The sequence below is a fragment of the Ceratotherium simum genome, chromosome 6 (assembly GCF_057802395.1).
Source record: "Ceratotherium simum simum isolate JZ-2026a chromosome 6, ASM5780239v1, whole genome shotgun sequence".
Lineage (NCBI taxonomy): Eukaryota > Metazoa > Chordata > Mammalia > Perissodactyla > Rhinocerotidae > Ceratotherium > Ceratotherium simum.
This window is the reverse complement of record NC_141905.1, coordinates 50902455-51023356: the sequence shown is the minus strand read 5'-3', so window position 1 is coordinate 51023356 and position 120902 is coordinate 50902455. Positions and strand designations below refer to the sequence as shown.

Here is a 120902-nt window from a genome sequence, read left to right as displayed (position 1 = left end):
GCGTACTCCTCTGGAGACTGGTCAGTGACAATAAGAGGCCTGTAACCTCTTCGTTATTCGTAGGAACAGAGAAAACATACGTGCTGGCATCTTGAGACTTCAAACCAAACATGATTGGCCTAAATGAAAGTACTTTCTTATATTCAATGCTCTCTATTGTAGTCATCTGAAGTGTTCTTACTCACCATATGTGATTATTATACCTATGCAAGAGCATTTTCCTGTCCCGTTGGCACCCATGGCACCCAGGCTTGGCCTACCTCAACCTGGCCCATGTAATCTTCTGTAGTCGTGGTGTTTGTGGTAAGAGATTGAGAAGAATAAGTGCTGAGACTGGGGTCCTGAGTACAGGTTAGGCTCCTGTTACTGGTGTCTGCCAAGCTCCTGTTTCTCCCTACCTGTCATTGGAAATTGCCCCATTCTCCTGATACGTGTAGTAAATTGATGATTCCCCAGCAGCTTTTGTAAAGCAAACTTATCCCCAACCACAGTTAATTTAATCAAGGGGAAGCCCCTTATTGAGAGGCGATAGTTAGATTTGCTTCTGGGTGAATCTGGGAAGTGTTGCACCTGTAACATATATTTTTGGATATCATTGTCAGCCATGTTTTTCCATGTGGCCTGAAAATAATAAAAACAGAGGAAGCTTATTCACAGAGTAGATTATCAAGTGGTTGAGCCAAGAGAAACAGAGAATTTGAGATGAGTTGGAAGTTTCTGTTGATGCCTTTTGTTCAGAGCTTCATCATCAAGAATCAAGGGGCAGGGACCATGTGCAGTGTCTTATGGGGTTTCCTGGTGAGTACTGAGTTGTATGAAAACAGGTTACCAATGACTAGACTCAGACCGTATTGAGGGATGTGCCTAGTGCTACAGAAACCCAGTGACTGGCCAGGATTTGCAACCAGATCTACCTCATACCCTAAAGGAGAGCTTCATCCTATTATTGCCTATCCTGGAGGTTGGTGGCTGGATTCTGGATGACTATGCAGAGAAGGGAGAATTGTGGGAGATAGCCCCATCTTCGCTTAGCCTCCTATATGTGTATAGAAGCACTCTGCTATAAAATATAAAACCTACTCTTAATTAAGTGACCAGAATTCTGTTTGTTACTTTTGGTGTAAGCTTGACAGAAATAAACAATTCCACTGGTTCAGGAGGTAGGCTAAATACCAAGAAAGGCTCTTAATCCCTGATCACTTGGGCAGGAGGTAAAAGCAAGGTGCTGTGGTTTGGCTTAGGGAGTCCTCTATTGGTCTCTCATGGACACCCATGTTCTGAGTCAAATTCCAACTCAACCTGAGCTATAGTTCATGGAACTTGAGTTTGAATAACTAACAACTACCTGGCACATAGAGCATGCAAATAAGAGGAGACTGTTATTATTAATATTTTCAGTCAAGTTGAAATAATGCTTTCTTTATAAAAGGCTACCCATACTTTGTCATAAAATAAGAAACAGAAGGGGAGCAGCTGCAAGAATGTTTTCCTCTTAGAAACACTTAATCGGACTCACTCCCAGATCTAAAAAGTTTCTGCTCAATCCCTCCCGCCCAGCTCATCTCCCATCACAGACCTAACCAATTCTATGTTTCCACTGAGACATCCTGAACTAGTCAGAAAGTCTGCACAAATAAAAATTTCTGAATAAATAAGACAGGTTTATCCATGTATTCTGATCAATGTTCAGGCTATAAGCAAATGCTGAAATAAACGAATTAGAAAACCTCTCCTTTTTGGGAGCAAGATGTCTTTGGAATTCTTATGGAGAAAAGTAGTTGGATTTTGTAATTTTCCAGTGCACTAGATAGAATGCAGAAAAGCAGACAAAATGTTTATCTTGTCATTGCTGTGAATTTGGCAGTGGTCCTGGTTCTGTGGGGCTCTGGCTCAGGCTGATTAGGTTTTCAGAATCTTGCCCATTGTCTCCTTGGGATAAACAGAGCCACGAGGGACACAAGACAAAACAGCATTCAAGAGAGAGGAAACAGCCAACAAAGTGCACTCACACTTGACTGTGTGTGTGCATGTGTGTGTGTGCGTGTGTGTGTTGTGTGTTTACAGTTAGGAAAGAAAACAAGAACTGGAGAAAGTGAAACTTTTAGAAAATGAATTTTCAGCACTCGGCTCTAAGTCCATTCCCTGGAGTCCAGCTTTCTGAGTGACTGACCAGCTATATAAGCCACTTCACCTCTGTGAGCCTCTGTTTCCTCAGCTGATAAACAAGTGATTTGGAACAGATGAGCCAATCTCAACCCTCACTGCATACCAGAAAAATCTAGGGAGCTTTTAAGAATAATGCTAACTAGGCCCCTTCCCAGACCAATTGAATACATCCCTGGGAGTGGACCCCCAGTCTCACTATTACAAAGAAATCCTCAGGTGATTTTGATGTACACCTGGGCTGGAACCAGGGCCTAGTTGATCCCTGGTGGCTATTGTATGACCCAAATTCTCTGACTGGTGATCTGGGACTCAACCCCTGGACCTACTTCCCTTTCTGTGAGGCCCAGAATCAGTATCTTCATTACTCTGTGCCTTGTTTCCCCACCTGTATAGTGAGCAGTTAACTCCTCAGTCTCTTCTTGATGCACAGGATGGCATGGAAAAAGAATGGAACTCTGAGTGTTTTGACCACTGTATAAAAGTATGCTCTTGGTTTTTGAGATTATTCCTAAATACTTTCAATCACATCCATGGAGATAGACTCCAAGACACCAGAAGTCCTTTGTTGTGAACGGTCCGATGGTTTTCACATCTTCTCATGGGTCTTCAAGGGTCCACTCAGCCCACCTTGACCCATAGTTTGGCTTACTGCAACATATTCAAGTGCTAACTGAATTTTTTATCATTTCCTTTTTTATGTTTCAGGCTTATTTTGAAATAATTATAGACTCACAGGAAGTTGCAGGAAGAGTCCTGTGTACCTTTCACCCAGCACCCCCAATAATGTCATCTTTTTTTGTGTGTGTGTGTGAGGAATATCAGTCCTGAGCTAACATCCTTGCCAATCCTCCTCTTTTTTTTTGCTGAGGAAGACCGGCCCTGAGCTAACATCTATTGCCACTCCGCCTCCTTTTTTTTTTTCCCTTTTTCTCCCCAAAGCCCCAGTAGATAGTTGTATGTCATAGTTGCACATCCTTCTAGTTGCTGTATGTGGGATGCCACCTCAGCATGGCAGGACAAGCGGTGCGTTGGTGCGCGCCTGGGATCCGAACCCAGGCTGCCAGTAGCGGAGCGCGCACACTTAACCACTAAGCCACGGGGTTGGCCCCAATGACATCTTATATGGCTATTATAATATGAAAACCAGGAAAATGACACTGGTATTGTGTGTATATTTTAAGGATAAGGTATATCATGACTTCATCTTACAAATTCAAGTTTACATGGTTTTCACTTAACCTAATTGACCTCACATCTGTGTATCTTTCCTCCCGAACTGAAGCTCTCTTTTCTAAGTGATACCAACATTCATATGATCTATTCCACATATACTAACAATAGTCTCAGACTAATAAAATCAACAAAACACCTTCAAAATGACTGCTGAGTTGAGTTTAACATTCTTTTTGCTTTCTTTTTATCCATAAGATATATCCTTCTAAAGATGTAGAGTCAAATTACAGTGTATAAAAAATCATTCGGAATACTTCTTTATGTGGTTTTATCCTCTATCTCACATATATTTTGGTTTATTTGCCTCATTTTGATTTACTGTTTATATATTGCTTTTTGACCTTTTTATCCTAACATTGTATTATGAACATTGTCAAATGTAGGGAAAAGTTGAGAGAATTTTACAGTGAACACTGATATACTCACTACCTAGGTTCTACAGTTAACATTTTACTATATTTCCTTTATTATGTATCTTTTCATCCATCATTTTCTCTATCCATCAATTTATCTTGTTTTTTTTTTGTTGTTGAGTAAGAAGGCAATCAGTACAATTAATTGATAAAACATTTCAGCATGCATATTATTACAACTTGAGTCATACCTTGTTTACCAGGAAAAGACAATTTCCTGCCCCAGTAGTTTTCTTCAAGTTAAATCTAATAAATCTGTTCTTTGTTTAGTATCAACAAAGTTGTAAAGGGTGTTACTTGTGTGTTCCTCAGGTGTCATCTAAATGACACACTCAAACTCCCCTGCCCCCCACCATTGGTCAATTCCAGCTCTGAGGGATCAAGGTCAATAAGTCAGCCTTATAATTTCATGACCTGTAGAAGTAAATCCCTCCCCAGTATTTTTTAAAATTCTTGGTAGGGTTTATATTTACATGGATTCCTCTGCCTCATGCCTTCAGTTGCTATGTAAGTTGCATCTGTGTTTTTCTACCTTTGTCAACAGGTAACTTCCCCAAGTTACTTAAAGGAAGTTTCAACAGCACTTAACAGTTCCTCAAAGTTATTTTTCAGGTCTGTTCCAGGAAGATGAGCAACCACCAGCCACCCTGAACTGCTCCAAAACCCAACGCAAGAATGACGCCTATGGAGATGGGCTGAGAAGTGCCTAAAAAGTTACGTTTACTTCATTTTAATGCTAAGATCTCCACCCCAGGAGGAGCTTAAGCCTTATTAGCATAACATGCAATGTATGTGAAAGCATGATTTCAAACTATGCCTGTGTGAGCTTTATCTACCTCTATATGTGATGATGAAACGTCCCTCTTGAATATTCATTCTCCACCTGAAATAAAAGACACCTGCTTTCCCTTGCTCAAAGAGTCACAGCTTTGGAAAAGTTTCCCCCGTGGTCTCCTTATGTGCTGCAAATAAAATTTACTTTGTGTGACAACTTCTTCTGGTGAAGGCTTTGATTTCAACTCACCAAGAAGCAAACTCACTTTGGTTCGGTAACACTTCCACCGACATAGAATACACATCTTTTTAAAATTTCACAAATAAAATACACTCAAAGACTCCATTAGCTAATGAAGTTGTTAACTTTACTGAATATTGTTGTAGAAAATATTTTAGGGAAAAAAAGGAGAAGATTCTATCACACACCACATAGCAAGCACTTAAAAACTGCATTGAGATATTTATGTCATTTTCAGTTTGTACATCCTAAACAGTTTTTTTCCTTACTTTGTCCTTCCCTTGTACATTTTAACTTTTCTTCAGTGTGAATGAATGTCCAGCAATGTGTTTGGAACATGTAGATCCTTTGTGGTTGCCAGTAGCTTGAAAAATGTAAACTAAAAATTTGAATTTATTCTGAGGTCATAGACTTGGCTCACTGACCAGAAGGTCTGGGCTACAGTAAGGCCTTGGGAAATAGAATCCAGGACTGGAACTATAGTAAACTCCTGAAGCCCTCTTCATCTCTCTAACTCTGTCTTTGCTTGTTTGCTTTGGTCTTAGATCTTATAGGCCAGCCCCCCTACCCACATGAAAAAGGAAACTTCCTTTTTTTTAAAATTGGGAGCGGGTAGTAGTTTCAGTTATGCTCCATATAGAGAATGTGTATGTGCACAAATATGTAGGAATGCACCTATGTGAGCCCAAGAATCAGTGTGTGTGTGTGTGTGTGTGTGTGTGTGTAGAGATGTGTGATGCATGTGTATATGAGCAACCCGTGTTCTTGGTTCAGAATAACTGTCTCTGGGAATTCATGCTTTGAGTGTGTGAACCAACCGGCAGGAATGTCTTTGGACTAATGTGTGGATGTCCTATGGGTGCATGCCTGCAGATGTACGGGTGTGTGCACACAGCTATACTGGCATGTGACCCTGTGTGCTGGGCCCAGGAGAAGGCTGAAACCTTCCCTGTTTAAGACACCTCTGTTCAGGAGACCAGCTAGACTGAGGATGGAAGCTGCTCGTTCCAAATGCAAAGCCTTAGGGAAAAGGGTTCTTGTTGGTCTAGCAGATGATAGGTGCCCCAAACAGCATTAATCAGCTTTGGTCAATGAGTACAGGGATGTGTTATAGAAGAGTGAATGCTCCTCTCATAGACATGGAAGGAATGGGGAAGAAAGAGGGGGGTCAGCAGGCAGCAGAGTATGTGTTGTATCAAACTATTTTGTATCAGCATGTTATATATTTCTGAAGGCAGCAATCAGGAAAGTTTTCTGTTATATTTAGTTATGAACACATTAAACAGGTATGGTGAGCTCTACTTCAAAACATGGTGTTCAAGTCAGCAGCCAGCCTCAGAGCCTTCTCATAGCACACCAAGGCTTCACTCACTTCACCTTTCAATTTGTGGATGAGTCCAAGGAGGCTGAAACTTTCCACAACACATACATTCCGATGAACATATTTCTAAAGCATTGAAAAGTTTTTTGCTGATATAAGGAATATTTTTCTATTTTTAGACCACTGAAATAATAGGTAATTGCTTTATCTTCAGATTTCCTGTGAAATTCTTGGAAACGACCATACTGGTAATGAATCTCATGCAGTAGATGATCGTTAGTGATCTTCATGTGCAACACTTGCTGAAAAGTGTCCTCAGCCTTTCTGTGGTCGCCTATTTCTGCATACATGTGAGCCAGGGAAACATAAGCCAACTCAAATGTGGGCCTTAGTGTCAAAGTCTTTTGAAATTCCTCTATAGCCAAGCCAACCAATTTGTTGACGTTTTCTCTAGCCTGTCCTTCAGGCTGCATGTTTGTAGCTTCCTTTATTTTGATCATTTGTGCTTTATAGCAAAGCCCTATCTGGTGATGCAGGAAGGCAGAGGAGGGTGTTGCCCTCAAGGCCTCTTGTAAGAGCTGGAGAGCTTTATCTAGAGAGCCTTTTCTTCAGTAAAACTTGGCCGCATATCGAAGGACATAAGTCTGCGAGGACATGTTGGTCCGTGCTTCTTCAATGTACTTTTCTCCTTCAGCTTCTTGTCCTACATCCTGAAGCTTCAGGGCAAGGAGAGCCTTAATATACGCATCTTCTGGATTTAGCCTGATGGCCTGTTTTAGTGGGTTCAGACAAAATTCCTCACTACTGTGTGGTGCTCCATTAAGGCCGTCCAGGCGATAGGCGGTGATTGCATACCCAGTGCTGAATTCAGGGTTTTCGGGGTCCCCTTCCAGAGCCTTTTCAAAGCAGGCTTTGGCCCATTTATAATTCTTCCCTCCACATTTCAGCAAGGCCCATCCTTCCTCACAGTCCAGGTGAGGACAGTCCATCCTATAGCTGGAGGAATTTGCAAACTTCTTGCAAGTGTTCTCCACCTTGTCCACGTAAGCCTGGGCTTCTGCTAGTCTGCCCATGTGGTAGTACAGCCAGGCATAGTTGCCCCAGGTAACCAGACTTCTCATGCCTGATTGGTCGGCATGTTCTCGCTGGATTAAGTCTTCAGCCTCTCTCAGGCTCTTCAGGGCTTCCTCATTCTGGCCTTTCAGGTGTTTCACATAGGCCAGTAGGTTGTGTATTCCCACATTGTATTTGGTGTCCAGGAACTCAATCTCATCCAAGATCCTGTTTTCTAAGTCAGGCATTTCAGTGTCTTCAATTAGCAAATCCCAAGTGAAGTGACATCTCAACTGAAACAGGCTGTCTTCAATGAGATTCCCATTTGATTCCTCACTAGAAAAATAGACAACAATTATTTGTACTTTTTAGGAGCATTCAGTCTAATGGAAATGAAGCCAGCATGTTGAGTAGTGAACTATTACCCCATTCTGTCCATGCCTTCATTATTTTTAGCCTCCCAGGGTTCTATGGTCATGTCATTAAGACAAGAGTGCAGGTTGATAAAAACCCTGAGGAAATGCTAATCACTTCATGGTGCCAACAGGTAGGCTATGTGAACTCTAAAAGGCAGCTCAAAGGAGATTAATTCTGCTAATGTGAAAATAATTTCAGCAACATCCTCAACCTTGCAAAACCCTCTCTCCTGCTGCCCCTTCTCAACATTGTAGTATATCACTAATGCTCTCAGAAGAAATGTGGAGAGAGTGTTCACAGAAGGGTAGATTTCTTACTCATCATTTCCATGGTCCCAACATGGAAACATGTTTTGGTTTCTTCACTGCCCAGAAAGTGTCCTGAGCCAAATAGTGTTCCAAATGATGGGTTTCTTGAATCCTTAAGCTAGGATGGAGAATGTGGTAGAGCAACCTGCCTCCTACGCCCGTATGAACTTACTCAACCAATCCCAGAGACTGAAGAATGGGTGGAACCATCTCACAATGAGGGACTTACTGCATGGGAACAGAAGTAGGGGGATGGGTGAACATTGCATGAGGTCAGATGGGTCTATGCCAAGAAATAGTAAGTCCCACTTTTGTAATTCAGTGACCCTGATATCAGGTAACCCTGCAACCTAGTGGATGACAGGTATTCAAAATCCCAACAATTTTAGTGTTCTCTCAGCAACCCATAAGGAAGAAAGAATAATAGTAGGTCAGCAGGACCCAAAGTTTTCTTTCCGATATTTCACCCTCCTGTGAAGTAGAGCTGAAGTCCTATTCCCCCTATAAGAATAGGGGAGAAGAAAAATAAATGTCTGTAATACTACAAAAAGTGGTCCTCACATGCTATGTAGGTATATTTGCCTCTGTGTCCTCAAACAATTATCTTACCTTCCATACTTGACATTTCTTCTACCCATTAGGCCCAAGGAAAGATCCCAAAGGGGACCCTTATGAAATTTTCTTTATCCCAATATCTAGCAAAAACCAATTTTTATATAAATCCTACCATCCTGACTCACAAAGTCTAACCATAATCTAATCACAAAAACAGAGTATGAAACATTCTCTTATGAAAATAAAGAGAAAATTCACAAAATCCAGATGAGCAGAAGATTCTCTGGCTTACTACTGCCTCTGTGAATACAGCTGGCAGCTCAATATAGCCTCTCATTTCCTTCCAAGTTTCCTCCTCAAAAAACTCCACACTCCCCCAAGCCCTTCTCCCCCCGGGCTCAGAGGTAACATTTTGATCTGAGTTTGTTCTTGCTTCAGGGCATGACTGCGTGGTTGACTGCTGAGGTGAGGAGATCCAGTGACCTTCCTCTTCATCAGCAACGATACCCCAGAAATATTATCCCATGAAACCTCCGTGTGTGTGTGTGTGTGTGTGTGTGTGTGTGTGTGTTGTGGGGGAGGGAGTGAGATCAAGAGGGAATAAAATCAATATTGTTCCAAGAATGCTCACTGAGAACAGTCAGCATCCCAAAAGGAGATGGAATCAGGAAGAGCTTTTGACACAAATGCTCCCCTTCTGCCCATTGCTGTCCATGGTATGATGAGGACAGACATTGCTCAGGGAAGATCACCCACACAGGGTGACATGACCTGAGGGAGCTGCTAAAACATTTAAGGATAAACCACTCCAGGTTCTCTAAATATGTACCCCAATCTCTGCCCAGCCAAAGCATTTGTGAGAAGTAGAAAGAGCCCCTCCTTCTTCTAGATGATCTAATGGGGGCCAGGGTGCCATGCACTAATGAGTGGAACGTATACTGGATTTCAGCCCTGATCGAGACTGCAGAACTTCAAGTGCATAACTTGAACAATCTTACAGCGCTGCCCTGCCAACCTGCCAGAAGAGAATTATTGTTCTTTCTATCATTCTTTCTTATAAGTAGTCATTCATAAACATGTGTCATCCTTCGCCTTCTTGGCTTGGGCCCTGGGAAGACTATGGGGTAGAATGTCAGCACAGAGGTATCCTCACTCTCTAAAATAGGAATGCTGAGAACCAGAAGTCCTCCTGTTACTTAGTGAGCACACAGAGTGTATTGTTAATAGTAGTATGTGTTAGTATGAAATTACAAGTATGTGCATGTGTGTGGCGACCTCACCCCCAGATGACCTACGTATGTGGCAGATACCTGTTAGTCCTCAGGCATTTCCCTGGGTCCTTTTCCCTTAAGCTATTTTGGTCAGTGAGCATGAGTGGAAGGAGGAGCTCAATCTGCTTCTCTGTGCCTGTTACCCTGGGATCAGGGTATTTTAATGTGGATTTTATTCAGCCTAGGATACTCCAGAGCCCCCTTAGGCTGCCTTAGGTCAGGAGGTTCCACAAACATAACTACAGACCACTGCACAATCTCTTGGGGAGCCTTGCTATTACAGCTGGGGGAGAGGGAGGGCTTGCAGACATCGCTAACGTCATTTTATGACCAGCAGTCTATATATTAAAAAGAGAGACCCAGAGACTCTTGTAAATTTCATTGCAATCTCTCGCTTGCAATCTCTTTGCGAGACAGGTGTAGATGTGTGCTGGAGAAGGAATCCTGAAGGAGGGCCCCTTTTACTATGCTCTTCTTCTCCCATTGACTGTAATGTCAGATGGGAGAACTCTAGTAGATGAGAACCCTTTTGAGCAGAACATATTTTCTGCAGTTCACCAGTTCTAACCAAACCAGGAAAGAAAGGAACATATTCTTTTTGGAACAAACACACCACAACCCTGATAAGATTTCTTGTTTCCTGATGTCTAGGACTGTGGCTTTTCAAATTTTAGCGTGCATCATGGTCACCTGGAAGACTTGTAACACACAGATTGATGGGTTTCAGTCAGCAGGTCTAGCGTGGGGCCTATGCGTCTGCATTTCTAACAAGTTCACGGGTGATGCTGATGCTCCTGGTCAGGGGACCACCCTTGGACAACAGTTGAGTTAGTAGAAAACAAATTTCATAGTGATCACAATTTCATCATTTCATGGTAATCGCAAGACTTTGCATCAATAAGAACAGAAAAATTGCCATCATTATACACAACTTCTTGGGGCCGGCCTGGTGGCGTAGCGGTTAAGTTGCATGCTCTGCTGCTGTGGCCCGGGGCTCGGATCCTGGGCGCACACCAATGCACTGCTTGTCAAGCCATAATGTGGCAGTGTACCAGATAAAGTGGAGGAAGATGGGCATGGATGTTAGCCCAGGGCCAGTCTTCCTCAGCAAAAAAAGGAGGATTGGCGACGGATGTTAGCTCGGGGCTGATCTTCCTCAGGAGAAAAAAAAAAACAGCTTCTTGTCCTTCCCACTTGGTTTTAATAAATGTTGCCTGGAAGGATCTAGATGCTGTCACCCTGACTGGGCCCCATGCTGGCCTCCCCTCCAGGCTCAGACCTCTGTCCTCTGATGAACATTCTATAAGTGTCTCCTGGAAATTGTTACTGCATTAGAAAATGCTACATAAATGACATCTCCTTTGGAATTAAGACAGCTCTCTCATTCATTCTCTTAAGAGCACTGTTGCTCTCACTAAGAAGCTCTGGAATAGGACAGTTAGGAAAGGTGCCTCTGTGGGTATATTCTTATCTTGTCCATCAGATCTACTTTCCTGCATTCTTCACTGAGCTGCGTGTTCGCAGAAGCTGACAGTATGGGTTTCATTAACTGGACCTTTTTGATTTTTGACTTTCTTCTGGGTTTGGCCCACTGGGAGCCACCAGCCTGAAGTTAGAGTGCAGAAGGAGGTGAAGGTCATGGTGTTAATTCCTAAGCTCCCACTGTGCCAGGCTTTGGGTTGTCAGAGGTTGAGTTTTTCACCAAAGGCCTCTTGAGAAGCACTTCCCCTACAGCTACAGCTGAGGGTCTCTCAGAGTCTGGTGACTGCTCCCTCTTCTTGCCCTGTAGGCCTGGTGGAGTCATGTTACCACTGTTGTTAGGCCCTGGGTCCAGCACTGTCTTCTGATTTCCCTGAACTTTGCCCACAACCATCTTCAGTAGCCCTCTTTCAATCGCCTTATTAAAGTCTCCTCAGTTACCAGGTTACAAATGTCAGTCAGAGTCAGAATCGTGAGTGAGTCAGCTCCCTTGGGAGGAGGGCTGCCTAAGAACTGGCCTTTAAGGAGAGTTTTGGAATTTCAAAATGCGAAGAAACAAGGCCAACAAAGCAGAGAAAGTCATTACCTCAAGGAGCCATGAGACAGCAGGTGCTGGGTAGTGCTTTGGTTCAGGCAGGGAGGCTGCTCTAAGATTTGTCTATAGAGTTCTAGGGCTTCTCAAATAAGCATGGCATTTATATGAGGGTGCTCTCCCCAGACGATTTTGCAAACCCTCCAGACCCGGTGAAATTGGCAGGGCTCCATCTGGGTGAAGATGAAACTTAGAGAGAGGGCTGTCTTACTTTGATTAGGAGAACATGCTCAGTTTGGGCAGCTGAGAGGATGTTTGTGAGAGACACTTTTGATATGCAAATTCCCTGCTGGAGTCCATGTGGCCTAGGAGATAGGGAATACCTGGACCTTAGGATGACATTCGGTGTTGTAGAAAGATCAGTGGAGGACAGAGAGGTAAATATCTGTGGAACATGTCAGACTCTTGTCAAATTTGTAACTATCACAATGTACCCAGCCATGTGGTTCCAGGGACATCTGCAGTGGAAACTCCTGGGACCAGGGTGAGAGGTTTATGCTTAAAGGAATACTGTAGAGAACCATTGTCAGTCTGTGGGAAAACGAGGTTTCAGATGGTTAGGTCTTCTTCTGTGGGGCTCTGTTAGACAAAGTGGCTCCCTCTGGGTTTGGGGATATTGGTCTGTGGGAAAAGTCTCACGTTGTTTACATCCTCTAGTATCATTTGCATTACTGCCAACTCAGATCATGGTGGAGCCTGCTCAGCATATTGGCTATTTTGATGGTCTTCACTGTTCAACATCTGTGGTTCAAACAACCATGTTTCACTGGTCAGTAGAGGGACAAATGCATATATTCAGAGAATGTGATGGGGCCATTGGAGTCTAGAAAAATCTGTGATGTGTGGATGTCAAATCTAAATCTAAATTCACCTAATTCTTCTGGATTGTTCTCACATTTCTTCTGTTTCTAACATTTTTAGGTCATCTATTACAAAGCAGCAATCATCAGAGGGTCAATGAAATGACATTCACATGTTTAATGAAAACTTTCTATGAGACCAAGACTGCTACAGTTGCCTACACAGTTAGCAGGGAAATTTGGTAAAGTGCTAGTCTGAAATCCACTTGTGAAATGTTAGTGAGCCATCCTGTAAGTTTTGGTGTCTTGGTTACAAAGAGGGTAGTGCACCAGGATAAGCAAAAGAGCAAAGCCTGAGAGCAATTTCCCTTTGAGTGAATATTTCAAGATAGGGTTATACATTTCATTACAGTCTACAAAGAGTTATCAAGTGGGACTGCCTGGCTGTGCTGTTTCCTCTTTGCCTTGGGTCCATAACTAGATTACATTTCTCACATTCCCTTGTTGTAGAGTGTGATCACGTATCTGAGTTCTGGCTAATGGAAAAAGGAAAAACATTATGTGTGTCATTTCCAGGCCTGTCCCACAAAACCTCCATGATCTTTTCTTTTGTGTGTGAACACTTGGAAGCCATATGTTAAAGATGGTAGAGTCAAAAGATGAAAGGAGTCTTAGTCCCAGAATCACTGGGTGGAGGAGAGCCACCTGCCAATCTGGAATACATATTTTTCCTTTTACATGAGTGAGAGGTAAACTTGTATGTTATTTCCCCAGTCACATTTCAGAGTTAATCTGTGATAACAGCTTGCATCACCCTAACTGACAGAGATGACCATAAAAAGTTAAAATTGTAAATACTTTTCTAAATCTCAGATATCATGAACTCTTGAAATTCAGGTTATGTACTTTTGTTGGGCTAGACAGTACTTTAATTCTTTAATTGTAAAGAGAGAATTGCTAAGACACTGAGAGAAAGACTTTTCAGAAACCTTTCTTAGTCAGCTTTTAGTCACTGTGTACTGAAATGCCCGCGCAGGTTAGATATTAGATATTCCTTTTACTGTTTCAGTGTTTTTTCTGAGGGTGGGACATTTCCCAGTCTGCCTTGGACCTCTGGCTTGTCTTGCTTTGCTGTAATTAGTGATGGATGATGGAGGGTGTCTACAACCAGAGCTGAACATTGTCAGCATCAATCTCCTCTAGCCAAAGACCTACCAGGAACCCATCTGTGGTTGAGCAAGTTGGATATATTCCTCATTGCAGTGAGGGAGGACATACACCACGGGGAATCACAGGATGTTTCAGTAAAAGGGTATTAGAAAGGACTTACCACCTTTGGGCTTATGTTAGGTGACTTTGAGGAGGGTTTAAGGAAGCAAGGCTTTGTTTAGGATTGGGTGCTGTCAGGAAGCAGGAATGATTCTATGATTGGGTATCTTAATAAATCTTATTCAGAAGGAAGGAAGACTATACCAATGCTAAAGGTATAATTTGAAAAGAAGTAGCAGTCACTCATATTAGCCAGGATGGGGGGCTGTTTGGACCCAACTGGACAATGTTGATATTTCTCTCTATGTTCAGACATGATTATGGAGTGGCCTTGTTTTTGTCTTGATCCATTGTGGTCTCAGGGTGGACTTATCTGATGTTGATGTAATGTGAAATTGTTTGTGTGCTACAGGAGAACACTGAGTCCTTGCTGTCAATGCCAGGTCGCATTCTAGCAACTCCAAGGCCTAGCTGATAGCATTGGATTGGCTCCCGGATGTCCAGGGCTCATTTTCTTCCTCTTCACGGAACTTCTACATTATTGATCCAGCAGACAGAGGGGTATCCTGACCTTTCTAAGGTCAAAGATTATATAGACAAGAAGGAATACCCAGGAAAGGAACATCAAACAGGAAATGTATCTATTTTAAGCATTCCCAGTTCAAATATGCATATATCTTAGGGAAAGGGCACACTTGAGAAGATGTGTGGTGCAAGATCTCTCTCTGTGTGAATTCAAAACATATTTCCATCTCTCATTCAAGGAGAGATTTAGGCATCTTGAGGTAGACTGCATCTGCTCATTCCTAGTTCCTAGAAGAATATGCTGGCTCTCCTGACATCTTATAAGCACAGGATATTGTTTGCATCCATGGATTCTTCCCCAAACCCAAGAAATCTCAAGATCATTTAAATAATGAGATTCCCAATCCCACTCCCTAAGTCTACTCTAATTATAGAAGTAGGCAGTAAAACTCTCTAAGCAAAATGGGAGCGTGGAAATGAGAGCAGAACTACTCAGGAACAAAGGAAAGGGAACCAGGGCGAGCCTGGCCCCCTGTGGGAGCATGAGTTTCCTAAAGGGAAGAGTGACTGTTAGGCAATCGTTGTTTCATCTGGGGATGAGCAAACCTAGGGCACTAGGAAGAACCTGCTAGACCTGTCCTGTTACAGAATCACCTGATGGTGGGGGATTCCTCAGACATATACCATCTCACCTATTTTAGGGCTATGTGTTCTGAGTACAAGAGGGTAAAGCTCCATCATGGAACAGTCCTTTTCTGGATATGAGGCCAATGGGATATTTTTCCTGAGCTTCCCTTCCCTCTTCCCCAGCTTGGGCACAATGAGAAATAATAAGACATTTCACCTTCATTTGATTTTGTGCACACAAGACAGTGTTGCAGGCCACCTGGTGTCACACTGTCTAGATTCATTACTAGAGTTTGCCACTTGCTGGCTGTGTGATCATGGACTAGTTGGTTCACCTTTCTAAGCTACATTTCCTTACCTATAAAATTAGGACAGTCATAGGACTTTCCTGATGGGGTTGTAGTGAGATGAAATGGGGTAATGCATGGAAAGTATGTTTCACTGAAGAGCATTCAGTAATTGTGGGTGTTGCTTTCATGATATGTGACAAGTCTGTCCATCTCTGAAGCTGGCAGTCTGCACTGCGCTGACCTCCAGCTGAAGCCCTTCCACATCCTAATATTTCCCAGGGAGCATCAAGAGATGCCTCATATCGTAACTCTTACTGTGCAGCTGCTGAGGCAGTGTGCTCTGCTGTGAGCTTCAGACCAGGGCCATCTAGATAGTTCCACCTTAGAGCCCAAGTCAGGGAGCCCTGGACATGCCCAAGCATAGAGCCTGGCAAAGCCTCTTGGGCAGTAGGCATCCAGCCCTTCCCTAGGAGGGGCTGACCTATATAAGCAGAGAAGAGATTTTTGGAGGAGGGATCACTTTCTCTCAGCACTCTCCTTCTAGTTCTATATCACATGGCAAGCTTCTAGTAGGCCAATTGAGTCTTTAGGTGAAAATATTTTCTGCAAGTCTCCAGCCCTGACCCAACTCTGAAAGAAAGTGATGGAAATGTAAGCAAATGTAAGCATTGGGTGAATTTGATTTAATTTAAATTCTATGAGTTGCCTCATCAGTGAAATGAAAAGGCTGGCCTTGCACAGTTGTTTGCAACCCTGGCTGCAAACTAGAAAATTCTCAGAGATCTTAAAAGCGAAACAAAACAAAAAACTGATGCCTAAGCTAATCTCCAGTCTAATGAATCAGAATCTATGGGAGTGAGGACCAGGTATCATTATTATCAGTAATTAAAAAAAAAGAGGGACCAGCCCAGCGGCATTGTGGTTAGGTTCGGCCCACTGCACACCAGCGGCCCAGGGTTCACATGTTTGGATCCCCGGCGCAGACCTATACCCCACATCAAGCCATGCTATGGCGGTGACTGACATACAAAATAGAGGAAGATTGGCACAGATATTAGCTCAAGGCCACTCTTCTTTAAGCAAAAAGATGGTGATTGGCAACAGATGTTTGCTCAGGGCCGATCTTCCTCACAAAAAAAAAGAAAGATAGTCAAAGGTATTTTTTTTTCTTTTGTGAGGAAGATCGGCCCTGAGCTAACATCTGATGCCAATCCTCCTCTTTTTTGCTGAGGAAGATTGGTCCTGGGCTAACATCCATGTCCATCTTCCTCTGCTTTATATGGGACGCCGCCACAGCATGGCTTGACAAGGAGTGCATCAGTGCACGCCCGGGATCTGAACCTGCAAACTCTGGGCTGCCAAAGTGGAGCATGCACACCTAACCGCTGCACCACCGGCAGGCGCCCAAGGTAATTTTATTGTGCAATCATTGTTAAAAACCACTGAACTAGATTTTTGCTACTCAGAGTATGGTCTGTGGACTAACAGCATAAACATCAACTAAAGCTTATTAGAAATGCAGAATCTCAGGCCCCTCTACAGACCTACTAAATTAGAGTCTTCCTTTTAATGAGATGTCCAGGTTATTTGTTGGTGTGTTAAAGTTTGAGTGGTACTTCCTTAGACAATTCTTAGGTCCCTTTCAGGCGTAAATGCTAGGGAAGGGTGGAGAGTGTCTCACTCCCAGTACACACCTATCTTTCCATGAGGCTCTGGGTCAGTAACTTCATTTCTCTGTGCCTTGGTGTCTCTGTGTGCACCTTAATAATCCACACAATATAAGGGAATTGGGGTCAAAGTGCTTTGACCTCTACACAGCATGTCTGAGGTTTGATTTGGAGATTACTCATGTTTGCAAACACATGCCAATCACATCCATAGAGAAAATACTCAGCCACCAAGAACTACTCTGTTCTGAAAGGTCTAGCAATTGTCATACCATCTCAGGGGTCTTGATGGCTATCTTTGGCCCACAATGATTTACATTTCTGGCTGACTCCCACGTATTCCAGTTCTAACTGAATTTTCATTTTTACATGACAAGTATTCATTCACTTGGGATTGTCAATGGAAATTTAAAGAACATTTACACCATTGAACTAGGCTCAAGACATTGCATAGTCTGCTCCTATAATGTCTAGGAGAAAAGTTCTCAGGTTCCTGGGAGGCAAATAGTTTTTAGACTTGTCTGAAGTATCTTGGGACTTGGGGAGTCCCTGTCTACTAAGGAAAATGAAAAGAGGTGAAGATATTAGAATTCTAGTTGCAATTGAAATTTAGAATTCTAACTTGGGCTGAGAAAACAAGTTCCGCTACTCATGTCATTCCCATGGCTCTGGGAAGCCCATAGATGTTTAAGGAGCCTGTGATCCAAACATATTATTGGCATGTCCAAGGCAGCCTTCATTACCACTAGTTTCAAGTCATTTCAAAGGCAGCATACCATAAATGATCATTAGTTACATGCTGGGCACTCTGTCTGGACCTGGTTATGACATATTTCCTCTTCTCAAGTGACTCACCATCTAGCAGGAGAGACAGATTGATAAGCATTTAACTGATTTGTACCAAAAGAGTAGACATTTGTCACTTTGTAATCACAGAGGAAGGGTTGTTTATCTCTTCCTGAGGTATAGAAAAATCTTCTTGGGTTAACTCTTGATCTTTAAGCTGAAGTGTTTGGCAGAATCACAGTCTTGCTGGCTCCCCACTCAGAGAATATCCTGAAGACTGTGTGGTGTGACCAGGCCTGGCCCTAGAGGGAAAGCTTTTGTGGCTACTTATGCAGTGTGCAGTGATGCTGGCTGTACACACTACGGCTTCTGGAAGGCTTTGGCCTCGGACCACCAAACCAGCTCTCATATCTCAAGTCACAGTAATCCTGCAGAAGCAGATGTGAGGGAACATACAACTGTGAAAGAGCCAGCTGGCCACCCAAGCGGTACTCTGGAAATAGAAAGTTTTCTATGATAGGGACCCCAAGATGTGGTATATGTTGTTAGTGTCCACTCAAGTATGAGTTTGTTTCAGGTGTCTTGGCAGTTGTATCTCCTGAAGGTCATCAATTGTTCAATGGTCTGTAGGTGAGATCTGCCCCTTACTTTTCCAAGGGCAGGCAAAATACCACGTGGGGACAGATTGGACTCAGAGAAGCAGAGGTGCAGAGCTAGATGATACGCATTTTTTCTCAGTGAGTAGGCTGATCAGGTACCCCTGTTGGTGTATGTATGTATAAAGAGCCTCTACACCTACGTGTGTAAAGTATGGTGCAGTGACATCACACTCTTCCAGCATGTGCCTTTGGTCAAACACATTGGAAGGGTCCAGAAATTCCCTTGAGTTGCATTGGTTCCTCTGAACAAGGACTTGTGTTGAATACCTACTTTAGCTGCTAAGCAGGTGAGAGTAGGTAGCTAGTCTCACCTTTAGCAGACACCTTGGTTCCATTCATCCAAGCTCTGTGCCTTGGGTGTCCTTGGTAGCGCCCCCCAGAGGCCCTGGCCTGTTCTTCTGGAAATGGGCACAAGGGGCAGCATTCTTTAGTTGCAGTGTTTGTCCTTGGGATAAACAGATCCTTGACACACAGGATGAAGCAGCATCAAGCACAAAGGAAATAGCTGACAATGTGTATTTGTATTTACAAATATGAAAGAAAAATGGAAACTGAAGAAGGAAATTTATTCTCACTGAACAGGGTTCCTACTTGAACCAGACTTTGAGTACAGACATCAGGATTTCAGAGCAAGCTCTGTAACTAACAGAAGAGCTGGGTGACCTCAATAAGATCCTTAGCCTCCATGAGCCTAGTTCCTCAAGGGTTAGATAAGAGGGTTCACCTAGATTTTTAATTTTCAATACAATTATTTTCAATTCCTTTTTTCATATCAAGATTAATTCACCTGGAATCATCCACATACATTTCAGAGAGAATTTCTTCTTCTAAGCTAGGTATAAGACATCACATAGTCTGCTGCCTTAATGTGTATGGGTATTGTGAGGTCACTGTTTTTAGATATCTCTGAAATACATGGGACTTAAGGAGAACTTGTCCATCCAAGGGAGTTAAGAGGAATAAGGACCTTTTGCAGTTGCAACTGATATTTACAATCCTAAATAAGATGGACTGAAAAGAACATGGCTCAGCACACACATTATTCTCCCAACTCTGATAATTTCGCGACTGTTTACGATTCTTTTGGTAAAAATAATTGGATAGATGATAGGAGATCTCCACAAGTAGTACCCCCAAACTCCCAAGACAGCATTTGTTGACAGGAACTCCTTATCAGTTCAAATGTTCAGTGAACCAGTAGTACTTATCTGTGGTACGCCTGGCACTCTGCTGGCATCTGTAGATAAAATGATGGAGGATCCGTTCCCTCCTCTCAAGTGGCTTGCTATCTAGTGGGAGACAGACACACATAAGTACTTTTTTTTTTTGTTCTGAGGCTCATAGGAGACTTCTTGGGTCATGTTATTGGTTTCCAACCTGCAGGTAAATAAAGAGTTATAGCGCTGACATGATGATAATTCCATGACTCTCCATTCGTGGAATCATGAAATTTTCAAGATTGCTTTTCTGTGTTGAGATCCTGAAGTGGCAGTGGAATCAGGTGTAGGGGTGCTTGGTCTTTCATTAGACACGCTTAGCCTCCAAGTCAACCAGCCTCTCTGTATTGAGGCCTAGGGTATCTCCTCTTGGTGAGGCTTGGCCCAACCCTACTTGAGCTGGTCATTGCTCTAAAAGAGTGATTCTCAACAGGGGGCAATATTGCTCTCTCAGAAAGTATTTGGCAACGTCTGGAGACATTTTTTGATTGCCACAACTACGGATAGGGGTGCTACTGACATCTAGTGAGTAGAGGCCAGGGCTGCTGCTAAACATCCTACAATGCACAGAACAGCCCCTCATAACAAAGAATTATCTGGCCCCAAATGGTAATAGTGCCAAGACTGAGAAACACTGCATTAGTTCCAAAAGAACTTTCTGAGATGATGGAAATGTTCTAAATCTGTGCTAATGTGGTAGCCCCTCGCTACAGGTTATTATTGAGCATCTGAAATGTAACTAGTGCATCTGAAGAACTCAATTTTAGATTTAAGAGTGATAACTTTAATATTTCAGTTTTCAGGACTCAGCTCTATGGTCCAGCTCCTAGGGTTGGTGGGAACTTCTTTGGTGTATCATCCAGATGGTTCTTTGGGATTGCCAACAACCTGGCATTGGGTTTGTCTTCCAGAACTCTCTTGAAACACATCTTAGCCCTTTCTTCCACATTACTATTTTGCCAATGCTTTCTCACAAGCAATCTCTGGAGACTGGATTCTCTGACTCAAAATTTCTTGCAAAAACTGCCTCGGTTAGGTGAGTCTGTGCTCTAAGAATCTTCTTATGGGGGCTGTCTGGTGGCATAGTGGTTAAGTTTGAGCGCTCCACTGTGGCGGCCCGGGTTCGCAGGTTCGGATCCTGGGTGTGGACCTACGCACCACTCATCAAGCCATGCTATTGCGGCATCCCATGTACAAAAAATAGAGGAAGATAGGCAAAGATGATAGATCAGAACTAATCTTCCTCAGCAAAAAGAGGAGGATTGGCAATGGATGTTAGCTCAGATCCAGTCAGCCTCACAAAAGAAAAAAAAGGAATTTCCAGAGCTTTGATGCTGCAACCATGTGAGGAAGCCCAAGCTAGCCACCCAGAGAGGCCATGTGGAGAGGGTGCCCCACCAGTCTTCATTCACCAGTTGGCTGTCCCAGTGGAGACCCAGACATTTGGGAGCAGTGAGGAGTCTTTCTATAGAGCCATGTCTGAATTCCTGACTCACAAAATCATGAGCTATAATAATAATAATAAATTGTTAAAAAAAAAAAAGAATCTTCTTATGTGATAAGAGACCCAGGCATTATTTCCCTAGGACTAGATTTCTGATTTTTGCTGGGCTAGTGGGCTACCTCAAAATGAACCTTTGCTGTAAGCATTCCAGGACTGCTATATTTTAATCTTTGATTATTCATCTTCTAAATCATATGGGACACTTTCTTCTTTGAATAATTTCCAGATGAAATGGCATTCAATTGTGAAACGGTATTTTCTAGGCAATTCTTAGAGATCTTGTTGAACAGAAAAACAAAATTGACTCTGGACAGCTACTTTAAGAAGAGGCAATGTCCTCTCTGATAAGACTCAACTGCTGTGCCAATTCTCTGGCCTTGCCTATTACACTTGCACTCCAGACCCTCGGTGGGGTCCTGGAACATTAGAGTCTTTTTTTCATTGATTGATTGATTTACATATTCATTCCTTCATTCTCTCATTCATTTGGTCTATCATTTCCTGAACATGTACTCTGTGTGAGGCACATGGTTGGATGTGAGGGATAAAAAGGTGTGTAAGTTTCAGCCTCATTAAGAGCCCACAATATGACAAGAGACAGACATGAAATCATGAAAAACAAGCAAATGTATATTGATAGAGAGGCCTCAACATTCTCTGGAGATTAAGTCATCTTCCTTTCAACCTCCTCAACTTTTCCCCAAGTCAAAACACACTTTTGGCAGTTTGACTTGAGGGTCTGATTAGACGGATCATATAGTCCAGTTCATCTTAGGACAAGGAATTTATTTCAAGGATTCAGAAATGATGAATTCACATTTTGCAAGTGACAAGATACGAACAGGGTTTAGTTCACTCAGCTAATGAATTTAGAAAGGTAGAATAATTTGTAAAATAAGTCCTCAAAATTGTTCTCATGTAGCAATTAACCTGAACTAGGAAATATTTTCGAGTAGTTATTGTATGCTAGTGTATGGTTTTAAATACTTAAACTTTTAAAATATTATACCCCTTGAATAATTAATAATGTGCCAAGATATCTTTTGTTTTTAATTTATTGTGTACATATTTTGAATAGCCAGCCTAAATCCTCTTAGGAATATGGCTAGCTAAAAAGAAATAACTTTTGAAAAATTTAATTTAATTAATTCAAAATATTAAATTACTCATTCAATAGAAATAATACATTAATTATTAAATAAAATAACAAATCTTTATGGGGTTGATCTTGTCAGCCATGGTTTTTGTGGCTGTGCCTGTGCTGATGAAGCCTGTATTCCTAGGACTTTGAGAAACGCTAAACAGTACCTTATTCATGATCACTCCTCCTGTTTCTGCCCACTTACCTAGAGAGATTTGGCTCAGTGGTGCTGCTCACAGGCTCAGGACAGATGCTGCTGCTCCTTGCAGTGCCCAGTGAAAGCCACTGAGCCACAAGAGTGACCAGACATGAGAGGAGAAGCTGAGGGTTTGGGGAGAATTTTGTCATTTTTGGGGTGAGGCAGTGTTGAGATGTGAAGAGGTGCTGTCTGGGGATGCGGCTCTGGCTGCCTGGCAGCAGGGACGCTCTGCTTACTGCCACTCCCTCCCCCCGGCTGCCTGAAGTGAAATGACTCTAAATCTATGTCCAATAGAAAAGATACAATCCAGTAGCCCATCCTGGCAAATATTGAATCTAGAAGCTTGCAGAAGGAGGGTTTGGCTTGTGGGTAGTGGTTTCCTCAGCCTAGTGTCCCATTCACCAAGCGCCACTTGGAACGGCACTTAGGAGCCATACCGGGGCCCCAGTCTAGGCAGGAGGCTAGGTTTCTGCTCCTCCACTCTGGAGTTAGTAGAAAGCATCTTTTGTACACACAAGTTCTTGTAAGGAATTATTTCCTTTGTTGTCTGCCATGGAGAGGCTATAGACTCAGCCCTGCCCATGGACAGGGATTGACATCATTAAGTTTAATAATTATGATAATCCAATCCTTGTGGCAGACACCTGGCAACTCCAAGGAATTCCACAGGTGGGGATAGAAGCTTTGGATGTTTTCTGACCTATGGGGTGTGTTTGTGTGTGTGTGTGTGTGTGTGTGTGTGTGAGAGAGAGAGAGAGAGAGAGTGTTTTGTGTGAAGCATTTCTGTTTGTGTGTGAGAAAGAGTATGTGAGTTTGTGTGTGTGTAACTAAAGTGATGCTCTGGAGCCTATCTTGCCCTGTCCGCTTTGGATTTCTCCTATTTTTCCCTCTGACCTTAGCAACTCTAGTCTGAGATAGAGCTAGCACCAGGCCAATGGCTGAGCAGAAAGAGTTGACAACTTACCTGATGTCTCAGACCTGCTTCTTCCCTCTCTCTTGCCAACATCTTAACTTCCTAGTCTAATTTCTATTTTTCTTGGTCATAAATTTTAATTTACTTTTACTTTCAAAAAGTGTTACTTTTTTAAAAATTTACTTTTAATTTATAAATTTTAATTTACTTATTTAACAGTGGACTCGGACTCTAGGACAACCACTAAATAAAATTTTAAAAGAAGTTTAACTAATATGCCAAGAGAGGAAAGAAAATGGAATTATATAAAATCCTCAATTAAAAGGAAGGACGGAAAAAGAGTGGAAAACCAAAAAAGAAACAAAGAACAAGAGCAAAGAATAGAAAACAGTTACAAATATGGTAGATATTAATTAAACTATATCAATAATCACTTTAAATGTGAATGGTTTAAACACAGAAATCAAAGATAGAGAATGTCAGCATGGATCAAAAAATAAGATTCAGGGCCGGCCTGGTGGTGTAATGGTTAGGTTCGTGCACTGCACTTCGGCAGCCCAGGGTTTGCAGGTTCGGATCCTGTGCATGGACTGATGCACCACTCATCAAGCCATGCTGTGGCAGGGTCCCATATACAAAATAGAGGAAGATGGGCACAGATGTTAGCTCAGAGCTAATCTTCCTCAGCAAAAAGAGGAGGATTGGCAATGGATGTTAGTGCAGAGCTAGTCTTCCTCACACACACAAAAAAGATCCAATTAAATGGGGTTTATAAGAAACTCACTTTAAATATAAAGACACAGATAGATTAAAAGTAAATGGATAGGGAAAGATATACCATGCTCACACTAATCAAAAGAAAGCTGGAAGAGCCATATTAATTTAGACAGAGCAGACATCAGAGCAAGAACAGTTAGCAGGGATAAAGAAGAGCATTACATATGATAAAAGGGTGACTACAATAAGAAGACATAACAATCCTTAACGTGTATGCACCTAACAAGAGAATGTCAAAAGACACAATGCAAAAACTGATAGAACTGCAAGGAGAAACAGATGAGTAGTTAGAGACTTCAACATCCCTCTATCAGTAATTGACAGACCTGGCAGGCAGAAAATCAGTGAGAATATAGGTGAACTAAACAGCACTGTCAATCCTAATTGACATTTATCAACTACTTCCTCCCAAAACAGCATAGCACACATTCTTTTCAAGCTTATAGGGAATAGTCACCAAGATACTGTATTTTAAACTAGAAATCAATAACAGAAAGATATATAGAAAATCCTGAATATTTAGAGATTAAACAGCATACTTGGTGAAACATATTCTCCAGTAAAACTGAGGTTGCTAAGGCAGGTTATTCAGTCTTGGAGAGAGCATTCTTTCTTGTGGGTTTTTCTGCCTTGGGCAGGGTGCAAGCAGAAACTATAATTCTTGACAATCCTCTACCCTTTTATTAGGATACACAGCTAAGACCATCCCAGTTGGAAACCCTTACTTTTAGGTCTCACTCAAGAGTTACAAGTTCTAGTTCTATTTACAAATTCTATTATGTATTTATAGAAATGTATGTTAGATGTACAAGAAATGTTGAAATAGGAAACTAGGAACATTGTGAATTTTGTTTTGTTTCTTGGAATTTGCATTCCGGAAAACTATTGGATAGAAATGTTTACATCTTACTAATAAAGGTACTGGCTGGGGAGAAGCACAGAGAAAGCACATGGTCACTGAGTTTTGAAGTGCCTAAAGGTACCGATTTACTTTTCAGAAATCTATATGGCCAGTGCCTGTGTATAATGCTACCACAATAGGGTTGTATCAACTGTGAGAATACACGGTGTGCTTGCAAAATAGAAACTGGAAAGGAAAACCGGTTTTTCCTGGCAATATTTCTATTTTGAGAAAAATGAAACTTACTCAATGACAGTTCTGATTACTCTGGTTGTTACAAATATTTATGTGTCTGTGTCCTAGAATATAGACCTAGGGCTGCCCCCGTCTCAGCTTAACTAACGGAGACTCTGTATTTGCTGTTCCTGGAATGAGGAAAGCCACCTTGAGGGGCTGTATCAGCTACAAAGTGGTATAGTACACGACCTCTCACATTGTCATCAACCACCAGCAGTACCAGCATCATCTGGGAACCTGCTACAAAATCAAATTCTAAGGATCCATTCTAGATCCATTTCTAGTGAATCAGAAATGCTAAGGGTGGGGCCAAGCAATTCCCGGCCCACTTAGATGTCAAGGGAGGTTGGGAAATGTAGTTCCAGACTGGGAAGCCCCCCTGCCAATAACAACTTCACACTATGGAAGCGGGAGCACTCATTTGGGTGGGACATGAGCTGTTTCTATCACAGTATCCTACTCTGGCCCTAAATATCCACAGTGTACCCTTCTTCCCAAACACAGTGCATACTCAGACCTTCCCAAGGGAGTCAACCCAGAGTCAAAGTAATCATTATACCAGCTCATGGTCAGGGATCTCTGGGTGATGCACTGTTCTCCCCAGTGGTCTGGGTGTGACTCCTTGTGATCTGGTGATAAAAACACTAAAAGACCAGATAAGATTAGATAATTCATGTGAGCCACGTGCAATGGTGGCGCATGATAACCATAATACACAGTCCAAATTGAAAAATGGGAACATGGAGGCATCTCAGAGGTCATAAGTTGGTAGCAATGATGAAATTCTGCTGGATAGGCATTTTGAAGATCCTCTACCTGGCAGTGGTGGAAGTTTCTAATTTAGACCCTGATTCTGCTCTCTGATGGGAACTCTCTTGCCGTGATTCTCCACATCCCCTGGCTCCATCCTCTAGGAGGTTCTTTTTGACATTTACTCTCTTATTCTGACCTCTTCTGCCATGGAGTAGGGGTTCTGTTTTTACCTTGTTGGTCCCAGATAGGACCAACATATAGGACCTTTGTTGCTCTTTGGAGACCATTTATTCAAAACATTAGTGTCCTCAAAGAATGCCTCAAATATTTGTCAATGTTTGATTCTGAGAATAAAAAGAGTTTTAGAAGTAGATTATCAGGGAAGCATTGGTAGGTAAAAGAGAGGTGAAAAAGGCCACATAAAGGTACAAGGGACAGCAAGGGTAGTCAGAGGAAATGTGTAGGAATGTTTATGTGTTCTCTGCATGTATATGAATTCTGGATTTTTTCTGAAGTTGACAGTAGGAATATTTCCACCTCTCTTAGCTGCCTCACCGGGTCTCTGGAAGCAAAGCTTCTAGGGTTTTTCACAGTTTCCAACCAGAATTTCCACCTTTCTTTAGACTCCTGTTGTACTTACTAAAGGGCTACAGGTAGAGACCCCCATACTCATGCCAGGCCAAGCAACGCAGACTAAAATTGCCCCTCAGTATCAGGACAGGTATTTATCACTATGAAATAAAAACCCTGGTCTCTGCCTTTCGGAAGTTCCTAATCTGATTGCAAGATTAAACTTTCAGACATCTAACAACAGAGAGGAAAGCTCTTCAAAACTGGAAAGCACGTGGAATGGATGAAGCTATTATTGGGACATGAGACAACCGAGGTTGTGTGTGCTGTCAGCAGAAGCACCATATTACAGTGTGAACTGTTAAAGATGTGTGCCTTTCATTTTGGTACACTCTCACTTATCATATTACTTCCATTTCTTCCTAGAGCCCAGGAAAAGTTTGTTGCACAAAAAGTAAATTTCCTAATACTGATGGCAAAAGAGCCAGAGGAGATTAAGACAGATGGAGGAGAGTGGTCAGAGCAAACTTCCAGGAGGCAGTTCAACTTTCAAAAATCAATTTTGATGAACAAAGTTATGGATTGGTGAAAAGAGTTGGAGAACATTTTGTGCATGTTTGAGGTGGGGTGAGTGGGTGGTGGTGGTGGTAGAGATTCAGGCATGGGGAAGGACCCGGAAATAGAGACTAGTTGGTTATGTGCAGAGATTTTCAAACGCTGATTAGTGTGGTTTGCACACACTAGGAACTATTTGCAGAATGGACACCAATGGGGTGGTCAGAGCATTCTGGCCTGACAATCTTTGTTTTGAATTCGTTTTGTTACTTACTTTATTTTATTATGTAATATTTCCTCTTGGTATCAAATTCAAAATTCAAAAATATATACAGTTGAAAGTAAGCCTTCCTCCCATACAGACTCCCAGATAACCAGTTCCCTCTTTAGAGGCTACTCCGGAAGGAATATAGCCTTCCCCAAATAGTCTATACAGCCTTGTGATATGCTTTTATTTTCTTTCCCCTCTGGCCCTTCCTTCCTTCTTTTGAATAATGTTAGCATGCTGTACATACTCTTCTGTACTTCTATTTTTTATTTTCTAATATATTTCAGAGATAGTATTCTATATTTCTAACTTTAGAACTGCCTTATTATTATTATTTTTTGTGAGGGAGATCAGCCCTGAGCTAACATCCGTGCTAATCCTCCTCTTTTTTTTGCTGAGGAAGACCGGCTCTGAGCTAACATCTATTGGCAATCCTCCTCCTTTTTTTCCCCCAAAGCCCCAGTAAATAGTTGTATGTCATAGTTGCACATCCTTCTAGTTGCTGTATGTGGGACGCAGCCTCAGCATGGCTGGACAAGCGGTGCGTCGGTGCACGCCTGGGATCCGAACCTGGGCCGCCAGTAGCGGAGCGCGCGCACTAACCGCTAAGCCACGGGGCTGGCCCCTGCCTTATTATTTTTTAAAACAGCTGCATGGTTGTTCTATGTATGAAATATTAAAATTGAATAAATGAAGCCCCTAATGATGGATATTTGAATTTTCAGTCCTTTGTTATTATAAACAAAGCTTCATGAATATCCATGTACATGTCTTCGCATGCATACACAGAGTAAATTAATAAGAGTGGAATCACTGGGGTAAAGATTCATGTGCACTTAATGGCCAGCAACACATTCCCTCCATCTATACACTTGACCATTTCAATGGCAATGCACAATAGAGCCTGTTTACCCACATCCTTGCTAGCACACTCTTAGGGAAGGTGTTTTCTTTATTGACCTGAGATGGCCTCCCTTGTAGTGTTGATTTGCTTTGCTCTAAATAGGAATGACATTGACAATCATTTCACAGGTTTAAAGTGAGTTTCCTTTTCTGTCTATTCCTGACTTTTGCCCATGTTTCCACTGAGTTGATTTTTCCTTATTGATAACAGGAACTATTTCAGCATTGAGGAAGTTAATCTTTTCACCTACTACTGTGTTGAAATAGTATTTTTAAGTTTGTCATCACCTTTTGACTTTCTAAAGGTCTCTTTCATGCAATATGTTTTTAATGTAGTTGAATTAATTAATATCTTTTGCCTTTTGTGTTTCATTTCGTACTTACAACTTCTAGACCTCATGATTTAAAAAATTTTCTCGAGAGTTCTTGTAGTAATTTCACTATTTCTATTTTTTAAACATTGAAAACTTTGATTTATATGGAATTCATTTTGGAGTTTAAGGAGCAAGGAAAGAGGCCCAGTCATCAGAGGCATTCTCTTCACTCAGCAAATATGGAGTGTCTATTGTGTGCCAGGCCGTGTGCAAGGCCCTGGGTGACAGCTGGGCATCTGGAGGATGCAAGCTGAGCATAAGCCAGAATCACATAGTCCCAAAGCAAGTGCGTTCCCTCAAAGGAGCTTTTGCTCAAACTATCTATAGGCCAGAGCAAAAGTGATTCTGAATTTCCAGATCTAGATGAGAGAATTTTCGGAACCTGGAAAAGGAGGCAGCAAAATGAAAAGCCCCGCCATTCGACCCTGCTCCTGTGAGTTGTGGCTTCTCTGTCCCCCTGTTTCTGTCTCCTTCATGACCACCAAACCAGGCCTCCTACCCCTCTCTCTTGCGCTCTCTCTTCTCTCTCTGAAGCTCAGAAGCCTGGTTATACACTCTTTCTAGGGCCTTCTGCTCTTGGGAGGTGGGCCCCACCTGTACCCTCTACCATTTCCTTACTGCCCTTCCCAGCCAGAGATGCAGGGGGACAAATCGGCCAGGGTCTGAGGCTGGATCGTCCAGCAGGCATCCAGTCCTCTCTCTGAGCCGTCAGCTGTTGGGTGCCCTTTTCTATCAGTTCACGAATGAATCTGGAGAGTTGCCAACCCACAGCGTCTGAGGCCTTTTCAGAGAGTTATTTCTTGGCAGTTCTTCTTAAATTTATGATCAGTTATTCCTTCTCAGTCACTGTCCCATTTCTGTTCAAGCCCTCCAGGTAATGGCGGATGGCAGTGTCATTGCACATCCTCTGGTACTGCAGAAAGTTGCTGTACCGCACACGGAGCATTTGTCTCTCTGCTGGAGTCAGATCCTTACTGAATTCTTTCTGGAAGTAATACTCCGTCTCATCCTACTGACTTGTCATGATATGGAGGCAGGCAAGGTCCAAGCCGGCACGGGGGAGGTGAACATTCAATTCAACAACTTACCTAAAGTGATCCAAAGCATTTGTCATTATTTCTGTGGTTCTTCATCCTCATTAGTTGAGCATTTTCTTGACCTCTCTCTTTGTCTGGTTTTTGCTCTGTGGCAGCATCCAGTCTGGAGATGTTGGTAGGCATTGTTTGGCCCTGATTCTAAAGCCTTTTAAAGTAATTCTATAGCTGGGTCCAGTGTACCATTAATTTGGTAAGATTTGGCTGCACTGTAGAGTACATCTGTTGGACACAGTGTTTTTTTCAAGGCCTCTTGCACTAGCTTTTGTCCTTCTACTTCCTTCTTGATCTTCTGAAGAGTGAGAGCTAGGAGAACATTCATATACTGTGGTTGTCAGGACTGAGCCGGATGGCCTGACTCAGAGGGCGAATGGTGTTCTCTGTTGACGCTTTGTCATCCAGATGATAGACTGTGATCACCAATCCTAGGGAGAGCTCTGCATTGGTGGGTCTCTTTTCCAGAGCCTTCTCGAAGTACACCTTAGCCTGTTCATAATACTTTTCTCCCCATTTAAAAAGCACCCATCCTTCATAGTCAATCTGAGGGCATTCAATTCTATAGGAGCTTGCAAACTTCTTGCAAAGATTTCCCACCTTCTTGGTATAAGCCTATGCTTCTGAAAGTATGCCCATATAATAGTAGACCTGCATAGTTGGCCACTAGATTTCTGATTTTGCCTTGGCGGGCCTGCTCATGCAGGATAAACTGGTCTGCTTGGTGTGAGTATTCAGAGCTGCCTTGTTCTGGCCTCCTAGGTGTATAACATAGGCAAACAGATTGTACATGATAGCTTTGAATTCAGTCTTTGAAAATTCTACCTGATCACACACTCTGTCTTCTAAATAATCCAAAGGAACTGTCTTCATCATATAAATACCAGATAAAAGGGCATTTCAGCAGTGGCAAGATATTTTCCAAGGAATGTTTGGTGATTTCACTGTAGGAGAAGAAAAGTGAACACATGGGATGTGAGTGAGCAGATGTACAAAGCGGCAGCTTTGGAGCATGGCCATTTGACCACTTCTGAGAAGAGGTTAGACAGGGAGAAGACGAGCAACTTTACAGTCCTTAGCCATCCTCACATGCTAGTAACCTAAGCCATGGGTCTCATGGCCTCTTTTGCATGCTATTTCAAGGTGTCTCAGAGGAAGTGGTGAGAGGATATTTTCTGATGGATCAGACATGGGAGAAGGATAAATTCTTGATGCTAATATGGGAAGCTGGCACTCAATCTGAACAACACTGACTAAAGATTTACTCAGCAGTCCTAGCCAGACCAACCTATGTGCAAGAGACCATTTCTTTACACCCAGATTAGATTCACTCCTAGATTTCACTGAACAGTTGACTCAACTTCCTGCCAGTCTTTCTAAATGTATGCATATCAGTCAGGGGGCAAGAGGGGCAGGGGCAGAGGCAGGAAGAGGAGAGGGAAAGGGGAAGAGGGTGAGAGAGAAGCATTAGCTTTTGGCAAGTGAGCATCCCCAAGGAAGATGAGCACCGTTATCAGTAAAGAGGAAGAGCTCACAATTTCACTCTATGCCAAAAATATGATTTTGATTTTCAATGTTATATTTGAATCTAAGTTGTTTTATAATGATTTTGAATTCTTTCACCTCCTAAAGTACACAGTGTGCTCCCTTCTCATCAGTAGCAGTTTTGTAGTTCAAGGGTGTTTATTAAACATGCAGAAGCACATTAATTGATATGAGCAGATGATCAAGCTCTATGGCTAAGACAAATGCAGGCTATCGTGTGTTCTGTCATGTGTAAAATATAATAGAAGATAAATAATGATAATAAAAACAAGAGCCAACATCGATTGAGCACTAATTATGTGCCAGGCACTGTCCGAGGGGCTTTACATGTATTAACTCACATAACCCACACAACACCCTATAGGGCAGGAGTATTATTATCCCCAATTTTCAGCTGGAGCATTAAGTAACTTGTTCAAGGTCAAGGTGGCAGAGGTAGAATTTGAACCTAGGCAGCCTGGCTTCAAAGTTTACACCCTTAACTAGTAGTCTAAAGTGATAGATAGCAGCTATGTAAATATAATTCACTTGTTAAACAAGTATTTGAAATATGGACAAATATTATTGTGTGTGTCTGTACATATACATATCCATAATGTTTGTTGATCAAATAAATGAATTTATGTATCTATCTATATCTCTCTCATTCACTTGTTCAATAAATACTGGGCCAGGTATTTATTATACTGCCCATCTTAGGCAGTAGGGATAAAGCAACAAAGTAGACAGACAGGTCCTTACTCTCTCGCAGTTCACATTCCAGTGGGAGAAGACAACAATAAACTCAAAATATGGGACCATAGAAGAAAATATCCTTGTATGACACTACCCAGTCATGATTACTGCTGTCCTGATGAAATTAAAACTGAGTGTATTGGTCTGGATCTGCCTGAGTATTTGGTAGTGATCAGAGAGGAGCTAGAGTTACTTTAAGTTGTGTAGTTTGAAAAAGACTCTCTGAGGAGGACATATTTAAGCTGCAGCCTAAATGGTAAGAAAGAACTAGATTGGGGCCGACCCTGTGGCGTAGCGGCGTAGCAGTTAAGTGCACATTTTCCGCTGCTGGCGGCCCAGGTTTGGATCCCGGGCATGCACCGAGGCACTGCTTGTCAAGCCATGCTGTGGCAGTGTCCCATATAAAGTGGAGGAAGATGGGCATGGATGTTAGCCCAGGGCCGGTCTTCCTCAGCAAAAAGAGGAGGATTGGTATGGATGTTAGCTCAGGGCTGATCTTCCTCACAAAAAAAAAAAAAAAGAAAAGAAAGAAAGAACTAGATCTTCAAAGATCTGGGGGTTGGGGGCACCTTTCCAATCAGTGAGAAGAGCAATTGCAAAGGCCTTGAGGCAGGAATGAACTTGGCTTGTTTAAGAAAAAGAAGCTGATATGGCTGATGCACGAGGAGGGTCACGTGAGATATGTCTGAGGATTAGACAAGGATCAGATCACATGGGGCCTGTCGGATAGGATAAGGAACATGGATGTTGTTCTAAGTGACATAAGAAGCAATGGGCAGGGGTGTGTGTCGGAGAGAGTTTAAGCAGATGAATGACTTAATTTTGTATATATTTGGACAGAATCATTCCGGCTGCTGTATGAAGGTTGGATTTTAGGAAGTCAAGTGTGGAAACTGCTAGATCAGTTAGGGAGCTATTGCTGTGATTCAGGCAAGGAGTGGTGGAGGCCAGGACTAGTGTGATAGCAGAAGTGATTGAGAGAAGTGAACAGATTTGGAGTATATTTTTGAAGGTAGAGTCAAAAAGATTTGCTGATGATTGGATTTGCAGTATAGGGTAAGGAGAGAAATGAGGATTATAGTAGTTTTTGGCTTGAGCAATTTATTGGACAGTAGTAATGCTTATTGTGTTGTGGAAGACAATAGGAGAAATAGGTTTATGGAAGAAGTCAAGAGTTCTGTTTCGGAATAAATTGAGATGCCTTCTGGACTTTCAAGTGAAGCTGTTGAGGTAATAGTTGGATAGATGAGTCTAGAGTTCACAGGTCAAGGCTGCAGTGATAAATCTGGCAGTCCTGACCATACAGGAAATTCTGAAAGCCTAGGGTCTGAATGCCATTACCTATAGAAAGAGTGTAGGTGTAGAAGAGAGGGCATGCCCAGAGAGAGCCTTGGGGCACAGTGACTTTCAGAGATTGGATAGAGGATAAGAAGCAGCAGAGGAGGCTGAGGAGAGGCCTGTGAGGCAAGAAGAAAACCAGATGGTGGTGCTACCCTAAGAACCAGTAAAAAATGTTTCAAAGAGGAAGTGGTGAGATTAGTTCTTGAGAAAGAGCTAAAATGAGTCATAAAAGTGACCACTGGGTTTGGCAACATGTTGGTGATTGGTGACTTTTGTAAGAGGTAAACGTCAAGACTGATAGAGGGGGGCCGGCCCGGTGGCGCAAGCGGTTAAGTGCGCGCATTCCGCTGCGGCGGCCCGGGGTTCGCTGGTTCGGATCCCGGGTGCGCACCGACACACTGCTTGGCAAGCCATGCTGTGGCGGCGTCCCATATAAAGTGAAGGAAGATGGGCACAGATGTTAGCCCAGGGCCGTCTTCCTCAGCAAAAAAAAGAGGAGGATTGGCGGATGTTAGCACAGGGCTGATCTCCTCACAAAAAAAAAAAAAAAAAAGACTGATGGAAATGATCATTTGGAATGATTTGAGGAGAAAACAAGAAGTGAAGAGGCAATTCCTCTAAGAAATTTCACTGTAAAAGCAAAAACTTGGGTGGGTATAGCTGGAGATAGATGAGAGGAGATTATTTTTGAAACTGGATGATATTAATGAGTGTTCATATGCTGATGGGAGTGATTCAGTAAGGATGGAAAAACTGATGATATAAAGGGAGCTGATAATTACTGGAAAGAAGTCTTTGAGTAGGTGAAATACAATGTAAACCAGAACAAAATTGTGATGCTTGACTGTTTTTTTTTTTCTACAATAGGGATAATTCTTCCAAATTATGGAAGGGAAGGCAGGCTAAGGGCACAGATTTAGGCAGGCTAAAGATTTGGTAGTGACAAATGAGAATGGTTTTATAAGTTTGCTTCTTAGGGAAGATATACACCAAAATGTTTTATTTTTATTTACTTCTTTGTGTTTCTTTCTCCTCCATCTTTAAGAGTTTGCTTTTGACCATGCATTTCTGAAAATCAAGTAATGTGTGTGTCATAAGATCATGGAATCAGTACCAGATTGTTTCCATTTTCCCCTTCAGATCCGTTCTTCATCCTTCTCCACCCACCTTTGTATACATCAATGATGTCCACTGTCATCTTCCAGTGGGTTTGGCCAAAAGGAAACATAACAGGAGATCAGAGAGAGGGAGCAGTATTCTCAAACATCTACTTCTGGGGCTTCCACCCTCCAGAACTTTCCTCTAATGAAGTCCACAGTTGCTGTCAGTTCACCCGCTATTTACAGTTCTCTCTTTATGTCCCTGTAACTTCTCCCTTCTCTTGCCTCTTTAGGTTAGTGCAATACTAGCCTCAGGGTATTATACCATCTCTTATTATCTCTAAACTCAACCCACCTCTTTATTCAACTTTCTTCAATTGCTCAGCTTGATTTTGACATCAGTTTCCTTCTAGGAACCTGACTTATACAGAAAAAGAGAGGAAACCTTACAAATAAGAACCTAGAGCCTGAGGACTTCATGGCAAATGAAATTAGCACATACTCTTTGTGTAAGTTGTGATGCTGTGTAAGTTGTTTAAGTTCTTTGAGCTTAGATTCTTCATATCTTTTGTGAGGACATTAAAAGGATAATAAAGGATTATTATGAACAGCTCTATCCCCACATTTTTGATATCTGTTGGAGCAGGTCATCGAGAGGACGTGACAGCAAATTAACCCCCGAGTTGTACCTGGGCAATTGAAGGCTCCTTACCCCCTCCCCTGTCCTTGGAATGTACATTCTGCCCACCATTCCCACACTAGGAGTTGTTTTAAGGACATAGCCTTGAGAGAGAGATGTGTTGTTGAGACCATCTGGACTGTACATATGACTGAACCCAGTTTAGGCCTCTATGTAAACTTTTAGGTTTCTAGCAGGTGGGTGCAGAGATCTACTTGTCTTGCAACCAACCAAGGCAAACCTTGTATGTAAGTTCTCTTGCTTATTAAGACTGCCACCCACCAATCTGGAGCGGTTTGTCTCTTTCTTTGGTCTCTCCTTGCCCTCCATGTCCTGTGGCCTGTCTGTGAAGCAAAAATAACCTAGATGAAATGGATGAATTCCTTGAAATAAACAATATCAAAACTCACAGAGGGAGAAAGAGGTGATCTGAGTAGGGCTATATCTATTAAAGTAACTGAATGAATAAGTAATAACCTTATAAAACAGAGAACACCAGGCCCAGATGGTTTTAGTGGTGAATTTTACCAAACATTTAAGAAAGAAATGATACCAATGCTTTACAATCTCTTTCAGAAAATAGAAGCAGAGGAAATACTTCCTAACTAATTCTCTGAGCCAGCATTCCCCTAATACCAAAAGCAAACAATGACAGCAGCAGGAAGGAAAATTATAGATCAATATCTCTAATGAACACAGATGCAAAAATCCTCAACAAACTATTAGCAAATTGAATCCAACAACATATAAAAAGAATAATATACCATAACTAGATGAGATTTATTTCCAGTTTGTAGTGTTGGTTCAACATTTAAAAATCAATTAATGTATTCTATCACATCAAAAATCTAAGGGGTAAAAAGTCACATGATCATATCAACTGATGCAGGAAAAGGAAAATCCAACACTCATTCATTATAAAAACTCTCAGTAAACTAAGAACAGAGGGGAGCTTCCTCAACTTGATAAAGAACATATACAAAAAACCTATAGTTAACATCATATTTAGTCACTATCAAACTTAATGGTGAGAAACTAGATGCTTTCCCTCTAAGATCAGGAAAAAAGCAAGGATGTTCCCTCTCACCACTCCTATCGCTATTGTAGTAGAATGTCTAGCTAATACAATAAGACAAGAAAATAAAATAAAAGGTATACAGATTGGGAAGGGAGAAACGAAACTGTTTTTGTTTGCAGATAACATGATTTCTATGTAGAAAATCCCAAGCAGTCAATAAAAAAGCTCCTAGACCTAATACACAATAATAGCAAAATTGTAGGATACATGGTTAGTATACATAAGTTGACTGCTTTCCTATATACCAGCAATGAACAATTAGACTTTGAAATTCAAAACACAAACCATTTATATTAGCACCAAAAAAATACATAGGTATAAATCTAACAAAATATGTACAAGGTCTACATGAGGAAAACTACAAAACTCTGATGAAAGATCAAATAAGATCTAACGGGAAAATTTTCCATATTTATTGACAGGAAGACTCAGTATGGTTAAGATGTCAGTTTTTCCCAACTTGATTTAAGATTCTAGGCAATCTCAATCAAAATCTCAGCAAATTATTTTGTGGATATCAACACACTGATTCTAAAGTTTTTATAGAAAGTCAAAAGACCCAGAATAGCTAACACAATATGGAAGAAGAACAAAGTCAGACGACTGACACTACCCTACTTCAAGACTTACTATATAGCTACAATAATCAAGACAGTGTGGTATTGGCAAAAGAATAAACAAATAGATCAATGGAACAGAAAAGAGTGCCAGGAAATAGACCCACACAAATATAGTCAACTCATCTTTGAAAAAGGAGCAAAGGCAATTCAATGGAGAAAGGATAGTTTTTTCAGCAAATAGTGTTGAAGCAACTGAACATCCTTATGCAAAAACAAAACAGAACAAAAAACAAGAATCTAGACACAGGCCTTACACCTTTCACAAAAATTAACTCAAAATGGATCATAGACCTAAATATAAATGCAAAACTATAAAACTTCTAGGAGATAACATGAGATATAATCAAAGTGACCTTGGGTTTAGCTATAAGTTTTTAGATACAATACCATAAGCACCATCCATGAAAGAAAAATCTTGATAAGTAGAACTTCATTAAAATTAAAAACTTCTGCTTTGTGAAAGACACTGTTGAGAAAATGAAAAGACAAGCCACAAGCTGGGAGGAAATGTATGCAAAATAAATATCTGTTAAAGGACTTGTATCCAGAATACACAAAAAATTCTTTAAACTCAACAAGAAAACAAAAACCCAATTAAAAAAAATGGGCAAAAGATCTGAACAGTCACCTCACCAAAGAAGATATGCAAATGGAAAATAAACATATGAAAAGATGCTCAACATCACGTATTATTAGAGAATTGCAAATTAAAACAACAAAGAGATATCACTGCACACCTCTTAGAATGGCTAAAATCCAAAACACTGACAACACCAACTACTGATGAGAATGTGGAGCAACAGGAGCTCTAATTCATTGCTGGTGGAAATGCAAAATGGTGCAGCCACTTTGGAAGACAATGTGGCAGCTTCTTACAAAACTAAACATAGGCTTGTCATATAATCCAGCAATTTTGCTGCAAGGTATTTACCCAAATGAGTTGAAAACTTATGTTCACACAAAACCTGCACATAAATGTTTACACCAGCTGTATTCATAATTGCCCAAATTGGAAGCAATCAAGATGTTCTTCAGCAGATGAGAGGATAAACTGTGGTACATCCATACAATGGAATATCATTCAGCAGTACAAAGAAATGAGCTATCAAGCTACGAAAAGACATGAAGGAACATTACATGCACATTGCTAAGTGAAAGCATCTAAAAAGGCTACATACTATATGATTCCACTTATATGACGTTCTGGAAAAACCTGAGCTATAGAAATAGTAAAAAGATCAGTGGTTGCCAGGGGTTTAGGGAGAGTGGGAATGGATGAATAGATGGAGCACAGGGCAATTTTAGGGGAGTGACTCTTCTTATGATAGTGTAATGGTAGATACACGATGTTATGTACAATACAAAGAGTGTACCCCAATGTAAATTATGGACTTTAGTTAGTAATAATGTATCAATATTGGTTCATCAATTGGAACTAATATACCACAGGAATGCAAGATGTTAATAACAGTGGAAACTGTAGGAGGGGTAAGGGTGTGGAGGGGGAAGGTATATTAGAACTCTGTACTTTCTGTGCATTTTTTCTATAAGCCTAAAAGTGCTCTGAAAAATAAAGTTTAATTGAAAAAAAAAAAGACCATTGCAGGGGGACTATTGCAATGGGGGGGGGGGTGACCATGGCAATCGGGAGATGGCTCTGATCATAAGATCTGCAAATGTCTCCAAGATTAGTCAGAAAAGGGTTTTTCTGTTAAATATAAGAAGGAGTAAACAAGGCTACAAAGAACTAACTGGGTGTGGGAGAGGAGGGGAGTAGGTGATGAGATCCAACATTTGAGCAGGAATATCTGTGCCATCAGCCAAGTTTTGAGAGGGATTTTTTGACATTCCAGTGTTTGTTTAACCTTAGGGGTAGGTCAAATTTCAGAGTCCTGTGGGGAAGGAGAGAAATTTGGTCAAGGTAAATTTATAGGGATTTTCTTCTGATGGATCAGTGGGGACAAATAGTTCAGCTAACCATTTATGAGACACAGAATGGGAATTTGGACGGTCTGTGTTTGGCTTTGTGTTATCTAAGTAATATGGGAATGTTTATTAAATTTGCAGTTTAACAAAAGACCACAAGAGAAATTGAAATAGAGAAGTTTATTACTCACAAGTCCTGGAGGAAGTACACAGCATGCCTTGAGGAACCACAAGGGGAGGTCAAGGCAGGGTGCAGGCAGAGAGAGAGAAGCAGGACCTGGGGCACACACCTTTACTAGGGTCAGTGGGTGGAGTATTTAGGGGTTCCTGGGCCAAGGCCCTATTGATGAATTCAAACCAAAATTGGGGGGTGGGGATTGTTAAGTTCCACAGAGGTCTTATCCAAGTGGGGTTGGGCAGAAGGGGAAGGCCCTGGGAGGTGGGGGAGATTGTTATCACAAAGACTGTTGGGGAGGTCATATCAGGAACTTACATTTGCTTGTGACTCTGTAGGCTGCTATCTAGGGCATGCACTTGCATGAGGTGGCTAGTGTCAGTTTAAGGCCCCCACAGCCATTTGGTTAAATGAAATGGATGCTGAGGCAGCAATACTACAGAGTAGCTTAGCTAAATTCTTGACATTTCCAGACACAAAAATCGGGAGAAGGGGTAGATTTTTTGACCGTAGCTGTTTTCCAGGAGCACAGGGCTCATGTCAAGTTCAACATTGTCAACATCATTCCAAATTTCAGATGCTTGGTGCTGCCACTACAGCATCCCACTTCAATTACCTCTGGCCTCTCTGAGATTCAAGTGTTCATGGAGATAGGAGACACCACACTAGGCTGTGAAGCCTTAGAAAAAATTATCGATATTATGATGTCAGCAAATTCGTTCCATTAGGTTTGAATACCAGCTGGAAGGGATTAGATCTGCCAATGACTTATCAACACTGCATGAAACTTTCCCTCCTCAAAATGCTCCAATTGCTATAATAGATCACACATTTTGAAAAATAACAATGCTATCAGGAGAAATGAACTTGGGGGAAGGAGGAGCCGTGTCCCACCTTTCACCATTTTTCCAAGTTGGTCCATTAAAATTTGGAAACAACTGCCCCTTTCCTCAAGGAGGAAGTAGTGAAATAAACATTTCTAGTTTCATTTTCCTGTTAAAATTTTTACCAAACCAGATTTGTTTTGCTCGCCGCAGGATTATGCCAATCACTGAGACAAGATGTTTGCAAAGAGAAAGGATTTAATCACAAGGCAGCTTAGGGAGGAGGCAAGAGAATCAATCTCAGATCTGCCTTCCCGAAAATGGAGACTCAGGGATATTTACAGGATAGGGGGCAAGATGGTCTGAAGTGTTGGAATAGATGATTGGAGGTAAGGTGAAGTGAGGTAACTGATGATCTGTGTGAGTTAGTCCAGCTTCGTGGCTCTTCATAGGACGCATGTTCACAAAATTGTGGCATTCCCATGATCTGAGGGTGGAGTTTTTAGCTCCCTGACATCAAATGCTCATTTATCAGTCATTCTTGCAGGCCCAGTTAATGAGACGGTGGTCTAAATCGGCCAGAAGTGGACAAGGAGTCGACTCTCAGTTCCTGAAAAAATTGATCACCGCACCATTATCATGGTGACCCAAGAGTCATCAGAGATGTTACCTATAGGGTGGGCTTTAGTAATGCAGTATCTAACTACTTTTGCAAACAAACAACTAACTGACTATAGTTAAAAGCAAGTTGGCCCCCAGAGATTACTTTTCTTGATAAACTCAATATTAGGCGTGCTCTTCTCCTTTTTCTCACAGAGTTGTATCTTAGAGTTATCAGCAACCCAAAAGAGAATGGATCAGGAATAGATTTTGACTCACCTGCTCCTTTATACCCATTTTATCCATGACACGTTGGAGGGGATTATGGGTTGAATTGTATCCACCAAAAAGATCCTTTGAAGTCCTACTACCCTGGAAACTGTGAATGTGACCTTATTTGGAAATAGGGTCTTTGCAGATATAATCAAGTTAAGATGAAGTCATCGGGTGGGCATTAATCCAATATGATTGATGTCCTGCAAGAAGAGGAGAAGAGACACAGAATCAGACACACAGAGGGAAGATGATGTGAAGGCACACAGGGGAAAAGGCCATGTGAAGATGGAGGCTGAGATTGGCAGCTAAGATGAGGCAGGAAAAGATTCTACTCAGAGCCTCAAAGGGAGCATGGCCCTCTTAACACCTTGATTTCAGACTTCTGGCATCCAGAACTGAGAGAGCATATATTTCTATTGTTTTAAGCTACCTACTTTGTAGTACTATTAATGGTGGTTCTAAGGAATTAATCCAGAGGGCAAACACTGAATTAGGTAAAGATCATTCAGATTGGATGCTATGACCTTGGGGAATCCCCAGTTTTAATTGGGAAAGAGCAAATTTAATTCTTTGTAAACAATTACTCCCAGCCTCACACATGCCATAGGATGCTTATGCTAATTAGAAAAGGGTGTCCTTCTCTGTGAGTATATATGGCCTTCACCAAGACACTTACCTTGGTGAGCCAAACATGGGCTGGATTTTATTCCCATCCCTTGCCCCTTCAGCCAGTGGACAATCTAAACAATAATGCTTGGCTGCCTTGCAACCAAGCAGGAGAGATTTTCTTTTACTTAGAATACGGGTGCATCCTCCCTGACTTGTGTTGTCTTTTACTTTTTAGGTTTTGAGCCATAGTCACACTATGAGGTGAAACGTCACCAAAGAGCAGTCTTTACTCTTTAAATAGGATGCTAAGCACTTAAAATCCTCCAAGTTCCCATTCCTTTTCAAAACTGAGCAGAGAGCAGTAAGATAGTTCATTCTTATATACCTTTGTGATTGGGAAGCATAGAGTCAGAGAATCTGGTTGATGAACCAATTCTGCCACTTTCTAGCTGTATGACTTTAAGCAATTTACTCCAATTTCCAAATATTTCATTTGCAAGATGACAATAATAGTGGCTATAGTAGTTCCTCTTTATAGAACTATAGTGAGAATGCTAAGGTAATGTAATCAAAGATCAAAGCAGAGTGAGCTCATTATCAAGCAGAATAAGAAATTAGTTATCAGCATTAATATTGGCATTATCATTTTTAGTGTGTATCTGTGTGTGAGAGAAAGAGAGAGAGAGAGAGAGACCCAGGCCCTCAATGGATGGGGCAAAGGAGGATGCCCAGTAGCTGGCAGGTGCCAAGTGTTTCCCCACGTGGTTTCCCCCTTTGGCAATTTTTAGCACTGCTGGGAGGAGCTGCCTAATCTGCCTGTGGCCTTGTAGCCTCTGGGAACAGGGCACCTTAATGTGGGCTTCAGTCCAGAGAGCCTTCCTCAGACTGCTTCAAGTCAGGGGCTCTGGACACACCCAAGCACAGGCCATTGAAAAGCTTCTTGAGCAGGCTGGCTACGAGGGCACTGGGCAGGGCCTGGGTTTCTGGTCAACTCCATGCATAGAGATAGAACTAACATGATTTCATAACCAGGAACCCAGTAAATGAAAAAGGGAGCCTCTTGGCAGTGAATCTCTTTCACCAGTATCCCATCCCCCAAACACTGCCCTGCAGGGCATTTAATGGGACCCCCTGAGACTGTGGCTTAGGCCAGCAACCAGGTCCTCTTCTACTCATCTCTCGGAAGAGCTAACAGTAAGCAACCTCCATCCTTCATCATCCCTGCAATTCTCCCCATGGCAGTTACGGGTGTTTGGTGGAAAGGGCGTCCTGCAAATGGGGCCCATTTGTCTCTCCGTTCTCCCTCTCCTGTTACTATTTCAGATGGAAAGACTCAGCAGGCCGTTGAAACCACTGAAACAATGGTTACGTTTTAAAATTCTTATCTTCTGCTACCTACCTTTGAGTGATCCCATTTGGCCTGAATATATTTAAATTCACTCTTCCTATTATCTTGTCCCACCCAGCTCCTCCCAAACTCCAGGCTGGATTTGTCTGGTTCACAGTTCTGTGAGCTTCTCCTGTGTTGTGTTCTTGGGTTAGACTATGACACGAATAAAATTGCTTTTGCTCTTAAGACAGCTTTATTTTCTCTTTAGGTCTATGCCAGTTAAGAAAACACTAATAGAAGAGTTAGAAAGCTTGCCTTTCTTAGGAGGTATCTGCCTGGCAATTTGCAATCCAGAAAAGTACTAGAATTTTAAAATATGCTAGACACAGAAGTCTAGGTGCACCAAGAGCTTTATCTTATGGTTTCTGTGAGATACACAATTGCTAAGCAGTGCTTGGTTCTAGCTGAGAAGCTCCTCCAGGTTTATCCAGTGCCTTTTGGTGCTTCTTAGGCAAGTGAGGGGCTTATATTCAGGGGCAGATTGCTTCCCCACACAAGTTGTTTCCCCATGTGAGTATGACTGCTGTGGTATAATAAAAATATATATATTTGGTCTTTGTCCTTGGTTCCTGGCACAGAGCTTCTAAAACTCTTGGAATTTCCTGAGTGATAGGAGCATCTTTTGTTATTCATAACAAGCCTCTTTCAGCAATACCTGAGTTTATGCTAATGAGCTGACTCTTTTGGGGTTCCCTAGATAGCTTCAGGATGGCGGCTGGAAAAACCAAGGCATGGTTAGAGGGTTAGAACTTTCAGCCCCACCCCCCAACCTCTGGGGAGGGAGAAGGGCTGGAATGGCCACTGATTTAATCAATCGTGCCTACAATAATGTAAACTTCCATAAAAACCCCTGAACAACGGGGTTCTAAGATCTTTTATGTTGGTGAACATTTCAAGGTGCTGGGAGGGTGGCATGCCAGAAGTGAGCATGGAATCTCTGCACCACCCACCCTCCACACCTTGCCCCATGCATTTCTTCCATTTGGCTATTCCTGACTTATATTCTTTACAATAAACTGGTAATAGTAAAGCACTTACCTGAGTTCTGTAAGTTGTTCTAGTGAATTACTGAAACTGAGGAAGGGGTTGTTGGAACTCTTGAATTTGTAGCCAAGTCAGACAGAAGTGTGGGTAACCTGAGGACCTGGTACTTGTGACTGGTGTCTGAAGAGAGGGCAGTACTGGGGGACTGTGTCCTTAAACCTCTGGAGACTGACGCAAACTCCGGGTAGTTAGTGTCAGAATAGAATTGAATTGTTGGACAACAAGTTGGTATTCAGAGAATAGAAGAATTGTAGAGTTGGTCAAAATTGGTTGGTATGAGAGAAAAAAACCCCATAACAACTGTGGAAATATCGAAACCAGAAAAGGAAACAAAAATCTGGCTGGGAGATGTCAGTTTGAAGGCAATGAAACTTTAACTGTGAGGGATGTCTTTGTTCTGAGGAGGAGACTCTCTGAGAAGGAAATTATGAGCAGCAGCTTTTTCATGCTACCTCTCTGTGGGGACTGGAACTTAGAACCTTAGAATATGCAGCACTGTGGAGTGAGGACTGGACCTATAGGCAGGTGCCCCTGTGCAAATAGGCTGTGTGATGAGTAAGTTGCTTTCACTCATCTGGGCCTCATTACTCATGACTATAACAAAAAAGATAGGTTAGGGAAAATTTCATGTTCCTTTAGAGTTTAAAATTCCATGAATATGTAACCTGGAATATGGAACTATGTTTATAGCCACTACTCTAACAGACCTTGTTTTGATAACTTCATGTGCCTATGCCCTTTCCCCCCATCAAGAGAATGGGTGGATACCTCCACCCTTTTCCTAATGCACAGAAAAGAGAATGCATGGAGAAATGCCTCACGCTCTTCTATAAAATATGAACCTGCCTTCAAATGTTTTTTCTTATTCTCTAGTATTTCCCAGTCAAGAATAGCTAAACTGTCCTCATTCATCAGGAAAACTTCAGTCCTCCAGTGGCCCACTGATTCTTGTCTTTGCTTAAGAACACTGGCTGCGGGGCTAGCCTGGTGGCAGAGCCATTAAGTTTGTGCACTCCACTTCAGCGGCCCAGGGTTCCCCGGTTCAGATCCTGGGCGTGGACCTGCTCACCGCTCATCAAGCCATGCTGAGGAAGAATCCCACATAGAGCAACTAGAAGGATGTACAACTATGACATGCAACTATCTATGGGGCTTTGTGGAGAAAAAAAGGAAAAAAAGAGGGAGATTGGCAACAGATGTTAGCTCAGGGCCAATCTTCCTCAAAAAAAACAGAACAAGAAAAAAGATCACTGGCTGGGCCTTCGCCCCTTAACCAGTTGGTATAACAAGTTCCCACCAGACTCATGAGCCTCTTCTTTGACTCTTCTATTAAAGATCACACAAATAACTCTAAACCTCTTTGTCTTCAGAAACTTGAAACATAATTAAAGTACCTATTTGATGTTTTGAACAAAAAAATGCTTGTCATTTTTATTGAATCAATTAATATTTTCATTTTTAATCAAATATTTTTCCTCTGCCTTTTAACAGGGGTGATCTAATATGCAGATACTGAATACCTTGACTTGCTTGAAAAATATGACAGGAGAATTCCCAAAACTCCAAATGCCATTCTATCATGAAAGTTATTATGTATGTGATGAAAAGTAGAGAGACTAATTAGATTGGGGCCTGAGCTGGGAGCTAGGCTCACTTTAGTAATAATGGCTTCTTAGATTGTTGTCTGTCCAGATGCCTCCTCTACAAATTCATGTAGATTTCTAGTAAGCTCTGAATAGGTCTTTATGAAAAATGAGACTTTGTGCTCTGATCAGAGTTGATCAAACTAGTGATGAAAATCTCAGTGTCCCCTCCCTAGGGAATTTGGATTAAGATCTAGGCACTTCAACTCAAGTAGATTCTCCTTGAAGATACCCATCTGTGCAGAAAAGAGTTAACGTAGCAGGCCTGAGACTATTTTAAGAGAAGCCTGCTTGCAAAGTTAGCCCTTGGCTGGCCTCTGGGAACTTAGATTTCGGTTCTCACCATTCTTTATAAAAATGGCTCACTGTGCCTAAATTGTGCAAACACTGTGGTTAATGCTGACCTCCTGCTTTCTTTCTGAAAGTCTGCAGTTTTGGTACTGTCGGGGGAAGAGGGAGAATCTCTCTCTGCCCTTTCCCTTAAGGTTCTTCTGGCTGGCCAAATAATCAACAAGACAGGTTAGCAGGAGAAAATAATACCAAGTTTAATAACATGTATACATGGGAGAAAGCAGGGACACTGCGTTTCTCAACACAATAGCAGAAATTCTCGTCTTAAATATCTTTTTCAGCCAATGACAAAGGAGGATTTTGGCGGTGGGGGGAGTCAGTTACAGGAGATTACCACTAAAGCACAGTAAACAAGAGTAAGGTTTATTATGTAGCTCAAGGCCTCACCTTCCACATTGATAAGTCACTAGAAATGAGCTCATCCCCCTCTCTTCTCCAAACAGAGAGGGAGATACCTTTACAAATGGAGATTTCCCTTATAAATGTAAATGATTGTCTGGCAACTCTTCGCAGGGTCATCCAGAGAATGTGGCCAGAGAGACAGAACTTCTGATAAGAGGGGCTTGTTGGTGCCTTTCCTATTGTAACATTTACCCTATGTTATCTTTACAGCCATCATGATAGATCTGTTCCAGGAAGGAGCTACCATGTCAAATTTTTTAGGCAGTTAGTGGGGGAGGTCAAATATCCTCAGAAAAAACAACCAAGGTAAAGAGATAGATTTCAGGGTGGCCAAATCTTGATCTCCCACAGAACATACTAGGTTGAGGGTGCCTACATGAAAAGTCCCATGAAAAACCTTGAGTATTGAGTCTCTAATGAGCTTTCCTGGTAGACAAATGTGTTGTCACAATTCGATGCTGGAGGAATTAAGTACGTTCTCTGTGACTCCTTTGGGATAGGATTTTTGGAAACTTGTACCTGGTTTTCTTTGGTGTTTTCCCAATATACCTTTTCCCTTGCTGATTTTGCTTTGTATCCTTTTGCTATTGAAGAGGTTCAGAGTATCCCACCCCAAAATATGCCATTCTGGCATAAAGATTATTTTGAGCTAAAAGCAGTTGAGAAGAATCAGACACAAGAAAATCTCTTTGCCTTCCCACTTCCTATGCTAGGAAGGGGATAATAATCTTATTACCAGAGATGAGATGGGACCCAGAAAGAGTCTATACAAACAAACCTTGCTAAAGCAACCCTTATCTTCCATTATTTTCCCCCCTATATTTACCTTCCCACAGTTTGCCACCCTTAAGAGCATAAAGCCCTTTTCCTTTGTCTCACTACTTCTCTACAAATTTATTGATCTTTTGTTAAGATGTTATTGAAGGGTACCAAAATATGCTGCCCCCAAATATGCATTTTGGGTTTATGGATTATTTTGAGCTAAAGGCAATTGAGAGCCAGGGGACTCAGGAAAAGCTCTTTACCTCCTTCTAACTGCCTAAAAATAGAGTATAAATTTCCCCTTTTGTAAAGGAATTAACATTTATAAAAGAAATTTCCATATCAAGATGTCTGCATACTAGGAAGCCAGCTACTCACAGAGACAACTCTCATCACCTGAGAGACTCTTATCTGCATAGCAAGACAACCCTAATCGGCCATACATTTCCTCCTCTCCCCTTCCCACAACTTGGTTCCCCTGCCCAGAGGCCCAAATCCCTTTTCTGTTCTTTAGCCTATATTGGTATATAAGCCTCAATCATCTGGCCACCTCTGGGAGTCACATTTTTCTTCGTGAACTCCTGTGTACATGTACATAAACTAATTTTTTTTGTTAATATATTTCTTATTAGTTTGATTCATAGGCCCAGCCATTGAACATAAGAAGATAGAGGGAAAAGGATTTTTCCTCCCCTACACTATATAAACCAAATTTCTAACCACCTCTTTTGAGTTACACATCACCGAGTTTTCCCCTGTGTATGCAGGATGCACATATTAATAAACTTCTGTTTGTTTTTCTCTTGCTAAAACTTCTGTCAGTCTAATTTGCATGGCTGCAGCCAGAGAACCTGGGAGGGTAGAGGAAAAAGATTTATTTTCTTCTCTTATACTATAATGCTTCTTACCGATGATTATTATTACCTGCTGAGTCTGTGAGTCCTTTAAGCAAATTAGCAAACATGCAAGTGGTCTTGGGTCTCCCCAGTCCCCATGCTTGAAGTACCCTGATTCACTGAAATACAGTGAAAGCCTTGTTTGGGAAAAGGAAGGATGAAGCGGCAGGGGATGACAAAACTTTGGTGTCTGGTGACTATGGAGTCATTCATGGTATGCAACAGCAGTTGAGCTACTACTTTCTGCTGGTAAGAGGTTTAAGTTACTTAAAGAACTTGAAACTGATAGATGCAACCCCAACAGAGTTGGCTTGTGGATTCTCTCGCTGCTTTTGGCCCAGCTGGCTAGAGTGAGGGGAAAAGCTGTGCAGCCAAAGCAATGCCTTTGGGTTTTATTCTCTCTTCCCAGTGGGAGGAGAAAGTGCTGGAACATTCCTAGAGTTGAGCTTAGATGAACCAAAAATATTAAAAGTTTGTATTGCTCTTTCTTGTAAGTACAAGAGAAAAAAGGCTAACTCAGTTCCTAAGGAAAAAGAAAAAGAAAAAACCCTGGGTCTAGTCATTTCTTCAGCCTGGCTGCTGCCATTGCTATAATAGCCTCTTCCATCCCCCTCTTGCATTCCAGCCCAGATGTCCCCAGGCAGCTAACGTTAACTTTGTAAGTGCTGAATTTACTGAGAGGAGTTTCAGTAAATTTGCAATGAGAAAGCAAAAAGGAAATGGCCTTGTATTTTGTGGCTATAGCATTTGGATATATGATGAAAATTAATGTAAACTGCTATATACTTATAATATCATAAATGCTAGTGGGATCATTTCAATCAGGTTGTCGACACAAATAATCTATAACCAATCTATAAATCAAAATTGGGGTAAGTTTATTATGAGCCAAATTTGAGGACCATATAGCCTGGGGCCTATAGAAAGGCACCAAAGAAGTGGGGTGTACAGAGCAGTTATATACCATCAAAGAGCATGTATCACATATGATTGCAATGTCCCTTTTACAATAGTCATAAGATTGCCCTGCTGGCACAGCGATTGATGGGCACAGCAGGTAGCAGGTCTGTTGTCTCAGGTTGGGTGGTCACAGGATGAGTGCAGCAATCAAATCCTACAGTAGGGAGAAATTCTTATCCTTAAGGAAATGCCAATGTGGGGGAAGTTGCATCTTTATCTTAAGGGCATTCGTTCTTATCTTTGGGACATGGTAAAACAGATATACAATGCATGTTCAAAGGCGACAGGCCCTTTTGGAAAAACAAGCTCAGGCTGAATTAGTTTTACATCAAATGGCTTCCTCATATGCTCCAATATACCCTGTTGCTTGCCATTTATTTATCAAGGTAAAGCTGCCAAAATAAAAGAAAAAGAAGTGCTAGCAAGACATACCTTTCTTGCTTTCTGCCCTTTGGGCAAGGGTTGGAATTCAAACTTTTTAAGTATTAGAAACAGAACATCTCCATAACTAATGATTTATGTTATGATGTTTACCTTTGGAGTCTCTGGAAAAAGGGAGATAGCATAAAAAGAGAGGCATTCTCCAGACTGAGACACACTTGTGAAGTTAGAAAAAGCAGTTTTTAGTTGCTAATGAAACCCCTTGTGAAGTCAGAGGTCTGACAGAGGCTGATGATTTTCCAGCCCCATGTGCGTATTTTTGAGTGGGTCAGTTAGGCCTCTAAGACTGAAAAGACAAAAAGGGTTTAGGAAAGCCTTGCTTGTCCCTTGTCCTTGGACCACGACTGTCTGGCCCTGCAGTGTCTTGGCTTTGCTGCTGCGTGAGGAAAAGCAGCTGACTTTTGGAATCTGGAATTCACAGATCCTAATTGCCTGGCCTTGACTCTAAACTGAAACCTGGGGCTGTCTGCTGTTGGGCTGTTTCAGCCTTACTTTGTGCTGTGCTGAACTGAAAGCAGGCATGGGCTCAAGGAACAGAAGTCAGGCTGGAGAACCTCTGCCCATTTAGGATGCCCCTCTGTGGGGTCCTATTATGAAAACACCATGAATGCCAGCGAGACTTTTTGAGTCACATACAAATACATACAGGAAAGGGCTTTTCTCCGATTGGACCATCTGATATCCAGCTGCTGCTCAGCTCTATATTTTTGATTGTAGAGGAGGAAAAAAATCTTTTCCTCTACCCATCTTAGGTTCATTGGCTGGGGCTCTGCCAATAAGACTGACAAAAAATAGATTAACGATAAAAACAAACAGAAATTCATTACATGTGCATCATGCACAGTCATGGGAGTTCCCAGTGATAAGTAACTCAAAGGGGTGGTTAGAACTTGGGCTTATATAGCATCTTAACAAAAGAACAGTAAATTTGTAGAGAAGTGACAAGACAAAGGCAAGGGACTTTGAGCTTTTAGGGGTGGCAAATTGTGGGAAGGTAAATATATGGGAGAAACTAATGGAAGATGAGTGCTAGTTAATAAAGTTTGTGTAGACTCTTTATGGTGCCATCTTGCCTTCAGTAATAAGATTGTTATCCCCTTGCTGGTATAGGAAGTGGGTGGAGGGATACCTTCACAAGTAGAATTTATGTTCTGCTTCAGGCAGATGGGGGAGGATAGAGAGCTCATCTTGTGTCTGGTTTTTCTCAATTGCCTTCAGCTTAAAATAATCCTTATGTCAAAGTGGCATATATTGGGACCAGCCCGGTGACGTAGTGGTTAAGTTAGTGCCCTCTGCTTTGGGTTCGCAGCTTTGGATCCCAGGCATGGACCTATGCACTGCTTATTAAGCCATGCTGTGGCAGGCGTCCCACCTACAAAGTAGAGGAAGATGGGCACAGATGTTAGCCAAGGGCCAATCTTCCTCAGCAAAAAGAGGAGGATTGGCAATAGATGTTAGGTTAGGGCTAATCTTTCGCAAACACACACAAAAATAAAGTGGCATATATTGAGGTAGTATACTCTGAACCCTTCATGATACAGCAGCTAATTGCATTCCTGACAAGTGACTCCTGTTGAAAGCTGCAAGTTGGGAGAGGACACATCACAGGGAGTGTGACCCCTTCACCCACTCCTGACAGATTGGACTCTCGATCCCTCTCAAGGCTATCTCACTGCTGTTAACTTGCTGTTTTCAACTTTTCCAAATAGTTGCAGTCTGTGAGAATGGATTGATAGCCTTACTCTATGCCCCTCCCCTTTGTCCTAATATACACACGTTAGTAAGGTAGCTTGATTGTTAAATGCAATTGACCCCAGAAAATGGTTGTTCTTTTTTAGGCTCACTGTATAAATGATCAGGACAAAAGGGACGGGGAATTAAGTCAACCCACTGAGAAAGTTTTAAAAATTCAGGATTTTGTCCTGGCCAATCCCTGACCACGATGTCTCTTTCTGGTTGTGTAAAAATGTTTTTCTGTAAAAATGCTTTTGTCCCTCTGCATGTAGCCTTTCCAGTCAAAAGGTCTAGTTGAGAATAGGTGATAACTAAAAAAATGTAAAGTTTTGATTGCTGAATGGGACACGTTGATTTGTAACAATGAAGAAAAATAAAAACCCAGCAAGTGGGGAGGCATGGAGGAGGGGAGGGGCATTAATGATCTTTGTTTTTCAGAACTGTTCTTGGAAGCTTTCTTTTCTTTCTGAAGGAAATCTCCCCTTGCTGCCTTTCCAAGCCACTACTAGTGTTTTGAACTCAGACTGCTGAGCCTATGAGCACCAAGGACAGCAGTGATGGAGTGAGGGTGGGGGCCAACTCCTGAACTTTCTACCCAGAAAACGTCAGATGTCATCTTCACTCATGAGGCAGATGAACTGGTGTCATGAAAGAACAAGTGTTTGGAACTGACTGCTTCAGGCAGTCCCTCTGAAACCAAGGACTCACCTGAATTTTTCAGACTGGACTGGAAACCCTAGGGTGGGATGCCCCACAGTGGAAGGCCATGCTGGAGGATCCTATTAACCCGTACTACCTGACTAAGGTATGTCCTACTTGGGGTGCCATTTCTTGATCTAGTTAATGAAGACTTTACCTATTGATTTCCTGCTAGGTTAAGTGAGGATTTAATTGTTGAATTTAAAGAACTTCTCCTATTCCAATTCCTCCCAGTTTTTGACAGTTATGGCTCACTTTTTAGTTACTTTATCAATTAGTTTTATCATTTACAATAACATGCTTAAAACTTTATTTCTTAGTCCATTAAGTTTTAACTATATCTCTTAACTTCCCTTTTTGTAAGATGAGGGGTTCTTTTTGGTCTCTACCCTTCCCATAACCTCTTTTCCCTCTTTTCCAAATCAAATTTAGCAAGGTTGGAAAGATTTATATTTTGTTCTTTAGCAATAATTACTGATCCACAAAGTTGAAAAACAATAAACAGCACTTATATTATGTAAACATGATTTACCCTACAGCCAATTAGAATCATGTAATTGCATTTCTTTCACTAGGTGAGTTAAGGTGACCTCCAAAAGCAGACACCAAGATAGGATTGAATTCAAGAAATTTATTAGGAAAACACCTGTGAGAGAGAATGGAAGGGAGCAGGGAGAGGCTGGGAGAGCCATAGGACTGTGATGCAGCGATACTGGCCTTGGAACTGTATCTTGAAATTCAGGTCTATAGCTTATGATTTATTCAGTGCAATGTGTTTGACATGTTCCCTGATGATGTTCAGTATCTAGCTGTTCTTAACTGGTGTAAACCTCAGGCCTAACTAGTATGATACCTTCCTCTCTGGCCATGATGACTGAATTGAGAATGGGCATGTAACCTAAGATGGTCCTATGAGACTGGAAACCTGGACTTCGTATATGGTTGGGGAAGGAGATATGCTCTTTCACACTACATAGGGACAAGAGTGCATGTGGCAGTCATCTTAGGATCACAAGGGCAGAGCTTTCTCAGAATGGAGCAAGATTGATAAATGAGAGCTGAGAAGTAGAGAGAGTGATTATCTTAGTTACACTGCTTAAAAAGGGTAAGTGTTGCTTAATCAAGTTGAAAACAAGATGTTACTTTTTTATTTTGTTACTTTTGTTACTGTTTTAAAGACAGTAGTCTGTTGTTTGGGTTTTCTATTATCTGTTCAGTTATTTGCAATGAATAGCATCTTATATACAAGTATTTCCTCAACAACTTCTTTAAGAGATTTGGTTATCTGAAGTGCTGAATGATATCAAGTGACATAAAACACTTTCAAAAGCCAAACGCTGAAGTATAGGATGTGAAAGAAATACCTTAAAATGGCTTGTGTGGAAAAACCTACACGTAAGTAGATACCTACACACAAAAACCTACAGGAGCGGATAACTTGATTTAGGCTACATTAACAGAAGTATAGTTCATAGGAAAAAGGAGAGATCATTCTACCACAGTCCTAAAACCTCACTTTAGGTATTAAGTTAAACTCTGAGCACAAACCATTAGCAAAGGATCAAGACCATTTGGAGAGAATTCAAGTTAACCACGATGGGGAAGAGACTTCAATATGTCTCATGGGGATGGGTGAAAGAAACAGTATGTTAGACTTAAAGCAGTGTGGGAGATCAAAATTTGGCCACCTCAAAATATATCTCTTTACCTTGATTATTTCCTCTGATGGACATTTGAGCTCCCCCCCAACTGCCTAAAGGAATTTAACTCTGGGTATGGGCAGACTGGCAGGGTCCTCGCTAAGCCCATTCTTATCAAAGTTCTGTTTATCAAACATTTACATTTGTAAAGGTATCTCCCTCTGTGTACTGGGAAGAGGGGAGGATGACCTTATCTCTAGAAACCCTCATCAAGACTGAAGGAGAGGACTTAAATCTACATACTCTTGATTACTATAATTTCTGTCTCTCTGGTCACATTCTCTATAGGTCGCCCTGCAAGGAATTGTTTGACAAACATTTACATTTCTCTCTCCATGTTAATTGTCTTCTTCCCCTCTGAAATCCCAAATCCCCCACCCCCAACATCCTCCTTTGTCTTTAGCTGAAGATAGTACTTAAGATGAGAAGCTCTGCCATTTTGTTGAGAAACTCAGTCTCCCTGATTTCCTCCCATGTATACATGTTATTAAATTTGGTATTATTTTCTCCTGCTAACCTGCCTTTTAATTATTTGGCCAGCCATAAGGACCTTAAGGGAAAGGGCAGAGGAGGATTCTCCCTCTTCCCCAACAGCAGTCTCAGGGGACATAGGGCAATTGTTTTCCAATATTTCAAGACATGTGTAGTAGACGTTTGGTTTTTGGTTACTCAGCATCACTTGACTTCCATTAATAGCCACTGATATGTATTTGGCAACTTGCTTATCCCTTCAAATTTATCTGAAACTAGTGCTGCTCCTGGACTATTAAATTACATCAGCCATTACATTCCCATTTTTGCTTAGCTCAGTTTGAGCCGGGTTTTCTGCCACTGGCATCAAGAGTTCTGATACAAAATGTCACCTCTAAAAAGGATTAGATCGCTGAGGTTCCTAAAGACAGACAAAAATGTGTAAACTTCAAGCCAAAAGTCTTCAGTTACATGGAAGGGACAAATTTCTAAGAAAGACCATCTCAAGACAAAATTATCATATAGGAAGATAATTCAAGCTTCACGTTTTGATGGTTAATTGATAAAGGTGAAATCTGAGGTCTTTTTTGTGTGTGTGTGAGGAAGATTAGCCCTGAGCTAACATCCGTGCTAATCCTCCTCTTCTTGCTGAGGAAGACCAGCTCTGAGCTAACATCTATTGCCAATCCTCTGAGGTCTCTTTTAAACACAAGAGTCCATGAAATTCTGTCTAAATAGTCATAAAGTTTAGGAAGGAAACCACAATTATTGACCAAATGTAAAGTTATTATAAATAGATCAATTTTAGTTCATTTTACAGTTGTATTTTTCACATGCTGATTATATACTTTCTTAGTATGTTATAACCTCTTTATATTTTAGTGTTTTAATATCTAGTGAATTTCAGTCATTTAATAGACCTTAAAGTCTAATATTTAAAACATAGTGGCTTATAGTTGTATCTTTGTTTTGATATCATAACTATTTCAGTGTTATGAAGTCTCTACTTGGGAACATAATCTTAATTACAACATTATTCCCAATGGGGGATAATGACTTGCTGCAAAATAAAATATTTGCTGCCAAATTTGACAAATGCTTCTACTGATACTTCTAACTTCAATCCTGACTTTCTGAAATAGTTGAGTAAAGATCATTCCCTTCTCTGTTCTTCCTTGTTGAATAAACAAATGAAATGAGCAAAATAAAAACAGCAGACTTAAGTAAAACAAAGATTTTTAAAAATTTAATTCATGAGATACACTGCAGTATACATGTATGTTTGCATATGCATAGAAAAAGAATATCTGGAACAATACATATCAAATTGTTAACAGTTTACTTTGTGGGTGCGGAACTGGGGTGGGGTGAAGGGAGTGCTTTCAGCTTTAAATTTATATACTTCTGTATATTGTTTAAAATTTTACAATTATAATTCATTACGTTTATAATAAAACCATAATAGAAATATAAAAAATAAAAATAGTAACAAAAAGTAAAAAACACACACATACACGGTAGTTTTAAGAGCTACAGTGGTGGTATGGAGAATTAAATCACATGGCACACTTCTCCACTAATACTGTGATGGTAAATATAATTGTGCAGTCTATCATGAAAGTCTCTTAGAGAAGCCACTTTTAGTAACATCCCAATTTAAAAAGTCCCCTGGGATAAGAGCCCTTAAGCAGTGACCCTTCAAGGTGGACATTAAAATTGAAAGCAAGGTTTAACTATTCCTGGAGAGTCTACAGGAAAACATATCAACCTGAAAATTTCAGACTAAAGAAAAAGCTTCACAGAAGTAACTTTGGAATACCCAAACAGTTAACCAAAGGCCAGAAATTGGGGGTGAGAACTTTACCCAGTTCAGACCCAAACCTAAATCACTGAAATCTTGGCAATCTAGAGATGTAGGTTAGGGACATCTACTTTACCTGTTTATCATTTCTTCCAGTTTCTCAATTGATCTCCTTTCTATCTCAATGATTTTAACCAAAAATACTGCAATTTTAACTGGAAGGAAATTCCATGTAGATTCCATTGGAAGAAAGAACCAGAGAAACTTGAGACTAACAATTTTCCATTATTCATTTTTCTCTATTTCTAGCTACTTAATGAACATTTTGGTAGAGAATACTTCAGATTTCTCATGGATCCCTAAAGTTTTGTATTTGAGGAAATCTTTTTCCTTCTGTTCTACTTCTTTCTCCCTTTATTGAAGCCATCAGAGATGACAAACTTTTTATTAGTATGATCTTTTTTCTTTCAACAAAGAGGATTCTTTAGGTGACTATCAGGTTGATGGTGAAATATCCTCATCCAAGTCAGAACATCTGTAACTGGAAAGTTCCATCTTTTGCAAACTGCATAATTAACAGCTTACCTAATATAATTGTGTATTCCTGAAAGAGTATTCTTGACTAGGTGTCAAAGGCTTATGTAGGATTATACTCACTGCATAAGTGAGTAATATGGGAAGACAAAATATAATCAGAAAATTATTATAAGTAGCAGAGATAAAGGGTATAAAGTCACATGGCTATACCATTTTTAAAAGTTGCAACAGCTGGGACACTGCTGTTTCTCAATAGATTATGGTATTTTAATTAAAAGAAAGAATAGAAGGGGCCGGCCTGCTGGCGTAGCGGTTAAGTTCCTGCACTCCGCTTCGGCAGCCTGGGGTTCACAGGTTCGGATCCTGGGCATGGACCCACATACTGCTTGTCAAGCCATGCTGTGGCGGCGTCCCATATAAAAGTAGAGGAAGATGGGCACGGATGTTAGCCCAGGGCCAATCTTCTTCAGCAAAAAGAGGAAGATTGGCAACAGATGTTAGCTCAGGGCTAATCTTCCTCACACACACACACATAAAAAAATAGAAAACAGCAAAAGATTCATCATAATGCATATAAAGTATTTAGTATGATGCCTGTACACAATAATCATTCAATAAAAATTGGCCCTATAATGAACAATGGATTAAAACAATAAACAAAAATATAAGAACCCAAAATGGAGAGAAAAGCTTACAACTAATTTCCTAGAGTATGTATTTAAATGGAAAGTTGAAGCTCACAGAGAGCAGTAAGGAATTCTGCATTTTCTGGATCTATCTTTTGGGCCCTCTTATAGTACTCAGCAGCTTGCCTCTTTTCTCCCTCCAGCTTGTAAACAAACCCTAGGGCACTTAAACTCTGCACATCTGAAGCATTGTGACCAAGTCTCTTGGTAGCCAATTTCTTCAGAGCACTTGTCAGTTTGGTGCGTAGCGATGACCTGTCTTTGAACTTTAAGGCTTCTAAATAATGGTGGATGGCAGTATTTTCTGATTTACAGTGAAATTCCTGAAAGCGGCCATACTGGTAGTGGATCTGATGTTTGTGATCATCAGTTATGTTCTCCAGACGAAGGGCTTTCTGGAAAATCTCTTCAGCTTTGTTATACTGACCTCCCTCAGCATACATGTTGGCCAGGTCCGTGTAGGCAAATGCATACATAGAGTCTCGTTGCACAGCTGTTTCAAAATGAAATATGGCAGATGTAATCAGCTTATCAACTTTCAGTTTATCCTTCCCTTTAGGTCTGTTGCGAGTGGCCTTCTTGATTTGGATCATTTGTGCCCTATAGCAAAGTCCCATTTGGTGATGCAGGAAAGAAGAGGTTGGTTTCACCTCCAAGGCCTTTCTCAAAAGTTCAAGAGCTTTGTCCAAGCAATTTTTTCTCCTGTAGAATTTGGCTGCATAACGAAGGACATAAGGTTGGGATGATATTTGGTCCAGGATTTCTTCAATATACTTTTCCCCTTCAGCTTCTGCATGTACATCTTGAAGCTTCAGTGCCAGAAAAACTTTAATGTAGGTGTTATCTGGGTTCAGAGTAACAGCCTTCCTCAGAGGGCCCAGAGAAAAGCTCTTTATAGACCCTTCTCTGTCAAAATCATCCAGCCGATAGACTGTGATGGCATAGCCAATGTTAAATTCTGGATTGTCAGGTTCCGCTTCCAGAGCCTTCTCAAAAGCTGCTTTAGCCTTTTGGTAATACTTTCCTCCAAATTTCAAGTGTGCCCACCCTTTCTCACAGTCAATCTCAGGATGCTCCAACTTGTAATTAGAAAAACTGCAGAATTTCTTACAGACGTTCCCTACCCTGTCTATATACACCTGAGCTTCTTTAAGCTGGTCCATGTGATAATACACCCAGGCATAGTTTCCCCAAGTGACCAGACTTCGTACTTCTTCTTTGTCTGAGTGTTCTTGCTGGATTATGTCTTCTGCTTGTTCCAAGCACTCTAGGGCATCTTTATTTTGGCCTTTTAGGTGTTTCACATAGGCCAATAGGTTATAAAGAGTAAGTCTGGATTCTGTGGTAAGAAATTCAAGCTGTTGCTCAATTGTGTCTTCCACATCAAACAGAATGTCTTCCTTAAGTAAACTCCATGTAAAGTGACATTCTAACTCCAACAGGATGGCCATCAAGGAGTCCTCAGGAATTTCACTGTCAAAGACAAACTCCTTTTTAATTTTCAAAGAAATAAAGGAAATCATCAATTTTTAAACCTTAAATCCTGTTCTTTGCTTAACAACCAATTTTATCTTTTACTTGATCTTACAGTTAAAGCAGTAGGCTCCTATAACTTTATACTAGTTTCCTCTGTGTACAGTTATGTCCTAGAAGTATTTCATTAAATTCTCATTATTTATTGCAAAACAAATTCTGGAGGGATGACAGGGTTTTCTATATTACAGGGTATGTATTTCCTTTTAGCCGTCACTAACCCACAAGGATCACTGATTTTTAGAAAGGGGAATTTAAAATGTTTTATTTACTAGCCTTGAAAATTAATAATGAATATATACATAGTCAATAATTAATATAAAATTCCATTTCCGTATTATGAGTAGTGAAGGGAGAAAAGGAGAGAGAGTGATAAACGAGAAAAAGTAGTACATTGAGGAGACAGAGAAACCACATGAATACATCATCTTTGCAGACATACAGAAAGAACAAAAAAACAAAAGAAAGAAAACCCCACAGAGAGAAAAGGCATAGAAACAGACAAGAACAGGTATACCAAGGATAGGGAGAAGCATTAAGTTTGAGATAGATAAAAGGAGAGTAACAGAGATTTAGAAAAGATGGGGAAAGGATGAAAAGAAGCCTAGTAGGTTTTTTGTAAGTGCCACATCATTCTGCCCTCTGGAATTGTGGGCAACAATAAAGGCTAGCACTTATTGCTCTTAATATTCACTTCACTTCAAGAAATACTGCTTGAGCTCCCTTTGTGGGATGCACAGTGTAAGCTCTGCAGGGCCCATTGGAAACACCGTTTCTGAAACTAGGAAGATGAAGGGGGAAGGTAGGGATAGGAAATATTTATTCCTTACTGAGAGCCTTTTATGTGCAAGATCTTCTGATAACCCTGGGGATGTAACTGTGAACAAGACATAGCCCTGCTTATACAGAGCCTATATTACAAGTAAACAGTCAATTACAACTCAGCATTCCAATAAAGTTCCATGGAAGTGACCCAGGAAGGATACATAGTCCAGTGTTGTGGACATCTGTGGCTTTTACTTGATGAGGATCCCTTCTTTTGGTTTTCCTCTGTGGAATGTCCTCTCCCCCTACTCTCAGTCCACGTGATTTGAGAGAGGTTGTCCACTCTTCACTCCAGTCTGTGGGAAGGCACAAGACATTTCAGCCATTCCCTGGTCCTAGACATTTATTAAGAGATAGTCCAATTAAAATATGATTTTGCTGAAATGGGACTTTGGTTCAACTATTTCTCTTCCCTCTAAAAATTTTAAGCTGGTAGAATATAAGCCTGTAGTTGCTGGTGGCCACCTTTCAAACTCTTGGGGAGAGTCTTCCTGAGAAAGAACCAAATGTAGAGAAAGCAGAGCTTAGACAGGAAGAAAGACAGACTGCTCATGATACTGACTAAATACCTGGACCCAGTCTTGCCTGGATCACCCAGTCCATCACTGGACTTCAATTTTCTTAAGCAAATAATCTCTCTTTCTCTCTCTTTTTGCTTAACCAGTTTGAACTGGATTTCTACTGTATGTAACTGATACAGTCCTAATTAATATACCAGTTTTATTTGCTTGTTTGTTTTGGTATGGTGGTGGTGGTGAGACAGTCAGGAAAGACTTTCCAAATCTACTATTGGCCATCATTGAGGGTCACAAAAAATGTACAGAAAAAAATTACTTAAGGCTTCTCTGCAAGAGGGAAATGCTCTAACTATGAGATGAACAGTGTATTGTGTGTGTGTGTGTGTGTGTGTGTGTATTTCCCTTTCTGCTGCATACAGGACCCTCCTCCCTGTATGTACAATATAAACATATATTTGTATAAATGTTTATGGGAACTATAGTAATACTTCTATCAATAAACCTTTAGTGACCACCTCAGTCATACTTGACAGGCAATATTCTAGTTGCAGTGGATAGTATAGTAAACAAGACAGAAAGGGGCCTTTTCTTCATGCTAATTCCATTCTGGGTGAGGAGGGAACAAAAGGAGTTGAGAGAAAATAAACATGTAAACAAGTCAATGGACAACATAATTCCAGACAATACTAAGTGTAAAGAAGAAAAAAAAAAAGATTAATGGGATTAGATAGTGGTGGGGGGTATTGCAGTTATGCTTGACAAGGAATAGCCCTTGTAGAAAGGGGCTATTGAAGGAAGATCTTGACAATGAAAAGGAGGCAGTCATAAAAGATCTGAGGGCAGAATGGTCTAAGCCAGTGCTTCTCCACCAGGGTGGTTGTGCCCCCTAGGGGACATTTGGTAATGTCTGGAGACAATGTGGTTGTCACCACTGGAAGAATGCTACTGGCATCTACTGGGTCAAAACCAGGGATGCTGCTAAATATACTGTAATGCACAGGTCAGCACCAACAACAAAGAATTATCCAGCCCAAAATGTCAATAATGCTGAGGTTGAGAAACCTTGGGTTGGGCTGAGGGACCAGTGAGAACAAAGGCCTGATGTGGGAACAAACTTGGAGAGATCAGAGGACAGAAGGAAGAAAAGTGTCACTGAAACACAGTAAACAAAAAGGAGAGTAGCAGGAGATGAGGTGTAGTAGTAGGCAGGGCCAGAGGATGCAGGGCTTGGAATATAAATTTTAGTCTAACTGTAATGAGAAAGCACTGGAGGGAGGGGTTTTTTTTGGTTTCTTTTTTTTTGGTGAGGAAGATTGGCCTTGAGCTAACATCTGTTGCCAATCCTTCTCTTTTTGCTGAGGAAGATTGGACTGGGCTAACAACTGCGCCCATCTTCCTCTACTTTATATGTGGGATGCCTGCCACAGCATGGCTTGATGAGCAGTGCCTAGGTCCGTGCCCGGGATCCAAACCTGCGGAACCCAGGCCACCGAAGTGGAGCACGCAAACTTAACCAGTATGCCACTGGGCCGGGCCCCAGAGGGAGATTTTCAAGTAGGGAAATGATAATGTTTGATGTAGGTTTAAAAAAATCCTTCTGGCTGCTCTGTGAAGAAAAGATTACAGGGGGTCAAGAGAGGAAGTTGGGAAACTAGTGGGGAAGCTATTTATTCAACAAATATTTACTGAGAGCCTACTATGTGCAGGGCAATATTCTAAGTATTGGGGATACAACAGTGAACAAAACAGAAAAAAAAAAATCCTGACTACATGTAGCTTACATTCTAATACAGGGGTGGGGCGTGCCATAAAAGGACCAAAAAATAAATGAAAATATAGAGTGTATAAGAAGATGATAAGTTGGGGCCGGCCCCATGGCGTAGCGGTTAAGTGCATGCGCTCCACTTCTGGCGGCCTGGGTTCGGATCCCGGGTGCGTACCAACGCACCGCTTGTCAGGCCATGCTGTGGTGGCATCCCACATAAAGTGGAGGAAGATGGGCATGGATGTTAGCTCAGGGCCAGTATTCCTCAGCAAAAAGAGGAGGACTGGCATGGATGTTAGCTCAGGGCGATCTTCCTCACAAAAAAAAAAGATGATGATAAGTGCTAAGGAGAAAAATAAAGCAGGAGAGGGGAATGGGAGGCTGGCAGGGGGACTGAGGGTTAGTTAAAATTTAAATAGCATGGCCAGAACAAATGTGCTTGAAAGAGACATGAAAGCAGCTGTTGACGGAATCCAAGGAGAAATGATGCGAGCTCACACTTGGGTTGTAGTCAAGGGCTAGTGAGGACTGGATGGTTATATTTTGGAGGCAGAGCTGACATGTCCTTCTGATGGACTGGGTGTGGGGAGGGTGATGAGGGAAAGAGGGAATTGAGAATAATTCCTATGCTTTTGTCTTCAGGAACTAAGTGGATATATCAAGAGGACTATATGGAAATGTTAAATTTGAGATGTCTATTAGACATTCAAGTGAAGATGTCATGTATGAAGTTGGATATTAATGAAGAAAATTCTGGAGATGCAGAGGAGTGACATTAGAACTAAGGATATAAAACTGGGAGTCATCGGCATGCAGAGAACTTTAAAACCACGAAATCTAGAATGAAATTACCTTAGGAGTGAGCACAAATGGAGAAGATCAAAAACTAAGCTGTAAGAGACTCCAGGTCAAGCAGAGTAGAAGGACCAGGAAAGGAGGCCAAGAAGAATAATCAGTGAGGGAGCAGGAAAACCAAGAAACCCGGTGTCATGAAAGCCTAAGGAAGAAAATGTTTATTTCAAGAAAGAAAGATGAATATTCGATGTGTAAAATGATTCTAAGAGGTTGAGAAAATGAGGACAGAGATGAGATTACTGTTTTCTGGCAGAAGTAAACTTGTGGGCGTCCTTGATAAATGTTTTAATAGAATGGTAGGGTTGAAAACATTATTGGAGTGAGTTGAGAGAATAATGGGAGGTAAAGAAGTGGATATGGGGAATACAGGGCACTCCTGCAAGGACGTTTACTGTAAAGGGAGTAGAGATATAGAGCTACAGCTGGAGGGAGGCTGGGGGAATTGTCAAAAAAAATTTTAATCATGATATTTTTAATGACTTAATGATATACCAATGGGAATGATCCAGTATTAAGGAGAAAATGAAGCTTGTGTGTGTGTGTGGGGAATTTGCAAGGCAGATGGAATATGAAGCAGAAATAAAGCTATCCATTGTTAATGCTCAAATCTTTATCTCTAGCCTCAAACTCCTAACCACAGCTGCTATGCCCTTATCTGGCCCATGTCTACTTCTCTAGCCTCATTTTGTACCACTTTCTTCTCACTCACTGCACTCTAGCCATACTGGCCTCTAAAAAAATTTTATTGTTTCTTATTTCTTATGCCAAGTATGTACCTACCTTAGGGCATTTGCACCTGCTTTTTATTCCCTCCCTCTGTGAACTCTTCCTAAGAGAGTTCTAGGGCTTACTTATTATGATAATTCTGGTTTTGGCTCAAATGTCAGCTCTTCAGGGGCCTACCCTTCGCCACCTTAGCTAAAGCTGCACCTCTACCTTGCCAGTCATCCTAAAATCTAGTCTATCACATTTTCCTGTTCTTCATAGCATTTATATCAATATTTTCTGGGGGTTGGGAAGGAGGAGAAGAGTGCTTTGAATCAAATGTGAGATTGAGGTTTTAAACTGAATTGGACTGAGTCTTTAGGAACTGGAAAGGGCTGTCCTAATAGCCAAAAATGACAGAAGAGTTAGAGAACTGGATTAATTGCACAATTAGTGGCAGCGATGGGAAAATAAAACCATTTCATATTTATAATATATTACTCCATGAAATGTTTTCCAACTTTAATAAACATTATTTAAACATTAACATTTAACTTATAATGATTAATTTCAATTTTTATAATTTTTTCCTATTTATTCTCTTTCTCTGTCTGTGTACTTACATACACACATGTATACAGGTCCCAGATTTTAGTGACTGTAGGTTCTAAACTTGATCTTTCCAATAGAACTTCCCACTATGAGGGAAATGTTCTTATCTGTGCTGCACAATATGGTAGACATTAGCCACATGTGGCCACTGATCACTTGAAATATGGCTCGTACTGAGGAACTGAATTTTTAATTTTATTTACATTTAATTCATTTAAATAGCCATATATGTCTACTGACTACTGTATGGGACAGGTTAGTTGGAGACATTGGGCCTATAGGGCTTAATGGATAAAAAGGCCTCAAGCCCACAGGTTAGAACTCTCCTTTAACTTGAAATTTTTGCTATTTTATTCAAGGTGAAGAGCTAAATTAAATGGCAAACAGGGATACATTTGAAAAAACAACTTTATGCATAGGACCTGGGCTCAGTGCAGATTCAGCTCAATAGTATAAATGTTACACTATTTATAATATACTATCTAGAATCAGATGAGTACTCAAAAAAACAAATAACTAAAGCTACCATTCGTTGATAACTTACCACACGCCAGGCAGTGTGCCAAGCATGTTATACAAATTACATGTAATTTTTATAACAATCTCTTATTATTTTCACAATTTTATGGATGAGGACTGAGAGACAGTTCAAGCTTACACAGCTATCACGGGGCTGAGCCGAGATTTAAACCTAGTTCTGCCTGACTCAAAAGCAAATGCCTTTCAAGCATAATACTATATTGCCTCTTTAATATAAAAATTGGAGGCTGTTTTTTAGAATAGTTTTCTTTAAAATATAAGATATATCTAATGTATGTAAAATTCATTTTGCCTCAAGGACCTAAAAAAAAAACATGAAGAGATTTTAGAGCAGCTTAAAGAGTAAGTAAGAGGTCTGTGTGATTACCCGTTAGAAAAGACATGCCAGATATTTAAAAGTCTCAGGTTAAGAAAACAATGGTTTCAAATATGAGTCCTCAATCTAAAGTCACAACATTCCACATTGTTGGAGTTGTTCTGAGACGGATCAACTTCTCAAAATAATGTGCTGTGCAGACTGCTTCAGACAGGAAGTGGCAGAGAGATTTCTTTCTTTAAGGATGATTAATGATTCTCTCAAATAAGACAAGAGATGGGTAAAATGTATTACAAGTGATCCGAAGGAAAAGCAAGAATCTTAGTTATCAAAGAATAATTATCATCATTATTAAGGGAATTAAAATACTTTCTTCCCCATAATCCAACTAAAGACTTTCTGCTGTATCTGCTGATGATCTTCTAAGGTATTTTCTCTAACTCTGACCTCTCCCCTGAATGCCAGACTTACCTAATTTTTAGCTCACGTCTTCAATTAGAGGTTCAACTAGCAACTGAAATAAACATCTCCAACACAGAAATGTGGATTCCTTAAGCATGTTCCTCCCTCAGTCTTCCCCACCTTCTTTGGCACCTCTTAGTTCCACAGTCCAAACAACCTAGGAGTAATCTTTGATTCCTCCTCTTAACCCCTCATCCAATCCAACAGGAATTCCTATTAATTCTACCAACCAGATGCATCTCAAATTCATCCACTTGTCTCCATTTCCACTGCTAATGTCCTGGTCTAAACCACAATTACCTTTCCTTTGAGCTGGGGAAAAATCTGATCTCCCTGCTTCCACTATTAGTTCCCATATAGTACTAATAAACTTTTGAAAATGTAAACAGGATATCAGTCTCCTGGCTTAAAATCTCTCAACACCCCTAGATATTAATCCAGCCCTTGCCATGTCCTACGAGCCCCTAAAGGAGCGGCCTCATCTACCTGTTTACCTTCTCTCCTACTACTCTCCTCATTTACTGTGCTTTAGACATACTGACCTTCTTCCCATCTTGAGCATATCAAGTTCAAGGACTTTTACACCTGTTATTTTTACTCGGAATGCTCTGCTCCTAAATTTTTGCATGACTAGCTCTTTCTTGTAAGTTCAGCTCAAATTCCCTACCCAAGAGGCTACCTGTGGCAGAGCTATCTAAGATAGCCCCCTCCATTCTAGGTCACTGTCTTGGCCCATGACACTATTTTATTTTCCTTATAGCACTTATCACTTTCTGAATTATGTTGATTATTTACTCACTTATCTATTGTTTGTCTATTTCCCCATTTAAACGTAAGCCCCATGACAACAGGGACCTTGTTTTGATTTTATTTTTTCACTTATGTCCCCGGCATCCATTATTCTAGGCCTATAGTAGAAGCTCAATAAATAAATGTTCGTTGAATGAATGAATAAATGAATGCAGTTACATACTGGCAACTTCTGGCACATCCAACCCAGAGGCATAAGCCTAGCATAAAAAGCACCTAAATGCCAGATGAGGGAATTCCTGCTAGTTCTTCTCTTCTACTAACGGCTCTAAACTTTCTACCACTTCAGTCTGCCGTATCCCACTTGTCTTTATGTCTTGGCATGCTTTGTGTGTGTGGCTCCATGTTTCGATTTTGAAAATAGGTTTTGAACTGTTTCCTATGGTCCTGCCGGGGAACCCTGGTAAGACTGTCCCTGGGTAGTTGTTCCTCTCTCTGGTGTAATTGCACCAAAATCTCATGCCTTGAGCTTAACAGCCTGCCCAGATCCATGACAATATGGGCTTACTAGCCCCATGCCTATTCATACAGTAAAAGGAACATCTGCTTCTGTTGGGAAGGTTTCTATCAGCCCAGCCCCAGGACAATGAGGAGGGCTGCCTCAGGTATTATGAATGTGGTTGTGAGATCCTAAAGCGACATTTAGTCAGCCACTGAAGTACTTTGCCCAGACTCTGGGATTTGTGCACAACTGGATGCCATGAGTTTTCCTTTGTAAACTTTGTTTACTTAATTTTTAACCTTTGTCTCTGGGAAGCTGGCAGAGAGAGGCTATTGTTTCTGAACGGGTATTTATATTTATGTAATTTTGGTTTTTGCCTGGAAGGAGCGGTCTCTCCCCGTCCTCGGGAGACAGTCCCCAGTGCGGTTCACTCCTCTTCCACCCCATCCTGTATACACATACAGTGCACCCCCCCCTTTCCTCCTTATTTCTTCAGGCCCCTTCCTGATACCTCCCCCTCCCTTCTTACGAATGTTAGAAGTGAGGCACTTATTACTTTTTTTTTTACTTATAATAATAGTCAACATTTGAAGATATCATGTGCTAAGCAATTAACCCTTTCCACAGTCCTAAGTCACGGATGCCATCAAGTTTTACAATCTATAAGACACAGACTCACAGAGTTTAACAAACTTCGCATTGGGTCACCCCACTAGCAGATGTGCAGTCAGGATTCAGAACAAAGCACTGACTACCTGCTTCAGGCGCCCAAGATCTTTACCTCTCATTCCTCAACTTAGGAAAGGCGGATGGTTCGCTAACCAGGGGCAGGGCAGGCTGCTAGCCCCCGGGGATACAAAATGGGTAAGCAAAGGACCTCACCACGACACATCAGTAAAGGGGACAGCGAGAGAAATCCTCATCAAACAGCGGATCGGGCGGAGCAATAAGAATGTGTACGTGGTACAAGGTAGCTCACGGGAAGGGAAGAACGCAGAGCCAGCAATCAGAAAGGCAAAATGGCAGTAGCGGACGGACGTGCCGCCGGGAGGGCCGCGGCCAACCGCGTCTGCCCGCAGCGACGGAACGGCGGGGGAAGGAGGGGAAGGCCACGGGCCTCAGGAGACCCGCGCCACGGAGACGCCGCCGCATGGTCCCGGGGCGGCCGCGAGCCAAGCTCGGTCAGACCGCGGCCGCCGAGAAGAGCCGCAGGAGGGGACAGGCCTCCGGGGAGCGTCGCCCGGCCTTAGGGCCCGGCAGGGCCGACCGCGGACGCCCGGGAGGGTCGGGACTCTCCCGGGGGCGCTGGAAGACCCTCCCCGACAGGCCGACTTCAGATGCCCGGGGCCCGGACAGGGCTCCCGGGCAGCGCCCTAAAGCAGTCGCCCGGCTGCGGGGCGCGAGGGGCTCGGCCCCTCAAAGGGCCGCTGCGCTGCGCTGCGCTGGAATCGGAATAAAGGAAAAACACCGGTTTGAAAGAAGAGCCTACGCAGAGTCGGGGAGGAGAGGTGGGGAACAGCCCTTACCTCATGGCGGCTGGGCTTGCGGCCCGTCCTGGGAGGCCGCAGTCCCCGCGAGCTTTCTCCTCAGGACGGGGAGCCCGGGCTGCCCGCGGCGGCGGCGCGCTCCGCCGTGTGCGCGTGTGCGCCGGCGCGGGCGTGCGTGCGGGCGCGGGAATCCCGCGAGGCGGCTGCGGCGCCGGGTAGGTGCTGCGCCGCTCGTCTTTTCGAAGGCGGGACCGAGCAGCGGGAAAAGGTAACTAGAAAGTGAATCTGATCCCCGACTAGGCGGAGTTCAGCTCCAGGAAACGAAACTTATGGAAGAGCTGAGTGGGGCCGTGGCCGGTCTGAGGAGCTGAGGGGACCAGTTCTGGGAGCACGGGCTCCTTGGGGGTGGAATTTGAAGCTGGGCCTGGGGACTTTGTGCTTAGCTGTCATCTGCCTCGCTGAGTCCGCGGGCCTCTCGATTGAGTTGTTTTTGTTTTTAATAACGTGACAGGAGATTGTGCAGCGTTATTTTTTTTTTTTTAAAGATTTTATTTATTTTATTTTTTCCCCCCAAAGCCCCAGTGGGTAGTTGTATGTCGTAGCTGCACATCCTTCTAGTTGCTGTATGTGGGACTCGGCCTCAGGATGAACGGAGAAGTGGTGCCTCGATGCGCACCCGGGATCCGGGCCCGGGCCACCAGCATCGCAGCGCGTGCACTTAACCACCAAGCCACAGGGCCGGCCCTGTGCAGCGTTATGTTTTTTGTAAGGGTGGCAGCGTTGCTCTTTCCAGCTTTCTGTACCCTAAGCTGAAACTGAAGTCCCTGCTTCCACTCTTGAGTCAACAAACAACACAGGTGCAATGCTGGGCACCTTGCCGTTGTTTCCGTTGCATAAATTTAGAGAAATTTTTTGTCAAAATGTATAGACATTTTAAAGTTTGATAGCTTTTGCTGAATAGCTTGCAAAGAGGTTTATACACCCTCACCCACAATCGTATGAGAGTGCTTGCCTTCCATGCCCTTGCCAACCGTGCTTCTTGTAATAAGGTCCTAATAAAGAAGGGTGGTATTGGGATTCTAAGCAGAAAATGCTAAATAAATACACTCAAGTTTTGTCCCCTTCGAATTCAATCATTCCTTCATTCCACAAATTTATTAAACACCTGCTAAGAGCCAGACATTGTTCAAGGCACTGTCAATATAGCAATGAATAAAATACACAAGGGACAAGCCCTACTTCCTCACTGTCTTCTGCTTCTTGCTCCTGGTTATGCAGAGAGAGTGAAGATAATTCTCAAACTTTGAGAACAACTTAAAAAAGACACCGGTTATCACTTTTATGTCGTCCTATTGATTTTGCTTTGTAAATGAATGGACAATGATGTACAGTTTTTACTATGTGGCCACTAGTTTAAAAAATGCTGACTTTGTTTTTTAATTCAGTTTTGCCAGAAAAAAGGGACTTGTGTTTAAGGTTAGTACCTGCTGCTCCAGAATCATGTTAAACGTGGCAAACAGCGTAGGTACAGAGCTGCAGTTTGGTGTGCATTTGTGATTTTCTTACTCTCTTGTTTGTTTCCTTGGAGTTAATTTCTAGTGTGAGAGATAAAGATGTTTAAGAAGAAATAAGACATTATATGTCAGATGGTGCCATGGAGAAAAAGCATAGAGAGAGTTGGAGTGTGGTGTATTTTGCTATTATAGATATGTTGGTGAGAGAAGGTTTCACTGAGAAAGTGGCAATTGAGCAAAGATCTGAAGGGGGGGATGGAGTGAGCACTGGGGATATGGGGCTAGGGAAGAGTGTTCAAGGCAGCGGAAGGAGTAAGTGCAGAGGCCTGGAGGTGAGACCATACTTGGCGTGTGTGGTTGCTGCGGTTGGAGTGGAGAGAGCAGGGGAAAAGTCATAAGAAATGAGGTCAGAGAGGTAATGTGTGTGGTGGGTGCCTCTGGGCTATTGTAATGTTTATCTTAAGAGGGAAGCCACCTTTTGGAAAAGGTACTGAATGGTTTATTTTGGGGTAGAAAAATAATCTAGAGTTTCCTTCTTACCAAGGATAAAGAAAAATTTAATAGAGGTCCAAGATTTGAAAAAGTTTCCAGTTCATTGATCATGTTTGTCTTCCTTGTTTCTACTTGTTTCCTTCCTGGGCCAAGAGACAGTCTTTGCTTATTAAGGTTTAAATGGATTGCAAGTAAGCAACCAATGGTAAAAATCAAAAGGAAAAAAAAATCCTGCTTATCTACTTATATTGTTTAGGAATTCAAATTCAGAAATGCAAAAAACATCTGTAAAAATTTTAAAGGAATATACATTTTTAGGATTGGGAAGAAACAAAGACCTGACAGTTGAGTGGGTGTTAAACATGCTGAAATTCCTGGATGTAATTTGAATATCAATCTTTTTTTCACAGATTGTTGGGTTGGGTGGAATCTTGGGAAAAGAAGTAGTCTATTGTCTTTTGAATTTATTTTTTTCAACTTGTAAAACATGACAACTAGAGAAAAAGGGAAATAGAAAGTGAAACATGACAACTGAGCTAAAATCTGCTTGGGAAACTGAAACTTAAGTACTAACTCTTCCAAGAAATACATATAAGTCAGTTTCTCAACCTTGGCACTGTTGACATTTGTCCTGGATAATTCTAGGTCGTGGGAAGCTGTCCAGTGCATTGTAGGATGTTAAGCAGCATGCTCGCATATACCCACCAGATGTCAGTAGCACCCTACGGTTGTGACAAACAAAATTGTCTCCAGATGGTGCCAAATGCAACTTCTTTTTCCCTTGAGGCCAAAATCCTCCTTTCTCCTCTTAGCACACCTCCCCACCCCTGCCCCAAGTTGAGTATCACTGCTGTAAATACTACCCTCATGTATATTCCTAATTTATTTGAATTGGTTCTCATTGTACAGCCTGCAAGAGATAGGAGGTAGACTTCAGGTAGGAGAGCAAAAGTTGAATACAGATCAAGTGAAGTTGAGGATGGCACTGGAGTTCAGGAGGAGGCCTGGGTGAGAGGGTGGGTATCAAGGGGAATGTCAAAGAAGGCCTACTCCCTTCAGCCTGGGACTCCAGAGTGGAGGTGGCTGAATCACATTTGGTCTGACTGGGGACAAGATACAGATCTATGGACACAGACTGAGGGTGGGTAATTCAAGCTGGGGCAGGCTATAGGGTAGAGGTCCTTTGTCCCAGTACAGGTCCAGCTCTAGCAGCATGATGAGAATGGAGACGTTGGTGGCCAGGGTGATCCCCAAGTCTCGAGCTAGAGCCTGCAGTGGTGTTTAGATAGCAGTTAGCAAAGACCTGGGCTGGGGTACCGACAACAGTAGTGAATGGCAGGAGCTGTAGTTTGGCCTGATTTAGGGGTACATGAAAGACACTCACTGGACACTTGGAGAAATTCTTGAGTGGAAGAACTCTAAATAAGGACACCAGCTGAAGTTCTGTCAGTCATTTTCGTGGGAGTAACAAGCTTCTGAAATTAGGCTGTCAATTTAAAGAGACCTCTTGGTAATGCCTGGAGATATTCATGTGTAAATTTGGCAATAGTATTTTCAATACCAAAGAGCATCTATTTTCCTAAATTTGCTGCTTGTTTTTCTCCGTGAACATCTAGACTGTCCCACACTTTAGTATTACTGAGTTCTGGGAAGTGCAGAGATCTCTTGTCGAGTTGGGAAGGATTGGATAGTGAGATGGTATTAAGTTATAAGAAACACTAAGTAATCCTGATCTCTGGAGATTGTCAGACACACCCCCTAGGAACAGAATACATAATCCAGAGATTAATTTTGCATTAATGAGCTCTGCTTTCTGGATGCAAATGATGTATAGCAATGTCTGGGAAGAATTGCCTAATAGTCAAAGATTTGACCAATTATCCAACAGTTATTTGCTTTTCGTATTACTGACTCTGCGAGAGTTCGTAATGGTTAGACTTATTTAGCACCACACAGCATCCTTCCTCCAAATCAAGCACTTGAAACTATCGTTTTTGTTAAATCTAATAAATCTCTTGTTTTAGTGATAATGAGGTTGGGAAGATTACTTTTATGTAACTCTTATGCCAGCCCCTCAACGATATAAATTTTGCTCACTTCAATTACTATAGAATTTCGGGAAATATCCAAAGCCCTCCCCAATATTTCTGTGAATTCCTTGGGGACTTGTACTCTTGTGAATTAGAGGTCCCCACCAAGAAATGCAGGCAGCCTCTAGAAGCTGGATTAGGTACAAAAAGGATTGTCTCCTAGAGCCTCAGGAAGGAGTGTGGCTGTGCCAACAGCTTGATTTGAGTTCAATGAAACCCATTTCACACTTCTGACCTCCAGAACTGTGAGATAACTTTGTGTCATTTGAAGATACCACGTTTGTGCTAATTTGTTACAGCCACAGTAGGAAATTAATACATCCTCTCCCAAAACAAATCCAAGAATGAAAAAATAACATTGTTTCCTTAGTTTTCCTTTTAAAAATGTTATTTGTTGTGAATTGCCTTTTAATAAAATGTCATAATCAAAGGTGATTGCTACAGATCATCTCCCAGATCATTTAGTATCCTTTTCATATTTCTTGATCTAACTAGATCAGCTCCAGCAAATGACTAAATAAATAGTGCTTCAAACAAAAGGGCATAAAACAAGAGAAACTACTTGGGACAGTTTGACAATGAATTAAATTTCTAACATCTTCATGGAGAAAGCTGACCTTTAATTGACTGTGTGCTTATTTTACTGTCTCTCTCTCTTACTAGACTATATGCTGCATGAGGTTTGGGGAAAATGTCTGCTTTGTTCACTGATGGGTAGCAGAATATGCCATCCCAAAATATACCATGTTGGCATAAGGCTTATTTTGAGCTGAACGCAATTGAGAAGAAGCAGATATAAGAAAAGCTCTCTGTTATCCCCATATCTGCCTAAAAGCAGGACAGAAATTTGTAAAGGTGTCCCCCTCCTCCCCCACCAGGAAGGACAGAAGTTAATCTCCTGAAACAACTTTAGGCTCTTATCAGCCCAGAGTCACTACCAGAGGAATCGACACAACAAGCCTTACTAACTAGCTCTTATCTTCCATTAGTTTCCCCCACATATTTACTTTGCTACCCTAGAAACTCAAAGTTCTTTTCCCTTATCTTAGCAGTTCTCTAAAAATGTATTGTTTGTTTGTTAGGATGCTATATAAGCCCAAGTTCTAACCACTTCTTTGAGTTCACTCATCATTCGGTACTCCTGTGTGTATGCGTGATGCATGTGTTAATAAACTTGTTTGTTTTTTTCTTATTAATCTGTCTTTTGTCCGTCTAATTTATGGGGCCCCAGCCGTTGTACCTAAGAAGGGTAGAGGAAAAAGCATTTTTTCATCCCCTACATCACTATAGTATTTTTGGTATCTAGCACTGAAAACTATTTGTATATAAAATGAATGAATTAAACATTTTATTTTATGTAAGTCCATTGTTTCATTTGCTGCAAATCTACTCAACAAACTGTTTTTTTCTACTATATAGCATTCACAGAGATATGGTTCCACTCTCTCGCGCTCTCTTCCTCTCTCTCTCACACACAAAGACATATGTATTCTGTTTCACTGTTTTCTGAATGCAACTACAATTTTACCAGGTTGGAGTAAGTTTTCAAACCTTGCATCATTACAGTGAATTACATAATATGTTCTGAAAGCAGCAAGAAGATAAGAGGATTAGTACCTGTTAACCTAAAATAAGATGAAATAGGAAAGTGGTCCATATTTCATTGCCTAGGGATCATGTCCCACAGAGTTCTCAAAGTCAGCAGCCAGCCTCAGGGCCCACTCGTAATACTCCAGGGCTTTATGCATTTCTCCTTTCACTTTGTGGATGAACCCCAGGATGCTCAAGGTTTCTATGTCTAATGCATTTCTCTGAAGTTTCTTTAGAGCCAATTTCTCCAAAGAACTGATACTTTTATCCCTTGCAAATGTTGCCTTTTCTATTTTTGCTGCTTTTAAATAATGGACGATTGCATGGACTTCAGATTTCCTTTGAAATTCCTGAAATTGGCCATAGTAGAAATGTATCTTTTGCAGCTTTTCTTCTTCGATTAATTTCATGCATAACACTTTTTGATAAGCGTCTTCAGCTTTGCTAAGGTTGCCTACTGCTGTGTACATTTCTGCCAGGTGTACATAAGCAATCTCAAATGTGGGTTTTTCTTCCAGAGCAAATTTGAAATGCGATATGGCTAATCTTGCAATTCTGTCAATATTTTCTCTATCCTGTCCTCTAGGCTGCCAGTTTCTAGCTTTCTGTATTTGAATCGCTTGTGCTCTGTAGCAAAGCCCTATCTGGTGATGCAGGAAGGCAGAGGAGGGTGTTGCCTTCAGGGCCTTTTTAAAGAGCTGGAGAGCTTTATCTAGAGAGCCTTTTCTTCGGTAAAACTTGGCCGCATATCGAAGCACATAGGTCTGCGAGGACATGTTGGTGCGTGCTTCTTCAATGTACTTTTCTCCTTCAGCTTCTTGTCCTACATCCTGAAGCTTCAGGGCAAGGAGAGCCTTAATATACGCATCTTCTGGATTTAGCCTGATGGCCTGTTTTAGTAGGTTCAGACAAATTTCCTCAGTATTGTGTGGTGCTCCATAAAGGCCGTCCAGGCGATAGGCGGTGATTGCATACCCAGTGCTGAATTCAGGGTTTTCAGGGTCCGCTTCCAGAGCCTTTTCAAAGCAGGCTTTGGCCCGTTTATAATTCTTCCCTCCACATTTCAGCAAGGCCCATCCTTCCTCACAGTCCATCTGAGAACAGTCCATCCTATAGCTGGAGGAATTTGCAAACTTCTTGCAAGTGTTCTCCACCTTGTCCACGTAAGCCTGGGCTTCTGCTAGTCTGCCCATGTGGTAGTACAGCCAGGCATAGTTGCCCCAGGTAACCAGACTTCTCATGCCTGATTGGTCGGCATGTTCTCGCTGGATTAAGTCTTCAGCCTCTCTCAGGCTCTTCAGGGCTTCCTCATTCTGGCCTTTCAGGTGTTTCACATAGGCCAGTAGGTTGTGTATTCCCACATTGTATTTGGTGTCCAGGAACTCAATCTCATCCAAGATCCTGTTTTCCAAATCAGGCATTTCAGTGTCTTCAATTAGCAAATCCCATGTAAAGTGACATCTCAGCTGCTCCAGCCTGTCCTTGATCTGATCTTCGTCGGCATTCTTACTGTAAAAACAAAAGCAGATTTTCTTTGGTGAGGAACAGCCAATAGAAAAAAGCCAGATGAAACACCTCATATTTAGAGCTGAGCCTTGAAAAAGGAATACCTGCTTTGATTTTCCTTAGAATTTCTGCATTTCTGAGATCCACATAGACTTTGAGTGCATTTGCTTGGCTCCATACACTGGCCCTAGCTCTTTCTAGCCAAGTAACCGCTTTGTGCTTCAGACTCTTATTTGTAAAAAAGGGATAATAATAGTACTTATTACACTGCGTTTGGTGAGGAATAATAAGCCTACAAATGTAAAGCACTTAAATCACATTACACGCTATATAAGAGTTTCTTATTTTACTATTAATGTAATTATGAGAGAGACCCATTAGAAATGCAGAACATTGGGAAACATTATTGATCTCAGGACTTTAGCCTGCAGATTATGCAACAAATTAAGACCACCTAAAAGAGATAATATTTGACCAAATTTTTTTTCCCACCTATTATTTAGAAGAATTCTAGATTCACGGAAAGTTGCAGAGATAATACATAGATTCAGTGTACCCTAACCCAGTTCTCCCAATGATTATATCTTACACAAGTATAGTACAATCTCAAAACTAGGAAACTGACTTTATACAATATGTGTACAGTTCTGTGTCCTTGTATCACATGAGTAAATCCATGGAACCACCACCTCAGTCAGAGTACTGAAACTACTGCATCATCAGAAGCATCTCCTTCATACTATCCCTTTATAGTCACACTTGTTGCCTCCTTACCTCCCCAAACATCCTTAGCCTCTAGTAACCACTAATTTGTTCTTCATATCTATAATTTTGTCATTTCAAGAATGTCATATAAATGGAATTGTACAGTATGTGACTTTTTCAGATTGGCTTTTTTTCACTTATCCTAAAGCCCTTGACATACATCCGCATTGTTGAGTGTATCCATAGTTCATTCCTTTTTATTGGGGAGTAATAATATTCCATGGTATGAGTACACCACAGTTTGTTTAACTATTCATCTGGTGTAGGACATTTTGGTTGTTTCTGGGTTTGGCTATTACACATAAATGTGCAATGAATAGTTGTGTCTAGACTTTTGCATGAATGTGAATTTTCATTTCTCTGTGATAAATACCAGGAGTGCAATTGCTAGGTCATTTGCTAAATGTGTGCTTATGTTTTTAAGAAACTGCCAAAGTATTTTCCAGAGTGATTGTATCATTTTACATTCCTACTAGCAATACATGGATGATTTAGTTCTCTGCATCCTTACCAATATTTTGTATTTTCATTTTTTTTAATAAGTGTGTAGTGATCTCTCATTGTGGTGTAATTTGCATTTCCCTAATGGCTAGTGGTGTTGAACATTTTTTCACCTGCTTATTTGCCATCCATGTAGTTTCTTTGGTGAAATGTCTCTTCATATCTTTAGCCTATTTTCTAATTGGATTGTTTGTTTTTTATTTTTAGGTTTCATAGAATTCTTGATAGATTGTAGGGGACGGCCTGGTGTCACAAGTGGTTAAGTGCACGCGCTCCGCTGCGGGGGCCCAGGGTTTGCTGGTTCGGATCCTGGGCATGCACCAATGCACTGCTTGGCAAGCCATGCTGTGGCGGCGTCCCATATAAAGTGGAGGAAGATGGGCACGGATGTTAGCCCAGGGCCAGTCTTCCTCAGCAAAAAAAAAAAAAAAAAAAGAGGAGGATTGGCAGATGTTACCACAGGGCTGATCTCCTCACCAAAAAAAAAAAAAAAAAGAATTCTTTATAGATTCTAGATATGAGTCCTTTGTGAGGTATGTGGTTTTCAAATATTTTCTTTCAGTATGTAGCTTGTCTTTTCTACCCTTTAATAAGGTCTTTTGAAGAGCAAAAGTTTTTACTTTTAATGAAGTATAATTTATTGAATTTTTCCTCTTATGGATCATGCTTTTGGTATCATGTTGTTATGAGAGGTTTGGGGATTCGATCGGAGATGTAAAAGAAACTTGCCACTCCAAATAAATGGACCAAAGGTATATTTTATTATATAGAGGATAGTAAAGGTGATAGTCCGCAAACAGATCCGAATAGGTCAGATAATAAGAGGGAAAAACACCAGCTCGACTGGAAAGGGAAAACATCCACATCGGCTGAGATAGAAGCAGATTCGAATAGGTCATATAATGAGAGGGAAAAACATCAGGTCACTGGAAAGGGAAAATATCCACATCAACTGAAGGGAAATGACACAAATCAATCGGAAAGAGAAACACCAGGTTGACCGAAAAGAGAACACATCAGATCGGTTACTCACAACATCCACGCCCCACTGCAGGGAGAGTCCCTTCAATTGATATGGCTGGGCGAGAATCACATGTCCTGGGCAAGGCGTCCCTTCCACAGGTGGAAGGCCTTGGTTTCCAGCAGTTTATATAAGCAGTTACAGAGTTTTGCAGAGCAAGCATTTAGTATTCCCATGCACAAATGGTTATCAGTGGCGTACGTGCACTGAGCCCCTTGGCTATCGTCCCAGCCCAACAGTTGTGTACGTGCTTTGTTCTCTCTGGTTATCGTCCCAACCCGGCACAGATGGCCAGTCCATCCCGTGCTATGACGCCCAAAGAGCCTTGAAATGTTACAACTTGCAACTCTCTCCGTGGGAGAAGGGCCAGTTCCCACCACAAAGTAGCTTTATATTTCTTTGTGTGCTGGTGGCTGTAGGTCAATGGAAGGGCCAAACATGGCTGTACTCATGTCAAGACACATGTCCAGTAACTCTTCACCAAGCCCTAGGTCCTGAAGATTTTCTCTTATGATTTCTTCTACAAGTTTTGTAGTTTTACATTTTACATTTAAGTCTGTGATCCGTTTTTAGCTAGTTTTTGCATAATGTGTGAAGATTAGGTTGGTGGCCCATTTTTTTGCCTATGGATATCCAATTGCTCCAGCACCATTTGTTGAAAAGGCTCTTCTTCCTCCACTGAATTGCTTTTGCACCTTTGTCAAAAATCAGTTGGCCGAACTTGTGTGGGATTATATCTGGGTTCCTATTCTGTTCTACTGATTTATGTATTTATCCCTCCACCAATACCATACAACTTTGCATATAATCAGTATTAAAATCGGGTAGGGTGATTCCTGTCACTTTATTCTTGTTTTTCAAAATTGTTATTTTAGTTCCTTTGCCTTTCCATATAAATTTTAAATTAATATTGTCTATATCTATAAAAATATCTTGCTGGAGTTACGATAGGAATTTTATATCAGTTAGGGGAGAATTGACATTTTTACTATGTTGAGTCTTCTAATCCATGAACATGCTATATCTCTGTTTGTTTAGGTCTTCTTTGATTTATTTCATCAGCATTTTGTGGTTTTAGGCCTTCAAGTCCTGTATGTGAGAGGTGACATTTATACTAAAGTATGATTTTTTGAGCAATTTTAAGTTATATTGTATTTCTTTTTTATATTTTAATACATCTTTTTTGTGTGTGTGAGGAAGATCAGCCCTGAGCTAACATCCATGCCAATCCTCCTCTTTTTGTTGAGGAAGACTGGCCCTGAGCTAACATCTATTGCCAATCCTCCTCCTTTTTCTCCCCAAAGCCCCAGTAGATAGTTGTATGTCACAGTTGTACATCCTTCTAGTTGCTGTATGTGGGACTCTGCCTCAACATGGCCAGACAAGCAGTGAGTCGGTGCGTGCCCGGGATCCGAACCCTGGGCCGCCAGTAGTGGAGCGCACGCACTTAACCGCTAAGCCATGGGGCCGGCCCCAGTTATACTGTATTTTTTAACTTCAATTTCCAGATGTTCACTGCTAGTATATAGAAATACAATTCATTTTTGTATGTGAGTCTTGTATTCTGCAACCTTAGTGAACTCACTTGTTACTTCTAGGAGTTATTTTGTAGATACTGGGGGATTTTCTATGTAGTCCACCATGACATCTGTATATAGGGAGAGTTTTACTTTTCCTCTCTGATCTGTATACCTTTTATTTCCTTTTTTGCTTATTGGAGAGCTTCCTTTAGCTATTCCTTTAGGGTAGGTCTGCTGGCAAAAAATTCTGTTAGTTTTCCTTCATCTGAGAATTGCTTGATTTCCTCTTCATTCCAGAAGGATCTTTTTGCTGGATATAGGATTCTGGGTTGATATTCTTTTTCTTAAGCACTTGAAATATGTTTTGCCCTTTTTTATAGACTCCTTGGCTTCTAAGGAGAAATTGGCTGCCATTAGAATTGTGTGAGTTTTTTTTTTTTTTTTCCCTTATAAGTAAGGTGTCATTTCTCTCTTAATACTTTCATGGGTTTTTTTCTTAGTCTTTAGTTTTCGGAATTTGGACTGTGATGTATTTTGGATTTTTTTTTTGGTTTTATTTTCTGGAGTTTGCTGAGCTACTTGAAATTAGTATCAGATTGGATAATTTCTATCTTCAACTTCATGAGTTCCTTCCTCTGTCCTCTCCAACCTGCTGTTGAGCCCAATCATTGACTTTTTATTTTGATTATTGTACTTTTTAGTTTTAAAATTCCCTTTGGTTCTCCTTTATATCTTCTATTTCTTGGTTGAGACTTTCTATATGTTCATTTGTTTCAGGTTTGTTGATCATTGCTCATTGAAGCATTTTTATGATGGCAACTTTAAAATGCTTGTTAGACAGTACTAATATCTGTTTCATTTCAATGTTGTTGTCTGATGATGATTCTTTCTCATTCATGTTGAGATTTTCCTGGTTCTTGGTATGACAAGCAATTTTTATTGAACCCTGGACATTTGGGTATTGTATTATGAGACTCTGAGTCACATTGAAAAATCTGTTTTAACAGGCCTCCTCTAATACTGCTTTGCTAGGAGTAGAGGAAGGCCATCTCATTCCACACCACCAGGTCAAGGTGGAATCCAGTTTACCCACTTGTCTTTCAGTAACACTTTATGGGGGTTCTGGGCTCCTCATTGTTGCTGGATGGGGGTGGAAGGTCAGGCTCCCCCCAGGCCTCTGCTGATACTACCCTGGCTGGGAGGGGCAGATGTGCCTTGTTATTCTTCCCCATGTGGCCTTTACTGAAGCCAGGAAGGGAGAAGACTGGGGAATTGTGGCCTTATTACCTCTGGGTGGTGGTGAAAATCCTGAACTCCACTAGGCCTCTCTGAAACCACCTCAGTGGGGAGTGGGAGGGCATCTCATTACCACCAGGTGGGGGGTTAATGTCCAGACTCTCTTTGTGGACTTCACGGACACTGCAGAGAGAGGGACCCTCATTACCACCCGTGAAAGTCTTGCACCCCACTTGGCCTTGTCTGGCATCACCCTGGTGGGCAGAGGGTGAGGGAGAGAGATGGGATGCCTAGCAATAGCCTGGTTAGGCTAGAAGTCTAGGCTCCCCACTCAGCCTTGCTGGCACTGTTCAGAATGGGGCTACAGTTTTTGTTTATTTGTTTGTTTTTTTCCTCTGCTGTTTGGCTGGAGTTGAATAGTGTTTGTTTATAAGTTTTCTGTCTTGCTAGGCTGTCCCTTTCTTGGTCCTCTGGCTAGAGAGAGCAGGCTTTTCATGAGACTTTTCCGTCCATGCCTGTTGGCATTTCTAGGTTGCTGGTTTCTCCAGCACTCAGTCTGGGATATATGCAGAAAAGAGAATGCCCGTAAGACTCACTGCAGTGTTGTTCCTTGGGTCCCAAGTTTCTTAGCTGGTCTGCCGTCGTTTATCCACCAGTCAGCATGTTCTTATATTTGTTTTATATTTTAACTGTACGTACTAAGAGGAAATGGGAAATATACATCTACTCCATCTTTCTGGATGCAGAAGTCCTTTGCCCAAGTATTAATATGGTTTATTCCACTGCCATCACTAAAATGCTATCAAGAGAAATGAGAATAACGATTGTGTGTGTGTGTTTGTGTGTGTTAAGAAGGGTAGGGGAAAGGTGCTATTGCTTTTTTCCCCATGTTCTCCATTTGCTCTATAGGTAAGGAAATAGTTTTGTTATTCAAGGGAAAGAACACTTCCTCTTATGCCTTCTCTGTAGGATACTGACTTCCAGAATAGAGAGTCAGGCCTAGCCAAGTTTTCAGATGGTAGAGTGGCATTTGGGAATGTGAGGATGCATTGATCTGATATGTCATATTGAATTTATCCAGCCAGTCCTAGGGCACTGGGGAAAGGAAACTGAGGAGAAGAAAACACTGTGCATGTGCAAGTAAGCCAAGTCAGAAATAGTTGCCTTTTACTGAGTAAGAATGTGGCTCATGGATGACAGTTTCTGGTCTTCTCAGTTACATTAGTCATTCCATACTTCCGATGCGAAAGAGGCAGACTGGGTAGACTACAATCTCAGTAAGTAACTACCCTACCTTCCACACAAATTAAATGACTTAAATGAAAAAAAAAAAAAAAAAGAAAAAAACCCAAACCCAGAAAACAATAAAAATATTAGATCTAGGAGACAATATGTATGTGTGTATATACAATTTAAAAACTCTCCCAACAAAGAAAAGGTCAGGATCACATGGTTTCACTGGTGAATTCCACCATGGATTTCAAGTGTCAAGAGCACAGCTAAGCTGAGAGAGAGAAAGCTGAGCTGCCTGGTGTCAAAGTAGCCAGTTAGAGCAACAAGGCAAAAATGAAAGAGTTAAGCCTTTAATCATTACTGTGATGATATAAGCAAGAGGAGAAAACTGGAGAAAATGTTGACACCCCTGTTCCATTTTCCTCAACAGAATGGCACACAAGTTGAAGGTCAGGTAAATCAGCACAGACATGGCTGAAAGCCCCGAAAAAAGTCTCTGCCCCCACCCCAAAGTGGGGGCAGTGTGAGGGGAAGGGCTGAGAGTGGAAAAGTACAGGGTACTGAGTCAGAGTGGGGAACAGTGTCTTGAAGTTTTCCTCTCCTTCTCCCTATAAGGAGGACTCAACAGAAGTGCCTGGAAAAGACTCTCCCCGAGGCCTCAGATCAAGAGACCAAGGAATGAAGATGCCTGGGCTAGGAATGCAACTATGTGAAGAGCATGATGAGCCAGAGGGGCCTGAGTCCTTGACTACAACTCTCCTCAGAGACTGCAGTACATTGGCTGTGCACCAGGTCTGTGTGGGGAAGGCAGCTTTCCCCCATGAGGCCTGTCAGGTAAAGCCTCTGTAATTACCTATGGTCAGGCCTGAAAAATCACACATAGATTTTAAACCAGGAGTGCGACTCCTCATAAAAAAGAATTAAAACCAATTCTAAAAGTCTTCCAAAATTAAAGAGGAAGAACACTACACTTGCAAACTCGTAAATTTATGAGACCCTGATACAAAAACCAAAGACAAAAACAAAACAATTAAACCACAGATTAAGTTTTTAATGACTATGGATCCAAAATGCTCAAAAAAATACTAGCACATTTAACTTAACAGCATATTAAAAGGATTATACACCATGACCAAGTGGGAGGTATTCATGTGATGCAAGAATGGTTCAGTGAATGAAAATTGATCAATTTAATACACCACATTAACAAAATGAAGGAAAAAAACCTATATGATCATCTCAATTGATGTAGAAAAAGCATCTGACAAAAAAGTCAATACCCTTTAGTAATAAAAGCACTCAACAAACTAGGATAGAAGGAATCTACCTCAAATAACGAAGGCCATATATTGAAAATCGACAGCTAGCATCATACTCAATGGTGAGAGACTGAAAGCTTTTCCTCTAAGATCAGGAACAAGGCAAGGATGCTCACTGTTGCCACTTCTATTCAACATAGTACTGGAAGTCCTAGCCAGAGAAATTAGTCAAGAAAAAGAAAGAAACTACATCTAAATTGGAAAGGAAGAAGTAAAATTATCTCTGTTCACAACCAATATGATCTTGTATGTAGGAAATCCTAAAGATTCCGCACAAACATTGTTAGAACTAATAAACGTTTTCAGCACAATTTCAGTGTACAAAATCAATATGCAAAAATCAGTTTTGTGTCTATATACTACTAATGAACAATCTAAAAAGGAAATTAAGAAAACAATCCCATTTATAATAGCACTAAAAAGAATAAAATACTTAGAAATAAACTTAACTGAGGAGGCAAAAGACCTGTATACTGAAAACTATAAAACATCGCTGAAAGAAATTAAAGACACAAATGAAGGGAAAGGGATCCTGTGTTCATGGACTGGAAGACTTAATATTGTTAAAATGTCAGTACCACCCATGTCAATACCACCCAAAGCAATCTTCAGCTTCAGTGCAATCGCTATCAAAATCCCAATGATGTTTTGTGCAGAAATAGAAAAATCCATCCTAAAATTCATATGGAATTTCAAGGGATCTTGAATAGCCAAAATAATCTTGAAAAAGAACAAAGTTGGAGTTCTCACACTATCTGATTTCAAAACTCACTGCAAAGCTACGGTAGTCAAAATAGTGTGGTACCGGTATAAAGACAGATATATAGACAAAAGAAATGGAATGAAGCGTCCAGAAATAAACCCTCACATATATGGTTGTATTACTCAACTAGGGCTACCATAACAAAGTACTACAGACTGAGCAGCTTAAACAACAGGATTTATGTTCTCATAGCTCTGGTGGCTGAAAGTCTTATATCAAGGTGCCCACTAATTCAGTTTCTGTTAGGGCTCTCTTTCTGGCATCTGCATATGGCCTTTCCTCTATGAGGCATGGAGACAGAGAGAGTGCTCTTCTTACAAGGACATCACCCTTATCAGATTAAGGCACCACCCTTATGACCTCACCTAACCCTTATTACCTCCTTTCAGGCCCTCCACCCTTATGACCTCACCTAACCCTTATTACCTCCTTTCAGGCCCTCCACCCTTATGACCTCACCTAACCCTTATTACCTCCTTTCAGGCCCTATCTCCCAATACAGTTACATTGGGGGTTAGGGCTTCAATATATGAATTTGGGGGGCAGAGGCACAATTCAGTCATAACAATGGTCAAATGATTTTCAACACATACCCCAAGACCATTTAATGCAGAAAAGTCAGCCTTTCAACAAATGGTATTGGGAAAGCTGGATAACCACATGCCAAAGAATGAAGTTGAACCCTGCCTTACACTGTATACAAAAAAATGAACTCAAAAGATCGGAGACCTAATGTAAGAGCTAAAACTACAAAAATCTTGGAAGAAAACACAGGGAAAAAGCTTCATGACATTGAATTTGGCAAGGACTTTTTGAGTATGACACCACAAACACAGGAACAGAAGTAAAAATAGATAAGGTGGACTTCATCAAAATTAAAAACTTTTGTGCATCAAAGGGCACAACAGAGTGAAAAGAAAACTCACAGAATGGAAAAAAATATTTGCAAATCATGTATCTGATAAGGGATTAATATCCAGACTATATAAACAACTCCTACAACTCAACCACAAAAAAACAAACAACTGGTTAAAAAGTGGGCAAAGGACTTGCATACACATTTCTCCAAAGAAGATATACAAATGGCAATAAGCACATGAAACAATGCACAACATCACCAATCATTAGTGAAATGCAAATCAAAACCATAATGAGATACCCCTTCACACCCGTTAGGATGGCTATTATAAAATAAATAAATAAATAACAAGGGTTGGCAAGGATGTGGAGAAATTAGAACCCTTGTGCTTGACTAGTGGCAACGGAAAATGGGGCAGCTGCTGCAGAAAATGGTGGTGATTCCTCAAAAAATTAAATACAGAATTACCATATAATTCAGCAGTTCCACTTCTGGGTATACACACAAAATAACTGAAAGCCGGGACTTGAACAGATATTTCTATCCTTATATTCATGGCAGCATTATTTACAATAGCCAAAAGGTGGAAGCAACCCAAGTATCCATCAATGGATGAATGGATAAACAAACTGTGGTATATACATACGATGGAATATTATTCGGCCTCAAAATGGAAGGACATTCTGACACATGCTACAACATAGATGAACCTTGAAGACATTACACTGAGTGAAATAAGCCAGTCACAAAAGGCCACATATGGTATGCTTCCATTTATATGAAATATCCACAATAGGCAAATCCATAGAGACAGAAAGCAGCTTAATAGTTGCCAGGACCTGGGATGAAGGATGAGTGGAGAGTGAATGCTTAATGGTGTGGGGTTCTCCTCAGAGTGATGAAAATGTTCTTGAAGTAGACACTAGTGATGATTGTACAACATTGTGAATGTACTAAATACCACTAAATTGTATACTTAAAAATAGTTAAAATGGTAAATTTTGTCTTACATATATTTTATCACAATAAAAATCATATTATGAACCTGAACAGAAATTTTATAAATTATATATATATTTTTTCTAGTAGCTGTTGAAATAAACACAAAAGCATTAAAACATAAAAGCTAATGAGTATGCCATCTGAAATGATCTCATAAACCCCTTCTGGTACCCTTTAAGAAACATTGGTTTAAAGGTTCAATAAGGTGTCATTGACTAGAGACTCTGGTTCACATTTCAGCTGTATCACTTACTATCTGTGTGATCTTAATTTTTCTAAATCTAAAATTTGTTGTTGCAAATTCCGTATAATATGAGTACCTGTGGTACAGGTTTCTTTTGAGGGTTAAATGTAATAATTTACATAATACTTTTAGAAGGCAGGCTGGCATTTAATAAGCATTCAGGAAGTGATAGCTACTTTTATATTATTATTTTAATTATCAGTGACAACTTACTCTGTCTATGGGCCACAGTGGGGGAGGTGCGTTGATTATAGGCCCGTAATTGTCCGTTTTCTATAACTTTTGCCCCTTCAAAATTTTGCCCACGGGAACACTGAGGGGAAATTTGCAGGTTAATATTAATTAATGTGATTTTTTTTTAAACTGCTGACATCAGGGGTTATTTGAATCAAGATTCAATTTGGACAATATAGAAAATCCCACATTAGGCCCTTTAGCTAAGGAAGGTGTGGATATTTCCAAGCACAGAACTCCAGGCAAGCCTTGTAGACAGGAGGATATCAAGAGTCTGCAGACCACCTGGCTTCCTTAGGGGAGAGGTAATCTGCTAATCTTAAATCCAGTCAGATTGAGAAGACCTGACCTAGGCACCCAGCAGTGCAGATAGTGAGACCAGAAGCCTCCAGAGAAAGGCCTTGCTCTCTAAGCAGTGAGCTTCTCCCACCACATCCCCACGATATTTCCCTCAAGACATCTGAGAGACTCCACGACTGTGGCTCAAACAGCTGTGTGGGTCCTACTTTTCCTCCATGGTGAGAGGAGCCTGCGGAAAGCAACGTCCCTATCCAGACAAACTGTCCGTTCCCTCCTTAGGTCAGGCAGAAGTGAGTTTGGTGGAAAATAATTTCAGAGATTGAGATCATTTTCTCCCTTCCTGCAAAACCCTTTTCCCACTACCCTCTTCTTCTTTGGGCTTTAACATGAGATAAGCTTCCTCAGGCCAATGCTAACAAAAATAAAAATGCCTGAATTAATAAGAGAGTTTATGTGTGTGTGTGCGCGTGCACACACACACACACATTCAGTCCATAAGCAGATGCTCAAATAGAAGAGTAAGGAAACTTGACTTCACTGAAACGAAGTCGGCTGAGACAGTATTGATGAACGTGTTTCCAAAAACTTTAGAGAGAAAGGCAGAAAAGCAGAGAAATCCTTACCTCATGGTTGGTATGAAGTGGCAGCAGTACTTCAGTGTTTTATTTAGCTGCTTGGGCTCCTCTGTGATCTGGCCAGCCTCTCTTGTGGCTTTTCAGATAAATCTGAGCCCCAGGACAAGGCTACACATAGAAGGGAGATAAACAGCAGCTAATGAAGCAACCTGCAGGGCTACATATATAAGGGAGATAAACAGCAGCTAATGATGTAATCTGTGGGCGTGTTGTTGCAAAGGTAAATTGGAAACCAAGATGAAAACGGAGAATAGAAAGTGCAACTTAAGTTGACAGAGTTCCTGTTGGTGGAAAATGAAACTTAAACACTAATAGCTTTCTTTGTTCTGTTTTGATTTTGTGTGTGTGTGTGTGTGAGGAAGACTAGCCCTCACTGAGAAGAGGCTGGTGAAAAGCAGTTTTATTGATGTGCTAACTCCTCTCTCGGGTTCTACAAGGCCTCATAGAAACCTAGGAGCTAGGAGATGCCAGTTATGTAGAGTCCACTGAACCCAGAGCCAGGGAGACCTGTGAAAATTGGCTGTGTGACCTTGCCAGGGTCATGCCCCCTGATGTGTGCCTCTGTTTGCTCATCTGGAAACAGAGACTGTTCTTTTTATGGTATAAAATTCTGTAAATCATTAAGCTGGAGTCTTAACCTAAATTTGCTCCTATTCTCTGAGAGGTGGTATCTTTCTAATTTTTCTCTGCCTCTGTGTACCCTTCTGGAGAATGGTAAGTGACAATAAGAGGCCTGTAACCTCTTCCTTATTCATAGGAACAGAGAAAACATACGTGCTAGCATCTTGAGACTTCAAACCAAACATGATTGGCCTAAATGAAAGTACTTTCTTATTTTCAGTGCTCTCTATTGTAGTCATCTGAAGTGTTCTTACTCACCATATGTGATTATCATACCTATGCAAGAGCATTTTCCAGTCCCGTTGGTGCCCATGGCACCCGGGCTTGGCCTACCTCAACCTGGCCCATGTAATCTTCAGTAGTCGTGGTTGTGGTAAGAGATTGAGAAGAATAAGTGCCGAGACTGGGGTCCTGAGTACAGGTTAGGCTGCTATTACTGGTGTCTGCCAAGCTCCTGTTTCTCCCTACTTGTCATTGGAAATTGCCCCATTCTCCTGATACGTGTAGTAAAGTAATGATTCCCCAGCAGCTTTTGCAAAGCAAACTTATCCCCAACCACAGTTAATTTAATCAAGGGGAAGCCCCTTATTGAGAGGAGACAATTAGATTTGCTTCCCTGGGTAGTGTTGGACCTGTAACATATATTTTTGGATATCATTGTCAGCCATGTTTTTCCATGTGGCCTGAAAATAATAAAAACAGAGGAAGCTTCTTTACAGAGTAGACTATCAAGTGGTTGAGCTAAGAGAAACAGAGAATTTGAGATGAGTTGGAAGTTTCTGTTGATGCCTTTTGTTCAGAGCTTCATCATCAAGAATCAAGGGGCAAGGACCAAGTGCAGTGTCTTATGGGGTTTCCTGGTGAGTACTGAGTTGTATGAAAACAGGTTACCAATGACTAGACTCAGACCATATTGCGGGATGTGCCTAGTGCTACAGAAACCCAGTGACTGGCCAGGATTTGCAACCAGATCTACCTCATACCCTAAAGGAGAGCTTCATCCTATTATTGCCTATCCTGGAGGTTGGTGGCTGGATTCTGGATGACTATGCAGAGAAGGGAGAATTGTGGGAGATAGCCCCATCTTCAGTTAGCCTCCTATATGTATATAGAAGGACTCTAATATAAAATATAAAACCTACTCTTAATTAAGTGACCAGAATTCTGTTTGTTACTTTTGGTGTAAGCTTGACAGAAGTAAACAATTCCACTGGTTCAGGAATGAAGGAGGTAGGCCAAATACTAAGAAAGGCTCTTAATCCCTGATCACTTGGGCAGGAGGTAAAAGCAAGGTGCTGTGGTTTGGCATAGAGAGCCCTCTATTGGTCTCTCATGGACACCCATGTTCTGAGTCAAATTCCAACTCAACCTGAGCTATAATTCATGGAACTTGAGTTTACGTAATTAGCAACTACCTGTCACATAAAGCATGCAAATAAGAGGAGACTATTATTATTATTATTATTTTCAGTCATCAAGTTAAAATAATGCTTTCTTTATAAAATGCTACCCATACTTTGTCTTAAAAGAAGAAACAGAAGAGGAGCAGCTGCAAGAATGTTTTCCTCTTAGAAACACTTAATCGGACTCATTCCCAGATCTGAAAAGTTTCTGCTCAATCCCTCCCGCCCAGCTCATCGCCCATCTCAGCCCTTACCAATTCTATAAGCTTCTACTGAGACATCCTGAACTAGTCAGAAAGTGTGCACAAATAAAAATTTCTGAATAAATAAGACAGGTTTATCCATGTATGCTGATCAATGTTCAGGCTATAAGCAAACGCTGAAATAAGCGACTTAGAAAACTTCTCCTTTTTGGGAGAAAGATGTCTTTGGAATTCTTATGGAGAAAGGCAGTTGGGTTTGTAATTTTCCAGTGCACTAGATAGAATGCAGAAAAGCAGACAAAATGTTTATCTTGTCATTGCTGTGAATTTGGCAGTGGTCCTGGTTCTGTGGGGCTCTGGCTCAGGCTGATTAGGTTTTCAGAATCTTGCCCATTGTCTCCTTGGGATAAACAGAGCCACGAGGGACACAAGACAAAACAGCATTCAGGAGAGAGGAAACAGCCAACAAAGTGCACTCACACTTGACTGTGTGTGTGTGTGCGTGTGTGTGTGGTGTGTTTACAGTTAGGAAAGAAAACAAGAACTGGAGAAAGTGAAACTTTTAGAAAATGAATTTTCAGCACTCGGCTCTAAGTCCATTCCCTGGAGTCCAGCTTTCTGAGTGACTGACCAGCTATATAAGCTACTTCACCTCTGTGAGCCTCTGTTTCCTCAGCTGATAAACAAGTGATTTGGAACAGATGAGCCAATCTCAACCCTCACTGCATACCAGAAAAATCTAGGGAGCTTTTAAGAATAATGCTAACTAGGCCCCTTCCCAGACCAATTGAATACATCCCTGGGAGTGGACCCCCAGTCTCAGTATTACAAAGAAATCCTCAGGTGATTTTGATGTACACCTGGGCTGGACCCAGGGCCTAGCTGATCCCTGGTGTCTATTGTATGACCCAAATTCTCTGACTGGTGATCTGGGACTCAACCCCTGGACCTACTTCCCTTTCTGTGAGGCCCAGAATCAGTATCTTCATTACTCTGTGCCTTGTTTCCCCACCTGTATAGTGAGCAGTTAACTCCTCAGTCTCTTCTTGATGCACAGGATGGCATGGAAAAAGAATGGAACTCTGAGTGTTTTGACCACTGTATAAAAGTATGCTCTTGGTTTTTGAGATTATTCCTAAATACTTTCAATCACATCCATGGAGATAGACTCCAAGACACCAGAAGTCCTTTGTTGTGAACGGTCCGATGGTTTTCACATCTTCTCATGGGTCTTCAAGGGTCCACTCAGCCCACCTTGACCCATAGTTTGGCTTACTGCAACATATTCAAGTGCTAACTGAATTTTTTATCATTTCCTTTTTTACATTTCAGGCTTATTTTGAAACAATTCTAGACTCACAGGAAGTTGTAGGAAGAGTCTTGTATACCTTTCACCCAGCCCCTCCAGTAGTGACATTTTATATGACTGTAGTACAATAAGAAAACCAGGAAAGTGACACCGGTACTGTGTGTCTATTTTAAGGATAAAATATATCATGAGTTCATCTTACAAGTTCAAGTTGACATGATTTTAACTTAACCTTATTGATCTCACAACTATGTATCTTTCCTCCTGAACTGAATCTCACTTTTCTAAGTGATACCAACATTCATATGATCTAGTCCACATACAATAACAATAGTCTCAGAATAATAAAATCAACAACACACCTTCAAAATGATTGCTGAGTAGAGTTTAACTTTTTCTTGCTGGTCTTTTTGTCCATAAGATATATCTTTCTAAAGATGTTGAGTCACATTACTGTGTATAAAAAATTACTTGGAATTCTTCTTCTCTATGTAGTTTTAGCCCCTATCTCTTATATATTTTGGTTTATTTTCTTCATTTTTATTTACTGTTTATTTATTGCTTTTTGACCTTTTTATCCTAGCATTGTATTATGAACATTGTCAAAGGTAGAGAAAAGTTGCGAGAATTGTACAGTGAACACTAATATACTTACTACCTAGATTCTACAGTTAACATTTTACTATATTTGCTTTATTACATATCTTTTCATCCATCCGTTTCTCTATCCATCAATTTATCTTGCTTTGTTGTTATTGCATAAGAGGCAATCAGTACAATTAATTGATAAAACGTTTCAGCATGCATATTGTTCCGACTTGAGTCACACCTTGTTTACAGAGAAAAGACAGTATTCCTGCTCTACTAGTTTTCTTCTGGTTAAATCTAATAAATCTGTACTTTGTTTAGTATCAACAAAGTTGAAAAGGGTGTTATTTGTGTGTTCCTCAGGTGTCATCTAAATGACCCACCCAAACTCCTCCTACTCCCCACCGTTGGTCAATTCCAGCTCTGAGGTATCAAGGTCACATAAGTCAACCTTATACTTCCATGGCCTGTAGAAGTAGGCCAAATCTCTCCCCAGTATTTTTTAAAATTCTTGGTAGGGTTTATATTTACATGGATTCCTCTGCCTCAGGCCTTCTGCTGCTGTATAGGCTGCTTCTGTGTTTTTTATTTACACCCAAAGCTAGAATACCCATCTTTTTAAAATTTCACACATAAAAGACACTGAAAGACTTTGTTAACTAATGAAGTTGTTAGCTTTATTGAATATTTTTGTAGAAAATATTTTAGGGAGAGAAAGGAGACGATTATATCACACCCCACACAGCAAACACTTAAAAACTGCATTGAGGTATTTATGTCGTTCTCAGCTTGCACATCCTGAACAGTTTTTTCCCCACTTTGTCTTTCCCCAATACATTTTAACATTTCTTCAGTGTGAATGAATGTCCAGCAATGTGTTTGGAACACGTAGATCCCTTGTGCTTGCCAGTGGCTTGAAAAATTTTAATTTATTCTGAGGTTATAGACTTGGCTCACTGACCAGGAGGTCTTGGCTATAGCAGGGCCTTGGGAAATAGAATCCAGGGCTGGAACTGCAGTAAACTCCTGAAGCCCTCTTCATCTCTCTAACTCTGTCTTTCCTTGTTTGCTTTGGTCTTAGATGTTATAGGCCAGCTCCCCAACCCACAGGAAAAAGGAAACTTCCTTTTTTTTTTTTTTTTAAATTGTGAGTGGGTAGTAGTTTCAGGTATTCTCCAAATAGCGAACGTGTATGTGCACAAATATGTACAGATGCGCCTATGCGAGCGGAAGAATCAGTGTGTGAGTGTAGAGTTGCGTGGTGCACGTGTATATGAGCAGCCTGTGCTCTTGGTTCAGAATAACTGTCTCCAGGAATTCATGCTTTGAGTGTGTGAACCAACCAGCAGGAATGTCTTTGGACCTATGTGTGGACGTCCTGCGGGTGCATGCCTGCAGATGTACAGGTGTGTGCACACAGCTGTACTGGCATGTGACCCTGTGTGCTGGGCCCAGGAGAAGGCTAAAACCTTCACTGTTTAAGACACCTCTGTTCAGGAGACCAGCTAGACTGAGGATGGAAGCTGCTCATTCCAAATGCAAAGCCTTAGGGAAAAGGGTTCTTGTTGGTCTAGCAGATGATAGGTGCCCCAAACAGCATTAATCAGCTTTGGTCAGTGAGTACAGGGATGTGTTATAGAAGAGTGGATGCTCCTCTCATAGACATGGAAGGAAGGGGAAAGAAAGAGGGGGGTCAGCAGGCAGCAGAGTATGTGTTGTATCAAACTATTTTGTATCAGCATGTTATATATTTCTGAAGGCAGCAATCAGGAAAGTTTTCTGTTATATTTAGTTATGTACACATTAAAGAGGTATGGTGAGCTCTACTTCAAAACATGGTATTCAAGTCAGCAGCCAGCCTCAGAGCCTTCTCATAGCACACCAAGGCTTCACTCACTTCCCCTTTCAATTTGTGGATGAGTCCAAGGAGGCTGAAACTTTCCACAACACATACATTCCGACGAACACGTCTTTTAGCCAATTTTTCCAAAGCATTGAGAAGTTTTACCCTGGTATAGGACATGTTTTCTATTTTTAGACCTTTTAAATAATGGGTAATTGCTTTATCCTCAGATTTCCTGTGAAATTCTTGGAAATGACCATACTGGTAATGAATCTCTTGCAGTAGATGATCGTTAGTGATCTTCATGTGCAACACTTGCTGAAAAGTGTCCTCAGCCTTTCTGTGGTCGCCTATTTCTGCATACATTTGAGCCAGGGAAACATAAGCCAACTCAAATGTGGGCCTTAGTGTCAAAGTCTTTTGAAATTCCTCTATAGCCAAGCCAACCAATTTGTTGACGTTTTCTCTAGCCTGTCCTTCAGGCTGCATGTTTGTAGCTTTCTTTATTTTGATCATTTGTGCTTTATAGCAAAGCCCTATCTGGTGATGCAGGAAGGCAGAGGAGGGTGTTGCCCTCAAGGCCTCTTGTAAGAGCTGGAGAGCTTTATCTAGAGAGCCTTTTCTTCGGTAAAACTTGGCCGCATATCGAAGGACATAGGTCTGCGAGGACATGTTGGTGCGTGCTTCTTCAATGTACTTTTCTCCTTCAGCTTCTTGTCCTACATCCTGAAGCTTCAGGGCAAGGAGAGTCTTAATATACGCATCTTCTGGATTTAGCCTGATGGCCTGTTTTAGTAGGTTCAGACAAATTTCCTCACTATTGTGTGGTGCTCCATTAAGGCCGTCCAGGCGATAGGCGGTGATTGCATACCCAGTGCTGAATTCAGGGTTTTCGGGGTCTGCTTCCAGAGCCTTTTCAAAGCAGGCTTTGGCCCGTTTATAATTCTTCCCTCCACATTTCAGCAAGGCCCATCCTTCCTCACAGTCCATCTGAGGACAGTCCATCCTATAGCTGGAGGAATTTGCAAACTTCTTGCAAGTGTTCTCCACCTTGTCTACATAAGCCTGGGCTTCTGCTAGTCTGCCCATGTGGTAGTACAGCCAGGCATAGTTGCCCCAGGTAACCAGACTTCTCATGCCTGATTGGTCGGCATGTTCTCGCTGGATTAAGTCTTCAGCCTCTCTCAGGCTCTTCAGGGCTTCCTCATTCTGGCCTTTCAGGTGTTTCACATAGGCCAGTAGGTTGTGTATTCCCACATTGTATTTGGTGTCCAGGAACTCAATCTCATCCAAGATCCTGTTTTCTAAATCAGGCATTTCAGTGTCTTCAATTAGCAAATCCCATGTAAAGTGACATCTCAATTGACGCAGGATATCTTCAGTGAGATTCCCATTTGATTCCTCACTAGAAAAATAGACAACAATTATTTGTACTTTTTAGGAGCATTCAGTCTAATGGAAATGAAGCCAGCACATTGAGTAGTGAACTATTACTCCACTCTGTCCATGCCTTCATTATTTTTAGCCTCCCATGGTTCTATGGTCATGTCATTAAGACAGAGAGCAGGTTGCTAAAAACCCTGAGGAAATGCGAATCACTTCATGGTGCCAACAGGTAGGCTATGTGAACTCTAAAAGGCAACCCAAACGACATTAATTCTGCTAATGTGAAAATAATTTCAGCAACATCCTCAACCTTGCAAAACTCTCTCTCCTGCTGCCCCTTCTCAACATTGTAGTATATCACTAATGCTCTCAGAAGAAATGTGGAGAGAGTGTTTACAGAAGGGTCGATTTCTTACTCATCATTTCCATGGTCCTAACATGGAAACATATTTTGGTTTCTTCACTGCCCAGCAAGTGTTCTGAGTGAAATATAAGAGCCAAATATAGTTCCAAATAATGAATTTCATGAATGCTTAAGCTGGGATGGAGAAGGTGGTAGAACATCCTGCCTCCTATACCTGTGTGAACTCACTCAACCAATCCCAGAGTGATTGAAAAATGGGTGGAATCATCTCACAATGAGGGACTTACTGCATGGGAACAGAAGTAGGAGGATGGGTGAACAGTGCATGAGATCAGAGGTGTCTAGGGGAAGAAGGAGTAAGTCTCACTTTTTTTTTTTTTTTTGGTGAGGAAGATTAGCCCTGAGCTAACAATCCTCCTTGTTAACCCTTGCCAATTCTCCTCTTTTATTCAGCCTAGATTTTTTTATTCAGCCTAGATACTCCAGAGCCCCCTTAGGCTGCCTTAGGTCAGGAGGTTCTACAAACATGACTACAGGCCACTGCACAATCTCTTAGGGAGCCTCACTATTACAGCTGGGGGAGTGGAAGGGCTTGCAGACATCGCTAATGTCATTTTATGACCAGCAGTCCCTTATATTAAAAAGAGAGACTCAGAGAGGCTGGCCCGGTGGTGTAGTGGTTAAGCTCGCATGGTCCACCTAAGCAGCCCAGGATTTGCACTTTCCAATCCTGGGCGGGGATCTGTGCACTGCTCATCAAACTATGCTATGACAGCATCCCATATACAAAATACAGGAAGATGGGCATGGATATTAGCTCAGGGCTAATCTTCCTCAGCAAAAAGAGGAAGATTGGCAAGGGATGTTAGCTCAGGGCCGATCTTCCTCACACTAAACTAAAAGAGAGAGACCCACAGACTCTTGTGGTAAATTCCATTGCAATCCCTCACTTGCAGTCTCTTTGCGAGACAGGTGTAGATGTGTGCTGGAGAAGGACTCCTGAAGGAGGGCCCTTTACTGTACACTCTTCTCCCACTGACTGTAACGTCAGATGGGAGAACTCTAGTAGGTGAGAACCCTTGAGCAGAACATATTTTCTGCAGTTCACCAGTTCTAACCAAACCAGGAAAGAAAGGAACATATTCTTTTTGAAACAAACACATCACAACCCTGATAAGATTTTTTATTGTCTAACATCTAGGACTGTGACTATTCAAATTTTAGCGTGCATCATGGTGACCTGGAAGACTTGTAACACACAGATTGATGGGTTTCAGTCAGCAGGACTAGGGTGGGGCCTATGAATCTGCATTTCTAACAAGTTCACGGGTGATGCTGATGCTCCTGGTCAGGGGACCACCCTTGGACAACAGTTGAGTTAGTAGAAAACAAATTTCATAGTGATCACAATTTCATCGTTTCATGGTAATCGCAAGACTTTAAATGGCCATCGTTAAAAACAGCTCCTTGTCCTTCCCGCTTGGATCTAATCAATGCTGCCTGGAAGGATCTAGATGCTGTCACCCTGACTGGGCCCCATGCTGGCCTCCCCTCCAGGCTCTGACCTGTGTCCTCTGATGAACATTCTATAAGTGTCTCCTGGAAATTGTTACTGCGTTAGAAAATGCTACATAAATGACATCTCCTTTGGAATTAAGACAGCTTTCTCATTCATTCTCTTAAGAGCACTGCTGCTCTCACTAAGAAGCTCTGGAATAGGACAGTTAGGAAAGGTGCTCTGTGGGTATATTCTTATCTTGTCCATCAGATCTACTTTCCTGCATTCTTCACTGAGCTGTGTGTTCGCAGAAGCTGACAGTATGGGTTTCATTAACTGGACCTTTTTGATTTTTGACTTTCTTCTGGGTTTGGCCCACTGGGAGCCACCAGCCTGAAGTTAGAGTGCAGAAGGAGGTGAAGGTCATGGTGTTAATTCCTAAGCTCCCACTGTGCCAGGGTTTGGGTTGTCAGAGGTTGAGTTTTTCACCAAAGGCCTCTTGAGAAGCCCTTCCCCTACAGCTACAGCTGAGGGTCTCTCAGAGTCTGGTGACTGCTCCCTCCTGTTGCCCTGTAGGCCTGGTGGAGTCATGTTACCACTGTTGTTAGGCCCTGGGTCCAGCACTGTCTTCTGATTTCCCTGAACTCTGCCCACAACCATCTTCAGTAGCCCTCTTTCAATCGCCTTATTGAAGTCTCCTCAGTTACCAAGTTACGGGTGTCAGTCAGAGTCAGAATCTTGAGTGAGTCTCCTCCCTTGGGAAGAGGCCTGCCTAAGAACTAGCCCTTAAGGAGAGTTTTGGAATTTCAAAATGCACAGAAACAAAGTCAACAAAGCAGAGAAAGTCATTACCTCAAGGAGCCATGAGACAGCAGGTGCTGGGTAGTGCTTTGGTTCAGGCAGGGAGGCTGCTCTAAGATTTGTCTACAGAGTTCTAGGGCTTCTCAGATAAGCGTGGCATTTATATATGGGTACTCTCCCCAGACGATTTTGTAAACCCTCCAGACCCGGTGAAATTGGCAGGGCTCCATCTGGGTGAAGATGAAACTTAGAGAGAGGGCTGTCTTACTTTGATTAGGAGAACATGCTCAGTTTGGGCAGCTGAGAGGATGTTTGTGAGAGACACTTTTGATTGCAAATTCCCTGCTGCAGTCAATGTGGCTTCGAAGATAGGGAATACCTGGACCTTAGGATGACATTCAGTGTTGTAGAAAGATCAGTGGAGGACAGAGAGGTAGATTTCTGTGGAACATGTCAGACTGTTGTCAAATTTGTATCTATCACAATGTACCAAGCCATGAGGTTCCAGGGACATCTGCAGTGGAAACTCCTGGGACTAGGGTGAGAGGTTTATGCTCAAAGGAATACTGTGGAGAGCCATTGTCAGTCTGTGGGAAAATGAGCTTTCAGATGGTTAGGTCTTCTGTAGGGCTCTGTTAGACAAAATGGCTCCCTCTGGGTTTGGGGATATTGATCTGTGGGAAAAGTCTCACGTTGTTTACATCCTCTAGCATCATTCACATTACTGCCAACTCAGATCATGATGGAGCCTGCTCAAGCATATTGACTATTTTGATGGTCTTCACTGTTCAATATCTGTAGTTCAAACAACTGTGTTTCACTGGTCGGTAGAGGGACATATGCATACAATCAGAATATGATGGGGCCATTGGGGTCTAGAGAGAACTCTATGATGTATGGATATCTAAATCTAAATTCAAATAATTCTTTTGGATTGTTCTCACATTTCTTCTGTTCCTAACATTTTTTTAGGTCATCTGTTACAAAGCAGCAATCACCAGAGGGTCAATGAAATGACATTCACATGTTTAATGAAAACTGTCTGTGAGACCGAGAGTGGTATAGTTGCCTACACAGTTAGCAGGGAAATTTGGAAAACTGCTACTCTGAAATCCACACGCAGAGGGTTGCTGAGCCATCCTATAAGTTTTTGTGTCTTGGTTACAAAGTGGCTAGTACACAGGATAAGCAAAAGAACAAAGCCTGAGTGCAATTTCCCTTTGAGTGAATATTTCAAGATAGGGGTGTATATTTCGTTACAGTCTACAAACAGTTATCAAGTGGAACTGTCTGGCTGTGCTGTCTTCTCTTTGTCCTGGGTCCATGACTGGATTATATTTCTCAGACTTCTTTGTGGTAGGGTGTGATCATGTACCTGAGTTGTGGCTAATGGAAGAGAGGCAAACGTTATGTGTGTCATTTGCAGGCCTGCTTCATAAAACCTTCATGTGTTTCCTCTATGATCTTTTCTTTTTTATGTGCACACTTGGAAGCCACATATTAAAGATGGTGGAGTCAAAAGAAAATAAGGAGTCTTAGTCCCTGAATCACTGGATGGAGGAGAGCCACCTGCTAATCAGGAATACCTATTTTTCCTTTTATATGAGTGAGAAGTAAACTTCTATGTTATTTCTCCAGTCACATTTCAGAGTTAATCTGTGATAACAGCTTGCATCACCTTAACTAACAGAGATGATCATAAAAAGTTAAAATTGTATATACTTTTCTAAATCTTAGATATCATTAACTCTTGAAATTCAGGTTACGTACTCTTGCTGGGCTAGACAGTACTTTAATTCTTTAATTGTAAAGAGAGAATTGCTAAGACACTGAGAGAAAGACTTTTCAGAAACCTTTCTTAGTCAGCTTTTAGTCACTGTGTGCTGAAATGCCCACGCAGGTTAGATATTCCTTTTACTGTTTCAGTGTTTTTTCTGATGTTGGGACATTTCCCAGTCTGCCTTGGACCTCTGGCTGGTCTTGCTTTGCTGTAATTAGTGATGGATGATGGAGGGTGTCTACAACCAGAGCTGAACATTGTCAGCGTCAATCTCCTTCAGCCAAAGACCTACCAGGAACCCATCTGTGGTTGAGCAAGTTGAATGTATTCCTCATTGCCACGAGGGAGGACATACACCGCGGGGAATCACAGGATGTCTCAGTAAAAGGGTATTAGAAAAGACTTATGACAATTGGGCTTGTGTTAGGTGAGTTTGTGGAGGGTTTAAGGAAGCAAGGCTTTGTTTAGGATTGGGTGCTGTCAGGAAGCAGGAATGATTCTATGATTGGGTATCTTAATAAATCTTATAGGTATAATTTGGAAAGAAGTAGCAGTCACTCATATTAGCCAGGATAGGGGGCTGTTTGGACCCAACTGGACAATGTTGATATTTCTCTCTATGTTCAGACATGATTATGGAGTGGCCTTGTTTTTGTCTTGATCCATTGTGGTCTCAGGGTGGGCTTATCTGATGTTGATGTAATGTGAAATTGTTTGTGTGCTACAGGAGAACACTGAGTCCTTGCTGTCAATGCCAGGTCGCATTCTAGCAACTCCAAGGCCTAGCTGATAGCATTGGATTGGCTCCCGGATGTCCAGGGCTCATTTTCTTCCTCTTCAGGGAACTTCTACATTATTGATCCAGCAGACAGAGGGGTATCCTGACCTTTCTAAGGTCAAAGATTATATAGACAAGAAGGACTACCCAGGAAAGGAACATCAAACAGGAAATGTATCTATTTTAAGCATTCCCAGTTCAAATATGCAGCTATCTTAGGGAAAGGGCACACTTGAGAAGATGTGTGGTGCAAGATCTCTCTCTGTGTGAATTCAAAACATATTTCCATCTCTCGTTCAAGGAGGGATTTAGGCATCTTGAGGTAGACTGCATCTGCTCATTCCTAGTTCCTAGAAGAATATGCTGGCTCTCCTGACGTCTTATAAGCACAGGATATTGTTTAGATCCATGGACTCTTCCCCAAACCTAAGAAATCTCAAGATTATTTAAATAACAAGAATCCCAATCCCACTCCCTAAGTTTACTCTAATTATAGAAGTAGGCAGTAAAACTCTCTAAGCAAAATGGGAGCATGGAAATGAGAGCAGAACTACTCAGGGAACAAAGGAAAGGGAACCTGGCCCTGTGGGAGCATGAGTTTCCTAAAGGGAAGAGTGACTGTTAGGCAATCGTTGTTTCATCTGGGGATGAGCAAACCTAGGGCACTAGGAAGAACCTGCTAGACCTGTCCCGTTACAGAATCACCTGATGGTGGGGGATTCCTCAGACATATATCATCTCACCTATTTTAGGGCTATGTGTTCTGAGTACAAGAGGGTAAAGCTCCATCATGGAGCAGTCCTTTTCTGGATATGAGGCCAATGGGATATTTTTCCTGAGGTTACCTTCCCTCTTCTCCAGCTTGGGCACAATGAGAAATAGTAAGACATTTCACCTTCACTTGCTTTTGTCCACACAAGACAGTGTTGCTCAGTGGCAAAGGTCACCTGGTGTCACACCGTCTGGGTTCATTACTAGAGTTTGCCACTTGCTGGCTGTGTGATCGTGGACTAGTTGGTTCACCTTTCTAAGATACATTTCCTTACCTATAAAATCAGGACAGTCATAGGACTTTCCTGATGGAGTTGTGATGAGATGAAATGGGGTAATGCATAGAAAGCATGTTTCATTGAAGAGCATTCAGTAATTGTGGGTGTTGCTTTCATGATATGTGACAAGTCTGTCCATCTCTGAAGCTGGCAGTCTGCAGTGCACTGACCTCCAGCTGAAGCCCTTGCGCATTCTAATATTTCCCAGTGACCATCGAGAGGTGCCTCATATCATGACTCTTACTGTGCAGCTGCTGAGGCAGCGTGCTCTGCTGTGAGCTTCAGACCAGGGCCATCTAGATAGTCCCACCTTAGAGCCCATGTCAGAGAGCCCTGGACATGCCCAACCATACAGGCTGGCAAAGCCTCTTGGGCAGCAGGCGTCCAGCCCTTCCCTAGGAGGGACCAACCTGTATAAGCAGAGAAGAGATTTTTGGAAGGGGGATTACTTTCTCTCAGCGCTCTCCTAGTTCTATATCACACGGCAGTCTTATAGTAGCCCAATTGCGTCTTCAGGTGAAAATATTTTCTGCAAGGCACCAGCCCTAAGCCAACTCTGAAAGAAAGGGATAGAAACGTAAGCAAATATTGAAATGAACAGTGTTTGCACTGACAGCAGTGTGGCTTTGGATTTTTTGTGCATAAAATTACTGCTTAGTGACAGCTTGTCAGAGAAACAGAGCAAGTGCTGATCATATGATCACTATGAATTAGCAGCAGTGGTGTTCTGTGGGGCTCTGGCCAGCTGATTAGCTTGTCAGAATCTTACCCAATGTGTCTTTGGCATAAAGATACCCATGAACCACACAGGACAGAGCAGCATTAAGGAGAGAGGAAACAGCCCACAGTGTATGTTAGTGTGTCTCCGTGTGAGTTTGTGAGTGTGTGTATCTACACATGGGAAAGAGCAATGGAAACTAGAGAGGGAAAGTGATTTCTAATGGCTAGGGTTCCTACTTGAAGAAATGAAACTCAAGCACTGAAGTATGAGTTCAGTGTGAGGATTCTAGGACCAGCTCTGTGTTGAACTGACAAACTGGGTGAATTTGATTTAATTTAAATTCTAGGAGTTGCCTTATCAATGAAATAAAAAGGTTGGCCTTGCACAGTGGTTTGCAACACTGGCTGCAAACTAGAATATTCCCTGAGAATCTTACAAAACAAAACAAAACAAAAAACTGATGTCTAAACTAATCTCCAGTCTAACGAATCAGAATCTATGGGAGTGAGGCCCAGGCATTGATATTATCAGTAATACAAAAAAAAAAAAAAAAGAAAAAAGAAACTCCAAGGTAATTTTATTGTGCAATCATTGTTAAAAACCACTGAGCTGGGGGGGCAGGCCCCGTGGCTTAGCGGTTAAGTGCACGCGCTCCACTACTGGCGGCCCGGGTTCGGATCCCGGGGCCGCACCGACGTACCGCTTGTCCAGCCATGCTGAGGCGGCATCCCACATACAGCAACTAGAAGGATGTGCAACTATATGACATACAACTATCTATCGGGGCTTTAGGAACAAAAAGGGGGAAAAAAAAAGGAGGAGGGCTGGCAATAGATGTTAGCTCAGGGCCCGTCTTCCTCAGCAAAAAGGAGGAGGATTGGCATGGATGTTAGCTCAGGGCTGATCTTCCTCACAAAAAAACAAAAAAACAAAACAAAAAAAACCCCAGTGAACTAGATTTTTGCTACTCAGAGTATGGTCTGTGGATCAACAGCATCAGCATCAACTAAAGCTTATTAGAAATGCAGAATCTCAGGCCCATCCACAGACCTACTAAATTAGAGTCTTCTTTTCAACGAGATGCCCAGGTGATTCATTGGTTAAAGTTTGAGAGGTATTCTCTTAGAAGATTCTTAGGTCCCTTTTAGGCCTAAATGCTAGGGAAGGGTGGAGAGGGTCTCACTCCCAGTACATACCTATCTTTCTATGAGGCTCTGGGTCAGTAACTTCATTTCTCTGTACCTTGGTGTCTCTGTGTGTACCTTAATAATCCACACAATATAAGGGAATGGGGGTCAAAGTGCTTTGACCTCTACACAGCATGTCTGAGGTTTGATTTGGAGATTACTCATGTTTGCAAACACATGCCAATCACATCCATAGAGAAAATACTCAGCCACCAAGAACTGAAAGGTCCAGTAATTGTCATACCATCTCAAGGGTCTTGATGGCTATCTTTGGCCCACAATGATTTACGTTTCTGGCTGACTCCCACGTATTCCAGTTCTAACTGAATTTTCATTGTTACATGTCAAGCATTCGTTCACTTGGGATTACCAATGGAAATTTAAAGAACATTTACACCATTGAACTAGGCTCAAGACATTGCATAGTCTGCTCCTATAATGTCTAGGAGAAGAGTTCTTCAGGTTCCTGGGAGGCAAATAGTTTTTAGACTTGTCTGAACTATCTTGGGACTTGGGGAGTCCCTGTCTCCTAAGAAAAATGAAAAGAGGTAAAGATATTTTCTAGTTGCAGTTGAAATTGGGAATTCTAAATTGGGCTGAAAAAAAAAGTTCCACTGCTCATGTCATTCCCATGGCTCTGGGAAGCCCATAGATGTTTAAGGAGCCTGTGATCCAAACATATTGTTGGCATGTCCAAGGCAGCCTTCATTGCCATTAGTTTCAAGTCATTTCAAAGGCAGCATACCATAAATGATCATTAGTTACATGCTAGGCACTCTGTCTGGACCTGGTTATGACATATTTCCTCTTCTCAAGTGATTTACCATCTAGCAGGAGAGACAGATTCATAAGCATTTAATTGACTTGTACCAAAAGGAGTAGACGTTTGTCACTTTGTAATCACAGAGGAAGGGTTGTTTATCTCTTCCTGAGGTATAGAAAAATCTTCTTGGGTTAACTCTTGATCTTTAAGCTGAAGTGTTTGACAGAATCACAGTCTTGCTGGCTCCCCACTCAGAGAATATCCTCAAGACTGTATGGTGTGACCAGGCCTGGCCCTAGAGGGAAAGCTTTTGTGCCTACTTGTGCAGTGTGCAGTGACGCTGGCTGTACACACTTAGCTTCCAGAAAGCTTTGGGCTGGGACCACCAAACCAGCTCTCATATCTCAAGTCACAGTAATCCTGCAGAAGCAGATATGAGGGAACATATAACTGTGAAAGTGCCAGCTGGCCACCCAAGCGGTACTCTGGAAATAGAAAGTTTTCTATGATAGGGACCCCAAGATGTGGTATATGTTGTTAGTGTCCACTCAAGTATGAGTTTGTTTCAGGTGTCTTGGCAGTTGTACCTCCTGAAGGTCATCAATTGTTCAATGGTCTGTAGGTGAGATCTGCCCCTTACTTTTCCAAGGGCAGGCAAGATACCACGTGGGGACAGATTGGACTCAGAGAAGCAGAGGTGCAGAGCTAGATGATACCCATTTTTTCTCAGTGAGTAGGCTGATCAGGTACCCCTGTTGGTATATGTATGTATCAAGAGCCTCTACACCTACCTGTGTAAAGTGTGGTGCAGTGACATCACACTCTTCCAGCATGTGCATTTGGTCAAACACATTGGAAGAGTCCAAAAACTCCCTTGAGTTGCATTGGTTCCTCTGAACAAGGACTTGTGTTGAATACCTACTTTAGCTGCTAAGCAGGTGAGAGTAGGTAGCTAGTCTCACCTTTAGCAGATACCCTTGGTTCCATTCATCCAAGCTCTGTGCCTTGGGTGTCCTTGGTAGCGCCCCCCAGAGGCCCTGGCCTGTTCTTCTGGAAATGGGCACAAGGGGCAGCATTCTTTAGTTGCAGTGTTTGTCCTTGGGATAAACAGACCCTTGACACACAGGATAAAGCAGCATCAAGCACAAAGGAAATAGCTGACAATGTGTATATGTGTTTACAAATATGAAAGAAAAATGGAAACTGGAGAAGGAAATTTATTCTCACTGAACAAGGTTCCTACTTGAACCAGACTTTGAGTACAGACATCAGGATTTCAGAGCAAGCTCTGTAACTAACAGGTGAGCTGGGTGACCTCGATAAGATCCTTAGCCTCTATGAGCCTCAGTTCCTCAAGGGTTAGATAAGAGGGTTCACCTAGATTTTTGATTTTCAATACAGTGATTCTCAATTTCTTTTTTCATATCAAGAGTAATTCAATGGAATCATCTACATACATTTTAGAGAGAATTTCTTCTTCTAAGCTAGATATAAGACATCACGTAGTCTGCTGCCTTAATGCGTATGGGTATTGTGAGGCCACTGTTTTTAGATGTCTCTGAACTACATGGCACTAAAGGAGAACTTGTGCGCCAAAGGCAGTCAAGAGGAATAAGGACATTTTGTAGTTGCAACTGAAATTTATGATCCTAAATTAGATGGACTGAAAAGAACATGGCTCAGCACACACATTATTCTCCCAACTCTGATAATTTCACGAATGTTTAAGGTTCCTTTGGTAAAAATAATTGGATAGACGGTAGGAGATCTCCACCAGTAGTACCCCCATGTTCCCAAGACAGCATTTGTTGTCAGGAACTTGTTATCAGTTCAGATGTTCAGCGAAGCAGTAGTGCTTATCTGGGGTACGCCTGGCACTCTGCTGGCAGCTGTAGGTAAAATGATGGAGGAGCCGTTCCCTCCTCTCAAGTGGCTTGCTATCTAGTGGGAGACAGACACACATAAGTACTTTTTTTTTTTCTGAGGCTCATAGGAGACTTCTTGGGTCATGTTATTGGTCTCCAACCTGCAGGTTAATAAAGAGTTATAGCACTGATGTGACGATAATTCCATGACTCTCCATTCATGGAATCATGGAATTTTCAAGATTGCTTTTCTGTGTTGAGATCCTCAAGTTGCAGTGGAATCAGGCGTAGGAGTGCTTGGTCTTTCATTAGACACGCTTAGCCTCCAAGTCAACCAGCCTCTCGGTATTGAGGTCCAGGGTATGTCCTCTTAGTGGGGCTTGGCCCATCCCTACTGGAGCTGGTCATTGCACTAAAAGAGTGATTCTCAACAGGGGACAATTTTGCCCCCTACCCAAGTGGTGTTTGGCAATAGCTGGAGACAATTTTGATTGTCACAAGTGGAGATAGGGGTGCTACTGACATCTGGTGAGTAGAGGCCAGGGCTGCTGCTCAACATCCTACAATGCACAGAGCAGCCCCTCATAACAAAGAATTATCTGGCCCCAAATGGTAATAGTGCCAAGACTGAGAAACACTACATTAGTTCCAAAAGAACTTTCTGAGATGATGGAAATGTTCTAAATCTGTGCTGTCTAATGTGGTAGCCACCAGCTATAGGTTACTGTTGAGCACTTGAAATGTTAACTAGTGCATCTGAAAAACTCAATTTTAGATTTTATTTTAATTAATATAAATAGCTACATAGTTGCTATGGTATTGGACAGCATAGCTCTAGAGAAAGGCCTGCACTGTAAGATGCTTGCCTCCCACCACCCACTTTGGTGGAAGTAGCAGATGTCTTGGGAGACACCTATTTCTTGAGTGTACAGCTTTTACATCCTGTGTAGTTCAGTAAGAAACTGCCCATATCTTCTGGGCACAGTCATCTTTGGCTGTCTGTGGGGAATATATGTATGTATCCCTGCTCAACAGGAGCTTGGAAATGCTATTCTCTCTGCCATTCCTTCCATCTGTGTATCACAATGAGTATCTCTTTGTAAAAGAATTCAAAGATCTACGTGCTTGTGTCTAAGGAAGACTTTCTATTCAAGGTAGAACTTGCTTAGAAGTAACAGATGATGGCAGTAGAGAGCACAGACAGCTAGCTTTACTTAAGAAACCCTTTGCAAGACCTCATTGAAGAGCGTTATCTGTTGTTCATAAGATTCTGCAAGGCTTTTTCTTTAACCTCTCTCCTTCAGCTTTTTCATTAACTTTTTGAAGTTTCTTGGCAAAGATAACTTGAACATACCAGTTTGTAGGACTCAGCTCTGTGGCCCAGCTCCTTGGGTGTTCTTTGGGATTGCCAACAACCTAGGTTGTTGGGTTTGTCTTCCAGAACTTTCTCGAAACACATCTTAGCCCTTTCATTGTTCTTTTCTCCACATTATTATTTTGCCAATTCTTTCTCACAAGCAATCTCTGGAAACTGGATTCTCTGACTCGAAAACCTGTTGCAAAACTTTCTGCCTTGGCCGCGTGAGTCTGTGATTCTGAGAATCTTATGTAAGTAAGATAAGAAGTCTAAGGTAAGAGACTTAGGCCAACGTGGTAAGCCAAACAGGGACTAGATTTCATTCCCATACCTTGTCCTTTCAGACTGTGAATAATCTAAATGATAATGCTTGGCTGCTTTGGCACCAAGTGGGAGAGATTTTCTTTTCTTTGAATACGGGTGCATCCTCTCTGACATGTGTCGTCTTTTAGCTTCTAGATTTTGAGCCATAGGCACACTATGAGGTGAAATGTCATCAAAGATCTGTCTTTACTCTCTAAATAGGATGCTAAGCACTTAAAATTTTCTAGGTTCCCATTCCTTTTCAAAGCTGAATGAATAAAGAGCAGTCAGATAGTTCATTTCTTATATACATTTGTGATTGAGAAACATAGAGTCAGAGAACCTCGCTGATAAACCAGTTCTGCCATTTTCTAGCTGTATGACTTTAAACAATTAACTACAATTTCCAAATACTTCATTTGCAAAATGACAATAATATTCATTTTATGATATGAATATATAAAACACATTTTATACTTATATAAATTTATATATTTTAATGTTATATTTACATGTTTTTATATAATTTTATATGACATTTATATATAAATATAATAATTATTATATTATAGTTCTATTTATAGAACTATAGTGAGAATGCTGAGGTAATGCAATGAAAGATCAAGGCAGAGGGGGCTAATTACCAAGCAGAATAAGTAGTATTAGTTATTAGCATTATCATTTTTACTGTGTGTACTTGTATATAAGAGAGTAGGGACCCAGGCTCTCAGTGGGTGGGGCAGAGGAGGCAGCCATCAGCAGGCAGCTCCAGGCTTTTCCCAGGTGGTTTTCCCCTTTGGCAAAATTTAGCACTGCTGGGAGGAGCAGCCCAACCTGCCTCTGTGCCTGCAGCCTCTGGGAACAGTGGCCCCTTGATGTGAGCTTAGTCCAGTGTAGTCCAGAGAGCCTCTCTCAGGCCTCTTCAAGTCATGGGGCTCTGGCACACCCAAGCAAAGGTCACTGCAAAACCTCTTGAGCAGACTGGCTGCCAGGGCACTGGGCAGGGCCAGGTTTTCTGGTCAACCTCACTCATGCAGGCACAATTAACATCACTCATGACCAGGAAGCCATTATGTAGAAAAGGGTAACCTGAGACACTTGGCAGTGAATTCCTCCTACCATCCCCAAATATGAGCCTGCAGAGCATTTGGGAACCCTTGGTCTTCCTTCCCTCACTCTCTGAGTGGTCACTGGGATCCTCCCTCCCCAGGCAATCAAGCCCTCAATCCCTCCCCATAGATGTTTGGTGGGAAAGACTTCTTTTTCTCTCAGCTCTGCTCTATCTGGTGGCAGATCTTGAGCAGGTCTACATGCATTTTTTAAAATCAAGTTTACGAAGATTACACTTTGCATACAATAAAATGCACCCATTTTAAGTATACAGTTTGATGAGTTTTGACAAATGTATATACCCATGTAACCACCACCATCTCCTTGTGGGTTCTTCGTATCACCCCCAAAGATTTCCCAGTGTGCTTTCCTTCCTAGCCTGTCCCACCCCCACCCTCCACCATCCCCAGGCAACCACTGATCTGCTTTCCGTCACTAGAGGTGAGATCACTATTAGAAAAGAGATTAGGTCATTATGTTTTGAAGAGAAATTATTTTCTGCTGCTACCCAGCTCTCATCACAGCAATATAAAGCAAACTCTGTGCTTTGGGTTTTGTTTTCAGATAAGAAATGGAAAATGCCCATCTGTGAGAATCATCTCTTCCACTTCCCACCTTGAACTGATCAAACTTTCAGGGCAAAATTCCCATCAACGTGAGTTGGATTTGCACTACCAATTCTATCTGTAATAATATCTGCTGAAAAGAAATGCTTCCCTTTAAAATGACTAGAAGAGAGCCTCTTAGTTCTTTCAAAGAAAACAACAACAGAAAAGCCTACAAAAAGCACTTCCCTTAGGTCTAACTTTGAATCAGCAAACTTTGTGCTTGAGTGGATCTAACCGCTCCTGCCAAGCCTCCCTCACATCCCAGCTTCTGGCTCCCAGCTCCACCCAGTGAACAGTTCTAGAAGCTTAGGGAGCCTGAGTGTGTACACTAGAAAAAGCCACAGGAATAAAAAGTGACCATACTGATAAAGGCATGTTTAGTCCATAAACAACAGGACAACTCAGGAACTTGCCTGCACCAGAGAAACTCTTTCACTGACCTCATGACTGCGATCTGCTTCTCTGCTGTTCTGAAAAGCTGGGATCCAGGCTGATTTGCTCTTCAGAAATCTTCCCAGTCCGCCTCAAGTAAGCGCTAAAGGATCTATATAAAGGGAAACTGGGGGTGGGGTGCCTGCATCAGCTGATGCTTTCTCCCTGTTTCTCAGTGATTGCCTTTATGAAAGTGAGGAGGAACTGGAAAGTGAAACTGATTTAAAGTCAAGAAGAGGAAAAGAAAACTGAGGATTGAGATCTGTGATGACTCAGTTGAAGGACAATGTTTAAAATCATGACTCTGAAACTGCAGATTGAGGGGATGTGCAAGCACTGCCAAGAACTGGACCAAAAATCTGGGGTGGATCCTAGGAAACTGCATTTTAATAAAGTCTGTAGGGGATGCTGATGTAGGGGTTTCTGGGACCACATGATGAGAAACACCAATCCAGAAATATTTTGTAAAAAGTAGTTTCTTCCAGTAAATTTACTTGTGGGAGACAACTTGCTCCTGGAGACCTGGCTTGAATTGTGTGTGTTCAGTTAACTAACTCTGGGATTAACCCTGAGTCCAATCACTTAGCCTAAATTTCCTTTTTGCCCCATAGTCCACATAGGAAGCCAAGCCCTGGAGTGAAGCCCAAGCAGTTGAAATCTCTGAGGTCTAAGGCCATCATTCCCAGCTGTAAAATGGGAAATAACACATTGTAATATTGTTTAATGGCTGGCTGGCTAGCTGATAAATTTGCATATTTATACTTTGAGCTCTGAAGGAGTAATATTACCCTGAGAGATTCCGTTTTCATTTTTATAAAACTTCCTAGCCATGATGTAAACATCCATAAAAACCTAGGGAGTATAGTTTTCATACTGTTTTCATAGCTGAGTTGATGATGAAGTAATTGTCAGTTAGAGAGGAGAAAGGCTGTCTCCATTCTGCAGCTGCAGAAAGCAGAGACTCCTGTGTAACAAAACTGACACGTGGTTTTTCCATCAGCTGGATTATCATAATATACGTTGAGGTTAGAGATTGTTATGTCCATTGAAAGTAACATGCAACTTGGAAAAAATCTGTAATTCTGATTGGCTGTCTTCCTTCACAATTTATCCTGGAAGTAATAAAGTGACATACCTTGCTAAAAGGTATAAATACTGTGATACTATAAAAGGTATAAATACCACCCTTACACCGAGGTAAGGGGAACCCCTACCAGTGGTCTTGTGCTTTAGAGGGCACCACATATCACAGACACAAAAAAATGTAAATTTTTAAAAGAACACATGGCATCTCTCTTGCTCAGAGTCCGTTGCTTAATCCTGGCACAGTTGGACTTGAAACCCTGAACATCCAGCACAGGGAAAACGTATCTGTATCTCTTGACTTCTCACCTCAAAACAAAAAGAAATTGTGTCATGAAAGTTTCTGTGTTGTGAGGATGCGGGTTTTAGAGACAGACACTGCTTGGAGTGCAGAGATCTGAGCAACAGAAGTGGTTAGATCAGAGATAAGGAAAATTTACCGTGCTGGTCAAAGCCTTCTTTTCAATCTGAATGTAATAGATTCTTGCATAATGAAGAATTATTTTCCAGTACAGTAGCACCAGCTGCCCATTTTTTTTTGCTTCTCTTCTAGTTCTAACTCGTGGCTCAAGAAGTACGCATGAATTAGCATGGTATTTGCAACAGTTGCATGTGGCGTTTCAATAACATTCTGCATGTTAAGAAATTCGTAGCAATCTAAAACTGTGCACATGTAGATTTAGATTTACACATTGAGTCAGATTTTCTTCTGCATTTGGACTCTTCCTTTGTGGGAATTGGCTGATGAATGGTTCCTGGGTATGGGTATTTAAAAATAAAATCATGTGGGACCAGATTTTCATACCGATACTCTGTTCAGAAAATAGAATACAGAATTTCTCTAACATATCTGTTGAGTGTAAAAGCAATGAGAGTATCGAAAATGCTAGTGAGAAGAAGAGCACAATGCAATGCAAACAAACTTAGAGTTAAAAATAGGAGATGAGGGGCCGGCCAGGTGGCCCAAGCGGTTAAGTGCGCGTGCTCCATTACGGCGGCCCGGGGTTCGCCGGTTCGGATCCTGGGCTCACATGGACGCACCGCTTGGCAAGCCATGCTGTGGCAGCACCCCATATAAAGTGGAGGAAGATGGGCACGGATGTTAGCCCAGGGCCAGTCGTCCTCAGCGAAAAAAAAAAAAAGAAAGAGAAAGATTGGCTGATGTTAACACAGGGCTGATCTTCCTCACACACACAAAAAAAGACGATGAAAGAAAAGCTTGCTTTCTTGCTTTCTATATATACTTGAAACAAGAGTGCTCATTCTTTTTTCTTAATGGCTATATTGAAATATAATTCACATACCATACAATCCACCCATTTAAAGTGTACAATTCAATAGCTTTCAGCATTTCACAGAGCTGTGAACTGTCACCATTATCAGTTTTAGAACATTCTCATTACCCACAAAAGAAACCCCACACCCGTTTGTTATCACCTCCTATCCTCCCATCTCTCCCAGCCCTAGACAACCACTAATCTACTTTCTGTTTCTATAAATTTGCCTACTCCGGACATTTCCTATGAATAGAATCATCTAATATGTGACCTTTTGTGCCTGGCTTCTTTCATTTAGCCTAATGTTTTCAAGGTTCATCTTTGTTGGAGCATGTATCAGTAAGTACTTCATTTTTTTGTATTAGCAAATAATATTCCATTGTATGAATATACCTAATTTAATATATCAATTCATTGGTTGATGGATCCACTTTTGACTTGTATGACTAATGCTGCTATGAACGTTCAGATACAAGTTTATGTGAATATGTTTTCATTTCTCTTTGGGTATATACCTAGGAATGGAATTGCTGTGTCATATGGTAACTCTATGTTTAACCATTTGAGGAAGTGCCAGACTGTTTTCCCCAGTCACTGTGCCAGTTTACATTAAGGATTTTGGTCAGTTTCCCTGTTTGCAGCCTACCAAGAAGGTGTAGATAACCAGCAAGGAGGCAGCTGCACTGTAAATCATACGGACAATTTCTAATTAGTCAAATTAAGTTACTCCCGTCCCCAAAATAAATGATGGGGGCAGTGGTGGAGGAAGGGAGGAAACAGGAGTATATGGTCTCTAGCTGAAACCCACATTTCCCAGGTTGGCCTCCAAGGTTTGGTGGTGCACGTGGTAAGGATCCTAGCACAGTCTTATTTGTGTTTACCTTCAGGATTCTAACACTTCCATGCTTCTGGTCCTACTGGATGCAAATTGTGCAGTCATTTGACATGAGGCGAGAAGAAAGATGAAAGTAGAGCCTGACTCAAGGTCGGCTGCCCCCAGGGACTGTGTTTGAGCTCTATGGAAAAGGGGCTACTATCAGAGGCTGGTGAATCTTGCACTGAGGACGCTGAGGCTGAGAAATAATTAGTACTAGTTGGAACCCTGACAGGAGTGAGAGAAATGCTCCTCCCTCCTTCATGGGCGCTGATATGCTTGAGAACATCTTTGGCAGGGATGTCAGTACTCTCCAGGTGGCAATCAAATACAGAGAATGATGAGATATATTGCAGCAGTTTTGTGGGCAGAGGACATTGATGGGTGTGGGTGCTGGAGCAATACCAACAGCAGATGTGATCAGATGATTCTGACAGACTTGTTCATCGACACCTAGGAGATGCCTGTTGGGGGCTTGTTATTTACCTGGGTGAGGATATGAGGGGAGTCAAATGTCCTGCACCGGGCGATGTGGTTAAGAGCCAGGGAATTCCAGTCATTCCAATTAATATGGCTCATTTCTTATCCCTGATAGAGAGATTTCAGGAAACATGAGCTAGATACATAATTTTCTTTATTGTTTTCCAATCAATTTTGTTAGCTTTAAGTCCTCGATTAAATATCAAGTATAATATGTCATACATCTCGTCCCTACCCTTTCCTCCTTTTTCCTTTCAGGGTCCTGTTCCAGCAAGGGTTTGGGTGGCATGACATGCAAGGACAAGATTACATACACTTGGCGTACCTTCTTTAGCCCTCTACAGGTGCAGGTGGTCCTCTCTCAGGGTCAGTGTACCTGCCCATCTTACTTTCCACTCAGAACATTCCTAGTTTTCCTCCCCAGGCACCAGATCCAATAATAAGTTACTCAGGCAATGTGAGCTAAACCTTCCTCTGAGATGGACACTTGTCCAATTCAATCCAAAGCAATGAGTCTACCTTTGCAGCTGGTGTGAATTATGTTTTCCACCAGAGCCCTCTTGAAAAACAAGAGTGACTTCAGGGTTTTGTGTCTCTATTTTGTACTTAATAGGGAGAACTCTGCAACATGCATTTAGATTGCCTCCAGAATGGGGCATAAAACAGAATCGGCCACACTTGCTCACTTCTCATTTCGGAGGTCAGAAGAGGACAGAGAATGTGGCCAGAAGCACAAGATGTTAACAAGATTTAACAGAGAGGGGCAGCAGCCCACCCACTGTCAGTGTGGGGGCAGGGTGTTTGTGTGCATGGGGGTGCATGATGGTGGAGGTCGGGGTGTAAGCTGTAGCCCTGCACTCTTAAGGTTGTAGACAAAACTTTGTTCTATTCAGTGCTTATGATGGTAGACCAGTCTGGGTTATACGGAGCCAGTTCGTACCCAGTGTAACGTTTCCTTCATCAGTAGCTGAGTCTGGAAGACTTAAGGTACAGCAAAATTTCAGAAAATCCAGGACACCATTTATGGTCCATCACATCTAAGTTATTTGTTAATGAAATCTATGACTTTGTTTCAGAAATCCATACTGTACATACTGATGATCTCCAGGGCACACAACACTTTTTAATAGAAACAGAAAATGACATAAAACTGCATTATAGTAGTTGGAATTTTTAATTTAAAAACACCTTGAATTTTATAGTATAATGTTTTAATTGCTTAATAAAATGTTAATATCTACTTAAATTTATTGAAATATAGTTGACATATAACATTGTGTAATTTTAAGGTTACAACATGTTGATTTGATGCGTTTATGTATTATAATATGATTGTCATTGTAGCCATACTTAGGACCTCTATTATGCCGTATATTTCTCATCTCTTTTTTGTGGTGGGAATAATTAAGATCTCATCGCTTAGGAAGTTTGATGATTATAATACAACAGTGTGCCTGTAATCACTATACTGTGCATTAGATCTCCAGGTCTTATTTATCTCCTAGTTGCAAGTTTGTACCCTTAAACATCTCTCCCATTCCCCCACCCCTCAGGCCCTAGTAACTACCATTTAAATCTAAGCTAATTCTAACAGGCAAACATTTTGCAACCCAGAGGGTGGCTGCTGCTGTCATGCTGGGTCAGCTGACTCTGTTTTGGTTCACATCTACGTTGATGTTGCAGGCTATGCAGTATTTACCTAGAAAATCCCATTTGCCTCAAGCATATCATGAATTTTGTAGTTTCCCTGAAGATTTCAATCCTTTTCTTTGTTCTTCACCTGCTGTATTATGATTCTAGGGAGGGCAGAGAAGAGGTGAAATTTCCCCGTGTGGCTCCTGAAAAATGGTACTGTGGTTGGCTGGACCCCATTGCTTCTCCTAACTGTGTTCCTTCCAGATTTGACCTGTTCTCTGCTCTTAGTTTCAAACTGTGTTCCCACCTCAGTTAATGAGACAATTGAACCCATGTTGTGTAGGAGAGTCTAGATTGAGGATTGTGTGAGGAGGAGGAGGGGGAAGAAGGCAGAAGTCAGAGAGAGGGGACACCCAGTCCTATCTAAGCTTTGGTCCCCTAGCCTTTGGATGGACACGGGACATTTGTGTCTATGCAGGGCCGAACTGTAGAGGATCTAAAATGACTCTAAGGATGGAAAAACATTGCAAAAATGGACCACAGTGTTACCGATGCGAGCCATCTGGCTGCTTTCTATCAACATAGAAACAAACCCCACGCGTGGGGGGTGACTAAGCAAATGTCCCCGTGCAAACTGGTCCCAAGAAGTCCACTGGGAAATAGTCCCCTTACCAAGCACCAGGACCTGTCCCAATCTAGTGACTCTCCCAGAACGCCCTGAGCAATTCAAGTGTTCACACTTGGCCTGGCAATGTTCTCCATATCCCTGATCCAGTCCGGTGGCCAGTGTCTTAGTCCATGCCTATGCCACACCAGTTGTTAATATTTTGAATACCAACTTGCTGGCGGGGTTTCAGCTCCCTTCCTGCAGTAGCCCTGAGGGCAACATGTCCCAGTTCCTCATTCCTCAGCTAAAGGTGCTGAAGGGAAGAGGCCTCCAGAGTCCAAAGCCCCCTCAAAATTTTCACCTGCTTGCCCCGATTCTCCATTTACCTCCTGAAGAAACGCCAAGAGAGACAAAGCCTCAGAATCTGCTCCATTTCTAGAAAGTCTGCCCTGGGCAATTTTTTTCAGCTTGTCTTTCATCTTTTCTTTCTCCTTGGACTCCTGGTTTATTTTCACACCCTCTATAAAATGGAGGATGGCCTTGCCTTCACACTTCATTTGGTACCGCTGAAAGCTGCCATATCGCAGATGGAGCACTTGTTTGGCTACAGGAGTCAGCTCTTTGCTGAATTCTTTTTGGAAGTAATACTCTGCTTCCTCATACTGACCTGCTTGTGCATAGAGGCAGGAAAGGTAGGAGCAGGCATGGGGGAGATTTCCGTTGATCTCATCAGCTCTCTTTAAATGATCCACAGCTTGTCCTATTAGTTCCTGTACCTTCTCTCTTTTCCCATACGTTTCATTCTCTCCTACCTTCTGTATTTGGAGGACTTTTTCCCTATAGCAGCACCCAATATGGTAATGCAGGTGGGCATTGTTTGGCACGCGTTCTAGAGCCTTTCTAAGCAGTTCTATAGCTTTGTCCAGGGCACCTTTGCTTCGATAGAGCTTTGCTGCACTGCGAAGCACATCTGTTGCATGCGGGGCTTTCTCCAAAGCTTCTTCCACTAACCTCTCTCCTTCACCTTCTTCACTCATCTTGTGAAGTTTCAGAGCCAGGAGGACTTTAACATATTGGTTGTCAGGATTCAGCCGAATGGCTTGCCTCAGAGGGTCAATGGGATTCTGAGGCGGTGGCCAGTTATCTAGATGGTAGCTCGCAATTGCCAGTTTCCTATTCCTATTCCTTTTATTAAAGTTAATTCGACACTATTTCTGTTCAACATTAATTGTTTAAACTGCATTTGGACAGTCTTCTGGAACTTGATAGGGGTTAAATCACTTTGCTTCTCTATAGTCCTAAGCAGATGATCAGATCCCGTAAGTAAGCTTATGCTGGGGCAATTTGGACCCCTGTCTTTGTTATAACACTGGAAGTATTTGTTGCATTCAATCATTCATTCACATTTCTGCTAAATACTTATTGAATACCTACCATATACTAGTCACCATTCTGGGCACTAGGGATACATCAGTACACAAAGACCCTTGTCTTCATGGAGCTATATTCTAGCAGGAAGAGAAGATAATAAACATAATATGGACTGATTTGTGTCCACCCACCCCCTCATTCATATGTTGAACCCATAACCCCCAAGATGACTGTATTTGGAGATAGGGCCTTTAAGGAGGTAATCAAGGGTAAATGAGAGATAAAGGTTGGGCCCTCATCCCATAGGACTGGTGTCCTATCTCTTTCTCTTTCTGAGCACACACAGAAGAAAGGCCATGTGTGGACACAGGGAGAAGGTGGCCCTCTAAATGACAGGAAGAGATTCCTTACCAGAAACCAACTTTGCTGGCACCTTAATCTTGAACTTCCAGCCTCCAGAACTGTGAGAAAATAAATTTATGTTGTTTAAGCCACCCAGTCTGTGGTATTTTGTTTCGGCAGTCCAAGTCAACTGATAGAATAATAAATAATTAAATTAGATAGTGTGTGATAAATGCCATGGAATGAAAGAACAATTAGAGAGGGTAAGAGGAATTATATATGGGGGGAAGAAAGGGGCCAAAGTCTAACAGCTGGTAAGTGATAGAGCTGGAAACCTTTCTATGCCTGCATTTCTTCATGGTAAAATGGGAGTTATATTAATTCTTACCACATAGGATTTTATGAAGATTAAATGGACCGTCATATGTCAAGCGCTGAGAACAGTGCCTGGTACATAATAAATGCCCAATTACATCTACTACTGCCACCACTACCATCTGGGAATGGCATTTACTTCTAGGGCCAAGAGCCATCACCTAAAATTGGTCTGTGCTGTAATGTGGGGCTTTAACTATAGTGTTGTCAGGTATTGGTCACTGTCATTGGGTTGCCATGTCAGATTCTCTTTTTCTCTTTATCCTTTGACCATAGTGAGAAACTGGCATGATACTCCAGAGGAAAGAGAGATAGGACTTCTGTACAGAGGGATATTTGTATGGCCAAAAGAGCCAAAAAGTTTAAACCAGACCCAAAATATTTCAGAGTTGGGGAGAATCGAGGTTTGGGAACGTGTTCAAAAGAGAAGAAATATTGCTCTCGTTGGGCTAGCTTATCATGGGGCTAGCAGCTATAACAACGAAACTCAAAAAATATAAATGACACTGTAAAGAGGTTTATTTCTTCCCCACAGAACTGTCCAAGGGTGGTGTTCATGGACAGCTGGCAGTTTTCCTCCATGCAATGATTCAAGGACACAGGCTTCTTCCATCCTGTGGCTCTACCGTCCTCTGCAGCCTAAGAATGGAGAGTAGAGAAAGTACAGCTACTTCTCCTCCTAGAAGTGACACACGTTCCTCTTACTCGTACTCGATTAGGAAGAATTAGTACATGGACCACTTAAATGTAAGGGGAAGTTGGGAAATATAGTTCCAAACTGGGAAGCCCCCCTGCCAATGATAACTTCATACTATGGAAGTGGGAACACTCGTTTGGGTGGGCCATGAAGTATTTCTATCAGAGTATCCTACTCTGGGCCTAAATATCCACAATGTACCCTTCTTCCCAAACACAGAGCATACTCAGACCTTTCCCAAGGGAGTCAACCCAGCGTCAAAGCAATCATTGTACCAGCTCATGGTCAGGGATCTCTCTCTGGGTGATGCATTGTTCTCCCCAGTAGTGTGGATGTGACTCCGTGTGACCTGGTGATAAAAACACTAAAAGACTGCATAAGACTAGATAATTCATGTGAACCACGTGCAATGGCGGGGCATGATAACTATAATACACACTCCAAATTGAAAAACGGGAACATGGAGGCACCTCAGAGGCCACGAGTTGGTAGCAATGACGAAATTCTGCTGGATAGGCATTTTGAAGATCCTCTAATCGTGGCAATGGTGGAAGTTTCTCATTTAGACCCTGATTCTGCTCTCTGATGGGAACTCTCTTGCCCTGGTTCACCACATCCCTGGCTCCATCCTCTGGGAGGTTCTTTTTGACATTTACTCTCTTATTCTGACCTCTTCTGCCATGGGGTGGGGGTCCTGTTTTTACCTTGTTGGTCCCAGAGACCCCTGTCCATTATTCATAGTATCCCTTAGGAGAGCATTTATTCAAAACATTAGTGTCCTCAAAGAATGCCTCAAATATTTGTCAATGTTTGATTCTGAGAATAAAAAGAGTTTTAGAAGTAGATTATCAAGGAAGCATTGGTAGGTAAAAGAGAGGTGAAAAAGGCCACATAAAGGTACAAGGGACAGCAAGGGTAGTCAGAGGAAATGTGTGGAAATGTTTATGTGTTCTCTGCATGTATATGAATTCTGGATTCTTTTAAAAATTGGCAGTAGGAACATTTCCACCTCTCTTATCAGCTGCCTCTCCAGGTCTCTGGAAGCAAAGCTGCTTGGGTCCTTCACAGTTTCCAAGCAGACTTTGCACCTTTCTTTAGACTCCTTAACATTGCATTCAAAATTCAAAAAGATATACAGTCGAAAGTAAGCCTTCCTCCCATACAGACTCCCAGATAACCGGTTCCCTCTTTAGAGACTACTCCAGAGGGAATATATCCTTCCCCAAATATTTACATCTTTGTGATATGCCTTTTTTTCTTTCCCCTCCTGCCTTTCCTTCCTTCTTTTGAATAATGTTAGCATGCTGTACACACTCTTCTGCACTTTTTATTTTTTAATATTTTTCAGAGATAGTGTTCTATATTATTACATTTAGAACTGCCTTATTATTTTTTACAATAACTGCATGGTTTTTCTATGTATGAAATATTAAAATTAAATCAGTGAGTCCCCTAATCATGGACATTTGCATTTTCAGTCCTTTGTTGTTATAAACAAAGCTTCATGAACATCCATGTACATGTGTTTGCATGCATATACAAATACAGATAAATTAATAAGTAGAATTGCTGGTGCAAAGATGTGTGTAAACTTAATGGCCTGCAACACATTCCCTCCATCTGTACAATTTACCCTCTCTCTATGGCAATGTACAATAGAGCCTGTTTACCCACATCCTTGTTAGTATACTCTTAATAAAGGTGTTTTCTTTGTTGCCCTGAGATGGTTTCCCTTGTTGTGTTGGTTTGCTTTGCTCTTAATAGGAGTGATGTTGATAATCATTTCATATGTTTAAAAGCCATTTTTATTTCCTGTCTGTTCCTGAATTTGTCCATTTTTCAATTGAGTTGATTTTTCCTTATTGATTAACAGGAAGTATTTCAGAATTAAGAAAGTTAATCTTTTACCAAGTGAAGTGTTGAAATCATATTTTTAAGTTTGTCATTTATCTTTTGACTTTCTAAAGGTTTCTTCTATACAATATGTTTTTAATGTAGTTGAGTTTATTAATATTTTATGCCTTTTGTGTTTCATTTCACACTTAGAACTTCTAGACTCCACGATTAAAAAAATTCACTCAAGAACTCTTGTGGTAATTTTACGACTTGTATTTTTTCAACATTTAAAACTGACTTATGTGGAATTCATTCTGGAGTTTAAGGAGCAAGGAAAGAGGACCATTCATCAAAGGCATTCTCTTCACTCATTCACTCAGCAAATATGCAGTGTCTACTGGGTGCCAGGCCTTGTGCAAGGCCCTGGGTGAGTGTTGGGAATCTGGATGACGCAAACTGAGAACAGATCCGAATCACATAGTCCCAAAGCAAGTGCTTTCCCTCAAAGGAGCTTTTGCTCAAACTATCTATAGGCCAGAGCAAAAGTGATTCTGAATTTCCAGATCTAGATGAGGGAATTTTCAGAACCTGGAAAAAGAGACAGCAAAATGAAAAGCCCAGCCACTGGGCCCTGCTTCTGTGAGTTGCGGCTTCTCTGAATCCCCATTTCCCTCCCCTTCGTGAACACCAAACAGGCCTCCTACCCCTCTCTCTTGCGCTCTCTCTTCTCTCTCTGAAGCTCAGAAGCCTAGTTATACACTCTTTCTAGGGCCTTCGGCTCTTGGGAGGTGGGCCCCACCTGTACCCTCTACCATTTCCTTACTGCCCTTCCCAGCCAGAGATGCAGGGGGACAAATCGGCCAGGGTCTGAGGCTGGATCGTCCAGCAGGCATCCAGTCCTCTCTCTGAGCCGTCAGCTGTTGGGTGCCCTTTTCTATCAGTTCACGAATGAATCTGGAGAGTTGCCAACCCACAGCGTCTGAGGCCTTTTCAGAGAGTTATTTCTTGGCAGTTCTTCTTAAATTTATGATCAGTTTTTCCTTCTCAGTCACTGTCCCGTTTCTGTTCCAGCCCTCCAGGTAATGGCAGATGGCAGTGTCATTGCACATCCTCTGGTCCTGCAGAAAGTTGCCGTACCGCACATGGAGCGTTTGTCTCTCTGCTGGAGTCAGATCCTTACTGAATTCTTTCCGGAAGTAATACTCCATCTCATCCTACTGACTTGTCATGACAGAGAGGCAGGCAAGGTCCAAGCCGGCATGAGGAAGGTTAATATTCAACTCGACAACTTTCTTAAAATAATCCACAGCATTTTTCATTGTTTACTGTAGTCTTTCTTCATCCTCATTAGTTGAGCACTTTCTTGACCTTGCTATTTGTCTGATTTTTGCTCTGCAGCCGCATCCAGTCTGGAGATGTTGGTGGACATTGTTTGGCACTACTTCTAAAGCCTTTTGAAGAAATTCTATAGCTGGGTCCAATGTACCTTTATTTTGCTAGTATTTGGCTGCACTGCAGAGTACATCTGTTGGACACGGTGTTTTCTTCAAGGCCTCTTCCACTAGCTTTTGTCCTTCTACTTCCTTCTTGATCTTCTGAAGAGTGAGAGCCAAGAGAACTTTCGTATACTGTGGTTGTCAGAATTTGGCTGGATGACCCGACTCAGAGGGCAAACAGTGTTCATGTTGGTACTTTGTCGCCCAAATGACAAAGTGTGATCACCAATCCTAGGGAGAACTTTGTGTTGGTGGGTTGCTTTTCCAGAGACTTCTCAAAGCACTCCTTACCCAT

At 41.6% G+C, this 120902-nt stretch overlaps 5 protein-coding genes and 1 pseudogene across 12 annotated transcripts; 1 reads left to right on the top strand and 5 right to left on the bottom strand.

Annotated features, from left to right (window-relative positions):
* Positions 1-4938: 4938 nt before the first annotated feature.
* LOC101402871 (protein IFIT1 homolog B) lies at positions 4939-67892 on the bottom strand. The gene is given in 4 exon segments (XM_087432249.1): positions 4939-6267; positions 6270-7537; positions 40749-40945; positions 67781-67892. Coding segments are annotated over 2 exon segments (1317 nt in total). The 5' UTR covers positions 7450-7537; positions 40749-40945; positions 67781-67892; the 3' UTR covers positions 4939-6130.
* On the bottom strand, positions 55067-67870 carry LOC101402348 (interferon-induced protein with tetratricopeptide repeats 5-like). Of its 6 annotated transcripts, none has more exons than XM_087432239.1 (3): positions 67781-67850; positions 59235-59525; positions 55067-58344 (listed from the first exon to the last, which is right to left on the bottom strand). In XM_087432239.1, the coding sequence occupies exons 2-3, from the start codon at positions 59294-59296 to the stop codon at positions 56904-56906; spliced, it is 1503 nt and encodes a 500-aa protein (XP_087288365.1). In that variant the 5' UTR covers positions 59297-59525; positions 67781-67850; the 3' UTR covers positions 55067-56903. The 6 variants fall into 6 exon arrangements, with proteins under 6 accessions (XP_087288365.1, XP_087288367.1, XP_087288364.1 ...); XM_087432241.1 differs by having other exon boundaries at positions 55067-58361; positions 59391-59525; XM_087432238.1 differs by having other exon boundaries at positions 59235-59564; positions 67781-67845.
* On the top strand, positions 67087-108549 carry LOC147916865 (uncharacterized). The gene is made up of 2 exons (XM_087432250.1): positions 67087-68009; positions 108059-108549. The coding sequence occupies exons 1-2, from the start codon at positions 67207-67209 to the stop codon at positions 108060-108062; spliced, it is 807 nt and encodes a 268-aa protein (XP_087288376.1). The 5' UTR covers positions 67087-67206; the 3' UTR covers positions 108063-108549.
* Positions 70367-108619, bottom strand: LOC101390742 (antiviral innate immune response effector IFIT1-like). Of its 2 annotated transcripts, none has more exons than XM_087432246.1 (2): positions 108543-108619; positions 70367-74936 (listed from the first exon to the last, which is right to left on the bottom strand). In XM_087432246.1, the coding sequence occupies exons 1-2, from the start codon at positions 108545-108547 to the stop codon at positions 73505-73507; spliced, it is 1437 nt and encodes a 478-aa protein (XP_087288372.1). In that variant the 5' UTR covers positions 108548-108619; the 3' UTR covers positions 70367-73504. The 2 variants fall into 2 exon arrangements, with proteins under 2 accessions (XP_087288372.1, XP_087288371.1); XM_087432245.1 differs by lacking the exon at positions 108543-108619 and adding an exon at positions 86554-86728.
* On the bottom strand, positions 91310-108625 carry LOC147916864 (protein IFIT1 homolog B-like). 2 transcript variants are annotated; one of them, XM_087432247.1, is made up of 2 exons: positions 108543-108625; positions 91310-93937 (listed from the first exon to the last, which is right to left on the bottom strand). In XM_087432247.1, the coding sequence occupies exons 1-2, from the start codon at positions 108545-108547 to the stop codon at positions 92518-92520; spliced, it is 1425 nt and encodes a 474-aa protein (XP_087288373.1). In that variant the 5' UTR covers positions 108548-108625; the 3' UTR covers positions 91310-92517. The 2 variants fall into 2 exon arrangements, with proteins under 2 accessions (XP_087288373.1, XP_087288374.1); XM_087432248.1 differs by lacking the exon at positions 108543-108625 and adding an exon at positions 100599-100762.
* Positions 108626-114783: 6158 nt separating this feature from the next.
* LOC147916863 (interferon-induced protein with tetratricopeptide repeats 2 pseudogene) lies at positions 114784-116627 on the bottom strand (annotated as a pseudogene).
* Positions 116628-120902: the final 4275 nt, after the last annotated feature.

Bases quoted from the DNA above. Each gene is read 5' to 3' on its own strand.
- LOC101402348 (XM_087432239.1), bottom strand. From the start codon at position 59,296: ATGTCTTGTTCACAGTTACATCCCCAGGGTTATCAGAAGATCTTGCAC. The intron at 58,345-59,234 runs GTAAGGAATAAA...TGTCTTTGACAG, and splicing joins TTGCACATAAAAGGCTCTCA to TGAAATTCCTGAGGACTCCT.
- LOC147916865 (XM_087432250.1), top strand. From the start codon at position 67,207: ATGTGTACGTGGTACAAGGTAGCTCACGGGAAGGGAAGAACGCAGAGC.